Consider the following 144179-nt stretch of genomic DNA (forward strand, 5'->3'; position numbering starts at 1 on the left):
GGGAGAAAGACCTAGTGATCTGCTTCCAAAAAGACTGCATCTTAGGAAACACTATGGAGTAGTTCTCATCTGTCACATGGGGTCACTATGAGTTGAAAATCAACTCAAAGGCACCTAACAACAACAACATGGTAGTTCTATGCTTAATTTTTGGAGGAACTGCCAAACACAGTAGATTACTGTGTGTAAAATGTGAAAAAGGATGGAGAATCAGTTGCAATGAGTTCCAGGAGAAACACAAGGTAGCTAGGAGTGGCAAAAAGAGTTTTCAGTAATAGTGGGGAGCAGTAACAAACAGAAGATAGAAGTGGCTGGAATCAGGGGCAATTAGGGCCTTCTGGAGACACTGTTTCCAAAGGGACAAATGCCCTTACCAGGCTCCTCCAGGTATTGTAATAGAGGTATATTCCTCAGAATAATACATAAGATCTTTGATTATGTTTAATGCCTTCTATTTATTGGGACAGAAAGTATATAATGCATTTACAAAGATTTCTATCAGCAACAAATAAAATTTAAAAGTGTTAATAACTAGTTCCTGTTTTCTGGAAAAATACATCATATGGCAATTTTACCTGAGAACACTTTTTACTATTTTAAATTAATGAAATACTACCATTTAAAAAAAATAGAAATTGTTAAAGCCATAATAAATAAATAATTGTTAGTAATTGATGAGACTGTGTCTTACATACTTTGGACATATTGTCAGGAGGGATCAGTCCCTGGGGAAGGACATCATGTTTGGCAGAGTATAAGGTCAGTGGAAAAGAGGAAGACCCTCAATGAGGTGGATTGGCAGTGGCTACAATAATGAGCTCAAGCATAACAATTGTGGGGATGGCTCAGGACTGGGCAGTGTTTCGTTCTGTTGTGCATAGGGTAGCTATGAGTCGGAACCGACTCAATGGCACCTAACAACAACAACAACAGTAATTGTCCATACAAAGATATAACAGGCTAATGGATATAAGGGCCTATAAGCTCTAGTCTAACTCTATGGGGCAGTTCTACTCTGTCCTGTAGGGTCACTATGAGTCAGAATCAACTCGACGGCACTGGGTTTGGGTTTTTGGTTTTAAGCTCTAGTCTACTTCTGTCATTTTTATTTTAATTTTAATTAATAGACATTTTTACAAGAGGAGTTTTAGTTTTATAGAAATTTGAGCAGAAAGCCCATTGAGCACCCATCTCCCTCTCCTTTCCCTCCACTGTTTCTCCTATTACTAACATCTTGCCTTAGCATATTTCTTATAATTGGTGAATGAATATTGATACATTTTCATTAACTAAAGCCCATAGTTTATATTAGATTTCGGTCTTTGTGTTGTATGGAGTGCTAGTGGCACAGTGGTTAAGAGCTATGGCTACTAACCAAAAGGTTGGCAGTTTGAATGTACCAGCTGCTCCTTGGAAACCCTATGGGGCAGTTCTCCGTCCACTGCCATTGAGTCAATGTCCATTGTCCATGGACCCTATAGGGTCACTATGAGTTGGAATTGACTCAATAGGAATGTTTTGTTTTTTTTTTTTCTTTCGTGTTGTACAATTCTATGAGTTTTGACAAATGTATAATCTTGTACCCACCACTGCAGTGTCATGCAGAATACTTTCACTGCCCTAAAAATTCCCTGTGCTCCACTTATTCATCCCTCCCTCTTCCCCACCCCAAGCCCCTGACAACCACTTGTCTTTTTACTGTCTCTGTAGTTTTGCCTTTTCCAGAATGTCATGTATACAGTATGTTGCCTTTTCAGACAGCATTCTTTTACTCGGCAATATACACTTAAGGCTCCTCCATGTCTTTTCACGGCTTGTTAGTTCATCTCTTTTTATCATTGAACAACATTCCATATCTCTGTCATTTTTGCCAGTTTCTGAGAAGATGCCCTGAATACAACCTCAAAAGACAAAGAGCTTCCATGGACAGGCATGCTGGACCAGCCTACCTGAGGAATTGTGTGTCTTCTCTACAATGACTTCCATCCATCTAGCTAAGCCCCAAGGAGGTGCAAAGGAATGTGAAATGGATGTACTCTTGAGTCAGTTCAGGGAATGCGTGGCCTTTACCCTCTGAGTGCCAACCTGTTAGACCTACTCCAGGGGGCCAGAAGCGTAACAGTGCTGCCTCTAGAGAACTCATAATACTCTCTACATTAGGGGAAATAAACAGGGCAGGTCTGTCCTAATTTTCCAAATGTTTTGAATACACAGTATGTTTCAATGTTTCAGACTTATATGACTTACATATTCCCAATGCTCCCAGGCCACTATTAGGTTCCTAGATGGCAAAAGATTTGAATTTAATAGTGAGAAAAATTCAGACATAGAAAGGAAATATTTAGTGATATTTTATAAAAACAAACAAAAAATTACCATATTTAATATTATTAGAGAAAAATATTTTAATATCTGGACCAGTTATAACACTTACTCCATAAATGAAACCATACCACTTTTGTGGTTATAGCAGTGCAGTTCAACTTTTTGATGTGTTTGTTTCATCAGTTAGGGTTTTGCCTCCTATATCCTATACCAGAATTCTACCGTAATTTGACTGAATTTAAAAGGGGAAGAAGTGGGATTTCCGACAATTACACCTTTTCTATAAATTAATTGGAAATTTAGTTAGAAGACATTCCTCTCTACATCATTCCTGTGGTGTCACAGAAGCACCCAGAAGCTCTGTCCTTTTTCAGGTTCTGCCAGTTACTGATTATGTAACCAAGGGTAAATCAATTAATCTCTCTGAGTATCAATTTCCTCTTCTACAACATGAGACATAAATCCTATGTTGCCTACTTCACACAGTTGTCGTGAGAATCAAATTAAGTGAAACACATAAATACATTTTGAAAAAATACGAGCTATCATTCTTTGATGCTTTAACAATTTTAATAGTCATAACAAGTCCTTGTTTTATTAATATATTTCATATCAGAAATTTTTTTGGTTGCTAGCAATAGAAATGAACTCAAACTAGTTGTGGGGAAAAAGAAGTACAGAGAGAATCATATTATAAGATTATGAAACCATCTTCTGATATCTGAAACCCGGAGCACATCAAAAGGTGGATTTTTTTCTGTTTCTCCTTGAATGAAAATGTGGCTGCCTACAGATTCAGAGAGCACATTTTACAGATCCAGTCACCTAAAGAGCCTATCAACTCTTTCATTTACAACTAAAAATTCCCAGGGAATCTGCTTCTATTTGGGTTAGGTGCCCACTCATCGTTCTATAAATTGGATTTTGCTCCTAAGAAGAGTGGAGTGAAAAAGATAGGAGAGAACAGTCTGGGAGACAAACAGCCCAAGAAATGTTGTGTGTCAAAGATGAATGGACTAAAAGAATTTGTAAAAATCTCCCTGGTGGTAGAGTAGCCCCTCCAAAAAAAAACTTCTTAAAAGAAAAATAATCAATATATGATTTTTAGTTGTTTCTGTGTAGTGTAGGTTATGTGTTCTCTCTTTGGACATTGTGTTAATGAAGCAAGAGTGTGTGTGTGTGTGTGTGGGTGCATTAAGTAAGTACATCTAGACGAATCAGCGTGGAACAGAAGGAATGTGTGTAAAAGCAGAAGAAGCCAGAGGCAGCACTTACAATACCCAGGGTCTCAAGGAGAGGGAGGTAGCAGCTGACTCTGGGTTATAAATGTATTATTTCCTATGATCCACCCAGCAACTTGTCAAGTAATTAAAGCAGGTATCATTACAGTTCGACAGATGAGGAAACTGAAGATAAAGTAGTTAAATCATTTACCAAATGCTTTACAGTAAATTAGTTTCAGAGCAGATCTAAAGTCTATATTAATCTCCTAATTCAGGGGCTCATGTTCGTGAATTCAATTTCCTTTAAATGTTACAACAGCTACAGAACAGTGATAACATACTTTAGTGTCAAGAATCAAGAAGACATTCCTCAAATCTAGGCAGTTAATGAAATTCCTTAGTGATGACCTTTCATTTATTCATTCATTTACTATGTATCCGATAAATTCCTACTATGTGATAAAGCGCATAGTAGATAAGTGATAGTCCTTTACTAATGAGTAAAAACAATTTAAACAAAAATCTCTTAAAATTCTAGAAGAAAAGACTAAACAGCAGTGGAGGACCTTTCAATTCACAGTGTTGATTTTTTGTACTCTTTGAAATTGAGGTAAGAAAGTCTGATCTGGTTTCAGCAGCAGAACTTAATAGTTAGAAATTCAAAACCAGCCACATCAACCCTCATACATTAGTGGGGATGTAAGGATGCAGCAGCTTTGGAAACATCTCTTCAAAAAGTTAAATAAAGAATAACCACGTGACCCAGCAATTCCACTCCTTTGTGTATGCTCAAGAGAAATGAAGATTTATGTTCACACAAAAACCTGTTCATGAATGCTAATAGTAGTATTATTTGTAATGGCCAAAAAGTGAAAACAACCCAGATGCCCACCAGCTGATACATGGATAAACAAAATATTCATACAGTGAAATATTTTTCAGCCATAAAAAGAAATGAAATATACGCTACAACAGAGATGAACCTTAAAACACACTAAGAAAGAAGCCAGACACAAAAGGCCACATATTATATGATTCCATTTATAAGAAATGTCCAGAATAGTCAAATCCATAAAGACAAAAAGTAGATTAGTTGTTGCCAGGGGCTAGGGAGAGGGAAGAATTGGGAATGGTGGCTATGGGTACAGGGTTTTTTGGGGGGGTAATAGAGAATGTTCTGGAATTAGTGGTGATAGTTGCACAACCTTGTGATATACTAAACCACTGAATTGTATGCTTTAAAATGGGAATTTTATTGTTGGTGATTATATCCCAATTAAAAACAAGAACAACTAATCACATTACATTTCTACTTGTATACAATTAAAATTAGAGGACAATAAAACCAGTATCAAAACTCATACAAACCACACTGCAATCCCAGTAGTTCCATTGCTACATTTTCTTTTTCAGTGCTTTCCTGTGGTATCTGAAATTTCTTTCAGTCAGCAACCTCATGTCAGAAAGCAATTTCAATAGTCTTGTGGAAGCTGGGTTTCTAAAACGCAGCTGATGGCCTGGTTTACTTCGCCTTACCCAATCTTCTGGCTCTATTTTATGATTCTCAACTACTATTCTCAGAATAACTTTTTTGTTGAAAGGCAATTCTCAGCATCTCAATTTTTCATCTCCACTTTAAGAGTTGTTGGAGGTTAAGGTAGGGCTTTGATAATATGCTGAGTTTTACTCTCTAGGATCAAGAAATGTTTGCTTGGAAAGTGCCTTGCCAGTCTAAACACATTCTCTCATCCTGGAGTTCTGAGGAGGGTTCAGAAAGGGGACAATGGCACTTTGTGAAGCAAAACAACATTCTGTGAATAGATGCGTAGCCCCAGCTACCAAAGCTGAGCCTGGGTAGAAGAATGAGGTTGAACTTCTGGTTAAAGCTTTAGAGTTGAGCAGTGGTTCCCAGTCAACAAAACATAAAACTGTGTGGGCCAAGGCACTCCAGCTTGCTTGTGAAAGAGGGTGTATGCCAAAGACCCCTGAGCCCATTTACCCCTGAGAAGCATCTGCTCCTGCAGAGTCCCTGACTGAGTCTGCCCACTCATGGAGATGAGAAGAATGACTGCAAGAAGGGCAGAGACTCGGAGTGTCTGCCTTTTAGAAGACAATGCAATGGGACCCATTTGAGGTCTGCGCCACTGGCCGACATAATTATTTATCTTCTTGAGTATTGGGAGTAGGGTAAAGGTGAGCTAGGAACAAAGCGGGCATGGTAGGCCAGGCACAGGGAGGAGCTACTGAAGATTCTCTTCACATACAGTTATATTTTGCCCCAGTCACTTTTCCCATAGGAGTTTCACAATATGATCTTCAGCATTTGGTCAACTGACGCCCTTTTTTGTATCCCGCTGTGGTTGGGTATATGGAAAAGTTGGGTCATTTCATGTCTTAAAGCCTCTTATATGTGATTTTTTTCCCCATTCAGTGACCCAGAACTCTTAAAATGAGCTCATTTCTTAATAACTTACTATAAAATATATTTTCTCCTTTTGCCCCTAATCCATAATAGCCTAAAGAATTGTTGATATTCAACAAATGCTTGTTAAATTGATTAATATCATTACTAAGGATAATATTGCCAATAACTATTAGAACAAAAATGCTCTCAGAGCCTCCCTGAATGCCTTTGGTCTGGCTCCTACTCCCAGTCCTCTAGCAATCCTTCTGTTATAGTTCCTGCTGAGCTGAACAAGGGACACACATGTCAGTTTTACAGCTTAAACAGAGAGCTACGGTGAAAGAAAACAGCTGAGCCAGCAGGGAGCATAAAAAGAGGCGGAAGCATCAATATAGCTATTTTTTAGTCCAATGTAGTAAATAAACACATAGATTTTAATAAAGGCAGGTAGCTCCTTCCTTGAGCAGCCTCTCAAGGCTTCAAAAGGTTAGCACAAAGCTTGCTTGATCTTTTACTATAACAACATTTTTGAAATTTTGATAACATCAAACAAACATGAAAAAAAAAATAGGAAATGTCATAATTCTCAGACTCATCCTCAAAAAGAAAAGTAGAAAGTTTGAGAGGCATGAAAAGACAAGGCAGATAGAAATCACAAAAATACACACCAAATGTTTTTGCTGCCCAAATGGTTAGTGTATCACGAATTTGGCTGTAAGATAATTTTTGCCCTCTTTGGATCCTGTCCAAACTCCTCACCTTGGCCCTTCAAATCTTCAGTTGTCCTGTGCCCCTTAGCCTCTCTTCTCTTCTGTATTGCTCTTACTCTTGGAGCTGACAAAGCAGAAAGAACTATAATTATGAGCACATGATGTGCCTGGAACTGTGTAGTATGTAATCATAACAACTCTACTGATATCTTCAGTTTTCAGGAAGAAATTGAGGCCTAGCAATTACTACTTAGAATGTATCTAAGTTGCCTCTTTTGTCTCTTACTTCTCTCCTCTTCAGCCATTATGCGTCAGCCAGCCTGACCTTTGAGTTTCTTGATCAGGCATTAGTTCCATCCTAGGGGCATGCACTTGCTATTCTCTCTCATTGGAGTCCTCTTTCCCCAAATCTGGCTCCTTTTCATTCAGTTCTCAGATCAAATGGCCACCTCCCCTGGGTGATCGCTCCTGAAAACTCAGTTGGGAAGTATCTGATTATCTCCTCAGAGTAACTCTCTGTGGTGTCTACAAAGGACTATTGGTCCTTTGTAAGGAGTGTGGTTGGCTGATAGCTCCCAGCTGACCCTAATTCAGATATCCCATAGCGTTCGCCCTCAGGCCTGAGGTCTTGCTGTTCAGGCCTACCCCCAGCCCGTGAATGGAGCTAGGCTATTTCTGCACAATGAACAATATGCTCTAAAGAGCAAAATTTATTGGAGGTATGCAGAAAGGGTTCACCGTAGGCCTGACCAGGACTTTATCTGCACCATCATCAGAGGCTTTTCTTCCCTAGTCTTCCCTCCTTCCTTCTCCCCTTCCCTAGTGCCAGGCCTGCATCCTGTTCTGAGAACTCTCCCCACTTGCACCTGCTCCCTCTCTCCTCTACCCTTCACAGGCACTTTTCCCAGTAAATCTCTTGCATGTCTAATTCTGTCTTGGCACCTGCTTCTCAGAAGACCTGAACTGATGCACCCTCTTGTAAACCACTCCATCTTATTACCTTTATAGCACATACAACTATTTTTAATTTATCCTATATAATTGATCCACTTACGTATTTATTTAATGTCTTTCCCCTACCACTGCTCCCCATCTGCAACCTAGTGTAATCTGTTTTATCCACTACTTCATTCCTAGAACTAAGAACAGTGCCTGGCTCAAGACAGGTCCTCAATTAATACTGTTGACTGAAAATTAATATTGTTGACTGAATAAATTAATGGGTTTAGAGATTAGATTTATTCTCTAAATCCAGTTCCTCCTCTTTACTCATTTACTATAATATTTACTGTTCTAGGTGTCGGAGCTAAAACAGCAGCCAAAATAAGAGAGAGAGAGAGAGACAAAGTCTCTGTTCTTTTGAATTTATATTCAAGTGAGGGAAGACAGGTAATAATAATCATAAAAATATATGTTATGAGTTATAAATGAATTGTAGTACATAATAAGGGAACAAAGAGTAGGTGTTTAGGGAATATCTCTCCAACAAGTCAGCATTTGAACAGAGATTTTGATTAATGAGGGCATAGGTAGATATTCAGGGGAAGAGTGTTCCAGGAAGAAGGAACGGTACACTCAAAGGCCTGGTGGAGGAGTGTGTTTGGCAAATTCAAGGAATAGTCTGGAGGTGAGTGAGGCTGCACCATAGAGAGCAAGAGGGAGAGCGGTAGGAAATAATACTGGGGGTAGAGGGGGTGGATATGGTAAATCAGAGAGGTCCTTGTAGGTCATCATAATAACTTGGTATGGGATTTTTCTCAAAATGAAAAGTGAATAGCTAGTTTTGAGTAGAAGAGTGATAATAATCTAATTTACATTCCAAAAGGATGACTCTGGCTCCTATATGAAAAATAGACAGTATAGAACATGAGTGGAAGCAGAGGGACCAGATAGCAGGCTATTATAATATTCCATAGATACCACAAATGAGAGTATATCAGTGGAGATGGTGATATTTGGCCAAATGCTAGATATAACTGAAGGCAGAGTTAACAGGATTTCCTGTGGGATTAGATACATAAGGCCTGAGGGAAAGAAAGGAATTAAGGATGACTCTAAGATTTTGGTCTGAACAAATGGAAGGAAGAAGTTGCCAATTACTGTATTTTTCTTCCAATGGTACAGGTGCAAGCACAGATAGGCAAAGAGCTAGATTTAATGAGATTTGAAGTTTTTCCTGGTGAATACAATGGTGGGGGTGTTTTGAAGAGAAGATTATCTTGATTGAAGGTGGTAACTAAGTTGGGATAGGAGAGAAATTAGCACATGACATCTGTTGAGGGACAGAGAAAAATGTACAGTTTGTGGATGGAAGGTCTCTGCAGTCTTGAAGAATTGATGGTGATAAGAGAGGGGGCTGGAAAGATTAGAATGGAGGTCAGAGTACGGGGTAGTCATGTTCTTTCCATTGTTCCATAACAATCTCCTTTTCTCCACCTGCATAATACTTGAGAAGAGTCATGGCTAAAATGCAACTATGGCAAATTCCCCCCAAAAATCCTGCTCTCCGTCTACTATCCCGTGTATCTCTCACTCTCCGCAATTAAAACTACTGAGTCTCTTCATTCAGCTTCTGCATTCTCAGTGTTTACACACTCCTTCATTCTACATGGTAAAGCTTCTGTTCACAACAATAGATCAAAGTGCTTTGGTGCATTTGCCAACAATCTCTTCCTGTTGAAATTAAAGACTCACAGGAACTTAGAATTGTTGGGATCGTGCAGATGATCTAATTCAATGCCTACATTTTTCTAGATAGGGATAGTGTAATTAAGGGACATTTAAAGACATGTAATAGACACAGTTTAGAATTGCTCTAAATTCTCCAGTTTACCTACTTACAGCTTCTTTCACCATACCACTATTGCCAATGTTCTTTTTCTTCATACTTGTCCCTGTTGATCTTTTTCTAATGCATTTGAAATCATAAATAGCCATTTTTTTCTTAAACTTCTCCCTCCTTCACTTACGTGCTTATAATTCTTAGTGTCTCCTAGCTTCATCGACATATAAATTAGGCTCACATTTCTATTCATCTCCGATGATTTTAAGATGTATCTGCTTCAGTAGGAAATTAAGCCTTCTAGAAGTATTTTCCAGGTATTTCTACTAGTCCACCAAGGTGGCTTCATATTCACACGAGCACAAACAAGTCTGTTGTCTAAAGTCACTGCCTAATGTCCTTCTGTTTTCCTCTTTTCCAGTGTTCCCTTTTGTCATTGCCACTGGCAATGAAGTTACTTGAGGGAGACTGAGCACTGCCCATAGTGCAGTGCCCATCAGGAGGATGTGACTATCCATGCCCAAAGTACTGTCTTTAGATGGCTTTTAGTGCCTCGGTGCTCAGGTGCCTGAGTCGTGGTACGCTCCACGTAGAGACGATGACCTCCATATCATCTCTGAGCCAGATGTTGCACCCTGTGTATCTGAAGAGCCCTTCTTGTCTCACGAAGTATCTTAGTAGTAATTCTATGAGCTTTTGTTTTTTGACCTTTGCCCAGAATCTCACAGCATGGCTAATGCAAATAGTTTGGGTTTGGTATCTTTATATCTCTAACAGTGTAACAGCACAGATGCCCCTCTATCCTTCCAATTATCCCTAATCTTTCCCCAATCCAAACTCTTCCCTTCTCATTTAGAAAGCAAAAAACTCAAAGCAAACAATAGAGAAGTGTACACATAGCACAACTGCTCCTAATTTAACCAGCCAAAGATGTACTATACACTGCTCTTTTGATCGATGTATGTTTATAGGTCCAGATATAGATATCTATGTCAAAGTCCTAACTCTCTTATATGGTTCCAGTTTATCCCCACACTAATCCACTGACACACCAAGTCAGCATATCTCAAATCCACTCTTCTTACGTTCTTTGGCTTCATTTTGTCAGATGCTAGGACATGCAAGGAAAAGGTTGGAGGCTAGAAGGAGTTTCTGAGTTCTAATCTCAGTTGACACTAATCCCATTTGTCTTCTGAATAACATAGAATCTCAAGGTTGGAAGGGATCTTAAAAGTTATCTCATCTAGCTTTAGACTGTGCCCGGTAAGATATCATACAACCTAAATTTGTACATACTAGTCAAGGATGTTACAAATGTCTCCTTTCAGATGAATTGTACACTGTTCTTCCTTACATCAAGGTAAAATTTGTTTGCTGTAGCTTCTTTCTACTACTTCTAAATCTACCACTTTGGAGACAGAAAGAAAATGTTTATTCCCTCTGATTCATGACATCCCATCAGTTACTTGAAAACAGCTATCATGTCACTTTGTAGCTTCTCTTTCCTACATTACATATTTTCAACTTCTTCAATTATTCCTTATGACAGAGTTCAGAGTTACTTTAAAACCTAGATGTTCTCTGCTGAATGTGTTCCAGTTAGTCTCTTGGCATATGTCTCTGACTCTCTTAATATATGATGCTCAGTATTATTCAGTAATGAAAAGAAATATTGATATATGCTACAACATAGATAAATCCTGAAAACATCATAAGTAAAAGAAGCCAGTCACAAGTGATTACATATTGCATTATTCCATTTCTATGAAATTCCAGAATAGGCAAATCTAGAGACAGAAAGCATAATGGTGTTTGCCTAGGACTGGGGGAGAGGGGTGTAAAATGGGGGCCTGGGGAGTGACAACTAAGGAATGCAGCATTTCTTTTTGGGGTGACAAAGATGTTCTGACATTGATTGTGGCGATGCTTCAACAATTCTGTGAATATACTAAAAGTCACTGAATTGCGTACTTTAAGAGTAAATTATATGGTATGTGAATTATATCTCAATAAAGCTATTTAAAAAAGAAACGTGATGCTTAGAAAGGAAATCAGTACTCTGAAACAAAGTGTTTTCACCTCTAAATCTCAGCTTCACTCTCTCTAAAATGGATGAGTTAATAAACTCTTTACCTTGTTGATAAAGTTGTTGAATCATATTTTGCTACCTCATAATTATGTAAGTTATTAATTAGTTTGAGTGACTTTCATCACCTCATATCTGGATTACTAACACAGTCCACTTGTTGGTAACCCATTTTTTTACACATAGTGGCAAGAGTTTTTTTGAAGCACCTATTCCCCAACTCACTAAGAAGAATATAAGGAACACTTAGTACCCATTGTATCAAGTCCAATTCTTCACCTTTGTATTTAAAGCTCTTTTCCAACTTTGTTCTATACTTCCTACCATTCTTCACAGCCCAGCTAAATTTTAGTTATAAAACACTTGTTCTCTCCTATAGACACTTTGCATATTAACCCTTTTAGCTGGTTATTACTCTCAAACAAAATATACCCCTTGAAACTCCCCACCAATCCCAGTCATCATATCCTTCAAAAGTTCTTTCAAAACTTTCTTCTCTTGGAATTTGCCCTCAGACTGATCACTCTATTACCTGTATCCTCTCAGAAGTTTATATACAGCTAATTTGAAGTTCTTATTCTTTCATTATTATCCTTTAACTCCTAAACTACTTGACAAGATTATCAAATGAGAGAGGTAATGTTTATGATTCTGTTATACCTTCTTTTCTCCAAAACACTTTCTGTAGTCATTTCCACCAGTACTCCGCCATGATTGCTTCATCTTTTGCTGCAACTTTTTGTTAGTCATATGCTCTATCTGGTCCGAAGCTTGCAGGAAAAAAGAATCACAGTAACAGATAATCCAAAATGACTAATACACAAACACTATATCGAAAGTTAACTTCCTTAAGCTTAATTTCAGAGTTACTCATGAACATCAACATTTAGAGTGCCAAGAAATACAAAAAGGTAACTCAAGGCTAATTTTTACAGATGAATTTCAGAAAATAAGACTTCCAGATAGATATCAATTTCTAAGTTTTAGTACATCAATGAAGAAATTTGACTACCAGCCCCATCTTCTAATCAGTCAGCCTTTCCTGTGGTGTGTGTAAGACAAAGATGGAGTGCAACAATGGCAGTTGGGATCACCAGCCTGACAGGGAGAGATCAGGCAGTGAACTTAAGCAATTATATTAGGCACTAGATACTGGGTGAAATGTCTGTCCAGCCCCAAGAGCTCATCTTGCCCAAACCAGTTAGAGCTGGAAGAATGGGGCCATCAAGTACATCAACCCTTCACCATTTTATGAGTGAGGAAGCTAAGGTCTGTTAACAGGAGTGCCATGCCCAATGGCACAGGAGTTATTAACAGGGTCATAAATACTGGTTCAAAATTTGACAAGGAAGTTCACAAGCTGCTCCAGAGGAGGTCTGTTACGGTGTGGAGCAGATTTGTTTGTGTGGGTGTGTTTTATTGCTCTGGTCATTTTTTATACATGCTTTGATTCTTTGTCTCTCATCTTCTCAGATTATGAGGAAATCCTTCAAAATGTTGTTTGTGAAAAAGAAAAGTGATAATGGGTGGAAGAAAAAAGGACATTACAAAGGACGGGAAACTGAAGAAAAGGAGAAAGTTACTGACCCGTTTTCTCCCCGACTTTTCCTGCTCCCCACTGTCCCCATCTCTGGTTCCACCGCGGCTCCGTTCCCTTCCCAGCTGCCTGTTTCCCACGGCCCAGAACGCCACCCGACAGGGGTTCTACATTTTGAAAACCCTTGCGTGGGTGCGGAGCTGGGCATGCTCAAAAGCTCAGGACTGGCTTTGCTCGGCTCTCAACTTTGGCAGCTCTCCCACCGCCACACCGAAAGCGGCAGGTCCGCACAGATCCCTCGGTGTGAGTAAACGGGAAGAAATTATCGCACTCCCTCGGAGGGAGGCGGGTGGCAGAACGCGAGGACCCAGCCTCACCGGGCAGTTCCGCGCTCCTGTGGGCGCTTCCAGGGCGCGGGCTCGGGGGGTGGGGGGTGCCCGGATCTCGGGGACTGCTCGGCGCCGGGGAGCGGCCGGGCACGTCGGGAACGCGGGGGCGCGCCCCTCCGAGGGAGCTCTGTCCGAGGCAGGTGCGCGGGAGCGCGCTCTGGGAGTGGTCCCAGGCTGGCGGGAGGGGCGGGCAGGGGCGGGGCCGCGGCGGCGCGCGGACGCCGAGCTCCGCGGGGCTTGGAGAGGCTGCGGCGCGGCCAGCGGCGGGAGGGTGGCAGCTGCTGCATCTGGAGGCTCCAGATCCCGGGCTTCTGGGCGCTGAGGGGCGCCAGGAGCGGAGCCTGGCCTTGAGGAAAGGCTTTGAAGAGGCCGCCTGCTTCCTTGCAGACACCTTTTTCCTAGATTCCGTTGACGAAGTGGGTGGGGGTGGTGTGGCCCACGTCGGGAGGTATTTGAACTGCCGCATCCAGAAAGAAAGAATTTCCCCGTGTTTGGAGACAGCACATCGGACGTGGAGGGAGCGGCGGTAACCTCTCGCTCTTGGCACAATGGGCTGTACGCTGAGCGCCGAGGACAAGGCGGCGGTGGAGAGGAGTAAGATGATCGACCGGAACCTCCGCGAGGATGGCGAGAAGGCGGCGCGCGAGGTCAAGCTGCTGCTGCTCGGTAAGGGCGGCCAGGCCGGACGCCGGGGTGGGGAGGACGGCCTGGGGGTCCCAGGGGCCGAGGGGGAGCAGGCCGGTGGGCTGGGCGCGGCGCGCCGGGCTGGCTGCTGCCGGGGCTCGGCGTCTTCGAACCCGAAGGGAATGTGTCGAAGCGGCCGATGGCGCGTCTTGTAGCGCCCGAGGGTGGTTTCGGAGAGGGAGGCTGTCCAGGGCGGTGCAGCGCCCAGGGGTGCCCTCCTGTCCCCCGGTCGTCTGCCTCCCATCGCCGTGGAGGGCGAGAACTCGGCCGCGGTGGGGCAGGAGCCTCACTTCATCCGAAGCTTTCGTGTGGCCCCTGCAGGTAGCCAGGGAGCGATTTTAAAGCGGCAGATGGCGCGGAAACCCTTTTCTTTGAAGTTAGCTCAGCCTTGTAAAGATGAGCATTCATGGCAAGAAAATAAGAGTCTCCCTCCCCCGGAGACCTTTCATACCCGGTGTTGTGTCGCGGTTGTGGTTTCACTAGTCCAGAGTGGCACTTTGCGTGAAATCAGTGAACCTTTTGTGGGGCCTTTGGGGTTGAAATGTGTCTTTCCTGTCAACTTCCGATGGCGATTCAGTAAGTGTTACAGGAACACTGATTGTATTTACCTTGCGGAAGGAAATAGGCTGCTCTACGTGCTTTATTTTTCCTACTCCGGGGGCATGGAAACCACCAAAGTTGGGTTACGTTCGCTCCAGTCGTGGATCAGACGGATAAATGAGTGAGGAAAACTGATGTGAAAGGTGCGAAAGGGTCACGCCGACAACAGGATTCTCTCTCCGGCCGCCACGGTTTCTGATAAATGAGGTTTGCCAGGTACAAGCCAGGATTTTGTTTAGTCTTAGTCCTCATAATGAAACGTTACGTGGAGGACTTTTTCCATTGCTAATGGGGGAGAAAATAAAAAAAGAGTAAACCAGGGTTTTGACTCAGGGATATGTTAGGAAGATATTCACAGTTTAAGATGTTTAGTTTTATGAGTTAGGGTTTTCTTTTGTTTCCTTGACTCCCTTGCCCCCACCCCCACCCCACTCTAAGTAGAGACAGGTTTCTCAGAATCTTCATTTGCACTTCCAGCGATTGCTTATATATATATAGACATACATACAGTTATAATAAAAGAGAAATATTGCAGAAACCTGTTTTCAGCAAGCGTCTGTGTCACTGGTTTAATGACTGCAGAAAAAAATGGTGGGTTTTTTTCCCCCATCACTAGCAAGCTTAGAAGCAGCGAACCTGGCATGACTAAAAGTAACTATGATCTGAGTCATTCTGAAAGTAAACTGAAATAACTTTGCATTTCAAAGACCTGAATGTCTTTACCTCCTCCCCACAACATAAACCTTCCTCAATTTATACTGTTTACCTGAGGTTTTGCATTAATACCAAAAAACCAAACCCCGTGCCGTCGAGTCGATTCTGACTCATAGCGACTCTATAGGACAGGGTGGAACTGCACCATAGTTTCCAAGCAGCATCTGGCAGATTCGAACTGCCGACCCTTTGGTTAGCAGCCGTACCACTTAACCACTACGCCACCAGGGTTTCCTTACATTGATAAGAAATACTATATTTTTGACCAGGTCAGTATATTTGCAGTGTACTGAGCACAGAAGAGACACAATTTGCTAAAGAAACACTTCGACTTTTGTGAATTGCATGAGCTTGAGAGTAAAAATAAGACAGGATTAAAAAGTTCCTTTGTTTAGTTTTTGCCCTCCTGCTCTGGTATTATTTTTGTATATTTCATCGTATCTTAGCTTGAGCCAGCCATCCACCATGTTTAAGACAATTGCAAAATGATTCCTCTGGTGGTGGTGGTTTATGCTTTAATGAGATGTCTGTTAGAAAGGGATAGAGTTTATTTTTACTTATATTCAGAATAGACTAGTGTTTCTCAACCTTAGCACTATTGATACTTTGGGCCAGATAATTCTGTGTTGTGAGGGCTCTTCTTACATCATGCAATATTTAGCAGCATCTTTGGCCTCTTATGATTTGGATGCCAGAAGTCTCCCCCTCAGGTTGTGACAACCAAAACTATATCCAGACATTGCCAAACGTTTCCTGGAGGCAAAATCAACCCTGGTTGAGAACATCTGGTCTGCATTAACAAATATAGTTGAGTGTGTGATGTAGAACCAAAAGTTTCATCTCTGCAGCATTCTATAGTTAGAGTCATGGGGAATATGTAGCAAAGTCATGATTTTCAGGGGAAATTATAAAATTCTAATTTCTTTACACAAAAAACATTAAGAAAGATTTCAGAATGAAAAATATTTTAAGTAACTAAATTCCTTCAGCTGTCTTTTCTAGCTTTGGTCTTTTTCTTTCTCATCTAGCTCTGCAGGAATCCTGTTACATCTCTCTCTTGTAAGGCCCAACCCTCCTCTGTCTTCTCTCTCTCACCCCCAATCTGTTCTACCCTTTTGCCCAGAGTTCCCACACAACAGAATGCTGGTTTACTTATTTCAGAAATCTTAATTCTTGGAATGTTTGGAATTTTCTCTTTTTTTCCCTGATTTGATTTTTAGCAGTGAAGTGTAACCTTTGCCTCTTTTTTGGATGTTTAAAGCCGTATATGTAAGTGGCTCAGTGAAATCATCCCATATGAAACATGGCAACTGAATCAACTAAAAGTGTAAAATGGCTTCTAGGTGACCTGTATAACCAATATCACTTCCATTTACATCGAGGCTTCTTCCTCTTCAATTATTTTGTTTTCCATTGAATTATATATGTGTGTGTGTATGTATATGTTTATCTAACAGCATATTAAATAGATAATTATATTGTATTTTTTCTCTTAGGGGAGGTGTGGTCATTTTAGTCATCTGGGCTGAGAAATTCAAGAATGAGACTTACATATTACTAGTAAAATGGTAAAAATAGGTGTCTGTAATTTTTTTTTTTTTTTGCCAGTAGATTTTACTCTCCTTATTAGGAGCAGTGAATTAGGCCTCATAGAAGAGAGGACATGGTCTAATCCTTGACCTAAAGGAAAGTAGGTCAGGTTTTGAGTGGCTTAAATCTTTTAGGTTTAGTTTCCAGGCTTTACTATTACAATAACAATCCTAAATGGAGAAATTTATTTTAATAATGAAATCTTTTTTTTCCCCCATTACATATGACTAACTGTCTCAGGGAAAAACATCTTTTAGTGCTATATCCTTGGGGTGCATTATCTGTCATCTTTTTAAAGTTGGCATTAGGCCTGTACTGTTTTTCAGTACCCATAGTGTACATGTGGCCCCTAATTAAATACTTTATTGTAATTTTCTAAGATGTGAGGGGTTAGATCATAAAAAGTGAAATTTCCACATTAATTGTTCATAAATTCTTTCATTCCAAGGTTCTGAGCTTTATTCTCCATCATTCCACCTCATTATCCTCACCCCCAACCCACCCACCCCCACAAACAAATGCCCATACGGGTTAGGTGAAAATGAAGTCAGGGGATTGAATCTCTTCTGCTTGGTGGTAATTTTTCCATTGCTACCATCACACACAGCTATTTTGGCTGCTACATCATCATTCTTTGTTGCTCCCTTTGAACTTGCCCTATGACTTGCCTAGTTGAGAAATTTTGGCATTGCAGGACTTTGTATTTGTATTGCTTTAGCTATTTTCCTAGAATTGGCCCACGATCTTAGATGTCAGAAATTCCATTTCCTTGAATAAATGGACCTAGAATTTCAACATGGGTTGTGCGCTTCTCTCTCATTGGCCTACCTTGTATTAACAATTACCTTAATAGAAGCCACAGGTGATATAAAAGTATGTTTTGAAAGTGATTTTTCTCTATCTTCCATTTTTCTTTCTCACTTTCATAGTTCAGGTCCTTCTCTGTCTTTGGCAGCTAATTCCAGGAGGCTTTACACTTCTGATTTTTCCTCTCTAACCTGTTCTTTCTACCATAGGTGTCTTTTCAAAACAAGCTAGTTCCTTGCTTAGAAACCTTTGTTGACTTCTCTGTGGCCTGCAGAATAAAAGCTAACTTCCTTTCCCCAGAGCACCCCCATCCTGCATGTGTTAAAGCATGTTTGCATTCTCGGTTGTTGTGTCCTTTAGCCACCCTGGGTGCAGCCTTGCTGACTGTGAGCATTTTGGGGCAGAATCCTTGTAAGTCCTGCTTGTATCCCTGACAACCCTTCTGTTTTTTCATGTACATAATGAGTTCTTAATTATGCTAAATTAATGTCTTGTATAGGATCATGATTTACGTGGAATATGAACCTTACATTTTACCATTTTCAGTATCAGTAGGTATAAATACCTACTCAGACAAACGATGTAAATAAAAAAGAACAGTAAAAGTATGTGATGACTAAAATAAACGTATCTAAAATCAGCTTGTTTGGGTTAAGATTTTTTTCATATTTATAATAACTTTTTACAGTCATTATATTTATTTAGTGAGAGAGAAGTAAGTTAGATAAATTTAAGGAAATAACAATGGGCATTTGTTGAAGGAAGGCTTGCTATGTTATAGTTATTAAATGATTTTTTTTTTTTGGTAAAGGTAAATCTCACATTCTGATCTTTAATTTTGACCTCTTTTAACGTAAATAAAGAGGGTGAGTCCTGTTAAATTTATTAACGATAGGAAATCCCTCTTAATGGAATTTAGTGGAAGATAATATTTAAACCTGGAAAAGGTTGCTTTAGTTTTTTGAAACAAAAATTGATTGTCCAACTTTAATTTTTATTTTGTTATGCATTTCGCACTGCCTTGGAAAATTCAAGGTAGAATAAATCCACTGGGGGCACCTAAAAGTATTGGTCACTTTTACAAATGAGGGCCTGTTCTGGGACACAGTTACATAGCTGAAATTCATATCCAAGATGGCATTTGAGCCTTACGAACTATGGTCAGCCTAGGTGTGTAAAATTTAGGTAGCTTTCTGTTGTAACTTGATAAATTAAAAACATTGACAGAAATAGGACAAAAATAATTTTTACATGATTACCACAAACTTAGTGACTTACAACAACACAAATTTATTACTTTTCATTTATAAAGATTGGAAGTACAAATTGGATTTCACTGGGCTAAAATAAAGGTGTTGGCAGGGCACCTTTCCTTCTTGAGGTTCTAAGGGAGGATATATTCCCTTGCCTTTTCCAGCATCTGTCTTATGGCTGCCTGCATTCATTGGCTTGTGGTACCTGTCTCCATCTTCAAAGCCAGCAATGACTGGTACAGCCTTTCTCCCATAGCATCACTTTCCTGCCTTCCTCTCTCGATTATAAAAACTCTTGTGATTACTTTGGGTCCAACCAGGTAATCCAGAATAATATCCCCATCTCAAGATCCTAAATTTAATCACATTTGCAAAGTCCCTTTTGCCGTTCAAGGTAACATTTTCACAGTTTCTGGGGATTGAGACTTGAGTATCTTTGGGGGAGTTAATATTCTGCCTATCGCAGCCTACTCTCTGGTCTCTCTACAAATTCACATAAGTCTCTCATGCAAAATAAATTCAACCTCACCCAGCATCTCTAAAAATTCTCAACCCATTAGAGCTTCAACTCAAAATCCAAAATGCATTCGAGTCTCATCAGTTCAGATGTCTCATATCTCATCTAAGTAACCTAAATCAGGTATGGGAATAACTGATACTGGGAAAAATCCCTCTCTATCTGTGTGAAATCAGAAAACCATCTGTTCCCAGTATATAATGGTAGGAGAGGCATAAAATACCAGTTATATATGTTCAAGAAGTGAGAAAACAGACGAAAAAAAGGCATCACCAGTACCAAGCAATTTTGAAACCCAGCAGGTCAAGCTTTATTAGGTTTCAAGGCCTGGGAATTAGCCAGTGTGGCTCTCTGCTCTACCCACGGGACATGGGCTCCGTCTTTGGAGTCATCCTTCTTTTTTAGTGAGAGATAGCATAAATTTAAAGATGACTAGTTTTATCAGCCTGTTTCTTACCTGTAGAACTGTGGGAGTCCAACAGCATTCTTTCATGTCGTCTTCTCTCAACTTATGTCTTTCCTCTCCCATTTCATAAGCAATAAGAAGCCAGGCTGCACCACTTTCTTTGCTTAGAAACCTCCTCAGCTGTATATCAAAGTTCATTGCTTATAAATTGGCTTAACACATAATTGAAGGACACAGTTCAACTAAGCTTTTTATCAATTTATAACAAGGATCACCTTTCTTCCAGTTTTAATACATGTTCCTTACTCTCATCTGATTCCTGACAGACAGCACCTTTAAAGTCTGCATTTCTACCAACAGTCTGTTTATGACAATTTAGGTATTTTAAGATGATATATGTTTTCTTGTTCATGGTCCTCAGTCTTTCTGAGCCCTCACTGTTAGAGACGTTAACATCCATACTTCTACAAACAGTCTCTCAAGGCATTCTCAGCTTTTCTGTCATGCTCGTCAAAATTCTTTCAGCCTCTGTCCATGGCCAGTTCAAAAGCCATTTCTGCATTTTTAGGTATTTATTACAGCAGCATCCCACTTCCAGGCTTCTGAGATATTTCAGTAATATACTCATATCTTTTAGTAACTTTAGGGAATGCATAATGACTGTAATTTTATGTTCTTTAATACCTCACAGTTTATGTAATTAGCATGGTAACAGTAATAATCACCAATTTCTGGCACTTCATAATGAACCCATGATATTTCATTTAAGTCATAATATGAAACACTTTCCTTCTTTGACTCCTTTTTATTGTTGTTAGGTGCCATTGAGTCAATTCTGACTCATAGCAACCCTGTGTACAACAGAGTGAAACACTGCCTGGTCCCACGCCACCCTCATAACCATTGCTGTTTTAGCCAATTGTTTGTTGCAGGCACTGTGTCAGCCCTCTTTAGTGAAGTTTTTCCCGACCATCCAGTCTAAATAGTGTTCCTTCATCTTCCTTCCTAATACACCATGCTGAAATCATCGTGTGCATTTACTTTTTTACTCTCTGCTGCCTCTGTGGGTTCAGCTCCATCAGGGAAGGAATCCTGTCTGACTTATGACCTGATGGGTGGCACATAGTATTTCTTCATAAATATTGGTTGAATGAATGAATGGATAAATTATTGAACATTAATTTTGGGCATACCATTTATTGACTAATAGTTCTTTAAAAGAAAAAAGTTGATACATTTTCTTTGTTCCTTGTGCAATTTTAGCAAATTTTGACACATCATATCTTCATTTACGCATTATCTACATCTTGTAGGTTAGAGTAACAAAAACTTGCTAAATTATTCCTAACACAGGTCTAAAAAGTAGAATTAATTTGGGGGACCAAATTCTTGTTTCATGGTCAGAAAAATATTGTGACTCTTGGTAAATTGATGGTACAATGTGGGCCGTGCTGGCTTTCAGGACCCATCAGGTTATACAGAAGCTCACCACCAGTCTGTTCTTTAGGTCTTGCCTGTCTTTTATGGTAAGAATTATCACTGATGGTATTTGTAAAGTATGTTCTGTGTTTTTGGCATCAAGTTATGCCTCACACAAAATTCTTAAGAGGCTTAATAATCTATTCAGGGAAAATATATAGATGACATAATGACAGGGAAGAAACAATAAATGCTAGGAGAGGTGAGCTGTAATATTGGGGACTTCAGTGTTTCTCTTGTGGGGTGAGGGCATGGCATGTCTCTAGAAATTACTGTGATTATAAATTGATCAACCTCCTTGATGTATTTCTAAGCTTACTATTTGATCCTGATTAGCTAGCTGTAAACTGTACTGTATAAAAACAGACAGACAAACCCATTGCCAGTTACAACTCATAGCAACCCCATAGCACAGAGTAGAACTGCTGTGGAGGGCTTCCAGAGGGTTTCCAAAGCTATAAATCTTTACAGAAGCAGACTGCCACATCTTTCTTCCACAGAATGACTGGTGGATTCAGACTATCAACCTTTTGGTTAGCAGATAGGTGCTTAACCACTGCACAGGAGCGCTCCTTCTGTGCTGTAAAACCAAACTGCTTGCCGTAAAGTCAATTTCTACTCATACTGACCCCAAAGGACAGAACAGAACTCTGCCCTGTAGGGCTTCCAAGGAGCGGCCAGTAGTTTCAAACTGCTGACCTTTTGGTTAGCAGCCAAACATTTAACCACGTGCAACCAGGGCTCTTAAAACCAAAACCTACTGCCATCGAGTCGATTCTGACTCATAGCAACCCTATAGGATAGAGTAGAACTGCCCCATAGTTTCCAAGGTGCGCCTGATAGATTCGAATTGCCGACCTTTTTGGTTATCAGCCGTGGTACTCAACCACTACGCCACCAGGGTTTTCCACCAGGGCTCTTAGACTTATAATTTAAAAGACACTTTGCTATCTGTGAATTTCATTTTCTCACATTCTCTTGGAGAATGCCTCCAAGGCTTATTTTAGCTCTGTAGGGAGAACCTCCAGATAAGGAAAGATAGTTGACCTAGAACTCTGGTGGTAAAATGTTTCCCTGGAGACTTTGTTCAAGTTACCCCAAATTTTTTAAGCTTCAGTATTCTTTTCTATAAATGCAGGATAATAAAAGACTCTACTGCATAGGACTGTTGGGGACAAAGTAAGCTAATGCATCTAAAGCGCTTAGGACAGTGCATGGTGCCTATGTTCTTAATAAAATATAAGCTGTTATAAATGCCTTAGAGTCTCTCAGGGGGCAGCTGCCCTGCAGTTTGATCCATTTATGGTCATAGACATTAAATCCCTTCACTGGCTCTTAGCAAAGGGTGTGTATCTAGCAAAGACTAAGACGTATAAATCAGTCTTGGTTACTGGTTTCTGATCCCACTACAGCTTTCTTGTGGGACATGAATTTCTGTTAACAGTCTCCGTGCTGGGACTAGAGCAGGTAAATACCTGTGCTATGTTAAGAATAATACACAGAGTAAATTCTAAGTAATTGGAAAACTTTGCAAATGATTTAAACATAATTTCCTTTCCATTTTATTGCCTATTTTCAAAATAAACACAATAGTCTTGCAAACTTTCCTTTTATCTTTCTTGAAAATAAAACAAAGCAATTAGTGTAAATTATGAAACATTATTTGAGTTGATTCAAATGAATGTGCCATTTCTCGGAGGAGTGTATGATTACTTCCCACAAATTTTTAAACCTTTCTGAAACTCCCTTGTACTGATGACTCAAAAGAGAGTCTTAATAAAACTCTAGAATTACCATGAATTTACTTGTAAGGGAGGAGAAGCATCTCTTGAAAAGTGGTAGTAACCTTGATATAGAAATAATGAAATGCTGAATCTGTTACAGTATTTCTGCCTTTTAATAATGTTTTAAAAGAATCCCTTTAGATTTAGCATTCGTTTGCCTAGAACTCATGTTTACCTTGCCTTTTAGGGTACTGTCCATGATTTTTCCCCAGTAGTGTACTGATCTATATTGCCCTTTTTTTTTTTTTTTTTTTGAGCACCAAACATTCAGCTGGAAGCCTTTTCTTCAGGCATACTGTTTGTTCTTGTTTTTCAAGAGGCATGGAATCCGCAGGTACACCTAACATTAATATCAATACGCTATAGTAGGAGTGATGAAAATTGCCTTCTTACTTTATGTGAGTTGATGGTAGTTCTGAAGTTAATGTAATTTCAGGAAGAACATTTATTTCTATAAAATTTAAAATTGGTCCCCGTATGGTGCTCACTGACTTCACAAATTGAGCACATCAGTGCACATCAAGAAACATATGCATGGACTGTGGCGTGACTGTAAAAAGTCATTCTGCTGATCAGTAAAGATGCTGGAACTGGTGACATGAGGCTCCTCTGATTCAAGGCCAGCACCCTGCCCTCACTCCCACTCACTTCTCTCTTGCCACTTGAACCTTTCTCCACTCACCCTGGTTCTCTGTAGCATCTTCACAGTTCTTTAAATGACTCCTGTGTCCTGGTCCATAAACATGCTGTTGTCATGTTCACGACTAAACTAATGAAATCCAAACAAAGCTCTTAAATAATATTTAATCTTTCATTGTTTTCGCATCTAAACTTTTCAGATTATTAGACTTCATTTTCCCACTTTCCATCCACTCTTTAACTTTTATTTTAAAACTGTGGACTATTTTATTGATACAGAAGTATTGAGTAACATACCACTTACATAACCCACACCTATGTATTTTTTAAAAGATGTATATTATGCCTTTTCTGTCTCCTTCTTTGCTTCTGGAGTTCCTTTTATGTATTCAAACTTCTGTATCTTTTAGTCTTTCTCCTTTTTTCCCTTTGTTTTTAATCTCTTTATTTTTATTGTATTTTGTTTATTTTTTTTGTGCTTCTGGCGATCTGCTCCTGTAAATATTACAACCTAGAAAATCCTGTTAAGCAGTTCTACTCTGTCACCTGGGGCCTCTGTGAGTCGAAAATCGACTCAGCAGCACATAACAGCAATAGCATATATATTCTAGTTCACTGTTGTCTTTTCAGCATTGACCTAATGTGCCTTTTAATGTATTGCATCTTTAATTTTAATGGTGACGTTTCCATTTCTAGAAACTATTTCTATTAATCTTCCTTTGAAAAATTAATTATTATTTTATTCTTATATTTTTTCTTCTAGGTTGTTTTTTAAAAATATTTTAAATTATGTCTATCTTATAGTCTCAGAAAAATTTATTTAAAGTCCTTAGGGTCAGCTACGTGTGGTATCTTGGCTGTCTCTCATGGTATATTGCTTCCTTTTGTGATTTTATTTTATTTTACCGTGAGCGTGTATTATCCAGCACATTGTCTCTGTGAATCCTATGTACTCTGGTTTGGCTGCAGTTTTCCTGTCAGTTCTTGGGTGGGTGGTGAGGAGGTGGGAAGAGGCAGGTTTATTTCTAGTTTAGTTAACATAGTGTATCCAAAACTGAAGGCATTGCCTCTCACCCCCTTTCTCAACTACTTCCTCCTCCCACCTGGTTTCTCTTAGTTGGTGGCACTACTGGCCCTTCACTTCTGATTTGCTTTCAAACTCACTAAGTCAACAGCCCGTAGAGTTTATTTTCTAAGCATTTTACTTATTTTCCTGCCTCACACTTTCTGTTCCAGTAATATGGAATTTATGGTTTCCTTCATTCCTGTGTTATTTTTTACCTATCTCTACTCTTTGCTCTTGTGGTCTCTGCTTAGGATGAGAGGTGAGTGTGAGGTGTGTGTGTGTATTTGTGTGTGTGTTGGGGGGTGGTTTTCTAGTACTGTTCTGGGGATCTTCACTGAATTCCATCATGCCATTGTCCCTGGCATCCAGCCTCTTGTCAGCTGACATCTACGGCTGAAGTGGAAATAGACTTGTTGATCCGTTATGTCATCTTGGTCACAGCCAGGACCATCTTTCCTGCTGTCTTGGCCCTACTTTATCTTTGGGGATGCTGTAAACCTCCAGATCTCTTGTTTTTTGTTTTTTCCCCCAGGCAGCCCCTGCCGTGAAGCCACCACATGGTAACCAGGCTTTTAGCTCTTCAGTGCCCAACCTCCTCCTATCTTCTCAAGAATGTGGGAAATTACATGTTGCATCCATTCCACAGAGGTCTGGGGTGCAGGGGAGAGGTGAGCTCAGGCTTTCCCTCTGCTTAACCACACTGCTTGACCACACTTCTTCACCAGGCTGTTTGGATGTGGCTGCTGCTGTGTTGCTGCCTAGGCTGCCTGGAACACTTTCTTCTCTCAGGACCCCAAACAGCAAGTTTGGGAGGCAGCTGTGCCTTTAGCAAGCTCTTCATTTTCTTTGACATACCAGCCATCTCTGAAACTTTGGCCCATTGTGGAAATCAAGATAGAGATCTGACCCCCAGCCTCCCTTCTCCCCAGCTGCCTTTTGTGGTTGCTACTCTGTCCTATAGGGTCGCTATGAGTCGGAATCGACTTGACAGCACTGGGTGGGTGGGTTACTTAAGCCATTGAGTGCCCTGTGCTCTGTCACAAGTGGCTCCCAGGCTTGCAGCCTCTGCCGTGCAATGCCTAGAATGTAAGCCTCTTGTGTTCTTCCATTTCTATCTGGGTAGCTCTAATGTACCCTGTCTGCTTCTTCTCCTGTTAGGCATGTAAATTAGAAGAGAGAAGAAACGCACTAGTGATTTTCAAAAGATTGCTTGTGTTGTATTCCCTGTTGCCGTTTATACTTCTGCTTTTTCCTTAAGAAAGCTGGGTTCTTTTATAATTGTCCTCACTATATGTCCTTGCTCGCATCTCTTGTGCTCCCTTGCCTTGTTTTCCTAGAGCAGCTCTTCTCAGACTTTAATGTGCATGCAAATCATTTGGGAATCTTTTAAAATGCAAATTATCATTCAGTAGGTTTGGGGTGGGGCCTGAGTCTGTATTTCTCATAAGCTCCCAGGGGATGCCCGTACTGTTTATCCACTTTTTTAGTTTTTTAGTCTCATAATTTAAGAAGCAAAGTCCTAGGTCAGCAGATCCTCCTGATTTTTTTTTTTTTTTAATTTATCCAGTTCATAATCATTTTCCAAGACTAAGCCTGCCTTTGCTGCATTAATGAAGTCTCCCATAACCTTCCCAGTCCTAGTGCCGTCGAGTCGATTCCGACTCATAGCGACCCTATAGGACAGAGTAGAACTGCCTCATAGGGTTTCCAAGGAGCACCTGGCAGATTTGAACTGCTGACCCTTTGGTTAGCAGCCATAGCACTTAACCACTATGCCACCAGGCTTTCCCCCCATAACCTTATCAGTGTTTAAATACAGTTAAAAATCTTTAGATGTGTTTATACAGTGCCTTGTATAAAGGTAGCACTTCCTGTGTCTTATATATTCACATGTATGTGTACACATTATATATAGTGCCTGTCATTAATTATTATTGTTATTATATGGTTAAATTTCTTCTAGTCTTAATATGGAGACTCGTTTCAATTGTGTGTTATGAAAAAAACTATTTGATACTATCTTTCATGCAAACATGCATACTGCTTTCTGGAGTGAGATCAAAAGATGTAATTAGTGATAATGAATCTTCTGTGTGTTTTGTAAGAATTTTCAAAATAGATTTCTTTTGATGATAAGATTATCCAGATCAGGTTGAAAGTGCCCCCATACTAATCTTTTTATGACCATTTTCATCTGGTAATGTTCATGATGAGATTCATTTTTCAGAAGTACATAAAAGATGATTGTAAACTCTAAGAAAGTTTATACTCACTGGACTAAAAGTAATTGGCTCTGCTATTTTTATGTAACCTCAGCTCTCCTAATCTATAGACAAGTACAACAGAATTTCCATTGCCTTTAAAAGTGAATTTCTGATCTTAGAAAACTACTCTTTACATTAATATTTAGTGACAGGTAGCTGTAAAATATGAAATATTCTGTGATTAAATATAGCAGAAGTGTTCTATAGCTTCTAATTTCATCATGTTGCTGTTGTGTACCGTCCAGTCCCTGGTAGTGCAATGGTTTAGAGCTTGGCTCTGGTTTGATCCCAGCCAGTGGCTCTGCAGGAGAAAGACCTGGAGATCGGCTTCCGTAAAGGTTACAGCCAAGAAAACCCCAGGGAGCAGTTATACTCTGTCAGATGGGGTCTTTGTGAGGTTTCATCATAGACGGTATCATTTGCTGGTTGGGCTCACGTTCAGTTAGTTTTGACATCTGGTTCTTATGAAACATATGTAAATTCACTCAACAAATACTTGTATAGAATTCCAATTCTGTGCCTGCATTTTTTGGATATCTGAGAATGGAACAATCTTTGGGAAGCTGATACTAATTAAAATGGAAAAAACTGTCCTTAAGCAATTTACCATTATTATTTTGACTTGTTTTAAGTTTCAGTATAAAAAAATGAGTTCTCAGTTTTTCCCTTTCTCTTTGTGTCTTAGTATTCCTTTGTGGTAGATCATCTTAACTTTATTTTGGATGACTGCCTTTTATAGGTCAAGTTGAATTTTACTGCTTTTTGCCAAAAGCGGTTTTAAAACTTTCAGAGCAAAGAATAAATAATGAGGTCCAAAGTAATTTATAGCATGCACATGGTGGTGCTTAGAATTTCAGAGCTCATTTCCTGAAAGTTACCAACAGGCAAATGTAGCCCATTGTATAGGCCTAACTGTAACATCTGAAATAACTTAAAGCTCTAATCTAAAAAGTAGCTAAAGTAGAAAGTGTTATTGAAAAAATGTAAAACTTTTAAGAAACTCCTAGTAGTGGCCACCTTTGGAGAAACACTCAGCAGGATTTACGCTTTATAAGTCTACACTTCTCTAAACTTTGGAATTGTATTTGGGTACATATAGATGTTTTTGTCCCTCAGTGAACAAATGTTTTTCTAAAATTAAAAACAAACACTTTTAGAAAATTCAAGTGTCTGAACACATCTGTCAGATAAATAACATATTTTTTTCTGAATGTAAGCAAAAAGGCCTTGAGGAATTTCTAGAATGAGACCAGATACATGAGGGGTGGGGGGGTGTTTGTTGAGAGCTAAACTTTAATATTTTAGAAATGATTAGTAGCATTCTAGAAATGGTTTGGCATAAAGATGACTTGTTTGTATTTTTGAAAGTAAAGGCTAAGTACTTAAGTTTATGGTAGTTTCAATTATTAAGTATTACATGGATAAGTTTGCAACCAGTATGGTCACCTTGGAATACCTGGGTGGCACAAATGGCTAAGCAGGTGGCTACTAACCAAAAGTTTGGTGGTTCGAACTCTACCCAGAGGTGCTTAGGAGGAAGGGCCTGACAATCTGTTTCCAAAAGGTTACAGCCATGAAAATCCTATGGAATGCAGTTCTGCTCTGGAAAACATGGGGTCACCATGAGCTGGAATCAACTCAACAGAAACTGGTTTTATAGCCAACTTACTTGACAAACCATTTGAGTAAAAATATAAGTGTCACTTGTTATATATCTCTCGTATACATAGTTTGAGGACAGGTTGGTTTTAAATAATGTAGATATCATTTACATTTGCCACATTTTCAAGGTTTGATTTACTATAGTTAAGTTTCTAAAGCTTGATATGTGAATACCTTAAATCGAGACATTCAACCAAAGCATTTCTGGTGTTATAGTAACTCTGAGTACATTGGAGTCTCTGCACAGTGCAAATGTTTAATGCGCTTAGCTGCTAAATAGAAAGTTGGAGGATCCAGTCCATCCAGTGACACCTAGAAAGAAAGGCCTTGAGATCTGTTTAAAAAAAAATTTAGCCTTTGAAAACCCTGTGGAACACAGTTCTACTCTGACACACATGGAGTCCCCATGAGTCATAATCAACTTGAAGGCAACCGATTTTTTTTCTAAGTACATTTCTTCTATTAATAATTAATTACATGTCATAGATCCAAGATTGTTTTATGCTTTAATGCAATTTACTGTCATAACTTCAGTTTAAAGACTTTAAGAAAGGCATAGTCTGCAACTTTCTTAGGTACAAAATATTTACAAAATAATTTTCTTCTTCCTTTCCCAGCTACCTCTGTTTCTTTAATTTCTTTATCATTCTTTAACATTCTCTTATAAAAATAAATTGGCATCTGTGCTGGTAGATACAGCAAATATTTGGCATGACATGCAATGAGTACTTCTGTTTGTAGGTGCGGCTCTTTATGTGCTAGGAAGACAGACTACTCAAGCTATCTCTGGCAAAAGGGGCATTACTATACAGAAGACTTGCAGGAGACCCAAGGCTGAGACTCTTTAAAACTGGTGGATCAGGCACCAAAATCTTTGCCTTTGGTTCACTAGCAGCATGGCATTCCCACAGTGATTTCCATCCATCCTTCTGGCTTCCTCACTTCATGAGCTTTCAGTTCAGTTCACATCACTGACTCAAACGATTAATTCATTTAAAAAAACAGACAAATCTGATCAGCTTGTTGCAGCTTTTACACCAGGCTACATAGTCCAAGGTCTTTGGTAGGTTATAATGGCAGCTGTGGTGGGGAGTGAGGCAGGGTCACTATCTTCACTCAAAAAAGGTAAGGAAAGGGCTGTTAAATGCTGTTTTTTTTTTTTTTTAAACTTATATATTGCTTCTAAATCATCTAGAAATGGAGTATCAGGAAGTAATTTATCACCTTTTGAACAACAACAAAAAATAGGTTTTTATTAAGATATTTTATATGTGATGACAGATGTGTTGTCTCATGTTTTGGTGTGTTCACTCTCAAGACTATAGTAAGTAATAGCATGATGCAATTTGAATATCCTTAGTTATATGCAACAGTATTATTTTATTATGTTGTTATTAGATGCTGTTGTGTCAGTTCCTACACAGAGACCCCGTGTATAACACAATGGAACACTGCCCAGTCTTGTGGCATCCTCACAGTTGTTGCTGTGTTTGAGCCCATTACTTCAGCCATTGTGTCAATCCATCTCATTGAGGGTCTTCCTCTTTTTCACTGACAGTCTGCTTTACCAAGCATGATGTTCTTCTCCAAGGACTCGTTCCTCCTGATAATATGTCCAAAGTACATGAGATGAAGTCTCTCCATCCTTGCTTCTAAGAAGCATTCTGGCTGTACCAAAACAGATTTGTTCATTCTTCTGGACTGTTGTTGTTGCTAGGTGCCTTCGAGTTGGTTTTGACTCATAACAGCCCTGTGCACAACAGAATGAAACGCTACCTGGTCCTGGGCCATCCTCACAATTGTTGCTATGCTTGAGCCCATTGTTGCAGCCACTGAGTCAGTCAATCTCATTGAGGGTCTTCCTCTTTTTTGCAGACCCTTTACTTTGCCAGGAAACCCTGGTGGCATGGTGGTTAAGAGCTACGACTGCTAACCAAAAAGGTCAGCAGTTCGAATCCCCCAGGTGCTGTTTGGAAACCCTGTAGGGCACTTCTACTCCGTCCTGTAGGGTCGCTATGAGTCAGAATCGACTTGACAACCGTGGGTTTGGTTTTTGGTTACTTTACCAAGCATGATGTCCTTCTCCAGGGACTGATCCCTACTGATAACATGTCCAAAGTATATGAGATGTAGTCTTGCCATCCTTGCTTCTGTGGAACATTCTGGTTGTACTTCTTCCAAGACAGATTTGTTCCCTTTTTTAGCGGTCCATGGTATATTCAGGATGCTTTGCCAACACCACAGTTCAAAGGCATCAGTTCTTCTTTGGTCTTCCTTATTCATTGTCTGACTTTCTCATGCATATAATGGGATTGAAAACACCATGGCTTGGGTCAGGTGCACCTTAGTCCTCAAAGTGATATCTTTGCTTTTCGACACTTTGAAGAGAGAGGTCTTTTGCAGCAGATTTGCCCGATGCAGTCCATCTTTTGATTTCTTAACTGCTGCTTCCGTGAGTGTTGATTGCAGATCCAAGTAAAATGAAATCTTTGACAACCTCAGTCTTTTCTCTGTTTATCATGATGTTGCTTATTGGTCCAGTTGTGAGGATTTTTGTTTCTTAATGTTGAAGTGTAGTCCATACTGAATGCTGTGTATTTCATCTTGTGAGGTCCATGTGTGTAGTCACCATTTATGGTGGGGAAAAAAGATATTTGCAATGAAGAAGTCCTTGGTCTTGCAAAATTCGATCATGTGATTTCCAGCTTTCTCATTCCAATCACCAGTAATTATCAGTGTATCCTGATTGGCTGTTCAATCAATTTCAGATTGCAGAACTTGGTAAAAGTCTTCAATTTCTTCGTCTTTGGCCTTAGTGGTTGGAGCGTAAATTTGAATAATAGTCGTGTTAACTGGTCTTCCGTGTAGGTGTATGAATATTATTGACAGCGTTGTACTTCAGGATAAATCTTGAAATGTTCTTTTTGATGATGAATGCAATGCCATTCCTCTTCAACTTACCATTCCCGGCATAGTAGACCATGTGATTGACCGATTCAAAATGACCAATACAGCCCATTTCAGCTCACAAATGCCTAGGATATCAATCTTCATGTGTTCCATTTCATTTTTGATGATTTTCAATTTTCCTAGATTCATACTTCATACTTTCCACATTCCAATTATTAATGGATATTTGCAGCTGTTTCTTCTCATTTTGAGTTGTACCACATCAGCAAATGAAGGTCCAGAAAGCTTGACTCCATTCATGTCATTAAGGTTGACTCTACTTTGAGGAGGCAGCTCTTCCCCAGTCGTATTTTGAGTGCCTTCCAACCTGAAGGGCTCATCTTCCGGCACTATATCAAACAGTGTTCTGCTGCTATTGATAAGGTTTTCACTGCCTAATTCTTTTGAAAAGTAGACCACTGGGTCCTTCTTTCTAGTCTGTCTTAGTCTTGAAGCTCAGTTGAAACCTGTCCATCATGGGTGACCCTGCTGGTATTTGAATACCAGTGGCATAGTGTCCAGCATCACAGCAATATGCAACACCCACAGTACGACAAACTGACAGACACGTGGGAGTTCTTCTGGACTAGTATATTCGATATTCTTTGCCAACAGCATAATTCAAATGCATCAGTTCTTTTTTTGGTCTTCCGTATTCATTGTCCAGCTTTCCCAGGCATATGTGTATGGGGCAATTGAAAATACCATGGCTTGGGTCAAGCACACCTTAGTCCTCAAGGTGATATATCTTTGTTCTAAAATTCTTTAAAGAGATCTTTTGCAGCAGATTTGCCCAGTGCAATACATTGTTTGATTTTATGACTGCTTTGTCCATAGGTGTTATTTGTGGATCCGAGTAAAATGAAGTCCTTGATAATTTCAGTATTTTCTCTGTTTATCATGATGTTGCTTATTGGTCCAGTTGTGAGGATTTTTGTTTTCTTTGTTAAGGCTTAATCCATAGTAAAGGCTGTAGTCTTTGATCTTCATCAGTAATTGCTTCAAGTCTTCTTCACTTTCAGCAAACAAAGTTGTATCATCTGCATATCTCAGATTGTTAATGTGTCTTCCTCCAATCCTAATGCCCCATACTTTGTCATATAGCCCACCTTCTCAGTTTATTTGCCTAGCATACAGATTGAGTAAATATGGTGAAAGAATACAACCCTGATATCACCTTTCCTGACTTTAAACCATTCAGTATCCCCTTGTTTTGTTTGAACAACTGCCTCTTGGTCTATATACAGGTTCTGCATGAGCACAATTAAGTGTTCTGGAATTCCCGTTCTTCACAATGTTATCCATAATTTGTTATGATCCACGCAGTTGAATGCCTTTGTGTAGTCAGTAAAACACAGATAAACATTATTTCTATTATTCTCTGCTCTCACCCAAGATCTATCTGACATCAGTAATAATATTCCTAGTTCCATGTCCTCTTCTGAATTTGGCTTGAATTTCTGGCTGTTCCCTGTGGATGTATTGCTGAAATCGTTTTCAAATTAACTTTAGACAAATTTTACTTATGTGTAATATTAATGATATTGTTCGATAATTTCTGCATTCTGTTGAATCACTTTGCTTTGGAATGGGCACATAGATGGATATCTTCCAGTTAGTTGGCCAGGTAACTGAAACATCTCAACTAGTATTGTATCAATTCTCGGAGCCTTGTTTTTCGGCAATGCCTTCAGTGCAGCTTGCCTTCATTTTCAGTACTTTCGGTTCTTGATTACATGCTGCCTTCTGAAATGGTTGAATGTCGAACAGTTCTTTTTGGTACAGTTATTTTGTGTATTCCTTCCATCTTCTTTTGATGCTTTCTGCATTGTTGAACATTTTCCCCATAGAATCTTTCAGTATCGCAATTCGAGGCTTGAATTTTTTCTTCAGTTCTTCAGCTTGAGAAATGCTGAGCGTGTTCTTTCCTTTTGGCTTTCTAACTCCGAGTCTTTGCAGATTTCTCTGTAATACTTTACTTTTTCTTCTTGAGCTGCCCTTTGAAATCTTCCATTCAGCTCTTTTACTTTACCACTCCTTCCTTTTGCTTTAGCTACTCTGTGTTAAAGAGCAAGTTTCAGAGTCTCTTCTGATATCCATTTTGGTCTTTTGTTTCTTTCCTGTCTTTTTAATGTCCTTTTGCTTTTGGCATGTATGATGTCCTTGATGTCATCCCACAACTCATCTGGCCTTTGGTCATTAGTGTTCAGTTCATCAAATCTCTTCTTGAGATGGTCTCTAAATTCAGATGGGATATCCTAAACGTTGTACTTTGGCTTTTGTGGACTTATTTTAATTTTTGTCAGCTTCATCTTGAACGTGCACATGAGTAGTTGATGGTCTGTCCTGCAGTTGGCCCCTGGCCTTGTTCTGGCAGATGACATTGAGTGTCTCCATCCTTCTTTCCACAAATGTAGTTGATTTGATTCTTCTGTATGCTATCTGATGAGATCCACTGTGTATAGTCACCATTTATGTTGTTGAAAAAAGGTATTTGCAATGACTAAGTTGATGATCTTACAAAATTCTCTCATGCGACCCCCCCATGTTGTTTCTATGAACAAGACCATATTTTTATTATAGGAATTATTATAGTAAATTTTATTGTAGGAATACAATATTGCCTTTGCTCTTTTTTGTTCTAGCATTTAATTATTTTTAAATATTTTTCTCTAGTTATAAATATGTGTGTATTTTGAACATTTGGAAAAACAAATATTTGACTGAATTTTTCTGTGCTTTTTGAATAGTTGACATGATACTGCTAATATAACTATATTTTCCCTTAAATGATTCCCTATCATTAAACATTTTATGTAAACCCCAAGTTTTGTGACTACCTAAATAATTCATTTAATAGACCTATTTAATTTATTTAATCAGAACACTAGCATTGAAAATTGAATTCTTCTAGTTTTATAATCGTAAACTGTGCTATGATGATCCTAGTTTGCAGTTACAGCATTACTTGCATTTCTGATTATTTTCTTAAGTTATTTGGTTAAGAAGTTTGAGCAGTTTTAAGGTTATGATGTGTGTAGGTAAATTACTTTCCCCGAATGTTCCAGGTTTCACCCCGTAGGTGGCTTGTGAGACTGCTGTTTCACCTGCCCCTCATCAGCATTAAGTGCTCTTGTAATTATCCGTGCTAAATTGATGGATAAAAATGGCATCGCAGTTTTGCTTTCATCTGTAGTCTTGGATTTGCTAGGAGATGTTAGAAGGACTTTCTATAGAAACTAATCTTTTGAGATTCATCAGAACCTGTTCTGTAATGCTTTGCGTATTTGTTATATGTGTTTCCCCCACTTGTGTGCTTTTTGATTTTGTTACTTCTTGAGTTAGATAGCTTATTTTAAGTTAAATAAAAAGGCATAGAATTGTTAAAATTGTTTTTGGTCCATATAACTATGTTGTGAGTGGTTTTTACAAATGATATTTTTATATCCTATTAATCACATAGAACTCTGGAACACATGACCTAAGAACTTTTTCATTAGGCATAGGGAAAAATTTCTTAAGCAAGAAGAAAAATTTGCTAACCACAATAGACCAGATTGATTAATGCAGTCTCATTAACATTGAAGACTTCAGTAGGATAAACCAAGTGAGGCCAAAAGCATACTACTTTCTACCTGTTATTTTTGGAATACAAGTAAAAATGAGATAACCATTTCACACCCATGAGAATCTGATAATGCCAGATGTTGATTTGGATAACTCTAATACACTGCTGCTGGGAGCCATTTTGGGGAAAGGTAGAACCATTTTTCGGAATTTTTGTCATTACCTAGTAAAGATGCACATACCCTTGGACCCAGCATCTCCACTCCTGGGTACAGATATCAGAGGAAGTGTTGTACATGCACTAAGAAGAATGTTCACTGCAGTATTAATAGTGATAGCAAAATTTGGAAACACCAAAAATACCCATCACCAGGATTAAATAAATAGAATCTGTATTAAAAATGAAATACTCTACAACTGTACATTGAAATACTGTACAGAGGAAGTGAACTATCTGTGGATAAATACTTATGACAATGTTAGGTTAAATATGCAGTTTGCAAAATGGCATGGTCTATGATACATTCATATCTATTTTGAAAGTATTCAAATGTATACCGTATGCTTATAGGTGTAAACATATGTAATAAAATTAAAAAGTAATACATGAAAGGATAGACATAAATTCAGGCGCTGAAGAGGTAGAGATGAAAGTAGATCAGAGTGAGATATCGAGGGAGCTTTAATGTTTCAATTCTTAAAGCATGGTGCTGGATGCACAGACATTTATTTTCTAGATATTTTTGTATGAATGAAATCCCTCATAAGTAAACAGGAATTTTGTAATCGTAGTCTAATGCGTGTCATCTCTGGTGTATTCTTTTATTATGCTTTCATATCTGGTTACTTCCAAAGCCTTGTTTACTCCTCCTTTGCATTGTCTAGTCCATTCTCAGATTTCCACTTTCATATAATCTGTGGTAATATCCTCTACCTGGCCTTCCCACCTACCAGTGCACACTTTCTGCCCTTGAATCTATATTAATCTTTCTGAATGACAGCTTTGATCCTATCAGTAACTACTTAAAAAAATAAAATAATTTTTTTTTTTACAGTAATTCCTGTTATTTACATGTTATTGTTAGCATGATATACAAGAACCTCTGTGATTTGGCCCCCGACCCTGCCCTTTCACATTTCCTATGACTATCCCTTGCCAGTCTGTGAGCACTTCTTATGCTTTCACATATTGGTACAGTTGCTCAAGCTGTCTGTCTCCAGAAATGCCCTTCCACTCTTTATCTATTTCCGTTCCTGCCCACGTATTTCGTGAGCAGAGTTTGGGACAGTTCTTCACAAAATTGAGTATCCGGATCCTTAATTCTTAGGATTCCTAATATTGATTTAAATGTATTACAATATCACATAAAAACCAAAGCAGACCCACTGCCATTGAGTCGATTCCGACTCATGGGGACCCTATAAAAAAAAATTATGAAAACATATTCTTAAGTATAAAAATCATACATTTCTCACTCCTAAGCAACCCCAATACCAGAAAAAAAAATCATGAACGGAAGTACAAACTAATGCAATTGTAATTAACATTAGTTATGTGCTGGTTGCGATGTGAATCAGGTATAGGCTGTTTTGTATTTGGCATGGCTGTCCTACCAAATGCCGTAAGATGTCGTAATACTCCCCTCCTCTTTTTCTAATTGAGCTGTTGCAAAACTCTCATTCCAGCTGTGCTCCACCTTTGCTGGAATAAATGCCTCATTGAGGCATCATCTGCGTATTCGACTTCCTTTCCCTTTCCTTTAAAAAAAAAATTCCACAATTATAAAAGTGATAGCACTGCTACCAATGTTATCCTAAACACAAATGCAGTTATGAGCACTGAGATTGTGTCATGTTTGCTTTATTACATCTGATCATTCATATGACCAGAATGCTTTTTATATTGATTATTATTTTTTTAAATGACCATAAAAAGCGCTTGCTGTCGAATCGACTCCAACTCATGGTGACCCCATATGTGTCAGAGTAGACCTGTGTTTCGTAGGGTTTTCAGTGGGTGATTTTTTGGAAGTAGGTTGCCAGGACTTTCTTCCCAGTGGCTCTGGGTGAACTCAAACCTCTGACCTTCCTGTTAGCAACTGAGCACATTAACTTTTTGCCCTACCCGGGGGCTCCTAAGTGTTCATAGAAAGCTCAAAATTAATATGGGTCTAGATATCTAAACTGAAGACCTCAGGTTGTAAATCATTGATTTACAAGTATGTACTAAAAAAAAAAAATAGGTGTTGTAGACTGAACCCGTGCCTTAGGAAACAACAACAACAAAAAGACAAGAGACTTGGCTGAATAGCCTTCTTCTTACCTTGAAACTTTTCAGTCATAGTGCTGGAAAAGTGGGCAGGACTAGAGATTATGAAGTCTCACATTCTCATTTTACTGATAATGTAAGTATGAGGTTTCCCCAAACTTCCTTGAGTACTGGTCATTTCAATATAATGAAACTTCGATATTTAAAAAAAAAAAAAAAAAAACTCAAGGAGATTTTTAAGTGTGAATACTATGGTTACTATAGATATTGGATATAACGTCATGTTTCTAACTAATATCTCTTTTTGGAGGCATTGATTGTTAGTTTTCAAAGTCTCTAAGTGGGTTTATATCAATTATAAAATCCCCCAAGAATAAAAATACTTACTATAAAGTTGTGGTTGTTTTAAGCTCTTGTCAACTTGGCCCACAACTCATGGCAACCCCATGCATAACTGAACAAAATGCTGCCCACTGCTACTACACCACCCCCATGATGGGTTGTGGATCGAGCTCTTGTGGTTCATAGTATTTTAATTGGTAGACTTTCAGAAGGAGATCACCAGGCCTTTATTCCTACTGTCTTTTAGTTTGGAAACTTCACTGAACCCTGTTCAGCATTATAGCAACATGCAAGCCTCCACTGACAGATGGGTGGTGGCTGCGCATGAAGTGCACCGCCCAGGGGTCAAAGTGGATCTCCTGCGTGGAAGGTGAGGATTTTACCATTGAAACGCCAGTGCCTCAGTATTATAAGGTACATGATGAAGATTTTTTTTTAGTTATTTAAAACAGTGGTTTAATGAATCCTAAGTCTCATTAGTGTTCCCACTAAGTTGTTGGTTGCCAGTGAGTTGATTCTGACTCACAGCAGCCCCTTGTGTGCAGAGTGGAACTGTTGCATAGGGTTTTCACAGCTGTGACCTTTTGAAAACATATTGTCAGGCCTGTCTTTCAAGGCTCCTCTGGGTAGGTATGAACCTTGAACCTTTCAGCTAGTAGTCAAGTGCTTAACCGTTTGCACCACCCAGGTATCATTCCCACGAAGTAGCCTGCTTTTATACGTGAAAAATATATGTCTGAACCCAGCTTCATATTGCCTAAATGCAGATAATCATTCCGTAAATAGTGAATTAGCTACTATTTGCTATGGGCTATGTCAACCATCAATTAATTGCTCATATGGAAGTTCAAGTTAAAACTGAAGAAAATTAGGATAAGTCCACAAGAGCCAAAGTACAATGTTGGGTATATCCCACCTGAATTTAGAGACCATCTCAAGAATAGATTTGATGCTTTGAAAACTAATGATCGAAGATCAGACGAGTTGTGGAATGACATTGTATGCGAAGAAAGCAAGAAGTCATTTAAAAGACAGGAAAGAAAGAAAAGACCAATATGGATGTCAGAAGAGACTCTGAGACTTTCTCTTGAACGTCGAGTAGCTAAAACAAAAGGAATAAATGATGAAGTAAAAGAACTGAACAGAAGATTTCGAAGGGTGGCTTGAGAAGACAAAGTGTTATGTGCAAAGAGCTAGAGATAGAAAACCAAAAGGGGAGAAAATGCTCAGCATTTCTCAAGCTGAAAGAACTGAAGAAAAAATTCAAGCCTCCAGTTGTAATATTGAAGGATTCTACGGTGAAAATATTAGACGACGCAAGAAGCATCAAAAGAAGATGGAAGGGATACAGAATCACTATACCAAAAAGAATGGTTGACGTTCAGACATTTCAGAAGGTAGCATATGATCAGGAGCTGATGGTATTGAATGAAGAAGATCAAGCTGCTCTGAAGGCGTTGGTGAAAAACAAGGCTCCAGGAATTGATGGAATACCAACTGAGATGTTTCAACAAATGAATGCAGTACTGGAAGTGCTCACTCACCTATGCCAACAAATATGGAAGACATCTACTTGGCCAACCGACTGGAAGAGATCTGTATTTATGCCTATTCCCAAGAAAAGTGATCCAACAGAATGTGGAAATCACTGAACAATATCATTAATATCATACACAAGTAAGATTTTAATGAAGATCATTCAAAAGCGGGTGCAGCATTATATCAACAGGGAACTGCCAGAAATTCAAGCTGGATTCATAAGAGGAGGTGGAACCAGGGGTATCATTGCTGATGTCAGATGGATCCAGGCTGAAAGCAGAGAATACCAGAAAGATGTTTACCAGTGTTTTATTGTCTATGCAAAGGCATTTGACTCTGTGGATTATAACAAATTATGGATAACATTTTGAAGAATGGAAATTCCAGAACACTTAATTGTGCTCATGAGGAACCTGTACGTAGATCAGGAGGCAGTGGTTCAAACAAAACAAGGGGATACTGAGTGGTTTAAAGTCAGGAAAGATGTGTTCGTCAGGATTGTATTCTTTCACCATATTTACTCAATCTGTACTCTAGGCAAATAATCCAGAAGCTGGACTATATAAAGAAGAACGGGGCATCAGGATTGGAGGAAGACTCACTAACACCCTGCGTTATACAGATGATACAACCTTGCTTGCTGAAAGTGAAGAGGACTTGAAGCACTTACTGATGAAGATCAAGGTCTACAGCCTTCAGTGTGGGTTTCACCTCAACATAAAGAAAACAAAAATTCTCACAATTGGACCAATAAGCAATACCATGATAAGTGGAGAAAAGATTGAAGTTATCAAGGATTCCATTTTACTTGAGTCCAGAATCAACACTCATGGAAGCAGCAGTCAGGAAATCAAAAGATGCGTTAAATTGGGTAAATTTGCTTCAGAAGACCTCTTTAAAAGTGTTGAGAAGCAAAACCTTGAAGACTTAGGCACGCCTGACCCAAGCCATGGTGTTTTCAGTTACCTCATATGCATGTGAAAGCTGGACGATGAATAAGGAAGACCGAAGAAGAATTGATGCCTTTGAATTGTGGTGTGGAAGAAGAATATTGAATATATCACAGACTGCTAAAAGAACAAACACATCTGTTTTGGAAGAAGTGCAACCAGAATGATCCTTGGAAGCAAGGATGGGAAGACTACATTTCACATACTATGGACGTGTTGTCGGGAGGAATCAGTCCCTGGAGAAGGCCATCATGCTTGGTAAAGTTGAGGGTCAGCAAAAAAGAGGAAGACCCTCAATGGAATGTATTGACCCAGTGGCTACAGCAATGGGCTTAAGCATAACAATGATTTTGAGGATGGCTCAGGACCAGGCAGTGTTTCTGTTTGTTGTACATAGGGTTGCTGTGAGTCAGAATCGACTCCACAGCACCTGACAATAACATGTCAGTTGTTTGGATCCAAACATACATCAAACGTGGATGCTCCCCTCAAGGAGGTCAGTGATAAAACCAAGCAAAATGAAACATTTATGGGTGGGATAAATGCTGGTGATGGGATTTGAACTCACATATTGAGGCACCTAAGTTTAGGTGCCTAAACTACTCAGCCCTCAGCCATTAAAGAATATGAGGTCAACATGTTTATTTTGAGTTGATTTCTTTACGTTTATATTTATGTTCTTTATTCTCCTTTCATTGTCTCTCATTTCTTTTTCATGGACGCCTATTCCTTCTTGAAGTTAAACAGACAAACAAACCCTACTGCCATGGAGTCGATTCAAACTCATAATGATCGTATTAAAAAAAAACCTACATTAGTATTTCATGTTACAAAGCAGGAAATTGAGTTACAGACAGGTAGGTAGTTTGTCCAAGGACATAGACTTTATAATAAGTGGCAAGCCTGGGTCTTGAAACACCTCCTTGTCTGATTCCAGGTTCTTAACGTTCTTGGTGAGCCCTGTGGTGCAGTGGTTACACTTTCAGCTGCTAACCGAAAGGCCAGCAGATAGAAACCACCCGCTGAAGCAGATGTGGCAGTTTGCTTCCATAAATATTACCAAACTTGTTGCCGTTGAGTCGATGCGACTCAAAACAACCCTGTAGGACAGAGTAGAACTCCCCCTAGGGTTTCCAAGGAGCAGGTGGTAGATTCGAACTGCTATCCTTTTGGTTAGTAGCCAAACTCTAAACCACTGTGCCACCGGGGCTCCTTCCGTAAAGATCACACCCTTGGGAACCCTGTGGGGCAGTTCTACCCTGTTCCATAGGGTTGCTATGAGTAGAAACTGACTTGACAGCAATGGGTTTAGTTTGGGTTTAACCTTCTTGGTACACTGCTTCTCAGAACTTTCTTATGCTTGAATGTAAACTTCTATCCTTGTATTATTTTATGCAGGTGTTTGTAATTGTGAAATTAAAGGGTTTTTTCCCCATTAGGGTGACCAGACCTGGTAAAGAGTAAGCACTTAATAAATATTGGTTGAATAAATCAGTTAGCAAGTGTGTCTTATGTTGAAATAATAATTACAACCCAAAACACCAACTTTAATTAATAGCTTATCAGTCATTTTAACCAGAAATTTTAAAGAGATGTGTGTATACACATGCATAGGTTAAAATAGTGTCAGTGATTTGTTTTTTAAAAAGAGAAACTAACCTCAGGATATAATTGGAGACTAGTATAAATTCAGCCCAATCTCTTAGATCTTCTATATCTAGGGCTGAAGTATATCAAATGAAAAGTGAAATTTATTTAAAAAAGAAAAGCCCTTGGGCAATCAATTAAATATCCTGAATCTTTGAGAAGTTAATTATATTTGATACACTGTATTTACCAAGGAAAGAATGTGGACTTGAGAGTTAATTATGTTTAATGCACTGTGTTTACCAAGAACAGAATGTGGACTGTTAAATTTTAGAAAGTTTTTTTTTTTTTTTTAATATCAGTGGCCTTCACATTAAACAAGGTAACCAAAATATTAAATTTGTAAGAATACCCCACAATGTAAAAATGTCTCTATCATTGATTGTCCACAGGGACAGCTTCTGAACAAAAGACTAGCCTCTGGGTTAAATTAATCAAACTTATAACTAATGTACTCTTCAAGAAGAATCAAAGTATTCATTTTAACTTTGCATTTTTTTTCTTCAATATAGCCATAGTTTTACATCCCTGGTTATTTAAGGTTTCAGTTAAAAGATATGTATCTCAAAATTGGTAAACTATAGTTAATGCTTGTATTTTTCTAAAAAGTTTGTAAGTATGTTTAAGCAGTAATTTGTCTAATTATCAAAACTATTTGCAATTACATCGTTTCCAGTTCTATGAAGGAATACCTTGGAATATTTTTACTGTGACATGGTAGGAGAAAAACAGGGAGGTAGTTAATAAACAACAAGTCAAAGGTGGGGTGCTTGTTCTACCCAAAATTACTTATAAATGCGATCTACAAAGGAATGCTTCTGGTTAGCTTGTTTTGAAGGGTTATATAATTTGACGAATTTAAGTCCCCATGAGTTGGAGTCAGCTCGAGGGCAGCGAACACAACACAACATTCTGAAACATGGATACTTTTCTCCAGAAGCCAACAAAGGGAGATGCATCCTTTGCATCATGGTCAAGAATGAGGAGAAAACAAATGTTGGTGAATAGGAAGGGCACCATAATCTTTTTTTCTTGCACTTAGAAAATTGCCTTGTTTCCTAATCAGGGCATTTTATCCTCTGTGACTTTTATTTGTTTCCTTTAGTACAATTCTGAGAAATAATTTGGGCAGCCAATTTACATAAGTCTATGAAACTCTTTTTTTTTATGAAACTCTAGTTTATGTTGTCACTGAACTGATTTTTGGTGGGGGCGGGGAATAATAGAATAACAATTGTTATTTTTACGGTTATAATGTCTTGTGTTTCAGTTCTAGATGTAAATATTTTCTAAGGGTGTATTATTGAAGCCTATGCAAGTTTGGTGAATTTTGGACTTGATGATACCATGGAAAACTAGGATTGAACTCATTGCACCATAACTTTTGAAGTAAAGCCCTAATGTTCCCCAGGTTCTTGGGAGTTTGCTGTAGAAAGAGCTGCAGGCAGGTGGTGACAGGACATGATCTGTGAACTCTGAGTATATGTGCAGTTCCAGACTGATGTGTTCTGGGGCTTCTGGTTTTTATACTGGGGTCACTGTGAGTTGGAATTGACTCAACAACAGTGGGTTTGGTTTTGATTTAGGTAAACAAGCCTGTACCATAATTTATATTCTTCACTAGAGTAACTTCATTTGGTTTCATGGTTGATAGATAACACAGTTCAATTATTACATCATTTTTTAGGGTTAGTTTTTTTTAGTCTGTATTAAATCAAATAATGTATTTTTAGTTATTTTAAGAGAAAACTCTATCTCTTGAAAATAGTATTTTCCCCAAATTTTAAGAATTTAAGAAAGTTTTGATTATTGTAACTAAAGCTTTTGGCCCAGTAATAGCTTTCTGGGCCAAGCTCCAGAACAATAAATAAGTATATTGTGAAAGACTTAGACTTACAATTTATTTTTTAAAAGTAGGTTGTTTTTGCTATAGTTTTACCTTTAATGAGATATATTACTGCAGCAAAGATACCTATTATATATATACGTTTAGTCATTTTTTATTCCATTTTAGCCTAATTTTGTATTTATTTTTAAATGGATTGTTTATAAATTTTGCATTTCTAACTGAAGTGCGGAGATTTTTAAAAAAATATTGACTCAGTAAGTGGGATTATGCAACTTTTGAATTATTGAGCTTTTCCTGGTAAAAGGAAAGAGTTTAGTGTTTTTTAGTAATTTGTATTTATAATCTCAGTATATAAGACAAAACATTCTAAGTTGATATTAATCAAATGAGTTATTTTGTTTTCTGGACCTTTTAGTCATAATTGAATTATTTTTTCTCATATAAAGAAAAGTAAACAGATTTTTTTCATTGATAGTAGTATCAATTTCAAATCCTGTATTTCTGTCAGGCAATACATGTATAATGCATAAAATTTTATTTTTTTCAGTGTGTGTGTGCAAGGTCTATAGTTAAAGGTTTTAGTGATTTCAAAATTTGGTTTTTAAAGATTTTATTTTTATTATCTAAAATAAAATGACTTATCAAGGTTAAACAAAAACTATGTGCTTAGCTTCTCAAAATATATTTTATGTAGTCTCGTTTTCAAGACTTTGTACTCTTAGTCATCAAGGTGTCAAAGTCAGTGAGTAGGCTGGTGTCTTTATTATTAAAGATCAGTGATTATAATTGAGGTTTTGAAATTTTAAGGAGCAAATGGCATTCTAAGAGGAATGATAGCAGAGCTATGCAGTTAGATGTTTAAGGGAAAAAAAAAAGTCATTGTGTGACTGAGCAGACTATTAGAAAACTAATGTACACATCAGCAGGCAAGTTCTGCCTCTCTTCCCTATGACATTAAAAACAAAGAGCTGTTGGAACAGTCTTTAGTTGTCTGCTGATGCCATAATTCATTTCCAAATACTTTGCCCCTTATTTTAAGTGAATATTTGTATCTAATTCGCATTTATTGTGTGCTTATCATGTGCCATACATCCTGTTAGAAGAAATGAAACAATAAATGTAGAATGTTCTTGTACTCTAGACAGTGGTAGGTGAGAGGTTTAAGAGATCCTTCTGTGAGGTGAAACAGCTCACTCCCTCCCCCAGTATATTTTATAAGTATACTTATTTTAAAGAGGGGCATTGAGTACTAAAATGAAAACATGATTTGCTTAAGGAACTCCATAACCCTTATTACTATGGTGTCTGTATATATATTATCAGTATGCTTGCTAATATTTAACAATTATTCTAGGTATTTAATTAAATGTTTCTTTTCCATCGTTTCTGTTGTCGTTAGTTGCCAGGACTCCATCTCATGGCAACCTTATATATCAAGTGACCTTAAGATAAAAAGTCACAATGCAAATGACAAAACGCAATTTTCTTAATTTGTACCAAGCTTTTTTTTTTTTTTTTTTTACTCTTGCCAGTGTCAGGAAATCTGGCCCCTTCAAATTCCTCCCAGTTCATCCCGGGATTTGTCAGGGAGGATCTCTCAGCTGTTGGCTTTGAACAAGAGCTCTTGGCTTCCACTTGGAATCCATCATTTTTCTCCTCTCTTGCTGTGGCTTGCAGTTGTGATGTCTTCTAAAGCTGTTGAGGTTAGAGGTGGCATAGCTTCTGCTGATGCCCACCACAGACTTGCTGAGATGTTGCTGCCTAGGCTTGAGCTTGCCTGGCCGGCCTAGAGGCCTCACCAGGTTCTTTGCGAGGCTCCGCATGTTTTGCTGAAGAGTACTGTTCCGGGCCAGAGCTGCTGGTGCAGGTTCTGGTGCCTTGTGTTCTCTCAGTCCCACAGAGACTTTTGTGAAACAGTTCTTTTTTAGGTTTTACTTGCTGCCTATTGCAGTGTCCGTGTGCACTGTTCCAGTCCAAGTCGTCTAGAAAAGCGTAATCCCAGGTGAGCACAGCTCAAGTTCAAGCCATACACATGGTGCTTCATAGCAGACACTTTAGACAAGTCTGTGGAATATCTTCTTTTTCAGCAAAATGTTAACATTTTGAAATATACTTTGTATCCCATTTGGGTGGCTGAGAATCTTTACTTGTGGTTTTCTCCAGGTAGATTTTCTTTATTCCTGTTTTCTGTGCTAAAAGAACCTAGTCTTCAAGCAGGCAGAACTGAGTTTGAATCTCAACTTCATCATCACTTTAACTAATGGGATGGCCATGCCACATTTCTAAATTCCTGGAAACTCAAAATTCTTAGGAAATTGACAGAAAATACCAGTCTCAAAGGGATTGTTGTGAAGATTAGACATGTGTGCTAAGTGCAGGCCCATGCTAGGCGCCCATTACACAGTGTTGACCTCGCCAAGTTGGTTGGATCAATCATTAACCAACAGTAAATAAAGGAATCTGTCCTGTTACAGGCAGGCAGTCCCTTATGTACAACCCATGGTTCTGAACCAACCCCCCTAAAGCCTATTATCCTAAAAATTTGAGGTGCATACAATGGTTTGTAATAACAACCAGCTGTACTTTGTGACTGGCATTAAAACATTATTACTGTTATTATTGTATTATTATGTTAAAGATGTTTTAGTGTATCTGAAAGTGTTAGATGTTTTTCATGCATAGAAGGGTACTCTGTATTCTATAGACTAAGGCAAACATTGATTGCATTAGATATGAACCATACTTAACTGTTCCAACTGTTCTAACTTACGTACAAATTTGACTAAAGGAAATATTTAGGAATGGAACTTGTTTGTAATCTGGGGACCACCTGTACTTTGCTTAATAGATCTTTGCTGGGAGGTAGCTGTATTGCCAGTCAGTTTCCTGAAGCTTCTCTGGAAGATGACCACCTCTCTTTTAAATGATGACAGCAACACATATTCCAGGTGGCCTCTCTTAAAAATTTGTTCATTGTAGACTATTTCCCTGTAAAATGTGATTGTGTTTGGGAAAGGCAGTAGAACTGTTTACACATGATGAGGACATGTGACAGTCAGCAGAGTGTAGAGTGGAAAACAACAGTGCAGGAGCTCAGCTTCTCTGCACATTCTCTGGAGCTAAGATTGGTTATTAGAAAAATGAGAAATGATTTCTTAAGAATTTTTCCGTGTTTTTTTAAAAAAAACTATTAGTCTATAAGACAGGATCTATACTGTGCTCAACTTTGTATTTTTGACAAGTGGTTTGCAAATAACTAAGAAAAACCAAACCCAGTGCCATCTAGTTGATTCTGACTCACAGAGACCCTATATAATAATAACTTAGAATATATAAAATAATAACTAAGAATATGTAAAAATAAATAAGAAGTATCCTGGTATTCCTGTCATGGAATATAAGTGTCTGTCAAGAAGGAACTCAGCAGAAGTAAGGGTTTAAATTGACCAGACAGCTTCCAGCCCATATTGGTTGTGGTATTCAAAGATTATTTTCATTACATTTTAAAAATGAATGTCCATGATATTCATTTGCAAATTAGAGACTTTATTTTAAGGTATTTGCCACGGTATTATCTGTAGTGATTTTACCAATTTTTAAGAAGAATAATGTTACCTTTGATTTTTATAGCACGTTGTATTCTTCACAGCAGTATGAAAACCTGTCTTATTAAGGATATTGTGGTAAAACAATTGAATATTTCCTAAGAAGGCAGGAAGTTTATCTTTTCATACTCAATTCAATTTAGTAATACGGTAAAACCAGCAGAAGCTGGAATCTGTGTAAGCGAAGCTGTCAGAGAATGGAAACTAAAATATATACCACTAAAACGAGTGATAGAAAGGTGGTAAGACTGCACCCTCTCAAAGGCAGAAAATTTGCGAGACCCAGAAAAATAAGGCAGGCCCATTGAGTTCTGCTCTCACAGTTTTCACCATACTTCTTATTTTAGAAGAAAAAAAAAAAATTGTGATAACATAATACTTGATATCTGTGTAGTATGATATCTTCCAAGTAGTTTTCTCCAAAACAAAATTTCCACAAATCAAATAAAAAGGGTTTCCCAGTTAATTGCGTCTGAGAAATGCGCTAAGGAAAGTTAACAAACTTTTAAAAAAGTTGGATGCTTTTGAATCTTTAGTAAGATAATGTGCATCGTGAATTCTCAAAAAGAAAGTGATGCACACCTTATCAGACTAAGTATCCGGGTATACACAGCACACCTTCTGACCTTCTTCTTATTAATGTTCCAAGGATACAGTTTGAGGAAAACTCATTCATGTAGTATTTTGCAGTTTATAAAGCACTGTTACACTATTACCTCATTTTAGTCTCAGAGCCCTGTGTGGTGTTTCACTGGTTAGGTACGTAAGTATGAGAGAACTTATGGCTACATTACGCAGGCAGATACTTACAGAGTTGGAGATCAGTTTGTGTTGGGAAAGAAATTAGATCTTAAATCTGCAGCAGCATGTTGTTTTGAGAAGTATTTGAGAAGTTAATTGAATACAACTTTGGTGATTAAAGAGAAATCTGTTAGAAGACATTGATTTAGAGAATGAGAGTTTAAGAATGTCAACTATTTACCACAGGGCATGCTAGTGAAATTTTCCACTCCTTAATTATTTTTGTATCAGTAAGAACGAATTTCCTTAAATGTCATATTTTTATAGAAGTGCATTATGGCTCTGCAATATAAGCTCTCTAGGTTCTTTTAAAATTAAATTTAAATATACAAATTAATTTATAATGTTATTGTTTGTTAAAGCAGGTTGTGTTTGTTTCTAACATGGGAGTTCCATAATCCAAAACGCTCTGAATCATAGACTGATATCCCTTTAGAGGATGAATTATTTTTTGTTTTGAAATTTTCTGGTGGTGCCATGTTTTTTTCACTAATGGAATAGATACTGAAGCATTGTTTGTTGGTAGTTTTTTCATTCTCATTTGATTCCGTGAATTTCTTTATCCCGTCCTTAATTTCTTCTATAACCCAGTGGTCTTTGAACAAGCTGTTGTTCAGTTTCCATGTGTTTGATTTTTTTCTTTTTTTTCCTTTTTCTGTTATTGATTTCTACTTTTATGGCTGTACTGTCAGAAAAGATGCTTGGTAATATTTTGATGCTTTGGACTCTGTTAAGGCTTGCTTTATGGCCTGATATATGGTCTATTCTGGAGAACGTTCCATGTGCGTTGGAAAAGAAAGTATACTTGGCTGCTGTTGGGTGGAGTGTTCTGTATATGTCTATGAGGTCAGGCTGGTTAATTGTGGCATTTGAATCTTCCGTATCTTTATTGAGCTTCTTTCTGGATGTTCTGTCCTTCACCGAAAGTGGTGTGTTGAAGTCTCCTGCTATTATTGTGGAGCTGTCTATCTCTCTTTTCAATGCTGTGTAGAGTTCGTTTTATGTATTTTAGAGTTCTGTCATTGGGTGTGTAAATATTTATTATGGTTATGTCCTCCTAGTGTATTGACCCTTTAATCATGATGTAGTGTCCTTCTTTATCCTTTGTGGTGGATTTTGGTAGTTTTTTATTATTTGAAAAAATGGGGTGTCAATTGCAAGTGGGCCATATCAGTATATCACAAACACAGTACATATTGGTCCCATGGCCCAGGAAGTGCATCACAAAATGTTTGTAGGGAGGTGAGTACTTTATAAAAGATGTCATCAGGGAGGTGACTAATGCACGCAGGCTGTTTTAGTCCCATGTTCCATGAAGCACATCGCACATGATACATATTGGTCCCATGGCCTAGGAAGTGCATCACAAACTGTTTTTGCCCCCAAAATAACTCATTTACTTGAATATTTCCAAATGCCAGTAACTGTACCTTCCCAGTAACACAAAGGAAATAGTAAACATGCTTTCAGGCCTTATTTCACTTTACAGAAGACAAAAGACACAAGTTTCACACAGTCATTGTCCGGGAAGCATCCCCTCATAAGAATGGCTTTCAAGACTCATATGTGGCACAAACTAACGTCCTTGTTTTTTTAGACAGTTGCACCAGTATCCACCATGATGCGAGAAAGTGGCTTGAATGCCTGCCAGTAAACCTCCAGGGGTGAAAAATGTAGTAGGAGCATATATGTGCCAACACCCTTGAGAGAAAGTGTTGAGTACAAAGAGATTGTTCCCTTCCCTTTGTCCATCCTCTTATTCAACAAGCTGAAATTATCCCTGAAGCATCCCTATGGGGTGATGGAATTGTATAGCATGATTGAAGGTCCCTGGAAAGGGCTCAATTGTTTTCTTTATTAATGTGTCTATACAGTGTTTACTATTTTCCAGGCAGTGTCCTAAGGGATTTATAAACATCAGCTTATTTAATTTATAATTATTGAGTGCCTGCTAATGTGCCAGGTGATTTGCCTGGTTCTTTAAGGTGTTTTATTAAATCCTCTATTAGTTCAACTACAGAGTTTGTATTATTATATTCGTTTTATAGATGGGGAAACTGACACTTATCTAATCCCATACTTCTCAAACTGAGGGTACACAGCTGTATGCTGTGGTTAATACAAGCGGTAGGAAGAGAACGATCCTACATCTTTAGCGGTTGGCTTTATTGATGCACAAGCAAAATCAGCTAAATGCTCTTTCCAGTTTCATGTTTTGAAAGAGGATTTGCTATTGGGACTAGCACTCAAATAGCAGTGGAAAATTCCTCCACCTAGAAAGAGACCCTTTTTGGGTTAAATGAATACTTTGAACAGTTCCTTGAGGTTGGGGGAAAGATATTTAAGACGTTTACCTGAGAAGAAATAATAATATATTCAGCCAAATACTAGGATTTAGTGTAGCTAAGAATGATGGGTGGTTTTTGAGACACAGTGTTGGAAGAGGTTGACCAGAGCCACTTGAGGGAGACGGACACATCTAGTTTGCATTTTTCTCTCTGGGCCACTTGTTTATTTCCGTTGGTAGTATAGGTATCAGTTTTCCTTTATATAGCATCTGAAAGATTTCTAGATGTTTGAAATATGAATGGTCCCTACCCTCGAGCTCTCAGTCTTTTATATATGCTAAATAATTCTACCACCACCTGTCTGTCAGTTTTGCATTGCTGTGATACTAGAAGCAATGCCACCAGTATTTTAAATACCAGCCAGGTCCCATGGTGGACAGGTTTCAGTGGCGTTTCCAGACTAAGACTAGGAAGAAAAGCTTGACAATCTCCTTCCAAAAATTAGTCAGTGAAACCCTGTGATCACAACAGAATATTGTCCAACATACTGCTTGGAAGTGAGGCCTCTAGGTTGGAAGGCACAAAATACACAGTGGCTGGCAATAGTGGACTTAAGTATACCAACAATCTTGAAGATTGCACAGGACCATGGGCAATGTTTTGTTCTGTTGTATGTGAATTTGCCATGATTCTAGCTGACTCGCTGTCAATGAACAGCAAATAACTCTAGATCTATAATCATCCTTGTCCCATTAACCCTAGATACCTCAGCATCCTGGTAGCCTTTCTGTGGGCCCCTACCTATTTGCAAAATCTAGATATATGTTGAATAATAGCAAGTACTTATATCCTTCTTGATCTCTATATGTCCCCCTATAATATGGTCTAAACTTATAGTAAATTTTCCACCTACCTTTCTCTATCATTGTTTTGTGTTTAATAAACTCTTCATTGTTTGCACATTACTTCTATTCAACTGAAATTCACTTATGTAGCTACTTAGCTCCAACCGATAAGGTATATTTGAGAAATTGGATGTTTTGAGTATAAGTTCTCTATTTTACGTTAATTTTAACATATGAGAATATATAGTTTGTTCCAGCCTATTATTACTAAATTTTAAGATATTTTTTCTGTCCCTTTTTTTTGCCCACCTCAACTTCAGTCATACATCTTCTTATTTCTATACAAATTTCTGATAAAATATTGACAGGATTACAGTCAAAGTATGAATTCTGTAGCATATTATCCACATGTTGATAACCAGAAAAAACAAACCCATTGCCATCAAGTTAATTCCGACTCATAGCAACCCTACAGGACAGAGTAGAACTGCCCCATAGAGTTTCCAAGGAGCAGCTGGTGAATTCAAACTGCTGACCTTTTGGTTAGCAGCTGAGCTCTTAACCATTTTAATAAACATTCCCTAAATAGACTTGTCCTATCAGATACAAACCCACCTAAATGAACTAGAGTCTACCGTTGCGTTCTTATATTGAACGAAAAAATAGCATGGGGGCAAATCATTAAAGCTTTGCTGAAATTGAGCTACTCTAGGTCTCAGGTGTAGTCTTACCTTTTTCTCTAATATTTTTATCAAAACAGGACTGACCTTATATAATAAACATATGCTTCTTTCTAAAAATAAGCCATTGAAAATCCTGTGGGGCACTGGTCTGCTTGGACACACATGGTATCACCATAGGTGAGAACTGACTTGAAGGCAACTGGTTTATGCTCCTTTCTCATACTTTGTCATGCTTTCTTTTCTGAGTGCTTACAGTTTACCCTTTAATGAGCTGCCTTCAAATTTGTGAGAATTGACTCTAGGCTTAACTTTATTCTCCCATTCCTCCTTTTAGTTTGGGGGTGTGTATCCATCTCTACTCTTCTCTAACATTCTCCGTGATTTCTCGGATTCCACTGATGATTTTGCAGAGACACCAGTAATTGGGGAAACAAGAACGATCACTTAATAATAGCTGGATGGCATTTCAGAGCATCAGAGTACCGCCTAACTTCATTCAGCCTTTTAAGAGTAATGGAGAGGCATCAGAGAAAAGAATTTATGAAAGATTAGAAAGTAAAACTTAATAGCTACAAGCTAGAGATGGCGTATTTGTCCCCAAAAAAGAGAAAGCTGAAGGTTGACTTTCTGTGTGAAGAGTGTTATGATGGCCTGCTGTTTTCATATATTCCAAAAAGCCAAACAAAAGTAATGTATTTAAACTGTACAATTTAAGGATTTATATTGAGTATAAATTAGGATTTTTTTTTTTTTTCTAAATATTGTTGAAGGCTGGAGTGACTCTTTGAAGGAAGTTGTGATTTTCTCCCCTCTAAAAATCTCTAAAACTAAAGATTTTTGTCACTCACTAATGGTGCAGTCTTAAGTGTTCTCAAAAGCTAACGGAGAGACTGGGTGACCATTACCAGCCCTTTCTTGTTCAGTATTTCTCTCTTTTTCCAAACCTCAACCTCCTTCTAAGGATCTGTTGCTTTAGACTCATTCTTCTTTCTCTTTCTGTCATTTAAAGTGTTGTTAACATTCCGTATGAATCCCCTAATGGAAAAGTGATCATGCAGCGTTAGCGTGCTATTCTCAGCATAAGAAAGAAAACTCTTAATTCATGTGTTTATATAAACACTTCATGCAACATTTCAATAATTTAAATAACAGAGTGTTTGATAACTTATTTTTAATAATAGTGTATTTCCAGTTTACTTTCAGAGTTTTGGCAGAGCAGTTTTTCTGTCTGTTGTGAAATTGAACATCTCGTGTATTTATTTTTATGTTTTCCTTCAAACTTTTCATTACTATAGTTCTTTTAGCTAAATTATTCTATAACTGGAGGTGTTCCTTATTTTTCACTATACTACTTTTTACCTTTTTTTTTTTTTTAAATACTAGATTACTATTCTGTCCTAAAAGAACAAATGCTATTTAGGAATATTATCCCTGGAATTTTCTGATTTGCCAATAAAGTAAATCATAGATATAACCAAAATATAAAATCCAATATATATTTCCATAACAGTTACTGCACTATTTGGGCAGCATCATATCCTTTGACTTTCATTACTTTGTACTTCATTAAGAATTAAAGACAGAGAAGAGAAGGTAAATTATTATAAAAACCTTTGACTGGTGGAACTTTTCTTACAAATGGTGTGCCCTTGAACACTTTCTATAATCATCGTTAGCCTCAATGTTACAATTTGTAATTTAGCATGGTAATGCCACAATATTTATTAACATTGATGAAAAAAATAAATCTAAAATGCTTACCATGTTGTTGTTAGACACTGTTAAGTCAGTTCCCACTCATAGTGACCCTAGGTATAGCAGAGCAAAACACTGCCCGGTCCTGCATCATTCTCAGATCATTGCTGTATTTGAGCCCATTGTTGCAGCCACTGTGCCAGTCCATCTCATTGAAGGTCTTCCTCTTTTTTGCTGACCCTCTACCAAGCATGATGTCCTTCTTCAGGGACTGGTCCTCTTGATAAAATGTCCAAAGTACATAAGATGAAATCTCACCGTCCTCCCTTCTAAGGAACATTCTGGCTCTACTTCCTCTAAGACAGATTGGTTCATTCTTCTGGCAGTCCATTGTATAGTCAGTATTCTTTACTAATACCATAATTCAACTGAATCAACTCTTCTTCGGTCTTCTTTATTCAGTGTCCAGCTTTCACCCTAGGAGGTTATTGAAAATACCATGGTGTCACGGACTGAATTGTGCCCACCAAAAATGTCTGCCAACTTGGCTAGGTCTTGATTCCCTTGTATGATTCTCTAGTATTTTATCATCTGACGTGATTTCTGTATGTGTTGTAAATCCTATCACTATGATGTAATAAGATGGATTAGTGGCAGTTATATTGATGAGATCTACAAGATTAGGTTAGTGTCTTAAGCCAGTCCTTTTGAGATATAAAAGAGAGAAGTGAGCAGAGAGACATGGGGACCTCATACCACCGAGAAAGCAGCGCCAGGAGCATGTCCTTTGAGCCTGCGGTTCCTGCGCTGAAACGCTCCCACTCCAAGGGAAGGTTGATGACAAGGACCTTCCTCTGGAGCTGACAGAGAGAAAGCCTTTCTTTCCCTGGAGCTGATGCCCTGAATTTGGACTTGTAGCCTACTAGACACTGAGAGAATAAATTTCTCTTTGTTAAAGCCATCCATTCGTGGTATTTCTATTACAGGAGTGCTAGAGGACTAAGACACATAGGTTGGGTCAGGCACACCTTAGTCCTCAAGGTGACATCTTTGCTTTTTAGCACTTTAAAGAGGTCTTTTGCAGCATAGGTACCCAATGCAATACATTCTTTGATTTCTCGATTGCTGCTTTCATGGACATTGATTGTGAATCCAAGTAAAATGAAATGCTTGACAACTTCAATTTTTCCTCTCTTTATCATGATGTTGCTTACTGGTCCAGTCGTAAGGATTTTTGTTTTCTTTCTGTTGACTCGTAATCTGTACTTAAGGCTGTAGACTTTTTCAGCAAGCAAAGTTGTATCACCTGTGTATCGTGGGTGTTTAATGAGTCTTCTTCCAAACCTGATGCTGCATTCTTCTTCATATAGTCTAGCTTCTTGGATTATTTACTCAGCATACAGACTGAATAAGTATGGTGAGAGGATACAACCCTGATGCACACCTTTCCTGATTTTAAACCATACAGTATCCCCTTGTTCTGTTCGAGTGCCTCTTGGTCTGTGCACAGGTTCCTCATGAGCACAATTAAGTGTTCTGGAATTCCCATTCTTTGCAGTATTACTTATAATTTGTTATTATCCACACTGTTGAATGCCTTTGCATAGATAATAAAATATAAGTAAACATCTGAGTAGGTCATTGGTCTTGCAAAATTCTATCATTGCTATACCCGGCATCATTTCTCTCACCAAGGCCATGTTTTCCAACTACTGATCCTTCTTCTTTGCTTCCAACTTCTATATTCCAATCACCAGTAATTATTAGTGCATCTTGATTTCACGTTTGATCAATTTCAAACTGCAAAATTTGGTAAAAGTCTTCAGTTTCTTCATCTTTTGCATTAGTGGTTTGTGTGTTAATTTGAAAAATGGTCATATAACGGTCACTTGTCAGTTTATTGTACTGCGGTGGCTGCATGTTGCTGTAATGTTGGAAGCTATGCTGCTGGTATTTCAAATACCAGTAGAGTCATCCCTGGTTGATAGGTTTCAGCGGAGTTTGCAGACTAAGACAGACTAGGAAGAGGGACCTGGCAATCTACTTCTAAAAAAACTGGCCAGTGAAAACCTTATGAATAGCTGCAGAACTTTGCCTGATACAGTGCCGGAAGATGAGCCCCTAGGATTGGAAGGCACTCAGAATACTTCTGGTAAAGTGCTGTCTCCTCAAAGTAGAGTCAGTCTTAATGACATGGGTGAAGTCAAGCTTTCAGGACCTTCACTTGCTGACGTGGCATGACTCAAAATGAGAAGACGCAGCTACAAAAATCCAGTAGTGATCAGATTGTAGAATTATGAAATATGAATCTAGGAAAATTGGAAGTTGTCAGAAATGAAACGGAACACTTGAAGATCATTATCCTAGGCACTAAAAAAAAATTTTTTTTTTTTTTTTTCGTGAGCTAAAATGGACTGGTATTGGACATTTTGAGTCAGATAATCATATGGCCTACTAAGCCAGGAATGACAAATTTAAGAGGAATGGGCATTGCATTCATTGTCTAAAAGAGCATTTCAAGATCTGTCCTGAAGTACAATGCTGTCAAGGATAGAATAATATCCATAGGCCTACAAGGAAGACCTGTTATTCAAATTTAGGCCCCCACCAGTTATCACTAACCCTCTCCCCCAAGAAAAAAAACCTGTTACCTTTGAGTCTATCCTGATAGCGACACTATAGAACAGAGTAGAACTGCCCCATAGGGCTTCCAAGGAACAGCTGGTGGATTCAAACTTTTCGATTAGCAGCCAAGCTCTTAACTACTGCACCACCAGGGCCCCACTTATCACATAGTAAGAGTTTAAAAGGTAGCTATTTTAATGGATTAACAAAACCACAGTTTGCTCCGCCTTAGGCTAGGCACTAAGCACGTAAGAGAGAATATTCAGTTTTTGCTCTGGGAAATCTTTTATCCCGACTTAGGTAACTTATAAAGAGAAACAAGTAATTTGGGTGCAAGAGTAGTCATAGACATGCAGTCTTTCAGAAAGTGGGGTTGGATAATATATAATCACAATTATTGGGGAAAACAGAACTTACAAATTGTTAAAAAGGTTACTAGTTTTTCAGATTGTTTTTCCTTTGTGCAAAATAAATTTTTTACCAACAGGGATGTCTAGAGAGTCATTAGGTCATTAAAAAAAAATCATATAGGACACAGGACAATGCTTCGCTTATAGTGTTGTTTTATATATTCCCATGTGCTGCTCCATGATGCTGCCAACCACTCTGGCAGCCAAAAATGCTTTCACAAATTTCCATTATGCTGCCAATGGGGTAGCACCTCCTCTTGAGAATTACTTCCCTGTGCTGAGCCTAGTAGAACTTTATTGGCAATTTGAAGCCCTGGGAGCCCCTCAGCTCAGAGTGGTATAAAGGGTTAAGCACCTGGCTATTAAGTGAAAAGTTGGCAATTCGAATCTACCCCGGGGTGACTCGAAGAAAGTCCTGCTGATGTATTTCTGAAAGGTTACTGCCCCTGGAAGCGATGTGGAGTGCAGTTCTACCCTGGTACGTGTGGGGCTGCCATGAGTTGGAACTGACTCACTGGGAACCGGTTTAGTTTGGTTTTGGTGCACGTGAGATGTGCTCTAGAAATCTCCAGTATGTATTTTACCCCCATTTTCTCAACTCCACAGCAGTGGGCTTGGCTTTGGTTTTTGGTTCTCTAACTTTCTGGCTTTTTAACTTTTCATTTTCAGAATTATGTTTTATAAAAGTCTCTGCTGTCTTAACCATTTTATTGTCCTACTCCTCTTGTCACATCTCTACTTTTTCTACTTCAATTGTTTGTTATTTTATAGTTGGCATTGTGCATTCATGTTTTTACTCATATATGCATATTTTATTCTCTTGAATTTTTTTCAATTTCTTTCAGCTTTGTCATTTTTTAAATTTTTTACTTCAACCATATGTTTTACCCCTTTAAATTTTTTCAGTTGCCAAGTAGATATTGTGTTATTTTGTTTGAATCCTACTTTTGTATTGTAAAATTATTATTTTACTGTAAAGTGATTATATATTTTATTCATACACTTTCATAGTCTGTACTTTTCATATAATGTTTCCTGGATATATTTCTATGCTAAATCATGGAACCATCATATTTTTGATGCTAATATAATAAAACATTGTATATAGATGTGTCATAAGTTCTTCAGTGAGTCCCCTATTCCTGGACATTTAGGTTGATTATACTTTTTTTTGTATTGTTAAAATACATAAATATGTTTATGAAAACTCCCCCCCAAATGATCATATTGTTTGGATGTAAGATAGTTTTTAAAGCTCTTGAAGTACATTGTCAGTTGCCCTCTGAAAGGCTGTAACAGCTCTCTCATTAAAAGTATCTGAGGGAAGTTATTCACACTCCCACATCACTTACTGTACTGGTTTGACTAAAAATATGTGATTACAATTTTGATTTTTTTTGGATGATTAGTGAGATTGACTTTTTTTTTCAATGTTTATAGAACCTGCATATTTCCTCTGTTGCCAGTTCTTGTTCTTTATTTTTTATTTCTTTATTGTTGCTTATTTTGTCTTCGTTCTTTGTCTTTTTAAGGAGCCCTTGTGGTCCAGTGGTTAAGTGCTTGGCTAGTAACTGAAAGGTCAGCAGTGCAAACCCACCAGCCACTCTGTAGAAGGCTGATGTTGCAGTCTGCTTCGGTAAAGATTACAAACTTGGAAACCCTGTGGGGCAGTTCTACTCTGTCCTGTAGTAGGGTAGCTATGAGTCAGAATCGACTTAGTGGAAATGGGTTTGGGTTTGGATTCTTTGTGTTTTTGTTGGTTTCATCTTACCTATTTTAAATGTTTTAAATAATTATTTCATCATTACCCTCTTTCTATACTTCTTTCCCTAATTCTTTTGGTTTCATTTTGACCATTTTACTGTCAGAATTAAAAAATATTAATGATTTTCCCTTTTAATATGTTCTTAGATTAAAAATACAGAGCAAGAGTGATGACTTGAGAGATGACAGTTGTAGGGAGATTCCACATCCTACATAATGTGCTTGGGGTGATTTTTTTTCCATCCCCTTGCCCCTGCAGTAGCCTTCCTGGCTCTCCTTAATAAAGCTTCATCATGGCCGTATTGAATGGTTGGAAAACTTTTAAGTTTAGCAAGTCTGAAGACCTGCAGGCTAAAATTTCCTCCCAAGAGAATGTTTTATTAATACTTGAATCATACTGTTGTTGTTGCTGCTATGTCATCTAGTTGATTCCAATTCATAGTGACCCCATGTGACAGAGTAGAACTGCCACATGGGGTTTTCTAGGCTGTAATTGTTACAGAAGCAGGTGGCCAGATCTTCTCCTGCAGAGCCACTGGGTGGGCTCCAACCACCACCCTTTCGCTTAGCAGCTGAGCACTTAACCATTGCATCACCAAGGCTCCTTAGAGTCATACTAGAGTAGTAGAAATAGCATCATTCCCTCATATCAAACTCCACATATCTCTTTCTGTGATCCATAGAACTCAGCTATGTATAAAATCTTTGGATTTGTGCTTTGTATTCAGTCACTGGAAACCCTGGTGGCGTAGCGGTTAAGTGCTACAGCTGCTAACCCAAGGGTCGGCAGTTCAGATCCACCAAGCGCTCCTTGGAAACTCTACGGGGCAGTTCTACTCTCTCCTATAGGGTCACTATGAGTCAGAATTGACTCGACGGCACTGGGTTTATATAGTCACTAGTCTTTCAGCAAGCTGTAGAGTCAGAAATGCTACACAATAGAAGGGGAGGTAGAATGAAGGTCACTTATGACAGGTTTGGTCTTGTCTGAGCAAGGAATCTTAGTTAAGATTAACCTTAGTTAAGGCTTTAGGATGACCTCATAGAAAGGAAGGCACTGAAATGCCTGTAATCAGGTTTTTAACTATTACTGTTAAATTATCTTGTTAATTATTGATTATAAAATTTGTATTAATTCTTAATATATAATTATAGCTAATCCCTAATGGAAGCCCTAACCTAGCGTTTACATCCATTAATTAGGATAGACAGAGAACATATTTCTTCAATTGTAAGTTATTTTTTCACATTTAATATCACTGAACTCAGCACACCTTAAGTAAATGTAATATGGCTTTAGTAAAGAGTGTTTGAAAAAGAGAAAATCTAGTTGACAGTTAAGAGGATTTATTGCCTCTGGCTTTGTAGACCTAGAGCAACTGGTTCAGCTAGAAACTAGAATGTTCTCATATTCCAAAACCCTTGCCGCCGAGTGGATTCCGACTCACAGCGACCCTGTAGGACAGGGTAGAACTGCCTCATAGGGTTTCCAAGAAGTGGTTGGTGGATTTGAACTACTGACCTTTGGTTGGCAGTGAAGCTCTTAATCACTATACCACCAGGGCTCTATTATCAGTAAGACTAAATAATTCCTTCTCTTGCAGTTTCTCATTAAAATTTTAAAAATTTTGCCCACATAAATTTTTCTGCATAGAGTGCCAGTACAATCATGTGCTACGTAACATCCATTAGGGCAATGTCTAACTGCTTGTATGTCCATGGTCCCATAAAGTTATAATTAAATTTAGAAATCCTGATCGGAGTAATAATAATGTTTTGATGCACATTACAGAGTAGCGACTGTTATTATGAACCATTGCACATACGTTGAATTTTTAATATGGTAGGCTTTATGGGGGTTGGTTCTTAACTACTGGTTATGCATAAGTTGGACTTTCGTAATCAGGGACTGCCTGTATATACAAGCAGTCCTCAGCTTATGAGTAAGATCTGTTCCTGAATGTGCCTTTAAGTAGAGTTTGTAGTTAAGTCAGAACAGGTGCATATGGTTCTTATTTAGCCTTTAATGCTGGAAAAGGCTCAAAGCCTTTCAGTGATTTAAAAGCTGCACGCGCAGCAAGTGAAGGTGATTGTGATGAAGCATTTGTTGTAGGTAGGGTTTAGTGGTTGCTTCAGCCATTTCAAAGTGAGGGCAAATTTACCCAACATTAAAGGGCAAGGTGAAATCGTCTGTAAATCAGACGTTCGTAACCCGGGGAATTACTGTGATCCGGTTTTCGCACAGCGTCCAAATCACATAACATCCTGTCTCACAGAATGTGTCGTGGATGTTAAGCGGTGCATGACTGTACTTGCCAACCTGTTTTATCATGTCCTAGTCAATCATGAGGGATTTTGTGCATTATCTGTACTCATTTTTTGAAAACAATAATTCGCTTTTTCTGGTAACAAAAAGGAACTTATTAATTTACTAGATAGGCAGCCAAGAACTTTTACCTGTTCTTTATAAACTTTAGATTTCTGATTGTCAATGTGCATGAAGAAATTCAGGGATTTAGGTAAAGCTTCTCCATCATTTGTCATTGTTAAACTCACTCTTGTGTGGAGAGGACAGCTGATGAGAATAAGCAGTGAAGGCTTGCCGTTTATTGCTGTCCATGAACTTTGATCCTTTCAGAAATTGGTTGCAGCTAGAATGTATGAACTCGACATACTCTACTATGGACGTTTATATGATATATACATTTTAATACAACTGCATGAATCAAGACAGTACAAATAATTTTGATGATTTCTAGCAGTGTAATCAAGGGCTCTGTTTTGCCCCCATTTCTTTTTTTTTCTTTTTAATAAGTATAATGATATTAGAAAATAAACATGGGAGTATCTCAGCTTTACACTGCATGAATAGATCACTAGCTTACTCTTTATTTTACCCTATTTCTTTTTTACTTAATGATGTAAAATGGCATCTAGATAAATATACAGAAATATACACACCTCCTATAGTAGAGAACTGGGGAGAATAACAGTCCTTCTGTTGACAGATAATGTAGTTTTATAGATTCTGGCATCAGATTATTAATAGATTATTCCTTTTACTGAGCCAAATTTGCTTCTGTACAACTTCCGTTGTTGATTTGAATTCTACCCTCTTGAGTATCACACTATGTAACATCTCTTTCCATGTGAGGGCTCTTTATTAGACATCCTATCTTCTAGTCTGTTTCTTCCCTAAATATTCCCCCTCCTTTCCTCTTTCTTCAAAAGATATATTTTATAGTCTTCTATATCATCTCTCTGGTTAAAATCACATTTATTACTGTCCTTCCTAGAAGAATGGTTAAAAAAAGAATACTTCAGATGTTAGTGAACCAATGAAAAGTATAATAGGGCTCTAGTGCTTGTGATTTGGGATTATATGTATTTGAGCACATTTTATTTGAATTAATGTTTCTATAACCTTTTACTGTCTTTTTTATCTTAATTTAGTTCTTACAGTGAGTTACTAGATACATTAACTTGTTGTTAAGATAGATTAATAGCAGGTGTTGATATTTTAAGTAAACTGTCTACATGTATTATTCGCTTCCTCTAAGTGGCCTTTCCTGACCACGCGATCTGAAAAGTTTCCAACCACCTGTTCCCCCTCCTCCGGAGAGCAGTGACCACAACTGTTACTCCCGCTCACACTGTCTATAGTGTCTAGCACTGTGCCTGGCCTGTAGTGGATATTCAGTATATATTATTCAAACAATAGATATTATAATTGTTCATTTCCATGGCTGTCTCTGCATAGTCTGGAGTCAGCCTTCTAGAATTCAGGACCTCATCTTACTCAACTTGGACTTGATTGCTTAATATAGTCCTTGACACAAAGTAGTCAAATTCTGGCTGTGTGGACTAGGTAGATTTTTTTAGCTGGAGAATGGTTGGAGGTGTGTAATAAGAGGTGAAACTGAAAGGCATTTGGGTCCAAATCCTAGAAAGCTTGGAATGCTTTGCTAAGAAATTTGCATTAAAGAGTTGATACAGATTTAAACATTTTAGAAAAATAGTTCTGAGAGGAGTGTGTAGAAATTGGTGTGTGCCATTGAGTTGATTCCAACTCATAGCGACCTTATATGACTTAGCTGAACTGTCACAGAGGGTTTCCTAGGCTGTAAATCTTTATGGAAGCAGATCGGCAGATCTTTTCTCCCATGGAGTGGCTGGTGGGTTCCAACTGCCAACCTTTCTGTTAGCAGCTGACCACTTAATTAAATCTTGAATATGTTGATATTCGAGGGAAAATACCCTCTGTTAAGTCCTGTGCTGCTGACAGTCACAGTTGAAGTATCTGGTGCTATAACACAGAGCCTGCCCACTTGTGCGTTCTGTGAGTGCAGGCCTTGAAATCTCTTGCCTCGTTCTCTGCGGGTCAACATTGTTTGTGGTCACCCTTTTCACTGCCACATTGGACCATGTAGTAGGCCCACTGTCAACTCAGTTTCCACGCTCCTTGAAACCTGGGGGTGCCTTGGTTGGGAAAGCTCGACCCCAATTGCTTCTCTGCAAAAACATGATGTGGCCCTTTTTAGTGCCCCATGTGGATATGGGAGCCCTGGTGGCATGGTGGCCAAGGGTTTGGCTGCTAACCAAAAGGCCGGCAGTTCGAAACCACCAGCCACTCCTTGGAAACCATGTGGGGGCAGTTCTGCTCTGTCCTGTAGAGTCCTTATGAGTTGGAATCTACTCAGTGGCAACGGGTTTGGGGTTTTTTGTTTTTGTTTTTTTGGTGTTTATAAAGTCCCCATGGGAGAGAAAGAGGAGAGGATTGGAGGCATAATGGTCATGGTACTTTAAGGAGTAAAAGTAATGTGCTGTGATTAGAATGTGATATTTATCTGCATGAGTGATGAGACGAGAAAGTGGGTAAAAGAAGCAAATGAGATTGAAGAAGATGATTTTATTTAGCTTGAATCATGGGAGAGTTATGAGCACATTTTTCTAAATAAATTGCATATTTTTGATTCAGTCTTATGTTTTACAGATGTGTTTGAGGAATAAGACCATGTCACTCAGATTGAAATGCTTAATTTTTCAGTATATTCCCATTTACCTTTTTTTGCATGAATATATATTTTATTTATATATAGTATAAAAATACTATATGTGCTTGCTTGTGTGTTTTTCTTCCTATGACTTATGTTTGTGCCTTTTGCTGTTTTCTGAAAAACTGGCATTTTTCTTGTCAATTAATTTTAGTTCAGTATGCATTAGGATATCTATGCTTTGATAAATTATTGTTAGTAGTTTCTCCTCATTCTGTATTTTGCCTTTTCATTTAGTTTATGATAATTTTTTTTGGAAATATATAGGTTTTGGGTTTTTTTAGCTTGTTTATTTTGCTATATATATTTCAATCTAACCAACTTTTTAAAGATTAGTATGGAAGCCAAGCTCTGTCAGTGGCCTAAAGAAGATACAAAGACTTTTATTTCTCCCCTATAACAGTCCTAAGAATAAACAGCCCTGGGATGGTCTGCTGCACGTGGTCATTCAACAATCAAGTAGCTGCCTTCCCATTGCTCCACCATCCCCTTACCCAGACCCAGTGACCATCCCCTTGACATTGCCTTTATCCACAAGGCCCCACCCCAGGAAACTCCCTTTACCTTGAATCAGGGAGGTGACCTGAGTAAGGGTGGTGTTACAATCCCACCCTAATCCTCTTTAGCATAAAGTTACAATCATAAAATGGAGGGCAACCACACAATACTGGGAATCATGGCCTAACCAATTTGACACATTTTTTTTGGGTGGGGGGGCACAGTTCAATCCATGACACCTCATTTTTGCTGACCCTTGTTCACCAACCATGCTGTACTTTTCTAGTAATGGGTCTTTCCTGATGGCATGTCCAAAGTCACGCTAGTGCCATTTTTTTATTCATTCTTCCTTTTCATACTAGTTTGTGTTGTCAGTCATATGTCAGATTTATCTAAAAGTTGTTTCATGGTTCATATCTGACTATTTTTATTTTGCGAGTGCTGTCGTTTTAAAAGAAAATAGCTTTTTATTATTGGAGGAGAGAGGATATTTCTTTATCGTTACTGTTCCTTAACATTGTTTTCTTACTATTTCTCATCAGCTTATCCTACTGATTGTTTTAGAGTTGTTGAATTGAGTTGCAGAAGATAATTTTGTGTGGTTGACTGGTCATGTGTCAAACTCTTGCATTGGCTTGGAGATAATTGGTTTACATTTAGCTCTCCCACCCTCTGAGAAATATGATTTTCTTTAGTGAAACAAGTCTTCTTTTACATTTCTCTCAATTGTTGCCACTTTCTTCATATAGGTTTCATGCAATTCATGGTAAGTTTTTATTACTAGTTTTTGCTGATATTTGAGAGTGCTTTTTATTTTTTTTATAGCTGGCTAACGCTACTGCACATGACTGCATTACATGTGGCCACTTTACTGAACTCTCTAATTAATCCTTAATATTTTTGTGTTCTTATGGATCTTGTAACATATATTTTTCTTAAAGCAAAACAAATAGATTGAGAATTCTTTTTTATGACTCCTGAATTTATGGACTTTTAAAATCTTTCATTGTTCAAAGTCTTTTAGTTGCACATTCTTTATAGTTGTGCCTGTTGTCATTAAGTAAGACGTTTTAGGTGCTGTATATTGTTGTTTGTTTTGTATATTGGACAGTAAGGTCATAAAAATTAAGTTAACTTGGCACTGAAAATTATTCTCCTAAAAAATGCTTTAAAGTCTTAAAAAGTTATTGTGATATAGAATTATGTTTAAATTTATTGTGATATAGAATTATGTTTAATCTAGCTTTGTAGCATGTATCATTCAAAGCCCAATTTATCATAAGGACCTACGCTTTTCTTCAGCATTTGGAATACAGACATCTGAGAGCTAATGCAATCATGCCATTCTTTAAAAGCTTTTTTTTTTTTTTTATGAATGTGGAAAAAAATAGATAATTCTTTATACTAACTCCTCATATTATTTTGAAAAACTCAGTGATGTGTTTGTTTTTAATAGCTAGTCAGTAACTTAATTACCAATTATTCTGGTCACTAATTTAAAAAAAAAATGGAGATGATCTTTCTTCTACATCAGTGGTTCTCAGACTTAATATGCGTCAGAATCACGTGGAGGGATTGTTAAAACACAGATTTGCTAGACTTCGCTACCAGATTTTCTGAATCAATACATTCTGAATGGGCCAAAGAAATGTGCATTTTTCACAAATGCCAAGGCAATGCAATGTTGGTGGTCTGTAGATCATACTTAGAGAACACTGTTCTGCCTCTTTCTTCAGATTTAACAGGGAGGCGTGTTTTAGCTGCCATTTTTCGGTCGGAAAATAAGAGATTAGGATTTTGAAAATAGAGGCACAACAGGTATCCAAAAAAAAGAAAGAAAGAAAAAGGAGTGCTCCAAATAGTTGTGCTAAAATAAGGTTGAGATAAAAGAATAAGAGTAAGAATGATATTAAAGAATTTCTTGAGTGAAGATGACGGCTAGAAGTGTCCATAGCTGCCTGAAATTTGGGGATTACTGAAAAATTAAGCAAAATCATTTTTCAAGAACTATTCAGGGTCTAAGATGTCACCTTGTTTGCAAGCTACCAAGTTAGCTTGCCACAGTTTCGTGGATGCTGACAGAGACATGAGATTTTTGGTTCAGAGACAAAAAAGGACTTTATCACTCAAAGTAGTTGCAGTTGCCAAAGAATCAGCAATTTTGCCAGAGAATCAGCAACTTTGCCCCAGTATTCTCAGGGCAACAGGAAGAGAGCCACATGATGCCTCTACTGTATTATAGTAGAGAAACCCACAACTTGAGGAAGCCACGTTTTTATAATGAGCAATAAGCCTACTTGATCTTCACCCCAGAAGGCACGTTATTATATTGGACAGTAAATAAACCTACCCTCTACTTTTTTTTTTCTACTCCAAAGGGAGACATTATTTCTGTCTTCCAAAGCTGTTCTTTATGCAAATATCCTTGAAAAAATAATTCACAATTAAAGGCAGCCAGTGGCTGTGCTCACAATGTTCAGAAATGCAAGAGAATCATGGAGAATTACTTCCCAATATAGAAAAAAATTGAAAAAGTTTGTATACGTTATTTACCACTCATTGAAAGTAAGAGTATCAGTCAGAATTGACTGGATAGCAGTAGGTTTTGGTTTTGAAAGTAAATAGCTTAGCAAAAGCATGAGAGCAATTAGACTTGAACTTTAGACTGATGTATGGTTCCATGATAAAGGAAAACATTCTCATCCGTGTGGTTCTAAATTATAAATTTGTGTAACTATCATTGGTCTATAAAATCTCTTATGCTTATAGATCTGTTATATTAAATTCTACATGAAGGTACAAGCCATTAAAAACAATTTTACATGAAAATTTAAGAAGTAAAATGAACATTAATTTAATATGACAGATAATACATTAGCTATAATAAGTTACAATATGATCCTTTTAAATTTAGCATACTTCTACAATCAGCTATATAATGACTAATTATCCTTTTTCTATCTAAATCTTTTTTCTATCCAAACTTTTGTAACTTTCTTTTGTAAACCATGCAGTGATTATCATTTGACCTTCATTTGATATAAATGCATCATTAACCTCCTTTTTTTCCCCATCATTAACTCAAGATAATTAATGTAATACTCCTTGGCTCATGGGTAGTCCAAACATTTTAAGTCCATGTGGTGGAAAACAAACTCATAACAGGCTCTCATGGCTTGGAAATGAAGATAGAATAGTCTTCACTTATGACTGTGGTGATACAGTACCTGTTTTGCCCAAGTCATTTCTGGTTCATGCTGTGCCACTTCTTATTCTCAAAAGTGTCACCATTTAGATGATAAATTATATGTGCTTCCCAACTACGACTTCATTCATCTAAAGGTTCAAGCAATACATCCGGACTTCGGTTAGCCTAGCTTTCTTTAAGTCTCTCCGTTCTGCTTTCCTCTATTTTGACTGCATCCGTTAATAGTGTCTTCCATGATGTGATCATGAAGATGGTTTCTGTAGGCCAAATTTCACATCCTTTCAGTGATTTGACCTTCCTTGCTAGTTTTCATATAGAAGTCCAGGGAAAGAACCTGATTGGTTTAGTCTAGATCTGTCTTTCTTGGGAAAAAAATCACTTATGTCCAAAGCGATGGATTACTCCAATTAGCCAGCTGGAAGCAGATGACTGTTCCTTTGGTGGTAAATGCTGGGGTGATGGACAGTCAAACCAGAGTAGTGGATGGATGGGTCCCCAAGACAGGTAATATTGGTACTTGCTTAAGTATCTTACCAAAAAAACCCAAACCTGTTGCTGTTGAATCGATTGACTCATAGTGACCTGGGAGGACAGAGTAGAACTGCCCCATAGAGTTTCCAAGGTTGTAATCTTTACAGAAGCAGACTTCCACATCTTTCTCCTATGGAGTGGTTAAGGCAGCCAAGTGCTTTAACCACTGCACCACCAGGGCTCCTCCTTAAGTGTCTTCCAAAAACCGAAAAGCAAACCCATTGCCAATGAGTTGATTCCAACTCATAGTGATACTAATGAAGTAACCACTTACAAAATTAAACCCGTTGCTGATTCCAACTCATAGTGACCCTATAGGGCTGAGTATAACTGCCCCATAGGGCTTCCAAAAAGTGGTTCGTAGATTTGAACTGCTGACCTTGTGGTTATCGGTTGAGCTCTTAACCACTGTGCCACCTACAAACAGAAACTGAAATATAGACCCTAACATCACATGGCCCCGTTCAGTCATATGGAGTCATTCAGTTGACACAGAATTTCCTAAATTACTTCTTAATCATTATAGAAGTTTAAGGAGCCCTGGTGGTGCAGTGGTTAAGAACTTGGCTGCTAACCAAAAGGTCAGCAGTCCAAATCCACCAGCCGCCCTCTGAAAACCCTATGGGACAGTTCTACTCTGTTCTGCAGTGCGGCTATGAGTCAACATCGACTAACGGCAATGAGTTTGGTTTTGGTTTTTTTTATAGAAGTTTAAAATTCTTACAGAAGCTTGTGGACCCCCAAGAGCTTGTGTGACCCCAAAGAGTATGCTGGTAGCCTCCTGCCCTCCGGTCTTGCAGGTCTGTAGACTCGAATTGTAGAAACAATGATCTCTCAGTTCAGTTAACTACATCATGTCATCTTTTTGACTGGGCTGCCAGGAAAGAGCTTTCAAGTACTACCTGTGACTCTCCTTTCCTTTGTCCTACTTTTCTTGGTAGGCTGTATATGCATTCATTCTTGCTTAATGTAAAAGTGTGATACGTATCTTAGGTATGAATGGTTGAGAGTAATTTTATAGGGTCTTCAGATTGGGGAAAGTGGGTAGTTTTAGATATCTAGATTCTGGTGTTCTTAGTCATTGTTGAATTATTTTTACGTTCCAGAAAGTCAGCTATATCCCATATGTATGTATTTATTTAAATATAAGTTTAGTGCTTCTTGTAGCTGAATATATATTACATTCTTACCCCCTTATTTGCTTCTATCTTAAATATAAGGCACTTCATAATTTTAACCTTATATATAATGATAAACAGCAGGACTTTAAATGTACTTGTAATTTTATTGAATTTTGTGCTGGTAAATTCTATATTAAGATTAGGATTTCTTAAAAGGAGAGTAGTGGTATCAGGAATTCAGCATAAGATAACTAAATCACCTTTTTAATATCTGTATAGCCTGTGATGTCAGGTAACTACAACCTGGAACCAGGAAATAAATGATATGAATGTGTCTATAAGCAGATAATTAGACAAAAGATCCCCTCAAAATTAAAAAAAAAAAAATTGTATTTGTTTTCTGAGGTCAGAGCTGGTGATAAATATATATGTATTTTAACATTGCCAGCAATTTAAAAATTTCTATACTGCTCTTTAACAAAAGCAGAGGCAGATACTGTTTGTGATTATATCCTCCCCTTTCCTTTCCCTAACTTGTTTATGTGTTTCCCTTTCATGGATTCCGTTAGTAGAGTGCTGTTGTACAGGCTGTGGCTCCAAACTGCAGATGAGTTCCCTGTCAGTGTTACTGTGGTGTGGTGCTCTTTTGCCCTTCTAGTGTCTATAGGCTGCATTGCCATCAGATGCTGAGCTGCGCTCACACACCTGCTGTGCTCTGTACTTGCTCTCAGAGAAACAGTTTTCCATTGGCTGCTTCATGCTTAAGGAGAGGCCTGAAGACCCTCCCTCGGTGGTCTCACTTTTAGCTTTATAGCTACAGATCTACATATCACATATGCTCGAGGCCCTTTAGGAGTCATATTCTGCTTTCCCACTATTCTAAAGTCTCAGTTTGTTCCCAGTGGCCAGCTTGTTGACAGTTACTTGACAGGCCACTTAGTCACTCTGACCAGCCTGACCTTATAACCAGAAGTGGTCACATGCTTTGATCTTTTCTGCTTGATACATGTTGTATATTCCTTATTTCCTGTTGAAGTTGATGTTGGTAGGGCAGGAGCACTTGTTATCACACCTTCCTCTTGATTTAAATGAAAAGCAACTGCTGCCTAGCTGAGTTACTCCATTTCCAGTGCCATCCAGTCAGTTCAGACTCATAGCAACCCTATCAGACAGAGTAGAATTGCTCCATAGCATTTCCAATGCTGTAAATCCTTATGGAAGCAGACTGCCACATCTTTCTCCTGCAGAGCAGCAGATGGCTTCAAACCACCAGTTGTTCAGTTAGCAGTCAAGCAGTTAACCACAGCCCCACCAAGGGTTCTTTTACCTAGTTGAGCACTACTGGGAAAATGTACTCTTCTTACTTCCCCACCTCCTCTGCTACCCCTGTGTTTTCTCACATTTCTTCTGCTTGCCTCACAACTGTAACTTCGCTGACTGATTTGTAGAGAAAACTTTTAACTCCTTAAAACCAGTATTTAGAACACCAATATTAAAAATGTTGAAACCTTAGTTATGTGGCATTTGTGATTTTGGTATTAGGAGTCTCTCTGCATAAAAAAAGAATTGAAAACTACATAAAATATTGAGCTTTGAAAGCTTTTTTTTTTTTAGCCATTCTGCCCCTAGATATTTGTTACACAAAGAGTAAATTACCACTAGTAAAGAAATTAGGTAGAAGTCCAATTAATAAGATTGCTGCCCTCACTCTAAAATGTTAAACAGATTTCAGGATTTTTTTGAACCACAAGTCATCAACTAGATTCTCATTGCAAAGTTAACTAAGTGTTCCATGTCACCAGTTAAATTAAGGGATAGAAAGTGAATTAGAATTTAAAGGTAATGCCCAACATCAAGAGAATTTGAGTCTTCTTTTTTTTTTTTATTAAGGTTTGGCAGCAACGGGCTATTAAGGTTTTTAAAATTCCTCATCTGTGTACACATGGTTCAATTGATCATGATCTTAATCTTTTCTATTTCTGATTTTTCCCCTTGCATGACTCTCAAGCCTCGCCTGCTTATGTCACGTAAGCCCTTCCTTGGACCTTGCAGTTGTTTCACTAACAGAAGGGACCATAGGCTGCTGTTCACCGAAACTCACTATGTGGATTCTCCACCCTTGTATATGGACACTAGGATCTAGAATGTCCCATTATCACAGTATGGCAGCTGCTAAGTCAACTTTCAGTACCGTAGAAACCCAGAGGGGACCTTTAAAAGACAGCCCTGCTTGAAACTACCTAGGGTGTGTTACGTGGGTTGACTGCTCCTGAATTAGACAAATGTGTAAGCCATAATGCCTGCAATTGTGCTTTTCACAGAGCCAAGTACACTGTTGTTGATTAATAAATAATGCGGTGCTTATCTTGAAATTGTTTATATTGGCAGATGCCCTGAAAGATTCAAAGGCTATCTGTAAGTGAAGAATGCCCTCATTGTTTATTCAGTTCCTGCTTTTCTTCTTAATATGATGGTGTCTTAGAAAAATTTCATGAATATTAAATCACAAAATTTAGGAAGTTTCCCCCCACCCGATTTCAATAGGTCATTTACCCATTGACCTGTTCTCAGATACCTCTCCTGATGTGTGTGCATGTGTGCGTGTGTGTAGGCAGATAGAGGAGAATGGAGAGATAAGGCCCAGAAGTTTACTACCTAATTGTGTCAGTCACAGATAGTATGAATAAATTCAAATAACATTTCTGGATGATTGACTGTGTATCTAGCACAAGCTAGCTGCTGAGGGTTCAAATAGAAATATGTCGCAAGGCAGAGGCTGCAGGGATCGCATCTGGAGTGGGTCAGGGAAGGTGGATGAAGGAAATAAGTTTTGATGGTTGGTAGACGATCACCAGGCTGGTAAGAGGAAGAAAAACAAATAGCATTTTGGCAGTAGAATAGTGTGTTTGGCAAGGGAAATGGTATGTTTGAGGGCTGGTGGTGTGATCAGCAGTAGGTGTTCTTGGAACTGCAAATTGTTAAGTAATGTTGGAGCATAAATCACAACTGAATGGCCATAGGGAAATAGGAATATGGGGGCTGCGTAATTGGAACCCTGGACCCTGATTCTCAAACAGGAATAAATTCTTCCAGGATATGTAGCCTTCTGTTTCACAAAATCCAAAGGGAGCTGAAGCCAGTGATAGACTTGTCATAGCTTTGTTGTTTTGTGCTCTACTCTCAGCTGTTCACAATATCCAGCAATCAGGGGTACCCTGAAAGATAGAAGCTACTCTGAAGTGGGGAGGATATTTAAGAGGGGCCTAATTTTATAAGGGAGCCCTGGTGACACAGTGGTTAAGAGCTTGGCTGCTAACCAAAAGCTTGGCAGTTCAAATCCACCAGCTGCTCCTTGAAAACTCTATGGGACAGTTATTCTCTGTCCCATAGGGTCACTATGAGTCGAAATCGGCAGCGGGCTTAAATTTATAAGTGGTTATTTCATTAGTAATATTTTCCTGTCGTTGGGTGCTGTCGAGCTGATTTTGACTCATAGAGATCCCATGTGACAGAGTAGAATTACCCCATAGGGTTTTCTTGGCTGTAATCTTCACAGAAGTAGACTGCCAGGCCTTTCTCCTACAGGGCTGCTGGGCGGGTGTAAACCACTAACCTTTCTATCAGCAGCCAAGTGCTTAAAGAATGTGCCACCAGAGCTCCTTATTTTCATGTTGTAACTCATGGGGACTCAGATCACAAAGGGTCCGTGCATATGTGGAAAATGAAGAAGGAATTTTGAGAACGGCTCCTAGGTTTATGACTTGAGTGACAGTAAAGATGAAAAAACTCAGGAAGAGACATTTCTGTCCAGCACGCCATTATATGTCCAGTGCTAACAAATAAAAAAATAGTGTTGATTATATATTTAGGTGCTAAATAAGTGGTTGTTGAATGAATATTGCATGAGCTACAGTTATTTTAATATATAATATTTTAAAATTACTTGGCATCACTGTCTTCTACTTCACAAAATCCAAAGATTAAAATTATAATAATTGGCAGAGCAGTTAAAACTTCTTCCAGTAGGGAATAAAAGCTTAAATAAAATTAATTTATAATTGTTCATTTTAAGTTATGAAGACTGAAGTTTTGTAATGCTTTAGGGAATGCACATAAACAACAATGAAAGCATTTGCTTTCAATTGAGCTTACTGACTATATATTATGAAGTAGTTTTTAATAGACAGATGAAACTAGTTTTTTGAGAATTTTCTATGTGTTTGAAACAAGTAAAGTTCATTTTTATATAAAACAAAATTCAACTATGAGAGAGAGAGAGAGTGAGTGTATGTGTGTTGGAAGGGAAGTAGGATATACCTAAGTGATATTATTAAAAATCCCTTATTTTATTTTTTAGGTGCTGGTGAATCTGGGAAAAGTACAATTGTCAAGCAAATGAAGTAGGTAAACATTAAAACATTAAATTTGTTTTTTATATTGAAATGTACCCCTCCATCGAAGGAAGGACATGTTATTTTTTTCCTTTTCTGTCATTAGAATCATCCACGAAGCTGGCTATTCAGAAGAGGAATGCAAACAATACAAAGCAGTGGTCTACAGTAACACCATCCAGTCAATTATCGCTATCATTAGGGCCATGGGGAGGTTGAAGATAGACTTCGGTGACTCGGCTCGGGCGGTAAGTTATTAAATTCGTTGGAGCAGACTTGATGAGTGGAGGTGGAGGGGGGGAGACTTGCATGATAATTCCATACCACATAACGTAGATTCATCATCTCAAACCCATTTATAGAAGGAGTCAAAAAAAAAAAAAAAAATGGTGGAGTGAGTCAGAAGCTTTAGAAGAGAAATAAGAATATACAGGATTGTGTAATTTTTCCTTTATACCTATACTTACTTTCCTTATTCATAGATGATTTGCACAACTCAATAATTACTGCAATATTTTCTATGTAACATATTGGGTACCCCTGTATCACCATAGCAACTTATAATAGTAAGTACTGAGTTTGGTAAACTGCCTACACTGGCACGCCTCGAAATCTGTTTTTATAATTTCAAATGCTGAAATGATCTAATTATTTGTATTCTTGCCCAGATTAAAAAGTAATCTAATTTTATAGAATGAAAAAAAGTATAAAAGTTTGCTTTGATTGGAATAGGAAACTATGGACTTGTAGAAATATATTGGGATTGTAGAGCTAAAGGAAACTTTGGGGAAAAAAAATGTAGTCCCACTCTTTTATTTTACCAGTAAGGAAAATGGGTCCTAGGAGATTACCAGGATATAAAGATTGCCATAAAGTCAGTGGAAACCCAGGTACTATACTTGTGTTTCCTTACTTGGCCCCGTCACTTGTTTTCCATTTGGCTAGAACCAGCCCTCCCTGCTCCAGTCCTTACTACACTTTCTTTGTTCCCTACCCTCCCTACACCTTTTAATCTTTTTATTTCAGATGTGATTATTTGTATATGGTCTGTAATTTCATTGTAACCATTTTTTAATAACAGAATCCCTAGCTTAATTTTTAATGTATTTTTGGTACAAAGTGAATACATTACTACTCCTACCAGTATACCTCTTCTTCCTCCCTTTTACAGTTTTTTCTGTTATATTTTTATATAGTGAGTATATATATTAATAACATATATTAATACATATATTGAATGTTTACTAATAGTGCTGAGAAGATTTTGTGAGTAGAGATTATAGCTTTTTCTTTGTGTCTTCTTAGTGTCATACACACACACACTGACACACACACACATATGTATAGTTTTTTAAAAAAACGTAGAGGCTCAATTAATGGTTATTAGGGAAAAAAAAGAATGAAAGTAGCAAAAGGCAAACCCGTAAAATAAACTTGGCGTATTTTTAAAATTTCTTGATAAGTTACTGGGATGCATTAATGTTTTATAAGCCTTTTCACTTTAAACAAAGATTCAAATTAGATGTCGAGATTATTTTTCCTAATAATTGACAATTGTCCTCTAAATTTTCTTTTCTGAAACAAGATTTCATCATATCCAGAATATTTTCTGCCTTATCTACTATCCATTTGATCTTTAATTTATTGATTTATCATTTATTCATTCAACAAACTGTGTTTGAGCTCTTAACCTTACACATAAGGGAACTACGCTTAGATTAAGGAAAAGGAATTGCTATAAATTATACTGTACATCATAGAGTTTTCTAGGTTGTAATCTACTCAGCCGTATGTGGTCACTGTGAGTAGGAACAGACTTCACGGTACCCAGCAACCACCCCTGGCTGGTTGGTACTCTTTTATGCATACTTTAAGGTCTCTAGAAAATCCCTGACTATTCTGTGACACTATTCTTCCTTACTCCTCATTGATTTTTTTCTTTCTCTGAACTTAAATTTAACATTTCTAAAATGTATCTAATTAGGTTATATTTTAAAATAAGCTTTTTTGTGGGGAGGAGTAAGACATAGGCTCTTCTTTTGTTTTCTCAAAAATGATCATTTCTAGTGCACAACACGCTACTGGCAGAGAGTTGGTTAATAGATCCCCTTTATGAGCTGGAAGGGTAATCACGCCTCCACAGCTTCCTAGTATCTTGCTAAATATTACTACTACCATAAAACATAGACTTATGACTTAGAATTATGCTGTTTTGGTTAAACTAGTTTTTAAAGTGGTGCTTTACGGAAAGAAAAGTTTATGACACTTCAATTAAAAGAAAAAAAAACACTTTTTTTCTCGTATTTGATTTTTTATCTATAATGTTCCCTTTTGTATTTTGTTTTCATGGTCTTTTTTCAGGACGACGCCCGCCAACTCTTTGTGCTTGCTGGTGCTGCTGAAGAGGGTTTTATGACTGCAGAACTTGCTGGAGTTATAAAGAGATTGTGGAAAGATAGTGGGGTACAAGCCTGTTTCAACAGATCCCGAGAGTACCAGCTTAATGATTCTGCAGCGTAGTAAGTAATCATAACTTCAGAACTAAACTATCATGAATAATTACTTGCAAGTCAAATATACCTCCAAGTCAATTTTGTTGCAGACTTGGCTGACACATTCTTGTACAACTCAGGATATTCAGGATGACAGTGTTTAAAAACCTCTGTCTTTGTGCGTGTGTGTTTGTAGATAGCAATGCTTTATTTTCTTTGTGTTCAGAAGTGTCTCAGGGGACTTGGGGTTATGTAATTGTAATTGAAACATGCAGAATGGGACTCTTTCCAATGTATTCCCAAGAAGAAATTGGAGCTCCGTAAAGTTCACTCTGAATTTGAGTGTATAGGTATTTTGTCTGGGGACAGACAGATGGGGTGGAAATGACTTGAGGATCATTTTACTCTGCTAATAATGATGCCTGAGGTAAGTTAGTAGCTCTTTGACAGGCACCTTAGAGAGTTTTTTTGAAGGGATGCATGGTGGTCCCAAGATTTTTTGTTCACTGAGGGAAATAGTGTACACCTGCAAAGTGTCTGTTTCAGTTTCCCCGTTACATCAGATGCTGTATAAAGATACCTCAGCACTTTTTGGAAGAAAATTCTACCTTGGTTTTCTAGGTGGTAGCCCCAGAAAATTTGTAAAGCAAGTGGTGATAAAACCTTTTCTGTTTGGTGATTTACATAGAATTTTAAAACTCAAGTATTTGTGACCGTAATTTAGCACACATACCCCAAGTCAAATATGACTTGTGCAGCATTCATTGGTCTTTTCAAACACGCACTATGCACTTGTTTTACTATCCCAGATAATTCCTTTTTCTTGACAGCTATTGCCTCTTAGGGACCCACATGAACGTTAGGTAGAAGATGACAGATATTGGAAAGTCTAGATAAATGCACACACTGTGCCATATGCAAAAGTAAACAAATGGCTCCTGAGGATCTGATTGTCTCGTAGCGCCTCATTTGTTTGCACATCCAAGTACCCACTAGGTTATGTCTCATGTAAATAATTGACCACAGTGAATCATACGCCTCATTATAGGAGCCACAGCAGTCTTTATAATACTCAAGTTCTTAATCTGTATTTTAACATTTTGTAAGTATATAAACCATATGAATTATTGTATACATAGCTGTATATGTAACTTATACATAATATTGAATATGTGGCCTATCTCTCCAACTGGTGTTGTCACTTCTACAAGGAAATAGCCCTTGACCCTCTGAGTTGGTTCCTGTTTCCCTGTTTTGTGTATTCATAGCATAGTGTAATTTTTCTTTATAACAGTCACGGATTTACATTTATTTTGATGTTGTTTTGTTTCTATTTATTTTGAGATTACTTGATTCTTTTCTGACTCTGCCACTACATTGTAAATTCATTAAGGTCTGTTTTTTCCTTAACGTTGTAACCGCAGTGCTCGACACATAGTAGTCATGCAATATGTATTTCTTTAATAAATGAATTGATAACGCAAACTTCACAGAGACTAGAGCATAAATTAGAAAACTTATTTACAGCAAGAACAAAACTCTCACACCAAAATATTTGCTTAGGTACGACTAGTACCTGCTGAAAAATCTAATTGGGAATCTTTGTCATAGTGAGATTGCTCTGTGCAGAACCCAGCAAAGGAAGTTATTTCAATAATTAAGTGGTGTTAGTGCTCTTCTAAGGAGCCCAGATGGGGCAATGGTTAAACGCCTGGCTGCTCACCGAAAGGTTGGCGGTTTGAACATACCCAGTGGCTCTGTGGGAGAAAGACTGGGCTATCTGCTTCTGTAAAGTTTACAGCCAAGAAAACCCTATGGAGAAGTTCTCCTCTGTCACATGGGGTCACTATGAGTTGGAGTTGACTTGCTGACACCCAGCAACAGTCCTCTTCTTTTTACAGGGGGACTTCGCAGACCCCTTCACTCTATTGGTCATGACCTTCTCTTTCTCTCTGCATAGTGCGTGGATATCTATTGAGAAAAAAGTGTCACCTTGACTCCCCATTACTTTGTTGCTAGTTGTTGTAACCAACCATTTTTTTCAAGAAAGAAGAAAGTAATAGAATTTTTTTTCTCTGTACTGGTTAGAGGGTATCTTGATTTTTGAGTTCTTGACCAGGTGTGGGGAGGATGCTGACAAGTTGCCCTCTAGAACTATCTCATCACCAATTTACACTTTAAATTTTTGGTCATTTAAAGCAATTGGAATTAAAAATGCCCGTTTTTGTTTTTTGTTCTTTTGAAATATAAACATGCATTGTTCTTAAGAGACTATTAGAACTATAAGGAACCCTGGTGGCCCAGTAGTTAAGCACTCAGCTGCTAACCGAGTGGTTGGAGGTTCAAACTCACCATCGGCTCCATGAGAGAAAAGACCTGGTGATCTGATCTTATAAAGATAACACCTTAGGAAGCCCTATGGGGCAGTTCTACTGTGTCATACTAGATTGGTATGAGTTGGAATTGACTCCATGGCACCCAACAACAATTAGAATTATAAGAATTTTAAGCAAAAAATGTATCTATGAGTAATCAACACATTTTAAACAAGAGTAGCACACTATTTTAAAGAGACAATTAGTAAAATCCTGCTGTGTCCTCCTTTTTGTTTATTAAGTTAGATTTCCTTACAGTGAAGTCTAAAGTTTAATCTGGGGGATTAAAAGCAGATAAAGTACTGGTCTGTTATCGCCAGTGCAACAAGTTCAAAAACAGTAAATACAATAAAAAGTAGCACAAGCTGTCATCTATATGTTCCTTTTTTGAGACCACATAACTGTTAAAAATGTTCCTTGTTGCTGATTCACTGTGTACAATTTTTTTATTATTATTTTTTTTAATTAATTTTTATTAAGCTTATAATTTTTCTTGTTAAGTAATTCAATGTTTGGATGGTTTTCCAACTCCAATTCCCAACAAATAAAATATTTATTAAGCTCCTTCTGTTTACAAGACTGTTCTAAGTGCTGATATGGCTAAGACAGAGTTTCAGAGGATAATACTAAAGTTGGAATACTTTCTGCCTCTCTGTACCTAGATTTATTTCCTAAATTATCTTTCACCATGCTACTCTTGTATTACAAAATATTGCAGTGATGCTTCTCATATCCCACTGACCTTAGGGTTAAGTCCAGACTTCTCAATTAAGGTTGTACATAGCCAGTTCATACCTTATTCTCCGAGAAACAAGACTTGACTCTTCCTCCCTCCATAGTGTTTTACTGCTTCTCTTGATTGGAATGATAGACCCTTTTCTGTCTTTATCCCATACTTCAGGTTGTTATTTACATCCCTGACTGTGTACACATCCTTCTTTAACTACTCAGACCCATACTAATTTCTCCATACTTGAACTTTCTCTGACACTATTTACTCTACCCTATATTTTGACACAAAATAATTTACTCTCTAATATTGCATGGTATGATACCACCATATTTTTTATATTACAGAATATTTGGCATTATTGGCAGAGAGTGTTGAATAAATGACTGAATCCAGTGGGAAGTAAAATGCAGAGTAACTGAGCATGTGTAGTGTTTTCCTGTATTTAACATAGGGCTGGTTGAAAAGGAACACCGTCTAATTCAGCCTTTGGCCAGAGGTTCCCTCATTACATGGTCAAAAATTGAAAGTCTTTTTAATCCTCAATCAAAAGAAGAATTTTTGGAGCATACACATGGAGCTACATAAAATGAGTGTAGTATAATAAAGAATTTTAAGAACCAAACTCTTGAAGACACTTTTAAATACAGAAAATGGTGTGCAATTAGTTTGGGTATTTTTTTTTAATTGTTATTATTATAAAAGGAAAATTACTCTTCATTATCTCTAAGAAAGCAGACAACATAAAAAATACTAATAGAGTTTTATGCCTAGGAGTATTGTAAGATATAAGATTAAACCGGTTGTATTGCATCATTATACAGAAATTTTAAAACTTCAGTAATTCAGAATATTGCAAGTATCAGAGTGTGCCTTAATTTTGGTTTTAGATGATCTTTATTGGCCATTTTAACTATTAGCATGCTTTTGTTGTTTTTTATTTTTACAGCTATTTGAATGACTTGGACAGAATAGCACAACCAAATTATATCCCAACTCAGCAAGATGTTCTCCGAACTAGAGTGAAAACAACAGGGATTGTTGAAACCCATTTTACTTTCAAGGATCTTCATTTTAAGTGAGTACCTTCAAAATATATGACTTATAAATTTCGGTATAAAGCACATTGCTTTAGAAACAGGTGTAATAATGAAAGTTTAAAATTTTTTTAGAAGGCAGAGAGAAGCATTCTTAAGTAGAATACTTAGATTTTTATTTAAGAAAAAGTAGCCAGGCAAGTTCCTTTTGCCATATTTTTCATGTTGATTTAATGAAAAAAAGTTTTCGGTTTTTGTTTCTAAACAGAAAATACTGTTCTAATGTATTTTGGGAAAATGTCATTCGTTTTTATATGAAAAGAGGTAAAGTTTTACTGATAAAATATATACTTATTCCTGGATATATTAAAAAGAGAGGTGCTTTTAATATCTATCAAAATGTTTATTCATAGTAAACTGAGGTTTGCACTATTTCATGATGAAAAATGTTTAATGTAAAGTTATGGAATATTGGCCTACTGGAGTCTGAGCAAAAATAATGAATCATATCCTTTGGAAATGGGAGGTACCTTAGAGTTCATTTTATTGAGAACCGTCGTTTTATAATGCACCAGGCTCAGGGAAACTCAGTTAAATACACTCAGAACTGCTTTTCTCTTTTTCAAGAATTAAAAATTTTCAAGATATGAGAAAAATTGCTAGGCTTAAATACAAAATGTATTTATCTATATAGCCCACCTATAGTCAGCTACTTTATTTAATCTGCCTTCTCCTAGCAGGTTTTCTGCTACCTGGTTTCAGACATCATGACATTCTTCTACAAAAAGCTCCATTTACTAATTCCACTAAGCATACATTGTCCTTCATATCTCTCTCCCCTTTGCTCTGGTTAAATTAATATAGATGAAATCATGGGAAAAGTGTATATTTCCCATGTAAGGATATATACACATGAGTAAGGTGATTTAACATCATGAGGTATTCTACTGAAACAAAACTTCTTTGTTTTCATAGAAATCCCAGGCCACTATAGTGTCACTTGATCTTAAAAAATACTGATTAAAAAAAAAAAAAAAATTACAGCTATTTCCCTTTTTTTCTTCAATGCTATTGCTTGTTTAAGAATACTGAAGCTACATAAAAGGGCTGGCAGAAGTTGCTTTTTAAAAACTGCTAGCTTCCCTTAATTCAAATTCACTTGAAATGTAGCATTTCCGAGGTGCCAGTTGTCTTTTCAGCAGAAGGGACACAAAACAAGTCCACTGAGAGGCAGTGCCTAATTTATATAACTGCGGTAGGGTCGCATCATTCAGATTGTATTAAAACTCAGATATTACCTATACCAAATACGTATTTACTAATATCCTTGGAGATATTTTTTTTTTCAATCCAACAATGTTGAGATTCACTTTTAGAAAGGTTACTTTTATAAGCTTATGAGTCAATCAGATACCATCTTGCACTTGCAGAGCTTTATAATGTTGACTCAAATTGAGAAAACTCCAGTTGTCACTGCAGAAAATTGAATTAGAAAAGACATTTATGATGCTTTGTATTTTGTAAAAACTTTCATAATTTTTATACTCCATGTTTAATTGTAATTTTTTAATACGGTGAGGAATTAGAGAAGTCATTTCTTTCTGTATTTTTTCAGATTATATCTAGTTGAAGTTTCTGGTTTCTTTATAGAATTTCAAATTTCACAAGACTGTTAAAAGACCTTGAGCTTTTAACCTATAACTCCATCCCCACAACACCACAAAGCTAGAATAAAATAAAATGATAAAGTACGTGTGTGTATGTATGTGTGAAAATAGTCAAACAACAGCAAACTGTTAATCCATTCTAAGTTTATCAAAATTTTATCTGCATTTGGTCTGCAAGTGGAGTATTCCATGTTGCTATTGGAATTACTTTACCTTTCCTCTGTTACTTTGAATAAAACTTTTCTGATGCAATCACTTTACATGAGGCATTAATTTGCACTATGGCTTAGACACTTCCTCACTGAACACGAATCTTTCAAACTGTAATGATAAACAATTTCTGGCAGCCTCTTTAAAAAAAGGTTCCTAGTTGAACATAGAAAACAAATAATCATGAAGCCACCTCATAAAGAAACTTCCTCTTGCAAGTTGTGAGAAGCATAGTTAAATACATGCAACTATACCTCTGATAAGAATGATCAGTAGTTGGAAAATAAGGCCTTGGTGATAAAAACGACATGGGGGATCACATGATAGAATTTTGCAAGACCAATGATTTGTTCATTGACAAAACCTTTCTTAATCAACATAAATGGCTACTATACATGTGGACCGCACAGATGGAATACACAGAAATCAGATTGACTGCATCTGTGGAAAGAGACCATGGAGAAGCTCAATATCATCAGTTAGAACAAGGCCAGGGGCTAACTATGGAACAGACCATCAGTTTCTCCCATGCAAGTTCAAGTTATAGCTGAAGAAAATTAGAACAAATCCACAAGAGCCAAACTACGACCTTGAGTATGCCCCACCTGAATTTAGAGAGCAGCTCAAAAATAGATTTGATGCATTGAACACTAATGACCAAAGACCAGACAAGTTGTGGGATAACATCAAGTACATCAAATGTGAAGAAGGCAAAAGGTCATTAAAAGGACAGGAAAGAGAAAAGACCGAAACGGATGTCAGAAGAGACTCTAACATAGAGGTAGGATTTGTAACACATAGGATAATCACATCAGATGACAAAATGGTGGACAATCACACAATACTGGGAATCATGGCCTAGCCAAGGTGACGCGTTGTGGGGGGGGGGACACAATCCAATTCATGACAAACACGCTTAGATTTCTCAGGCTGAAAGAACTGAAGAAAAAAATGTGGGAAGCATCAAGGGAAGATGGAAGGAATACACAGTCACTGTACCAAAAAGTATTGGTCGACATTCAACTGTTTCAGGAAATAGCAAATGATCAAGAACCAGTGGTGCTGAAGGAAGAAGTCCAAGCTGCACTGAAGGCACTGATGAAAAACAAGGCTCCAGGAATTGATGGGATACCATTTGAGATGTTTCAGCAAACAGATGAAACACTGGAAGCACTCACTCGTCTATGCCAAGAAATTTGGAAGACAGCTACCTGGCCGACCGACTAGAAGAGATCTGTATTCGTGCCCATTCCAAAGAAAGGTGATCTAGTGGAATGCAGAAATTATCTAAGAGTATCATTAATATCACACACAAGTAAAGTTTTGCTGAAGATAATTCAAAAACAGGTATAGCCGTACATCATCAGGGAACTGCCAGAAATTCAAGCTGGATTCAGAAGAGGACATGGAACAAGGGATATCATTGCTGATGTCAGGTAGATCCTGGCTGATAGTAGAGAATACCAGAAAGATATTTACCTGTGTTTTATTGCCTATGCAAAGGCATTCGACTGTGTGGATCTTAACAAATTATGGATAACACTACAAAGAGTGGGAATTCAAGAACACGTAATTGTGCTCATATGGAACCTGTACATAGACCAGAAGGCCGTCGTTTGAACAGAACAAGGGGATACTGAATGGTTTAAAGTCAGGAAAGGTGTGCAGCAGCGTTGTGTCCTTTCCCCATTCTTATCCAATCTGTATGCTGAGCAAACAGTCTGAGAGACTAGACTATATGACGAAAAAACTCAGCATTAGGGTGGGAGGAAGACTCATTAACAACCTGCGATACTCAGATGACACAACCTTGCTTGCTGAAAGTGAAGAGGATTTGAAGCACTTACTGATGAAGATCAAAGACTACAGCCTTCAGTATAGATTATACCTCAACATGAAACAAAAATCCTTGCAACTGGAACAATAAGCAACATCATGATAAATGGAGAAAATATTGAAGTTGTCAAGTATTTCATTTTACTTGGATCCACAATCAGTGCCCGTGGAAGCAGCAGTCAAGAAAACATACAATGAATCATATTGGGCAGATCTGCTGCAAAAGACCTTTTTAAACAGTTAAAATGCAAAGATGTCACTTTGAGGACTGTGGTGCACCTTACCCAAGCCACGGTGTTTTTCGTCACTACATACGTTTGTGAAAGCCAGACAGTGAATAAGAAAGGCTAAAGAAAAATTGATGCCCTTGAATTATGGTGTTGGTGAAGAGTATTGAATGTACCATGAACGGCCAAGAGAACGAACAAATCTAACTTGGGAGAAGTATAGCCCGAATGCTCCTTAGAAACAAGGATGGCGAGACTTCATCTCCCTTATTTTGGACGTGTTATCAGGAGGGATCAGTCCCTAGAGAAGGACATTGTCTTAGCCATCTAGTGCTGCCATAACAAAAATACCACAAGTGGATGGTTTTAACAAAGAGAAATTGATTCTCTCATAGTCTAGCGGGTTACAAGTGCAAATTCAAGGTGTCAGCTCCAGGGGACAGCTTTCTCTCTCTGTCGGCCCTGGAAGAAGATTCCTTGTCATCAGTCTTCCTCTGGTCTAGGAGCTTCTCAGGCATGGGGACCCCAGGTCCAAAGGACATGCTTTGCTCCTGGTGCTGCTTTCTTGGTGGTTTGAGGTCCCCAGCTCTCTGCTTGCTTCCATTTCCTTTTTATCTCTTGAGAGAGAAAAGGTGGTACAGGCCATACCCCAGGGAAACTCCCTTTATATTGGATCAGGAATGTGACCTGGCGAAGGGTGTTACAATCCCACCCTAATCCTCTTTAACATAAAATTACAACCACAAAATGGGGGCAACCACAGAATACTGGGGATCATGGCCTAACCAAGTTGATATACACATTTTTTGGGGAAAATAATTCAATCTATGACAGACAGCAGGCTTGGTAAGGTAGAGAGTCAGTGAAAAAGAAGAAGAACCCCAACAAGACGGATTGACACAGTGGCTTCAACAGTGGGCTCAAACATAGCAATGATAGGATGGCACAGGACCAGGCAGTGTTTCGTTCTGTTGTACACAGGGTCGCTATGAGTTGGAACCCACTCATAGCACGTAACAAAAACAACATACCTCTGATTCCTTCCTTAAGTATTTTAAGTATTTATTTTAAGTATTGTTTAAGTATTTGTTATGCTCATTTGTCACTAATTTTTAACACATTTAGTGATTCATGCAATTAAGTTTTCCAGAGAGCTAAAATTTAGTTTCAGATATTTTCATGGCAGCTTCTCCCTCCCAAACCCCTGCAAATAAATAAGAACATTGTACTGCTTTCTTAAATGGAGATATAGATCACAATTAGTTTATTTGACCATGTAACTTTGTGCTTTAATACATGGTACAACTTTGCATCTGCTTTAAGTTTTTTTTCAATGTTCATTCTTTCTCAAGCAATTATTTTTTACTATTATGATTATCTCTTATTAAAATCATTCAGCTTCTTTTAGTCTGCGTTCTGTCTCTAAAATACCAAATGACCAAACCCAGGACTGATTTTAAGTAATGGGAGATCCCTGATCTGGGGATTATTGTCATATTTATCATAAAACTATGAAGTGATTATAATTATTAAAAAGTTCAGTGTTAGAGTCAAGCCATTTTTTTGTTTTGTTTTGTGTTTTTACAGTGCACCTTAGATACTGATTTTTTGCTTGGTTGTTTGTTTGCCTTTATTAAAGACCATGTCCTAAAGCAAACTGAAATTATTGTTCTGTTCAAATAATGTCTTATTTTAACCAGTGTATTCTGAGGAGAAAGGCATGGAGTTGGGGTTAGGAGGTAGGGATTCGAGACACAGATTCCACTGTTGATTAAGTCGGCAAAGCTGGTTAAGATTCTTAACACAATGAGCATTAGTCTTTCCCTTTGCCAGAGTTTTCAAGCTGTAGTGTGATACTGACTATAAATGAAACTTCATAAAGATGAGAGCTCTATAAATGGTGGGAAATGGCAATGGTAAATGTTAAGTCAATCATGTGATACTTAAGGCAATCTAACTATGTAAAGTTCACTTTTAACCTTAGCTAGATTCACTCGTAAACATTTTCTTTCAGTCCATACTTTTTACTTCCAGCCTAGATTTCTTGAAGTTACCATTTCAGCATCAAGCAAGTACTACAGTACTTCAGTAAAATTGTCTCTCACCATAATCCTTCCAGGAAGTCCATTTATATTGTTCTTTTTGGTCTCCTTGAGTGAGGTAGAATTTCATGTGATGAATTTAGTTACTGCTTTCTCTTGCTGACTTGAAGATAAACATAGGTTTGTCAGGAACTTCACATAAACTTTGTCTCATTTGGGATTTGAATTCTGTTAAATTACTATCATTTTAATTTATGGTTTCAGCTTTGTTCTTTTTATATATTAAATGAGCCTCAGATGAATGATGGCAGAAATATACTTAGAATAATTCCATTGGGAAGCCAGGTGTGTTCAGTATTTTGCAGTTCTGTATGTTTCATGTGTTAATTCTTTGTGTGATTTTTAACTGCTGACATAAAAATACCAGTTTCATTTACTTTTTTGTATGATTGGTAGTAACAAATTCAAACTGAGGCAATAGGGCAGTTATAATTTAAGAATGGATATTGTCACCTCTGTGACTGGGCACTTATAGACAGTATCTATCTAGATTATTTTGCTTTAATGTAAGAACCAGCAGTTTTCTTTTACTGTTGGTGAAATTTTGCTAAATATAGAATTAATGCCATTCCAATTTCTGGGTATAATTAAAAATTCATCATTATAATAGGAGAGATTTCTGTTTTCCCTAGGAGTATACATGTATAATAGGTTGGGGTACAATGCCAATTTTATGGTTTTTGATACCTGTATATAGCCAATTAGCTTTGTACCCATCAATCTTGGGCACAAATGATATTAGATGACAGTCTAAGGATGAATTGGTGCATCGTAGGATCTCTAATATCTTCCTTCCCACACCAAAATAATCCTAAAGAAATTTAAGTGCACTCCCTATTTGCTGCTAGCCAAGAGTGCCATTTTTTCATATGAGGGAGAGCATGCTGTATTTTTTCCTGTTGTGATTACTCTTTCTTATTTTTATTATTATGGGTTCGGAAATTAAAAGCATATATAAAATAATTAAGATATTTCTAGTGTATGAAACAATGACTAACGCTCTGTTCTTTTTTAACCTAGCTTTTCAGGGAAGATAAGAGCAATAGTAATATCAGTGTTCTAGTTATTTTCTTCATCTAGCTCTCTCTAAATTCTAATAAACTGTTAAGCACAGTGTAATCATTTATAAGACCCATTCTCAGTCATTTTTGCCCCTTAGCTTATGGATTAGACCAGTCGCACCAGCATCACCCACCTGATGAATTCTGACGCACACTAAAGTTTGAGAACCACTAGATTAGACGAGAGGTTCTTTGTTTATGACCAGTATGTGAATGACCTTCCTTCATTTTAGTTCATAAATTTAAGACATTTCCTCCATTTTTTTTTTAGTTGAATTATTTATCAAGCTGAAGTTCTCTTAAATTTAACAGTATAACTGGTAGATCTTGATTTTCAGCATAGCAAAGGTAACCTATTTTGCTTGCTTGAAAGTTCATTAAAATATCCTGTAGGCATATTTCACTCTTTCAGTCAATAAATATTTATGAAGTACTTACTGTGTGTCTACTGTTGGGAATATAAAGTGAACAAAAACAGAAGTCGTTGCCATTGAGTCAGTTTCTACTCACGGTGATCCCGTGTCTAGAGAGCATAACTGCGCTTCATAGGGTTTTCAAGGCTGTGACCTTTTGCAAGCAGCTCACCAGATTTTTCTTCTGAGGCACGTTGGGATAGGTTCAGTTAGTAGTCAATCACTGAACCATTTGCCCTACCCAAGGACTCACCATTTGCCCTACCCAGGGACTCAAAAAGTGAACAAAAGAGATGAAGTCCTTGTTTTACATTTCTTGGGATGGGAGAAAGGAGATGAGATAAACAAATATTTAATATATCAGTTGATGATAAGTGCTATGGAGAAAAACTAAAACAGGATAGGAGAGGAAATGGGGGATGGCTTATATTAAGTAGTCTGGGTAATGTGTGACATTTGAGCAGAGAAGTTATCTAATATGTTATCTTTTAGTTAAATTTATTTTCAAGTGGTGGTCATAAACTATGGAACAAATGAATAATCATTTTAATTTACTTTTTTTTCTCGTGTCCTTGTTTGATCTTTATTTTACCAGCTGTCCTTTTTGTATCTTATCCATTTTGATTTATTATGTGGTAGAATCATTTTGTTATATAGCATACTTAAAACTTAACGAACAATTTACTAGCTAAGCCAATTAAATGAAGGCCGCTTAAATGATGATAAAAGTAACAATACTAGTTGTTGTACTCAGATTTGGTTTATAGGCCAGTACTGCTCTTTAGGGAAAATTCTTTTTGCCTGAGAATTAAATAGGGACTGTTGTAATTAGTGCACTGTCTAGATAAATGGAGCCTTTAAAAATGTACCAGCTTGCATAGTGTTTCGGTTATATAACTCGTTATTTTCTAGGTTACGTAATGTAATCTATGCAAATTTCAACTTTTGCTTAACTTTATAAGCTGTTCTAAGAAAAAAGAGGGACAGTCTTTATAGGGTCTTGATTGTGTTACTACCCTGGTCGTTAACCTACAATGGTCCCATGTCATAACTTGTCTGAAAATAGGGTTTTTCACTCTAAATTTCAGGGCTTTTTGATAGTCACCCATTTCACATTTCAACTCTCATTTTCTCTATACCATAGCTTTACTTTTTAATTTAGGCAAACCTTTTTGGCCTCTGTCTGTATTTGCCTTGCTTGCCTTGCGTTTTCTTACCTGAAGTGCCTTCTCCTTTATGTCAAAATCCTGTTCATTGCCTCTGAGACAAAATAACATTTTGTAATGGGAAGAGGGGACCGTGTCCTCTGCCACTAATGTTCCATGACTTTAGCAAATTGAATGTATTATCTCTGCATTCCCTAGTTGCTTCATGTGACTTCTCAGTGTTCACACATAGTTTGCAGTCCATTCATTTGTGCTTGTTTTTATGTCCTATTTCCTCCAGTTAAAAAAAAAAAAAAAAAAGGCCAAGCTTTTTTTTTTTTCCCCTCGTCGTGAAACCAGTTTGTGGCATTTTTTTTTCTCCCTCTTCTCCTTTCTCCCCAGCTCTTTGGGGCTATTTTGTTGACGTTACAAAACTCCTCAGAGCTTTTGAACACATTTAATGTGATGTCAACTGATTATTTTTCCTCTTACAGAATGTTTGATGTGGGAGGACAGAGATCTGAGCGGAAGAAGTGGATTCATTGCTTTGAAGGAGTGACTGCGATTATCTTCTGTGTAGCACTTAGTGACTATGACCTGGTTCTAGCTGAAGATGAAGAAATGGCAAGTAGAACCACTTTTAAGGATTGAGCAGGAAATATAAAGGAATAGAGACACTGCTTTTTTGAGAACAAATTTTCTGAGAGAAATTCTTGTTAATGTGTGAATTGAAAGTTCAGGCTCTTATCTCTGACTTTTCAGTTTGCATACTAGAAGGGAAATAAACTAAAGCAGCACAGACAGATCCTGAGAAAAAGGAAAAGACTGATACCTTTCCTATATCTAAATGCAGTGCTATTGACTACATATTGAATGAAAAGAAAGCTCCGTAGTTGTCCAAGGCTCACTCTTCTTATTTCTGTAAATTCAGTCATCTCTGATATATGTCATGCTTTGCTACTGCCATGTCATTTTCAAATATGTTTAAATGTACCACAGATCAGAAGGAAATGTTTTGAAATAGTAATTTAAAACTTTGTCATTTTAAACTAATTGTGGTAAAACCCAAAAAACAAAAAAACCCAGTGCCGTCGAATTGTGGTACAAATTGGAAAAAAAGGAGGAAGATATGTCAGTTTAGTATTTTTTAAATCAGTAATTTGCAGCTCTACTGCAGTAGGTTCAGGTCAACGGCATCATTCATTTCCCTTATTTTGGCACTGTAAAATATAGCAGTGCCCTTTCAGAAACCACAGCTACTTGAAGGGCAGGAAACAGGAATTGGAAATCTCCTCTCTTTAATATGCCATTATGTTGAGGGTGTTGGGGCTAATTGAATTCTAGCTTGTTCTATTAATCTTTAATATCCTCTACTTATCTTTTAATCAAAACTTAAACTCCATAACAATCATATATCTTATCAGATGTTCACACTAGGCATCCCCAGATTGGAAGTCCCTGAAGCGGGATGTCCCAGGCACTGCACACGACACATAGTAGGCACCCAGCAAGAACTGGTTAAGTGCAAAAAGGGATGAATGATGATTAGACACTCGCTTCCCCTAAAAGCAAAATATGCTTAGTTTGAAATGGCAGAAATTTATTTTTGTGGCATGTTGTTTATTTTTCAACTCCATTTCATTAGGACACTTGTTACTTTTTGAACGTAATATTTAATTCTTGTTATTAATGCCAAACTGGTTGTATTCTTTCCTGTTACAGAATCGAATGCATGAAAGCATGAAGTTGTTTGACAGCATATGTAACAACAAATGGTTTACAGATACATCTATCATACTTTTTCTAAACAAGAAGGATCTCTTCGAAGAAAAAATCAAAAAGAGCCCTCTTACTATATGCTATCCAGAGTATGCAGGTATTTTACATCCTGTAGAAAATTTGTAAAATCATACATTTCTAAGTGAAATTTCCCTTAATTCAAGATTTTATTCTTTGATTTCAATTTCTTCGCTTGGTAATTCTTAGCTTTAAAAGAAATTATCAAACTGCATTCGAGCACATTATAAAAGGTTTTTACAGATAGTTCTAGAGTTGTAAATGAAATTGCTGAAAAAACATGCTCATGTTTTGAAAAAGGTGTTAGATAATTTTCAATGCTGACTCCAAGCCTTTGTATATTTAAAATATTAGTTTGTTCATTCAGTTAACATATGCCATGTCAGGAATCATATAATGCAAAGTAAATGAGACATGGCCTCTACCCACTGTCTAATCTAAGAGACAGACTTACTAAAAAACAAACAAACAAGTAAGCAATAGCAATGCAACATGGTCCTTGAAAGGAGCATGAACACTACTGTAAGGGACAAAAATGAAGAAGGAAGTAGTGAAGCAGCTAACCCCTCAGGAGAGTCAGGGAAGGTTTCACAAGAAATTCATAGGTTGGTAAGGAGACTGCTAGTGATACTGTAATTTGACTCCCGTGGAAAAGGAGACCTGAGGTACAATCTTGGCTCTTCCGTAATTGGCTCTTTGATCTTGATCAAGGCAGTTAATTTACCTAGGTCTCAGTACGCCATCTGTAAAACATTGGTTTAGTTCAGTTCCTTGGAGTACCTCCTGGGCTGCTATAGAAGGTGGGTATGGAAACAGACGACTTCTGTTTCAGACCCTTCCCCCTTCACAGTTTGTTCTCTCATTAAAGCAGAGTAACTCAGCTTTCATCTGTTTTACATATTGGCTCTGAATATGATTATATTTTAACAAAGAGAACTCTGTGCCTAAAAAAAAAGTTTGACTGCCACTGGTTTGTATGATCTCTAAATCTAAATATTATAAAGGGTTTTTGGGTTTTTTATTTAGCTAATGGATGGATGGGGTATAAGTTGCTTTTTCTTACTCCATCTTCCTATTTAAAAAAGTCTCAAGATTTTGTTTAATTTTAAACTAAATTTTAGTCAGTTCCTTTACTGAGTAAATTATACAACAACCCTCTGATGTCAGTGCTGTTATATCTCTACTCTTACAGACGAGAACCTTGAGGCCTGCTGGAGTGACAGAGCCTAAATCTAGACCAGGCCTTTTGGACTCTGATGCTCAGGGCATTAACAACTAGGCTGCCTTTAATTAATTCTTATTTGAACCAAAGAGGGGAAGCTTTCTATGATAAATATAATCATAGCACTTATTATTATAGCACTTTTTATATATTACAAAGTTATACTTCAAAATGATTTCATACAGTTGCTTATTTTAAAATTTTTGTTCTTTTTGAAAGTCATAATATCTTGTCACCTTATTCAGAAACATTTTCAATGCTTATTAGGAATAAAATTCCTAATTTATTTATAGTTCTATTGTAACTGTAGTTCTCATTCCAAGATTGAAGTTATCCAAAGACAAAGTGGCTCAGTTTTGTCCTTATTTGAGGCTGTCATTCAGTTTATTTTTATCCTTTTCTATTATGAAGTAGCTAGCCATTTTGTAGTAATTAACATCACCAGAGTCCCCAAATGAATTGATAAATACTATACACCCACGGGGATTTCCGAGTTAACTGAGAATATACTTGTTAGTTCTTTTCCTGCTATGTATACAATATGATCAAGAATTTTTACTTATGTTGTCAGAATCCTTGATCTCAGAATCTTTGCACATGTAGGAGAGTACATAAGTCTTCGCATCTCCACTGTCAAGATTATAGTTTAAAATTTCCGTTGTATGCCCTAAGCACTGGTCAGTTGCCTCGTTTCAACCTCGATTTTCATTTCTGATGGTTGTTTACTGTAGAAGATCACTATGTAGCCTCCAGACTACTCACTTGGTTTATCTCCTTCCTTTCTGTCTGTTCCTGTTTCCTCCTTCTCTTCTTTTAATCTGTGTGTTGGCATTTCACCAGGTTCTACCTTTAGTCCTGTAATCTTTTAGCCCTGGATCCTTTCATAATCCTAGATGCTCACTATGTTTAAATTCTTTTCTCAACTTTGATTTCTCTACAGCTTCAGGCTTGCATTTCCAACTGCTTGTTGGACATGGGCATGTTTTTCTAACACCTGAAACTCAAACTGAACTCAGGTTAATTTTTTTCCTCAAATAGTATCTGTCTACCTTTTAATTATATCACCAACGTTCTTGAGACCTGTCATCACCTATATTTACCATTATTCATGACAATTCCATCACATGTTTAGAGAATAATCACATTTTCTTCTTCCTCTTACCTGTTATTCTTTTCTTAGGACTTAAAATCAGGTTAACGAATCTGTTCATTAGTTCATTCGTGGATTTCCTAGCTCTTAGGATACAGTAATCTAGAGAGCTACCCAGAATATACAGAGAATTGAGTTTTATGCACTCACTATCAGTTATTTCCCCAGACGCATGTTTAATTTATAGGTTACATTAACTTCTGCAGGCCAAAAAGACACTTTATTGCTTTTGAATTTCAGAGCACTAGCCTTATTATGATTTAATAAAAGAAAATTTGATTTATAAAGGTGTATGATTGTCTCTAGCAACTTGAAAGTGTTAATTGTTTGAAGACCATAGTTTTGTTTGCTTTTTATGTCTTAATATAATGAGTTCCATAATTTATGCTGTCATAGCAGTTTAAAGAAAACATTCCTATGAGTGTTTGTCACATTGCATTGTACGGGGCATTATATAAGATATAAAAAGGGGTTAGGGGGCTGTAGGATATGATGTTTATTCTTTAAAACTCATGTTCTAGTTTAGAAGACTTAACACTAAAAAGCATTTGAGATTCTATAAAGCTATATAACAAAAACTGAAATAGAGCATTTTTTTTTGTTTTATAGTATATAGGTGGAAGAAAACATTTTTAAGAGATAGAGAGCCCATCTGGATTTGGAAAATTAGGAAAACTTTTATATAGTGCAGTTTTGAACAAATGTGAAGGCAGTAGGATATGTCAGCCAGTTAAGTACAGTGGGGAGGAAGTACTCCAGCAACATAGGTGGCAGTTTATATATTGGTCCTTACACATAAAGCAAGCCTCACATGTGCAGTAGAGGACTTAAGAACAGCATTATAAGAATAACCAGTTTAACCAGTTGCAGTGGAGTTTATTCTGACTCATAGTGACCCCATGTGTGTCAGACTAGAACAGTGCTTCATAAGATTTTCAATGACTGATTTTTTGGAATCAGGTTGCCAGGCCTTTTTTCCGAGGTGCTTCTGAGTGGACTAACACCACCAACCTTTCAGTTCACAGCTGAGTGCATTAATCATTTGTACCACCCAGGGACTCCATTATAAGTGTGCCACTGCCCACTGCCGTCAAGTCAATTTCGACTCATAGCGACCCTAGAGGACAGAGTAGAACTGGCCCATAGAGTTTCCAGGGAGCGCCTGGTGGATTTGAACTGCCGACCTTTTGGTTAGCAGCCATAGCACTTAACCACTATGCCATTATAAGAGTAGGGGACTTTAAAAGGGGGGCAAATAATTTTGGATTATTACTGCTAAATATCTTTTTCAAATGAACATTTTATTTAAGTATATAACATATACATAGAAAAGTATTCAGCATAAGTGTGAAGTTCAGTTCATTTTTTAAAAGTGAACAGTATGTCCAGTATCTCCACCACAGAGGTCAAGAAATAGAACATTTCATTTGAACAGTGTAACCAGTGTCATTGATTTAAACGTGTAGAAATTGTTAAGTTGGTGTATGTTTTGTTGTGTATATTTTTACACACACATACAAAGCATAATGCAGAAAAAAATAAGAAGGAAATAGAAGATTTCCAGGACTTCCTAAGTCCTATCATTCCCCCTCCCAGTCAGCTGATCAGACCCCCCACACACAAGGGTAAACATTATCTTGACCTTTCCTTGTCAGTTAATTTTGGGTATTTTTAAACTTTATAGAAATTTAATCATACATGTATGTACTTTTTCGTTTCCAGCATCTTTTGTGCAGTAATGTGTGTATGAGATTCATTCATGTCATTGTGTGTCGCAGTCATATTTGCATTATTTCTCATTACTGCAGTTTATTGGCCAGTCTACAATCAATGAGCGTTTAGGTCGTTTCCTAAAGTGGAAGCAGTGTGGCTCTTAGCATTCTTGTTTATGTCTCCTGGTGAACATATGTGCACAGTTGTTTCAGGTGTACACCTAGAAATTGAATTGGTCGATCACAGAGTATGTATGTGATGAGCTTTGGATACTACCAAAGCATTTCTAGAGTGTTTGTACTCAGAGAAAGTCTTTAATGAGTAACCTGATGGCCAGGAGTGTGTCATTCACTTATTTAACCTTGCAGTACTAACCCGCATATTGGACCCATGTATAATTTTTGAATAAAGAAAAATCAATATGAAATGCTAATGTGTTTATAGGAAAGAGAATAAAAAATACTGGTTAGGTTTCAGCCAGTATTTATTGAAGGGGTACTGGGCCAGAACTGAAATAGCATGCCAGTGCAGGAACTATAGGTAGTTCAGTGTTGGAATGTGGAGGATGGGGGATCAGGGGAAACACAAGGGACCTGACATAAGGAGATTTAGGTAGGAACAAAAATTATGGAGAATGTTGAATGCTGTAAAAGATTCTTTTATATTTTAGAGTAACTTACAGTCATGAAAAGGTAATTAACCTTTGGTGTTTTTCATCAAGAAAAAACAATTTCTGTATTTCCAGAAGGGAAAATGCAAATACAGAGTCCACACGTTTTACATATATGAAACTCACTTCAATATTTTAAGTTCTGTATTTGCTTAGCAGTATACTCATTTGAACTTCACATTATGTTTCTTTTCCTTTTCCCATCTCAGGATCAAACACATATGAAGAGGCAGCTGCATATATTCAATGTCAGTTTGAAGACCTCAATAAAAGAAAGGACACAAAGGAAATATACACCCACTTCACATGTGCCACAGATACTAAGAATGTGCAGTTTGTTTTCGATGCCGTAACAGATGTTATCATAAAAAATAACCTAAAAGATTGTGGCCTCTTCTAGGGTTTGCAGTCAACGGTAAAATGCATTTTTCAAACCAAACGAGTACTTATATGTGGATCTCTCTAGACTAGAGTCTTGCAGCAACACAGAATGTAGTATACAGCAGATGCCTCTGGGACCTGACCAAAGTTGTTCCATTTTTTTTTAACCGAAACTAACAGAAGGACCTTTCTTAAATGTGAAAGAAGGTCCTGCAGCGTGAAACTGAAGGGCAGTGTTAAAGCTGGACTCTAGGTTAGTGATGATTTCTCCATAAGTGTAAATATGCAAATGTATGTATACCTGTATTTATAAGTTTAGTTTTTCACATTACTTTTAGGTTTTAATAATGGCAACTTAAGATTCTAGTGTGAATGGCTTTGGAAATAACAGAAACACAGAGTACCTTGTACTGAATGACAGACCATTTCCATATGTGCCAGTTTTAAGCAGCTTTATTTATGTTCAGGTCCTGTAAATGTTTAAGTACAATAATTAATATTAGGAAACATTGCAGACCTTATCTGCATATAATCATATATGTATACTTGTAGTCATAAAAATGTTATTTGTACAAACATTGCACAGAGTATTTTAATAACATGATTTGTTCTTTACATTTAATATGTTTTATGAGATGTTCCTAAGAGGATGGCTATACCTGCCTTTGGATCAATTATTTAAACACCATATACATTTTAATTTTCCTTTTATTTTAGGAGTGCATGCTGCTTTAATCTACATTGGATTTGGTTTGAAAAACTAAAAGTTCAGATTTTTGAGGATACACTATGTTAAACTTATTATATATTCTTAATTTTTACTCAGTTGGTTAGTTTTCACTTTGAATTTTAATATTTGGATGATATCCATGCATTGCCTTAAAGGCGATGCCTAGATTAATTTTTATACTCTTTCAGTAACTACATTTTTATTTAAAACTAAGTTTAGGTGGCTGTTGAGAGTTTTTTGTGGGCAAAAAAAAAAAATGTCAGCATAACGCATTTTGAGACATTCATTTGTGTATTTCCTCTGGGAAATTCCTCGTACCTAGCATACGTAACAGTTTCTTGTTTGAAAGATAGTAAGAAAGATCTTGGAATAACCTACTGCTGATACAATGCAAGCTTTAAATTCACGTATGTAACTAGTTTCAAATTTGATTATCACACTATGCTAAAATTACTTTTTTCCCTTACATAGATATTCAGATTTCCTTCACATGCTCGGGTCTATATTATTTCTTTGGAAAATGTGCTATTATTTCTGAGGAATGAAATGGGCAGTTACACTTAGAAAATGAGTAATAGTATTTAATAAAGTCAGTGATTGTATGTATGGTGAAATAAGTGTTACACATTAGCTAGATACTGAACTTTGATAGAATCATTTTTCTTTGATTATTCATGATGTCTCTGTGACCTTGTTTTGGCAAAAATAGCAGCATTTCCTACCCCACCTCACCCTTTTTTTTTTTTCTGATTTTGAAAAAGTTCATCTTTTAGTAAGCTTTGCTAGTAAGTAGTTTATAGGTTCAATTATGTGCTGTCACCTTGTATTTGTTGAAGTATGTATATATTTGTGGAGGGGTAACCATAAACTACGTTTGTATCTCTTTCATTTGGGGCATTGGTTTTTTTCTTTTCTGTAATGTAAAGAAATTCGAAGTTGTCAAAATTCCTTAAATGTGTTTAAATTATGTGCCTTTCATGAACGATATGTTTTTCATTAATTTTACTGATGGAAGACCTGTAATATCTACATTGTGAAACTATGTATGAAATTCAACTACATTATGAATAAATTTGAATCATAAGAAATATAACAGTTTTAAAAGCCATGAGGAAGCACATATTGGTGATCATCATTGATAAATTCCTGAACTTTATTCTGTGTAATTGTGTTACTAATAAATCCTAATAAATTTAAATTTTTAAAATTTTACAAACCTGTGGGCTAAACACATGCGTTGCATTAGTTGAGTCTCAGTCTATCACATATTAATTTTCCTCTTTCTCTATGCTCTTTTTATAGTTTCATCTACTCTAGAAGCGTGAGTTTTCCCAACCCCAAGTTATGTTGAGATATGGTGTCATATTTGGAATTGCCTGTTTGACATTCTTTTCTGAGAATTTATTGCCCCCCCCCCTTTTTTTTTTCAACTTAGTATGGCCAAAGCCAAATTTGTCATCATTCTCCCTTTAAGCCAGTTCTCACCCCAGACTTTGCCATTTTAGCTATTATCTTAAAATCCCTAGGTGGTGCAGATTGTTTGTGCTCACTGCTAACCACGGAAGAAAAGGCCTAGCAGTCTGCTTCCATTAAGGTTCCCATTGCCATCAAATTGATTCCGACTCATAGTGACTCTATTGGATAAAATAGATCTGCCCCACAGGGTCTCTACTTCTTTATAGTAGTAGACTGCCACATCTTTCTTCTGCTGATAGGCTGATATGTTCGAATTGCTGATCTTTCTGTTAGCAGCTGAGTACTTTAACCCCTGTGCCACCAGGGCGCCCCCTCCATTAAGATTATATCCAAGAAAACGCTGTGAAGCAGTTTTACTCTGTAACACACAATGTCACCATGAGCCGGAACCCAGTCCATGGCAACTGTTTCATTTAATCCGTATAGTAAAGAACAAGAACCCTGGTGGCATATTGTTTAAAGAGCTCAGCTGCTAACCAAAAGTTCAGGAGTTCAAATCCACCACTCACTTCTTGGAAACCCTTTGAGGCAGTTCTGCTCTGTCCTGTGGGGTCACTATGAGTTGGAATTAACTCAAGGGCAACGCGTTTAGTAAGGAACTTCTTAACCGTTTTCAACTCTTTATCTCATCTCCATCTCTACTAAACCATTTGCTAACAATTCTACTTTCCAGTCCACACATGTTTTTTCTTTTCCTTTCCATTCCCACTACCACCTCCCGAACTTCAATGTTTGCTTAACTTACAGTTGAAATAGTTATTAAATCCCCCAACTCTCATTTTTTCCTCCCTTCATCCGGTTAATTAATATAGAACTTCAGGTGTGTTTGTTGCCTTTTACATTAACTTTCATTGACACTGATTTGAATTAAGTATAACTTAGCCTCACATTCAAGTCTGTTCACCATCTGACCCCACCCCTATTACCCCCCACTACTGCCGTACACTACATCCAAATAGTGCCCTGTGCATAGCCTGGGCTTTCCTCTAAACATTATGCTACATGTTATATGAGATGTATTTGGACTAGTGCCTAAAACATGGGAAGTGCTAATTTGTGCTGGTGAATTTTATTGTTTGTTAATTAGCACTTTTGCTCATGATACCTTCCTTAGATTCAACTAATTCTTTAGTCTGCCCTTTTGGGAACTGCGTGATCTGGTAGAGCTGCCAATCACATTCTTCACCTCCTTGGGCATAGACTCAGGCCTAACCAGTTATAGTCCATGGTCATTGGGCAGGTGGCCCAGATAAGCCAATCATAGTCCCAGTTCCCATTCCTAAAGTCCCTAAAGTTCTTGTAGTTTCTGAAGTTTATTTACCCCAGAACCAAAAAACCAAGCTCGATTCCAACTCATAGTGACCCCATAGGACAGAGTAGAACTCCCCCATAAGGTTTACAAGGAGCAGCTGGTAGATTCAAACTTTTGGTTTGCAGCCGAACTCTTAACCACTGTGCCACCAGGACTCCTAAAAAGCTTTTTTAATGCTTGATCTAATTTAATCAAGTTCAGTCCCTAAATGAAAAAAGTACTAACTAAAATGTCTTGTTACCGAATAACCACAATAACTGAGATAGATCAGAAAAAGGCTCAAATTAACTTGAGGAAGATCAGAACAAGATTTTAAACTATGACTTCCAACTCCATGCCTATTGTTCATTCCAAAGAATGCTAGCTTGTTTCCAGAAAACAATCCCTTTCAGTAAAATTTCTGCCTGGTTTTTAAGGTCCTGTTGGAATGTATAGGAGCCCTGGTGGCAGTGGCTAAGAGCTACAGTTGCTAACCAAAATATTGGCAGTTTGAATCCATCAACCACTCCTTGGAAGCCCTTTGAGGTGGTTCTGCTCTGTCTGCTAGGGTCGCTGTGAGTAGGAATGGACTCAATGGCAACAGGTTTGGTTTTATTTTATTTTTTTGGAATGTGTAAGAAGTCTGCCTGTCCCTACTGTGCGTTCCAAGTTTCTCTGAACCATAATACTTTGTTAGAGTAAAACAACATAAGACCTATTAAGTTTTGTATCAAAACTATGTTATCTTAACACCCATTAGATTAGAAGCTACTTAAGCGAACCAACGGTTTTGTACATTTTTACATCTTTTATTGTATGCAGATCCATTTACAGGGCATTTTGTAAATGAATTTAATTAATAATGTAATCAACCTTGCAGATGTTAGCACTGTTGTTATTTTTAGAGAGGCAGAAGAAAGTGTTGCTGAGCAGCTAGCCCAGTCTGGATTCAAATCTCTTATTAACTGGGTAACCTGGGGCAAGTTACTTCATCTTTCTCTGCCTCCATTTTATCATATGAAAAGTGGGGATTAAATAATCAGACCGTTAATCTTAATGGTCATCAGTATGAAATAAGTTCACAATACAACTAAGCGCTTAGGAGTGAGTCTGACATGTGCTAAGCCCCCAGTAAGTGTCGTCATTATTTGGTTATAAAGAACATTTAATTTTAAGGTGTCTTTACGATCAGTCATTTCTTAAATAGTTGTCGACAGGAGTTTTGAAATGCCTCAAGAACAATAATCATAATTTATCTTATAGTTAGGACTTTATTTCACTTTGGTATTGATTTTAGAAAAATGCGAATGAGGCTGCGTCTTTGTAACTTCAGGACACATTTGTGTTATGTTAATGTTATAAAGAACCTGGAGATTTATGTTATTTTCAAGTTAGTTTGGAAATTTTTCTCTTGTAGTTGCATTTCAGTACCCTATCTTAACAGCTAAAATACATTTATGTCAAGTTTTATATTTCACAACTCCACTGGCCTGTTTCCCGGGCATTTCCCCTTAACCTATTATAACTGCTTGCTATGGTGCCTGTTGTGATTTGTTATTTACTTGGATTTTTGAGTTACTTTAAAAGTTATGAAACACGTTTTATCAAGTCAGTAACACACCCAAATATGCACAGACAGAAATCTGTTGAAATTGTCCAGGCCAGCGCTGAGGAAACCTGACTGGGACAGCCCCGCCATGTCGTAAATCTTGAGCACCATGTATAAGGTCTAATATTTCCAGCTTCTTTGATTTAGTGCTCATCTTCCTGGTTCTTCATACCAAGAAAATGGATGGAACACTTATGCAAAGAGACAGTTCCTTAAATTAAGAATGTATTGTAATCAATTGAAATCAAGACAGTAGGTGTTGAGAAAAGCACGTGTAGAACAACAATCAAGGTAGGGATTTTGTCTTCTATTTCATTAGGTGATAGAGTGCCATTTTTAATAAATGAAGGTGATGTTTCTTTCTGAGTGCCACAGAAAGTATGTGGAATAGGACTCTTGATAGCCTAAGACTCAAGGCCTGTATGTGTTTAACCCAATGTTTTCCAAACAGTAGTTACGCTAACACAGCAACCACTGGTCACATGTGGCTACAGAGCACTTGAAATGAAGCTAGTTAATTGAAATGTACTGTTAAGTGTAAAATGCTCATGGGAATTCAAAATCACGAAAAAAGGAATGTACCTGTTAGAACTGATAGAATTTTGGATGTATTGGGTTAAATGAAACAATTATCTAAAATGCCACCTGTTTTTGTTTTGTTTTGTTTTTACATTGTTAATGCAGCAACTACAAAAGTTAAAATTACATGGCTTGTAATGTATTGCAATTTGGGCAGCATTGTAATTCAGAATCGACTTGATGGCAGTGAATACTACAGTGTGGAACACTTTTCCTTTCAAAGCAGCTCTATTTACATTCTATGGACACATGTTCTCAAGTTTTAGAAAAGTAGAAATAGTGGACAAAAGCTAAGTCTTGGTTAATTGGATAAGTCACTACCTTGGTGTCTTTCTTGGGCCTCCCTAAAGGGTTGGACTATTCCAGTGGTTTGGTTGAATAATATGGCCTGTTCTGAGGGGGTGAAGGGGAACCTATTTCATTTTCACTTCAAATATGTCAGCTGTAATAGAAGAGAACAATCCACATTTTGAAAGCTATACTCTAAAACTGGATTTTGAAATTAGTAGTATTTTTATTTTTAGTTCAAATACGTGGAGTAGGAGTTGACCTATCAGAATACCAGAAAATTACTAAGCCCTCGTTTACAAACCCACTTTTTCAGCCTTTTTTAGCCAAATCACAATATTTGTGTTTTTTTTACGTTGCTGTTATGTTGTGTTTTTTAATATGTTAATTCTACCAGACAAATTCCTTTCTCCCTCCATACCTCCCACAGGACTGGGCTGAGCACAGTCAGGCATTAAAAAAGCTTCCTAGTTTAGAGTAGCTCCCTGGAGCTGTGAAGGAGGACAAGAATTTGATATTCAGCAGTACTTAAAAAAAAAAAAAAAGTACTTAAGTGAGGATAAAAACCGGGTCACATATTCGAAGTCCTTGGATGCTTATTCTGTTTTTTGTTAAAGACAGAACACCACAAATGGGTTTACTCTGTAAGGTTCAATAAAATCACATTATGCTTGGTAAAGGAGACAGTGAAAAAGAGGAAGACCCTCACTGAGACGGATTGACAACAGTGGCTGCGACAGTGGACTCTAACATAGCAACGATTGTGAGGGTGGCGCAGGACTGGGCAGTGTTTCGTTCTGTTGTACATAGGGTCACTATGACTTGGAACCGACTTTGACAGCACCTAAGAACCACACAATCTGTATAATTGAAGCTTATTAGATTCTCAAACATCCCTCAGAATTTCAGTTCATTAGCTTAATGAGATCAATCTGAGAATTTGAGTTCATTAGCTTAATAGGATCAATCTGCATATACCTATACATATTTATTATGTGTGTGTATGCACATTATAGCTACACTCCTTAGAGTGTACATACAGAGATCACCCCATGATCTCTATGGCAACTTTCTACTTGGCACCGTGTGCATCAAATAAAATTTATCTACATTGCTCTAACATATGAAGAAAGAAAAATGGTAGATTTTATATCAATTTATCATTTAATTAAATGCTACTGTATTCCCTTCCAAAATACCACAAATTGGGTGGTTTATAAGAACGGAAATGTATTGTCTCGCAGTTTTGAAGGCTAGGATTCCAAAGTCAAGGTGTTGGCAGAGCCATGCTCTCTGTCTGCTCTAGGAGGAGATCCTACCTTGTCTCTTCCAGCTTCTGGTAGCCTTATGCAACCCTTGGTGTCCCTTGATTTATAGATGCCTCGTCCCTCTATGTGTCTCTTCTCTTTTATAAGGGCGTCATTCACATTAGATAAGGACTACTTTACTGCTTCAATATGACTTCTTGTTAACTGATAATATCTTCAAAGACCCTATTTCCAGATAAGATCACATTCACAGGTATAGGCATTAGGCCTTCAGCACATCTTTTTCGGGACACAATTCAATCCATAACAATTATGTATCCAAAAGAGGTGTTAAGATTCAGTTAAATTTGTATTTATATTATTTTATATTAAAAAATCTAATGTTTAAAAAAAATTTTATCAGTCATGCCCATACTTATCCAAGTCCTGTCTCCATTCAGGAAATTCTACCTATTTCTTCCTATCACTAAATTAGTGGGATATATTCACCTTTACTTAAATATATCATGGTCCACTTAGAAGCAAAGATTTACATGGGAAAAAAAAGCAGCGTCAACCCTGCTACCTAATTTCTTAGAGCTCATCTTTACCTTTCAGGAGTGTGGTTTTTCTTGGCCTAAGTGTGTGGATAATAAAATAATGGTTATGCTGTTTACTAAGTAGCAGAAGACTTCACCAGACTGACAGTTCCAGTCCAGAGCTGTTTCTCAACATGACTTATTTAAAATTTGGCTAAATAGTTTATCTAAGAAGCCATATAAATACTCCCATCTTTTCTAATTAAATGTTATCCCTCTTTCCATGAACCATGTTGAACCTTTTCACAAAAATGCCCTTTCTGTTCAGTTATTGACAAACAGTTGGGAAGCATTTGACCTATTAAGAAAAATACAGCTGCCAGCTCCACTTACTACTGTGGTTAAGCATTAATCAAAAAACAGCTTAAAAATGCATGTTTTTTTAATAACTTATTTCTCCATGTCAATTCTAATAACTTTAATTTAGATCTCCAAGGACCAGGAACATTTTGTGTGGATTACTTTTTTTTTTTTTTAATTTGCCACATAGTTTTGGATAGAACATAAATTATTATATTGACCTTATTGCATATGTGTCCTTTTTCCATTAATAGAATATTTAGATTTAGGGGTTTAAGCTACTTAGCACCTTCTCTGTGAAAAGTCCTATTTGAGGAGGCAAAACGGGACAGAGATGAAGAAGCCAGATAGTTTGAAACTGAATCCCAGCCCTGCCACTTCCCATTGTGTGACCTTGAGCAGAGGACTTAACCTTTCCATGTCTCAATAATTTCTCTGTTTAATGAGGGTAATATTAGTGCCTTGAAAAGACTAAATGAGTTATTACATGGAGAGTGCTTAAAACCATATGCCCAGCACATAGCATGATAGACATTTTAGCCACTATAATGGTCACGATGGTAGTGGTGGTGATTAGGAAGATGGATATATTATGGAGAATAGAGATAAAAACTTCTTTGCCTTCAGGAAAAGGGAGGAAGAAGATGGAGGAGACCAGCATGTAAGCAATTAATTGTAATTCAAGGTAAAATGAAATGAGCACTGTAATGGAGATATAAGCAGCGTTACCATCTGTCCCATCACAATCCTGGTTTATTCCAGGGACATCAGCATAATTATAATTTCATCTCCTTTCACTCTTAGAATTAACCTGTGGTCACTGTAAATAAAAGCAACCTCATATGAGAAGCCAGAGGATGGACTTAAGGCCTCACAAAGGAAAAGATTTTACTGACCCATGAAAGAAACAGGGATAGGAGGGAAAGCCATTTCTCTGTCCCTCACCAAGCTTTTCCTGAAAGGGCACTGTAAGGGTGAAGGCTGGGTTTCCCTTGAATTTTCAGTAGAGCAGAAAAGAGAAAAATTCCTCAGGAGACTGCATTCTTTTGCTATTGCTCCTGTACCAAATTATCATGAACTTAGTGGCTTAAAGCAACACACATTTAAAGTCTTACAATTCTGGAGGTCATGAGTCCAGAACGGTCTGGAGGGCTATTACATCTGGAGGCTTTAGGAGAGAATCTGTTTCCTTGCTCCTTCTAGCCTCTAAGGCCGCCTGCAATCCTTGGCTCATAGGCCCTTCCTCTCTCTTCAAAGCCAGCAGAATAACATTTCCTCTGTGTTCTAACCTCTACTTCTGTCTTTACTTCTGTATATACCCTGATCCTCCTGCCTCCCTCTTGTAAGGAGCCTTATGATTACATTGGGCCTACCTGGATAATCCAAGGTAATCACTTCAAGATCCTTAATTTAATCACAGTTTAAATCCGCCAGGCGCTCATTGGAAACTCTGGGGCAGTTCTACTCTGTCTTATAGGGTCGCTATGAGTCAGAATCGACTCAACGGCACTGGGGTACTGGGTAATTTAATCACATCTGCAAAGTGTCTTAATTTAATCACATCTGCAAAGTGTCTTAATTTAATCACATCTGCAAAGTGTCTTAATTTAATCACATCTGCAAAGTGTCATAGGGTCGCTGTGAGTTGGAATCGACTCCACGGCAGCAGGTTTTGTTTTTTTTTTTTTTTGGCAAAGTGTCTTTGACCATGTGAAGTTACAGGTTCACAGGTTCTGGGGATTAGTATGTGGACATCTTTGGGGGACCATTATTCAGCCTACCACAGTGACTTACTGCTTTCATTGGTCTGGTACCAAGAGCACTCACTGAAACCTGTGAGAGCTAGAACTTGTTTTTCCAGGTCTCACAAGTTTTCCTCCTTTTCAGGGTGCAGTCACCACTTTTCTATTGCCCTCTATTTAGTGGAAAATATTTGAGTTTTTCTTCTCTGACAGGTTTCAGCCTTACACGAGTTCTGGCTTTCACAGGTTTTACTGCAGTATTTACAGCCAAATACCATCCTATTAAAGATGAAATGTTCAAAATCTTAACTATCTCGAGCACACAGCTAAATTAGCTAACTGCATTTCCAAAAGCAGAATCAGGAATTCACTTAACTGAGAAAATAATACTCCAAACTTCAAAGTGACCTTTTAGTTAGATGTTTCAACTAGAAGAATACCAGTGAAGGAAATCCTCAGTATCTGAGACTAAATGGTACTGGAAAGAGGCTCTAAAAGCAAATCCTCTTAAAATAAGGGAAAGAAATCCATATAGTAAGTGATGATAAAGAAGGCTGACTGGGTGTTTTCTCAACAAAAAAAAAACTTAGAATTCTAAAAATGAGTATGCTATGTTTAACAAAATTTGGGGTTAATTTCAACTGTGTGGTAATTTGTTGAAAAAAGAGTAAAACAAGTTGAGCCTTTTGGGGTAATATTTGTTAAAATATGTGATAGAATATGACTGCCTTCCTATATGTCTTTCATGGCATGATCATAAAAAGTTATTTCTGAAAATATATTGGAGGGCTTACCAATTTTCTCAAGCACCTCTGTTATTTATGCACCTCAGAAGACTCTATTTTGTCATCATTCTTATATGTATTTGTCTTTATTTGTTAACAATTTTAATTTTGCTAGTTCCTCATTTCTTAGTTTTATGGAATTTGATTACAGTATTTCTCCAACATTATTTCCATCAATTACATTAAATCTTATATTCTCAATAATATTTGTATTTTTACTTCATAGTTGATTTAAGTCACATTTGCATAGAACATTAGATCATACAACACAAATTCAATAATTAAAAGACTGGATATGCTAAGATGTTGCTGTCATGGTGGAGCTATGTGCTCCTATTAACAGGAGATGGATGTTTGAGCAGGGACGAACAAAATCAAAAGTTCTAAATGAACCCCTGAAACCATTACCCTGAGATAACCTTTAAATCGTAACCCTTATACCAAAAATATCCCCTAAAGTCTTTGTAAAACCAAATAATAGTTTAGCTTAACTAGTAAAGAATGTCTGCCTTCAGCATTGTACTCTTTTAAGATCTATCTATATGGGATTAAATTGACAAGAGCAACTTGAAAGATTAGATGGGAAACTCAGGGGACAGTTACATATTCATGGGAGAGAAACAACTCAGAAAAGGAGGGTGAGAATGGTCACACAATCTGGAAAATGTAATCAGTGTCACTGAAGTGTACATGTAGAAATTGTTGAATTGGTGTATGTTCTGCTTTGTATATTCTCAATCACAACCGAAATAAAATAAATTATAAAAAAAGTTCTAAATGAATTTTTCATCATATGGTGACTTTTTATTCCCTATGCAAACTTTTATTTTACTATGGGAAACTAAAATAATGAATGCCTGAGGAATCAGTTCCACCTTTTAGGTAAATAGAGATGTAATAGCTTGGGGAAAAAATTGGGGGATACTAAAAATCACATTAAATTTGCCTTAAAGTTTTACTATTTATTTTCCTACTAAGTACAATTAAGATTGTTGTTAGTTGTTGTCAGTTAATTCCAACTCATGGCAACCCTGTGTGTGCAGAGCAGAGCTGCCTCATAGGGTTTTTCAGGATCTGACCTTTCAGAAGGAGATAGCCAGGCCTGCCTTCCAAGGTTCCTTGGGTGTGTTTGAACTGCCAAACTTTAGGCTAGTAGTTGAGCACTTAGCCGCTTACACCACCCAGGAGCTCTCTAGGATATTTAACTGAGGAGTGATTTTTTTTTTCTTTTTTTACTTATAAGCTTCACGTTGTTAGGAACTATATCTATATTATTCACTGTCACGTCCTTAGCGTTATGATAGTATCGGATATAGAACAGGCACTCATTCAATTTTGAGAGAGAAACAAATATGTAAAATTTTTAAGTATGTTATTATGCTGAGAAAGCATTCACTAAAATGCAATATTTACCATAGGTAATTTGTTATATCCAAATGAACAAATAATTCATTGTAGAAAGTGAGTGAATTCAATAAAAGCATTTTGTTACCAATATTTAATGTAGAAAAAAAAAGTATATATGAATAACCCCTTCTCCTTATACCATGAGAACATTCTTGGTGGTAATCCTAACTCAAAATTTTCCACATTTTTTCCACTGAACAGAGTATTGTCCAAGATAGGTATTTGGAAAACAGGGAATTTTTTTTTTTTTGCAAACAAATTTGGAAATAAACAGCATATTACGTCCCGCTTTTGGAGATTTAAAGTCTCTAATACATCCTGTTGCCAAAAAAAATTTTTTTTACAACACTTCCTATACTTATTTGATAATGAAGCTTCCACCCTACTCAAATACCTACAGAAACGCAATGAGTATACATAGAACGGTTTTTTTTTTAAGTACCTTTTTTTGTTGTTGTTTTTTCCCTTCTTCCCACCCCATCTCTGTTCTATTAATTTGAGCTTTAAGAACTTGGCAAGCAGAGAATGAAGAAAAAAAGGGGTGGGGGAATAGGTGAAGGAAGGCAAAGAGGAGGAGAAAAAATGTTGAAGGGCAGAAATGTTCAATAAATGTTGAACAGATGGGTAAACAAGAAGCCACACACTGAGCCATGGTCACCTGGAGACAAAAGGCTTAGAGGTAAACTTCTGAAGAAGACGTGAGTGGTCACCGCCCACAGAAAGATTTAAGAGGAAGTTGTCTCAGTGTTTAATGATATGGTCACAAATGTCTGTGGGGTGGTTTGCAGAGGACAGCTAGGGAGAGGTTGCTATTTTGGTCGTTTCTCTCCCAAAAAAAGAGCCCTGGTGATGCAGTGGTTAAAGCGCTTGGCTGCTAACCAAAAAGTCAGTTCAGTTCAACCCACCAGCTGCTCTGTGGGAGAAAGATGTGGCAGTATGTTTCCGTAAAGGTTTATTTTACAGCCTTGGATACCCTATGGAGCAGTTCTACTCCATCCTGTAGGGTTGCTACAAGTGGGAATCGACTTGACTGATAGTGGGGTTGGATTTTTCCCCCAAAATGCCTGGGATTCTTATGCAAAGGGGCCTTCCTTCTCTAGACTTTTGTAAGCCAAAGGGTCAAGGAAGAGCCATGATTACCAATTGATTTACTGACTGGCCTTATACTTATATAACTAAACGGCCCACTTAAGTGATTCTTTCTAAAATTATAAAATTATATATGTGTTTGTATGTGAATAGGCATGTGGTGTAAAGAATAAAACAAACACTTGATACACCCATACCCATTGCTGTTGAGTTGATTCCAACTCATAGCGGTCTTATACATAAGGTTGCAGTATCTTTGGAAGCCCCTTTTGTGCTGATCACAGCTCTCTCTGAAGTTTGTGTTTTCCATTCCATGTTTTTGTTTTGTTTCACTTTAATTACCACGTATTTACATATCTCTTAACTATATATTGTTTAGTTTTTCATACTTTTGAACTTTGGGTATCTGACCTCAAACTGCATGTGTTGCTCAATGGCTTGTGTTTTGTTGTTGTTCGGTATTGTTTATGAAATTTGTTTATGAAATTTACCCATGTTGACATGTGTAGCTATGTAGTTCATTTATTTTTACTGCTGAATTTACATCCATTGTATGTCCATATCCTAATTTATTCACTCGTTCTCCATTGCTGGACATTCCGGTTGTTTCCATTTCATTTTGCCAATACTGCCTTGAGCTTGCTTATCTTGGCATGTATTCAATGAGTGGAATTAGTGGGTTCAAGTGTATTCACATCTTTTTAATTTCCTAGATGTGAAATTGTGTTCCAAGGTGTATGTAGCAATTTGTACTCTTATCAGCCTTTATAAAACTTACACAATTTATCCACGTCACCAACTCACTTGGTATTATTAAACTTGTAGCTAATTTGCAGCAGGCCAGCTAAGCTTGCTCCGTGATCAGCTGGTAGGAGACAGAGCTTGTAGAATTTTGAGTAACCCGCTAAAAACATACCTGTGTTCCTGCTTCCTTGTGAGTCAGCCTAAATTCAGACTAAGCCACTTTAGTGTGGTGTCCTGTTTTAGGAACTAGTGTTTTAGAATATAAGTATTTAACTAAGATCTATATTCTTGAAGTTCAAGGATGGTGTCCAGTTCATCCTTTGCATGGAACTAGACCAGCAAGTCCATCTCTGCAGGAGGGGAAATCTCCACCTGACTTTGTGAGATGTACTCTCCACAGAGGCACAGTTGATTGGTGGCCAAATCAACAGTGGACAAGGACTAATCTGACTTCACGTTTCTCTCTCCTGTCTGGGGTTTGGAAGCAGAGCTAATCCATTTGTATTAAGTTATTGTTTGAGTTTTAGACAATTTAGTGTGGGATTGGGGTAGGTGGGTGGGAGAAGATCCTAAAAAGGGTGATAGAGGACCTCATTCTTCATAAGGACACTCGGAAGTGCAAACAATTAACTGGAAATATAAGAAATGTGACTGTATTCATAAAAAAAAAAAATACTGGGAGCTAATTAAGCTAGTTATGCCAGCTCCATATCATTTAAGGACATAAAAACTTTCCTTTTGCCTCTTATTTCGTGCTAAATCCAATTTAAACTTCTTGCACAAGATTTATCCTACACTGGCCCTAGGTAGCCCTATTATAACTAGTCATTGGTATTTCTCACAACCCACTCCAAAATTTCAGCTTGGCTTATCAGCCTGGTCTTATCAGAGCCTTGTGTATATGCCTAGATTTTATTGCTTATAGGGATTCCAGTATTTTTAAGGGATTCTGTTTTTCAGAAATTCCAACATTTACTATTCGTAAATTATGAAGTATTTTTTCATTAGTCTTGCCCTTCATGACTACAAGGGGATAAGACCTCAAAATAAGTTCCGAGAGTTCAAACTCCCTTTCCAAATCTCTTTCATTTCCAGACCCTCAACCATGGTCCATGTGCCATTGCCAGCAATTAATTATAATTAATTCAGTCTCCCAGTGGTGAGACTGAACATTGCTAAAATGTTACTGCTATCTTTGCTGGAAGCCCTAGCAATTCTGCAAGTCTCTGACTCATCTCAACACCAATTACCTCTTCCTGACTTCCTAGTGTCACTGTTGGACCACATGCTACCCAAGAGTCTGATAAAAAAAACTTCTGCCAATGGCCCCGTCTGTTTCTTGGCTCCTTATTGTGAGGAAAAGTATGCTGTATCCATCAGTCTGAATTGTCTTTGTAAATGAAATCAAATGTAAACACAAATTTGCCTAAATAAGCAGATAAATAAAGTATTGACACACATACCTGGGAATCTAAGCAAAGGGTAAACTTTGAGCACATTCGGATCCATGGACTCACTTTCTGTCTCTGGGCCCTGCTTTCCTCTGTGTGTTGGCTTCATTCTTATGTAACCTCTTCCACATGGTAGGAAGGACAGCTGTTGGCAGCCTCAGGTTAATAACTCCATAGTATATGAACCAAAAGAAAAAGAGCCTCTCCATTTCCCATTATCCCTATATCTAATCTCATGAAGGACTCAGACAAGTCCTGTTTGGGTCACATCTCCACTTCATGGACTATCATGCTGATTAAAACCAAACCAAACCAGTTGCTATCAAGTTGATTCCAGCTCGTAGTGACCATATAGGTCACACTCATAGCGACCCTAAAGGACAGGTTCATAGTGATCCTATAGGACAGGCTCATAGCAACCCTATTGACTGCCCCATAGGGTTTCCAAGGAGCTGCTGGTGGATTTGACCTTCTGATCTTCTGGTTAGCAGCCCAGCACTTAACCACTGCACTGCTAGGGCCCCTCATGCTGATTAGGGTGATAGATTATCACAATAAGCTAGGCCAGGTCTGGGCCCAGCACTTTGGCCAGAAGACGGGTGGAGTAGTGTGTGATTGGAAGATTTACTTAGAACCGAATGGGATGGAAGAGGGGCATTTCCCCAATGGAAACAGCCCAGTGAGTTGTATGTTCAACAAGAAAATGTATTATATATAAATTGGTCATCATTTTTGTGTATAGATTTTCTTTTCTATAAGCCCATAAAGTTCACATACTTCGGGAAATAATTCTAACTAATCGGTTTACTGAGAGATGAAGGAAATCTCTCTACAACACCCACTTCCTTTTTTTTGAAGTGGATAATTTAATGACGCATTCAAGCTAGTGTTTTTCAAACTGTTTCAGACAGTTCTGCAAGATGTCTCTCAAAAATATTCCAAAGAAATGATTACTATTTCTTCCTCGTAGAAATTCACAAGTACATTATCATAATAAAGATTCTGAATATTTCTGCATTAAAGAAAGTGGCTTAATTTAATGTAACCCAGTACTTCCCAAACTTATTTGACTAGAGAACTTTTTATGTGAAACATCTATTAGCAAATTGCGGAATAGGTAATTGAGGAACACAGTATGGGAAATGCTGACAAATAAAAAGGTGTGGACTTCCTTTTGATAAGACACTGACATCTCTGAAATATTTTGCAGAAGATAGTGACCTCATGCAAGATGGAAGGAAAAAGATTAAAAAGTCAGGGTGATACAACCTATGACACATTGTTATAGCTTGCTTAGTTGTCTGGAATTTCCAGTGGACTAGAAATTTCCAGTGGCAGTTAAACCTTGAACCTTAGTGAAGGCATTGTTCATACAGCTTTGTTCATATCCAAAATCAAACCCGTTGCCGTTGAGTGGATTCCGACTCATAGCGACCCTATAGGACAGAATAGAACTGCCCTGTAGGATTTCCAGGGAGTGGCTGGTGAATTCAAACTGCAGATCTTTTGGTTAGCAGCCAAACTCTTAACCACTTCGCCACCAGGGCCTCTTGTTCATATACTATAGTGTACTCTTCATATATTTTTTTGTTTTTTACTCTTCATATTTGCACAAATAGGTATTGTGCATGTGTTTAATGTACAACTTTAACTCTTTTAACTCTATATTACTTTAAGTGTTACGGCTGCTAACCAAAGGGTCGGCAGTTCAAATCCGCCAGGCGCTCCTTGGAAACTCTATGGTGCAGTTCTACCCTGTCCTATAGGGTTGCTATGAGTCGGAATCAACTCGACAGCACTGGGTGGTGGGTTTGGGGTTCATTTCTAGCTTACTTTTAATTCACATTATTTGTTTGTATTATCTGTCTTTATGTTGTTTTAGAGGAGCCCTGGTAGCTGCAATGGTTTAAGTGCTCAGCTGCTGACCAAAAAGTCAGCAGTTTGAATTCACTCATGGCTCTGCACAAGAAAAGACCTGGCAATCTGCTCATGCAAAGATTACAGCCTAGGAAACCCTATGGGGCAGTTCTATTCTGTATATATGGTTGCAGTGAATTAGAATTGATTCACTGGAACACAATAACAGTTTAACTCATCCTTTTGTTCATTCAATAAATGTTTATTAAAAATATATGTGTAGGCTCTGTGCTAGTTACCAAAAAAACTAACACGTTGCCATCAAGTCAATTCCAACTCATAATGACCCTACAAGACAGAGTAGAACTCCATAAGGTTGCCAAGGAGCCGCTGGTGAATTCAAACTGCAAACCTTTTGGTTAGCAGCTGAGCTCTTAACAACTGCGCCACCAGGGTTCAAGTGCTAGGTACAGGAATGAAAAGTTTACAAAAGGTATATGAACAATACCTTCGCTAAAGTGCAAGGTTTAATGGCCATTAGAAATTTCAAGTCCACTGGAAATTTCAGACAACTAAGCAAGCTATAACGGTGTGTCATAAGGAGATTCTAGGTACCTCAGAAAGGGTTATTCCAGCTTGAGTGATCAGATAAGTTTTCTTGGAAGAAATAATGTCAAAGGTAAGACATAAAGGTGAAGTGACCATGGGGGAGCTTTACTCTAAGTGAAGAGAACATCGTGTGTTCTACTGATGGGAGGGGATAGAAAGCATGCTAGGTTCAAGAAACTAAACTTTAATATGGCTACATCATAGAAGTAGTTTGGGGAGGGAAATAGTGAATAGAATAAGCTGTGCAAGCCATTTTTAAGTTTGGACTTGATTGATTTGCATTTTAGAAAGCTAACACAGACTATAATGCAGAAAATTGGATGAAAAGAAAGAAGACTAAAAGTAATATCAACAGTGGGGATCCATTTAAGAATTCAAGGGAGAGTGGGCTTATTTTTTAAACTGAATATAAAACTCTCCGCAGATGGGAGGAACTTACATGAAATTTAGTCTGGCAGTTGACTGGTGCTCTTTCTGGCTCTCTGAAGCTTTAACTAATGGGGTGATGAGAAACAGCAGGGAAGCAGGGGCAGCAGAAAGTGACAACAGGAATGACACACATTAGTAGATGCTTAAAACTCAGCAAGCAGTGGACGTATAAGTATAAAATAAGTACGTAAGCTTAGCTCCTGACAGTGTCTTTTTATCCTGTCTGCTCAACAGAACCACCAGAGAGCTTTCAAAAACGCTGAGGGTGAAGAACAGATTTTCATTCAATTGGTCTGGGATGGGGCCTTGAAAATATTTCCAAGTGGGAACAGAATGCAAGACTGAGATCCAATGAGAACCAATGAGTCTACCTAGGAATTTAGACCTTCCATTTTAGCTTTGCTAATTCATGTTCCCTGGTCTAAGGCAGTGATTCTTAAACTTTAGTAGGCATCAGAAGTACACGGAGGACTTGTCGAAACATAGATTTCTGACTTAGTAAGTCTGGATGGGGCCTGATAATTTGCATTTATAAACAAGTATCCAGATGCTGCTGCTGCTGATTCAGAGACCAGACTTTGAGAACAATTAATCTAAGGCAATCATTTAGGAAATGATAATTTAAAAAAAAAGATTTGTTTTGTTGCTGGAGAGACTGAACTGTTCATATTTTCTCCCTTTATTAATTTAGATATACAGAGTATTTTTATTTTCACACCTGTACACTGCAAAAAATTCAAAAAGGAAACAAAGATTTAAAAACTGTGACACACTTTTATTTTATTACAGAAGTGAGAAATAAATACAGGGATTTGAAATGTCCCTCAAAATAATTTTTATACTGTTTCTCCTTTTAAAAAGAATTCTGATTTAAATAAGGGGAAAACTTCTTTTCTTTTTTTTAGAATAAGGCATATACAATGAAGAGCATATAAAACAATCTGATGGTTCAGTGCTATTTGTGATTTAAAAGAAGCTCACCCAGCATTATCATTAGAGTGGTCTGTCTGACCTATGTTTCTGTCTACAATGAGGTTGCAGCATATGACAAAATCCAGTACCTGGGGCTGCCTCTCCTCTCATAACTCAGAGTCAGAATCAAGTTCATTTTAGTCTGAACATGCTGGTACACTATTCTTTATGTGGCATTACTCTTCTTCCAATTCTCTAGGAACATTAGTTAGTTCATACAAGATACTTTTTCTTCTAGCAAAATATTACCAAGGAAAATTTAACCACTGTGGATTTTATAGTCAAGCCTGACGTGTTTTGCAAATACTCATAAAACATTTCAAGGTTCTTGTTAAAAATAAAATCTTTTTTTTTTTTTAATTGTGTGTGCTTTAATCACATTAAATATAATCTAGGGTCAATAATTTAATTTTTTTCATAAAATAAAAGAGTCCCACAATATCAAAGGTCTCTTCTATACTTTATGCTTAGCATATTAACATTTCTTATGCCTGGGGAATGAAGTCTTGTGGGTAGCAAGTCATTTTCATACTGAATATATATTTTTTAAAAAACCAAGGAGCGGCTGGTGGATTTGAACTGCCAACATTTTGGTTAGCAGCCAAACTCTTAACCACTGCACCAACAGGGCTCAGCTAATAATCTGAGAAGGCGGACTCTATGAAGAACGGGGCAGATTGGAAGAAGACTCATTAACAAACTGCATTTTGCAAATGACACAACCTTGCTTGCTGAAAGTGAAGAGGACTTGAAGCACTTACTAATGAAGATCAAAGACCACAGCCTTGAGTATGGATTGTACACCTCAACATAAAGAAAAAAAAAAATCCTTACAGCTGGACCAACAAGCAACATCATGATAAATGGAGAAAAGATTGAGGTTGTCAAGGATTTCATTTTACTTGGATCCACAATCAACAGCCGTGGAAGCAGCAGTCAAGAAATCAAAAGATGCATTGCCTTGGGTAAATCTGCTGCCAAAAGGAAGAAAAAATCTGTCTCCGAAGAATCATAACCGGGATGCTTCTCCCAAACAGGGATGGCGAGACTACGTCTTACAGACTTTGGACATGTTATCAGGAGCGATTGGTTCCTGGAGAGGGATATCATGCTTGGTACAGTAGAGGTCAACAAAAAAGAGGGAGAGCTTCAACAAGATGGATTGACACGGTGGCTGCAACAACGGACTCAAGCCTAGCAACAATTGTGAGGATGGTGCAGGACCAGGCAGTGTTTCATGTTGTACATAGAGTGGCTGTGAGTCGAAGGTGACTCAATGGCCCCTAACAACAAGAACATATATTTTTTAAATACGTGTTCTAAGCTTGACATGTTTTGCACAAATCACACATATCCTTGTACCAGTATTATTTTCAGCAATAATAAAGTGAAATCTATTCAAAGGCCAAAAAGCATAATAATTACTGTAAACTTTTATTTCTGAAAACGTACCAATATCAAACATCACAGGAACTATGAATATAAAAGCTAGACCGTCAAAATAAAATTAACTGGTGCAATCTTGAAATTAAGGAACAAACTGATTTCTCCTCAGTTAGAAAAAAGTCTGGCTAAACAGATGGATCCTGCACTGAGCCCTGAAGGCCAACAGACTCAGCTTTGTTGGACCATGACCACTAGCTATGGCTTTGCCCTTTCCTTGTCATTAATTCATAACACTTTCCCAGGTTGGAAGATTCCAGAAATAAGATGACTACAAAATTAACTTTTGGATGCATCTTAACAACTGACAGGAAAAGCCAACAAACCAACACTTTTCACTTACTTGCCATTCCAGATTAAGTCACCAAAAAGCAGGAGAACTTCTCATCAGTTTTGGGTGATTGCTGGATTTCACCTTTATGCAGATTTTTCATGATATTTTCTTCAATGAAAAGATCCCTGCACCCACCAAAATTCATTTATGAGAGAAATAATGTCGTTTCCGCCATTTCATAATTGTCATTTCCATGCCCTAAGAATTCTTAATTTACTTGGAACAATTTCAGCATTACAGGGTAATGAGAAATTATTTTAAGATACTTTATAATCCTGTGAAGGTTTGCACAGAACTGAAGCTTCTGTTATGAGACCCTAGTAAGAAAAAAAAAAAAAGTAAGATTTACTGTTAATAATTCAAATCACGGAAAAGGCACTTAATTACCATTCAGGAAATATTTATTAAGTACCAGTGCAAGATAATATGCAAGATGCTTTTCAACATAGGTTCATTTTCACTTTAGGAGTATATATTATTTACCATTACGAATTCATAGGCTAAGGAGACACATTTTAACTCATAATAAAACAATAATAGAATGTCTAAATGGTTAAACATTTAGTTAATTTAGCCATTAAGAGAGTATAAGAAATGAATATGGTATGTTTTTACAATAAAGAATAATGTTTGTGAGTAAAATTGGACATTGAGATAAAATGAGATGTTATTGAGTATTATGGATTTTTTTGAAATTTTCTTTTTTAAGCATTTGGTATTTTCATTTGAAAATGAAATCTAATTCTGTCATTCTGTAAGATTGCAAGAATATTTTCATCATTTTGAATATTTTGAGTAGAGACAAGTAATAAATTCGTCAGAAGTGGAGCAAAGCATGAGCAAAGTATTTAAAGCCTTCCTTTCCATCTCTTTTCCCCCTTTGTTCTGTGCCAACAAGGATGATAACCTTGAAATACTTGCCTCTTGCCAATGCAGTAAACGGATTCTCAATGAAAGCAATGTTAACATTATTTATGGCTCTTGGAAGTGAATATGTGTATAGGTTGATAAATAAACAATTTGATCACAGCACTTTAAACAGGAAGAGAAATTAGAGATAATTTATTCCCATTTCTTCATTTTACTCAGAGCTAATGTTTTAAAGCAGCACCATTTGTAGGATTCCCTTCATCACATTTGCTCTCGTAGTATAGATAGCACATCGGATGACACATTCTAGTATGGCATAGTATAAACCAGGAAAAAATTGGTTGATGGCTGATGACTGCCCTGACAGGGAACAAAACAGAGAATCCCTGACGGAGCAGGAGAGCAATGGGATGCAGTCTTCAATTCTTATAAAAAGATCAGACTTAATGGTCTGACTGAGACTAGAGGGATCCCAGAGGTCATGGTCACCAGACCTTCTGTAGGCCCAAGACTGGAACCATTCCCAAAACCAACTCTTCAGACAGGGATTGGACTGGACTATGGGATAGAAAATGATACTGGTGAGGAGCAAGCTTCTTGGCTCAAGTAGACACATGAGACTATGTGGGCAGCTCCTGTCTGGAGGGGAGATGAAAAGGCAGAGGGGCACAGAACCTGGCTCAATGGATAAGGGAAAACAAGGTAGAGAGGAGGAGTGTGCTGTCTTACTAGGAGGAGAGCAACTAGGAGAACATAGGAAGGTGTATACAAATTTTTGTATGAGATGTATGAGAGACTGACTTGATTTGTAAACTTTCACTTAAAGCACAATAAAAAAAAAAAAATGGTCGATGGCTCTTAAGCTTTTGTGTGTTGTTGTGTTCGTTAAACATGGCCCGTCCCCAGAGAAACAATTCCATAGCAGGTCCTTTGTTAATTCTGAGAAATGCAAAGCTACACAATGTAAAAAATTTTAAAAAGGACTTCCTTTTTTTTTTTTTTGAATCAGTGAGAACTATAAACAAGACATTAAAATGTAATTGTTTTGTCCCTTCCTCTAGGGAAAAAATATAAGGAAAAGGGACTGTTACTTAAACAAGAAAATGGGAAGACCACAAAGCAGTCCTTGACTAACTTCCTACACTTAGCTAACAATCAGAATCGCCTGGGGATATTTGTAAAAATACAGGATCGTAGGCCCTTTTCCTGGAAACTCATGTTTATGGGGAGGTATGAGCTTGGACCCAAGAATCCATAGATTTCAGGATTATTCCAGGTAATTCTGATAATCAGCCCAATTTGAAAACTTGGCCGGTAGAAAAGGCTCCAGTGGTTCCCAGTGTTGTCAGACAGAACCAAATAGAAGGCTTGGTGAAACACAGAAAAGTTGGGCTCCATCTCCAGAGCTTCTGCATGTGTCTCTTTTTCCTTTGTTTTTTGCTAGTTGGGGTGTGAGAGGAACTCCTGGTGGTCTAGTGGTTAAGTGCTAGGCCTGCTAACCAAGAGGTCAGCAGTTGGAACCTGCCAGGCGCTCCTTGGAAATTCTATGGTGCAGTTCTACTCTGTCCTATAGGGTCGCTAGGAGTCAGAATCGACTCCACGGCAGTGGGTTTGGTTTCTTCGGGGGTGTGAGATTTTGCATTTCTAGCAAATTTTCATACAATGCTGATGATGGTGTTCCAAGTTGGACACTTTGATAACCACTGTGTTACATTATACTGTGCTAACAGTTCCCCAAAACAAAATGGCTAAAATAAAATAAAATAAATGTGTATTTCTCAGTTTTGCTTCATGATCTTGGCTGAGGAGATTCCGTTCCTCAGCATTGTCGTTCAGAGACCCTCGGTTTGACCGTTACCACAGAGTGCGGATTTATTTAGCCGTTGGCCCGCCAGGATTCCTTTCTTTCTTTTTTTTTTTTTCCTTTGAGTTTACAAGTAGTTGCGTCTTTCAGGTCTACAAGTCCCAGGATTTAGGGACTCTTTCATTTCACTCCTGTTTGCAAACTGGCCAGTTACTTTCTGATCTCATCTTAAAAAACTTTGCCAAATACAGACAACAAAAACAATGCCCACATCGTGTTTGCTGACTTCGTCTGAAACTGCAAGTTTTGTGCAAAAAGCCTCTAGAAAAGCAATGGTTTTACCAAATGTTTTGCCTCTGCCTAGCGTAGATCTACAGTTCTGTCTGATAACAATTTTCTTACTACCCACACTCTCACTTCTACATCATGCCACATATTTGATATTTTTTGTAGCATTACCCCATTAAAATACATTTGATATTTTTTGTAGCAGTTTCAATTTCTGGATCAAGCAAGATAGAAAAAAAATAATTTGTTGTTAGGAACACCCAAAACTTTAGAGGACGATAAAATTTTATTTCTCATTAACCCTACATTTTGAATGCAATTCACTAGTATTTCACAGGACGAAGGAACATGGCAAATAGCACATCACCTGAATATGCTTTCATTCACATTTCATTGATCAAAACAAGTCACATGACTGCATAACCTCAGAGGGGTAGAAAAGTGCACTCTTAGTGGGTACCCAGAAAGAGGAGAGCTGGAAACATATTGTAAACAGCCATACCCACCCAGTGCCGTCAAGTCCATTCCAACTCACAGCGATCCTACAGGACAGAGTAGAACTGCCCCATAGAGTTTCCAAGGAGCGCCTGGCGTTAGCAGCCGTAGCACTTAACTACTACCACCAGGGTTTCCGTAAACAGCCATAGCAACTACTAAAGCAAAGAAAGAAAAAAAAAAAAAAAGTGGTTACTAAATACTGGCTTTTAGTTTGTGCGGGCTCTATTGAAATAATTTAGAGAATTTTTCAAATGTACAATCCTGGGCTTCCAACCTTAAAAATTCTAATTTATTTTGTATGTGAAAAGTCCAGGTGTCTGTAATTTTTAAAAACTCCCTCAGGATTTTGATACTGTGTCAATCAATAAAGCAGGAAACAACCTAGTTATTTCTAGCAGAAAAAGATTTAACACTGAGAATTAGGTACTTACCATTGGAAGAGAGTCAAGAAAAGTCACTGCTAGATCTCGAGGTTGTCCCTAGTTTTCAGGGGTTCAGTAAGTGATAAGAACTGCAGGAAGCCAATAGCACTAACCACAGTTACCTAAAGCATAAGACAAGTAATTCACAAGAAAATGCTAGGAGGATGTGGCAGTATCTCTGCTAAAATTCACATGCGGCTGCCCACTGTTGCTGTAAGAACAATAATATGACTTCTACTTGTCATCTTTCTTCCAAATCTTAAGTAAGTGCTTCCAATTGGTAGAACCTAAACTGGAAAGTCCAGGTAGAAATTCTGGCAAGTGTAATTCTCAGGCTCTTAGCCATTGCAATGGGTGGCTGGGTGGGTGGGAGACCAGGAGAGAGGAAATGGTGCTCAGTTGCCAACACATGACCTAGCACAGATGGGCAAGTAGGTTTTGTAGTACTTTGTGCCTAATTGCAAGCCCTGGTGGCCTAGTGGTTAAGTGCTACAACTGCTAACAAAAAGGTTGGCAGTTCGAAACCACCAGGTGCTCCTTGGAAATTCTATGGGGGCAGTTCTACTCTGTCCTATAGGGTCACTATAAGTTGGAACCAACTCAACGGCAATGGGTTTTTTTTTTTTTTTTTTGTCCCTAACTATGAAGACCAGTTAATTCCCTGACCAAATACCAAACATGAAAGGGGTAGTAGGATCTGAGGGTCTGGGAAGAAGGAGAAGAATAAAAGACAGGAAGAAAAAAAAAAAACCTGAAGTTTGAAGTGATCAGGTTGAGAGCAGACTGCTCAATGTAGCTAGTAATATAGATGCAATCAAGATGTTTAGTAAGGCCAAAAAGAAATGTAATCAATGAGGGAAGTCATTGCTCTTTTGGCAATATACCCAGACAAAGAATCCCACAAAAGATGTTAACTTTGAAAACTGTCCTTTTATGTGTAGGTGATTTATAGAGTAGGCTTTGGATACAAAAGGAAAGAGATCACAAGAGGGACCATAAATCTATGTTGGAAAAATACAGGTCCACACAAAATAAGGCAAATATTTAGAGAGAGAGAAATAAATGAGTGTTAAAGGATAACCACGGGGGAAAGCAGCAGCTAAGGCAAGAAGCATAGCATGCTAAAAATTAGAGGTCAACGAATGGAAAGAACAAGTTATTAAGATTCTAATTAGCTTGACTGTCTCTGCCAGGTTTCTATCTGTACAGTTACCATTTCTACAATCAGGCTTTGGAACAAAGAATATTGCTGGTCTAAAATATGTAGTTTTGCAAACTGACACTGCACAGGGACACTGAAGTTGTCGTTGATTTGGCTAGTTCAAGGTAACCAGATAATTACATTAGCACAGAACCAGACTTTCACACACTAGGTTCTTTTCAGTCTTCTCTTAAATTCTTATTTTAAAAAAGTTATATTTTGGAGAGGTGAAAAGCAACATTCTTTTCTCTCAGTAAATTAAATAAATACCTTGCATTGGTGTAATATCTAAATACATTTTAGACTTCATTCAAAACATTTAAAAATGCTTAAACAGAAGAAATCCCAAAGATAATAAACATAGATTTGACCACAGACCATATTAAAGCTAAAAATTACTTTGTGGCAAAAAACAAACAAAAAACAGAAATGTGTTTTGGAAGGGAAGAGTGCTTATGATAGATTATTGAGTGAACAATCTGTAGCATAATATGTATACTATAATCACATATTATAAAATTAAAACTTGTATATGAAGAGGTATACAGTAAACTGAAGGAGCCCTGATGGAGCAATGGTTAAAACACTCTGCTATCTGAAAGGTCAGAGATTTGAGCCCACCAGCCTTTTGCAGGAGAAAAGACCTGGTCATCTGCTCCTGTAAAGGTTACAGTCTAAGAAACCCCGTGGGGCAGTTCTGCCCTGTCCTATAGGGTCACTATAAGATCACTATGAGTTAGATGGATTTGACATCACACAACAACACACTAAACTAGTAAAGTGGGTAAGAGGCAGAAAAGGGAAAGGAGGAGCTATACTTTTTACTTTACACATTTCAATTCTACTCAAAATTTTATAATGAGCCCCTTGTTTTATAAATAAAAAAGATGTTACTAAAATATTTGACTTAAGAAAGTTAATTATCTGCACATTTTTATGACTCCCTTGGCCTTAGATTTCTTTTCAGCAGTATTTTATACCATAAGTCTAAGGAGTGATATTTGCTGAGTTGTGAGGAAAAATTTGTATCACAAAAGTATCATATTAATTAAAGTTGAGGCATCAGGAAGATATTCTCCAATAAATAAGCAAGTACGTAAGAAATACATTATGCGTGGGTAGATAAACAAATAAGTAAATTATTCATTCATAAGAAATCATTGTGTAAAAGACTAGTTGTGAATATGTGAACCATTTAAACAGGTAATTAATTCTAAAATAATACGGAATATGATTACAGAATAGAACTTAAAGTTGTGATTCTTGAAATAAAAAGAATAATAAAAATAATTTTTCAAAAGCACACAAAAAAATTCCATTATCTCATCAAAATGGGGAACCAGAGATGGAGGAAGCATAATTGCAAAATTTTTCTCATCTTTCATATAAGAGGTGTAGTGAATGCTGTGATATGCTAACAAATCCTCCTTCAGGAGTGGAACACTTATTTCCTTGGAAACGCTTATTTCCTTAGCTGCCTGGAAGACTGCAGGGGGTGCTGTCTAGGTCAACAGCCCTCAGCAATCAGATTTCTTTAGGAATTGCCTCATTTGAAGTGAATCACCTGGGCCAAGGTCAAACCTCCTTCAAGGACAGCCTACATACAATGACTGGTTACCTAGAGTTCCCTCCCCAAACTCCGAAAGACGGTCTCTGCCTCAGAGTTCCATGTGGGTTGCTAAGGATTTTATTGAGAATATATAACAACCCAGCTTCTCTCTCTGCTCAAACCTGATCTCTTCTCCCCTCACAGGTATTGATTCCCCAAGAGCACTTTCAAAATATCTTCCTGCACTCAAACTTCCATCTCAGAGACTTCTCAAGAATGAAACCTTTGGTGAATAGTCAAAGGGTAATGTGATATTTTAATCTATGCATTAGAACAATCTATGCATAACATTATTTAAGGTCAAAAGTCACCTCTATTTGATCCACAAATGTTTTATCTTACCATGCCCCCCTCAAAAAAAAAAGAAGAAAAAGGAAATACTGAAAAAGTATTTGATAAAAATCACTCTCCATTTTTAATTAAAACAAAGTATGGAGAAAATAAAATTCTTTACACTGTTAAAGAACATCTACCAAACTCTTCAACAAACACACTCAATAGTGAAAAAAATAAAACATTTTTAATAAAACAAGGTAAAGTCACCTGCTATCATCTCAAGGACTCACTAATGTATAATAGGTTCTAGCTAATAATGTTGACAATAAATAATGGTACAAATTATTGAAAAGAGAGAAATTGTTATCTGAAAATAAACCCAAAGAAAGTAAATAAATGTAAAAACATAAGAATTATACAAGGGTGATCAATAAAATATCAAAACCAAAAAAACCAAATCCACTGCCATTGAGTTGATTCTGACTCATAGTGACCCTATAGGACAGGGTGGAAATGCCCCACAGAGTTTCCAAGGAGTGCCTGGTGGATTCAAACTGCCGACCTTTTGGTTGGCAGCCATAGCACTTAACCACTGTGTCACGAGGGTTTCCAAATAAAATATAAATATACTAAAATCTGTAGCTGCCCAGTATTGACGATTTAAAAATACAATGGAAAAAGTTCTGAATAGCAACCAAACAGTGTAATACCCAAGCAGTAAACCTAAAAAGAAGAGTGATCTATATTGAATAAATTAAAAAAAAAAAAAAGAGGGCAATGAGGAGGAAGGTCTTGCTCTACTAGTTATCAAAATGCTATATAAGACTATAGTAATTGTATCAATTTAATATTGGATGAAGAATAGGTTAAAAGGTTATGAAATAGAAGATGTCAAAAGCAAGTTCACATATATATGAGAATTTAGTTGATAAAAATAGCAATTTATAAAAGTAGGGAAGAATGAACTAGTCAATAATAGTGTTGACTTGAGTGACTAATCATTTGGAAAAACATTAAGTCAGATTTAGAAATCATACTTTACACTAAATTCTAAAATAAGGTTAAGGCTTCAATTTCCACTTGAGTGCTAAATTCCAGCCCTTCCCGTCATCCCTGTAACCTCATGCCACTGATTTTCCTCACTTTTCTGTATATGTCCTACCTCTCTGTTCCATCAATATTTAAGAATGCTTAAGTCCTTCCTATCTTAAGTAACCAATCAACAACGACAACTCTCCCAACCCTCGCAGTTCTTAGCTACCACCATGTTTCTTCCATTCTCTTAATTAATTTAAAGATATGCTACTTTTACTGTCTCCATCTCTTTCCCACCAATTACTCTTCTACTTATAGTAGTCTGCCTTCTGCCCCCATGTCTTACATTAAGCCCCTGGAAACAAATTCTAAGACACAGAATTGTGTGCCAGAAGGTTTTTGGGGGTGTGCTTTCAAGGAGATACACTTGAAAGTAAGTGAGGATGACTGCCTACCATGCAGTTCCTACTGAGGCCTCAGTTGATCTTACAGGGGGGCTATGGAATTCTTCCAATTAAGACAAGACCCTGGCCTTGTATCTTTACATCAGAGAGTTATTGGCTCTGGCCGTTTCGCGTAAGGAAGTTCCCTGCAACCAAGGATAGCTGCCTAAAACTGATGGCAATTCCCTATGTCTGATGGCAATTATCAGCTGAGGAGCAGTTAACTGACCCTACAAAAGAGTTCTGGGTAGGGCACCAAAGTATCCACTCTATGCTCTCTTTGAAAAGTCCACAACCACTCGCTTCCTAAGTAATCTCTCTCCACCTGGAAGAAGTTTTTCAGGATTTAAGTTGGTCTTGTTCCCTGGGGAAATTAGGAAAAAAGAATTAGTGGGGGGAACTACAGCTCCTGCTGCTGCAGATTATCTCAAAACTATAATCGACACTCATCATCTCTGTCCTCTAGCACCCATTCTAGATTCCTCTCTCCCTCAGTTAATATCTCTGCTTGTCTAGGCAGCTTGCCTGGTTGGGTGACCCATACCCTCATTCCTGAGAGATCTGAGCCTCTAGTTACCATGCCATTCCCAGGGTGCAGATTGCATGTGTTTACCAATTTCACTTGTCATTTTGCTCATCCCATTAGATTGGAATAATGTGTTTGTGAAATGTTCAGATAGTCCAGGTTCCTTCCAACTACGTTATGTTAGATAGCAGGAGAGTTAACGTTGCCCTGGGACAAGATCATAAGTGTTTAAGATTGTCCATTCACACAGGAATGTGAACTGCTTCTGATCCTGCTTTCTCATATGGGTCAAAAAGAACACATTTGCCAGATGAACGTCTGCTGGCCATGTGACAGGGGCTGTGATAATCTGCCCAGCAAAGACAATTTATCAGGCACAGTAGCTATAATTGAGAGTACTATTTGATTAAGTTTGCGGTAGACCACCATGATCCAACTATTTTTGGCAAATTAAATGGGGTATGATGGGGACACCACCACTGCCTTCTTTACCATTTTGAATATTTCTCCTGACACTAGTCCTACTTCCCCCACATGACCTTCCTACACGAAATCAAAGCCCAGAGGTTTTCGTTTCAGTGCCTGGCATCTCTTGCTTGTAGACCCTCATGTAGCTGCCCACCTCCCTTCACCTCCTGTTCTGATACCCTTTGGGACTGGCCGGTTGAGTCTCATGATCTTGAGAACAGATTCTCTGTGCTTCTGCAAGTGTAAATATATAAAGCATGTAAAGCAATCACTCTAGCTGGGCTTTCAGTAAGAGGGAAGTAGCAGGAATCTCTTTTCTCTCCATTCTGGACATCTTACACTCATCCATACAACTTGAGAGATTCCCCCCATGGGACTAGAGTATTCTTGGAACTCATATCCTTTTTCTAATTTTAAGCCTTTTTCTAATGTTAAGAAGCCAACAAAGCTAAGTAATCAAATTTTATACTCTTGACTTTTTTTTTTTCTTAAACCTTTGCTAAGGGTATGCCATAATCTAGTGAAGTAGAGTCAATGATATCTAATTTGACATGAAATTATTGGTGCTGAATTTCATGGTTAATATTAATCAGTAATTCACAGTGATAAACAATGAACATAATGGCTTCCACATCTTTAACCAGAAAAATTTTGGTAAAAACTGATATAACATAGAAGTGACACTAATGGTAAGAAGTTTAGATTAGGTGTAGGTACTAGTTTTTTTTTTTATAGGGTATTAGGTACAGGGGCTGTAGTTATATGGTAAAGCAGTTGGAAGGGAGGGCACACACTGTTGAGACTCATAAATCACAAACTTACGTAGTCACTGACTTTAAATCTAGGCTGACTCTGGCTGTAATACTAATTTATGCTCCTGTTTTCCAGACAATTAAAATTCCAGCAATTGCATGGCATGCCAGTTGGCTATTTTTGCTATCTGCGCAAAGGCAGGAAATTATCTTAGCGTCATGCGCTATGGAAAAGAAGTGAGAATAGTGCAAACTCCTCTCAGTTACAAAAAAAAAAAAAGCATGCTTTTTTTGAGCTTCATAAAGAAAACATTTTGTATTCATTTTATAGTATTATCAAGATGCCAGAGTGAATTTCAAAAGATTTATGGATAGTGATACGTTCATCAAAAAAAATTTTTTTTTTGTTTCTTTCTTGTTGCCTTTATGCAAAATAATTGAAAGTCTGTGGGATCTTTAACAGGTTACTTTACTTCTCTGTGTCTCAGCTTTCTCATCTAAATAATGGAATTTCGTAGTGTTTATGATTATTAAATGAGTCTCTCTCTCTACATAAATACACATACATTGCTTAGAATAGAGCCAAACATGTAATAACTATGTAAGCTATTCTTATTATTCCCTAAAACTGTTTAAATTGAATGACATGTTCTTACTTGGACAATATTTAAATAGTATCTACAAATATTTTCTGTTTGTAGGGTGTTCTTATAGCTTACGAGGCTTAACCTGTCATATAGTCAGGCCAGGTAGAATTAAAGCTATCTATTTTTTTATAATTGAGACCTTAAGTTCTAAGGTAAAAGAAAAAGTTAATGACTGGTAGGCTTGGTGTTACAACTTGTATTTTCAACTTCCAACAGGGATTATTTTCATTATGTAACTAACATGAAAACTATAGAATCTTGGTAAAAATGTTTTGACTTTTATGTCTTTTGGCACAGAATTCTATTCAAAATAACACAAGTAAATTATTTTCAAAAGAGAGAATTTTTTATTTCCTTTCAATTTGTTTTGAAAATATTTCATTCTCAGAAGTCAATATTGTTGATAGAGTAAAAGGGAAAAACATATTACATATTCTCTGAGTTCCTGAAGCTATAAACATTTATTTTTCAGCTTTAACAAGACTCCTTGGCAAGTGGTTGCTAATGACAAATGTTTACCATTCCCCAAGTTTAGAAGAAGGATTTCTTTGAGGGACAGAATTTAACTAATTTCAGTAGAGCAGTGAGTAGACTGACATTTGAAAAATGCTCAAAAATTGATTTAAGAAGCTAGACACTCCAACGAAATAAATAAGCTCTAAATGGCTACAAGAAATGAACTAAGCACAGACAAATCAGAGCAAAATATACATTGAAGGCCAAAACCATCACATGTGGCTCAGGAAATCAGTGAGGAAAATATGAATGAAATATAAAGCAGATGATGGGAGAGAGAACCATCCAAATGTTGGTTGTCAGATCTTTTCCTTCAATGCTAAGTGGAAATGATCTTCAATTTTTTTCTACAGATATGTTGACCATAGAACTATAGTTGCTTGATTCCGTTTAGCAGGAGGTACCTGCTAAAAATGCAAATATCTGGACTTAGCCCAGGGTTTACTTAAAGCCTCTAAGACCACACTTTTAGTTTACACCGTATCAGTGGCCTCCCATTTTACTTTACATAAAATCCAAATCCCATGCCATGGCCTACCAGATCCTGCAGGACTGGTCCCCTGCCTTCTCTCCTACCTCATCCTGCACTATTTTCTCTCTTCTTTGTACTTCAGCCACACAGGACCTTTTCTTATTACCCAGATGCACCAATATCTTTTCAACTTCAGGGTTTTTGTTCCTGTTGTTCTCATTATCTGAAATACTCTTTCCCAAGCTATTGAAATGCTGGCTATCTTTATCAGGCCTTATCTCACATTGCACAACTTCAGAAAACCTGCCCACTTGTCTCCTTTATCAGATTTACCCCTCTGCTGTATCATCTTGTTTATTTGATAGCACTTATTCTGAAATTACTGTGATTATGTATGTATTTTCCTATGAATTCTCTGTGTCTCTTCACTAAAATGTAAGCCCGAAAAGGGCCAAGATAGTGACTGTCTTTGTCATCACCATATCCCCAGTGCAAGGAAGAATACTTGACATAAACGAACTATCTATGGATAAATTTTCTATTGCTAACTCCAATTGTCATAGACTAAGTATTACAAAGGCAATTACAAACAATGAGAATGAGAAATGAGGCAATGGAGAAAAAAATTCTTTTAAATCTTATGTACCTTACATGAGTGCATTTGAGCTGCAGTTAGGTCATTGCATTTATTGTTCCTTTGAGGGTGGCAGACATCACGAGATCAATTAAATTATTGAAGTTCTGGAAGCCAAACCCGACTCTGTCTTCTCTTTATTTATCCTATGGTTTGCAACCACTAAGAAGGGAGATTTCTTATAATGGTAACAAAGGTGAGTTGTGGGAGGGAAGAAAACATCCTGAGGAAAGAAACCAGCATTAGCCTTAGCCTATAGACGTGAATAGAACAGGGACAAATAGAACAAGGGACAAAACTGAGACTTTCTGATTGAAGCACATATTGTTTAGGGAAACTGTAAGGATTAAAATTCGTTAGATTATGTTTAAGGTATGCGTAAAGAGTGTATCATAAATCCAGGAACAAGAGTATGGGTTTAATTCTGGAAATACTTGGGGAAAAACTAAGCCCTTGAGCAGAGAAGTGGCCCAATGATACCAGTATTTATGAAGAGTAACCTGTCAGTCATATGTTGGATGAATTCCACGTGAGAGGAAAGGGAGGTAAAAATAACATTTAAGGTGCACAATTAAACAAAAAGACTAAAACGATAAACATCATGGAAGAAAAAATAGGGACAACCTTAGGAGCCCTAATACAAGCCATAAGCAGAAGACAAAACATTACCAAAAATGATTAAGAGAAACCAGATAACTGGGAGCTCCTAAAAATCAAACACCTATGCTCATCTAAAGACTTCACCAAAAGAGTAAAAAGACCACCTACAGACTGGGAAAGAATTTTCAGCTATGACATCTCTGGCCAGCGCCTGATCTCTAAAATCTGTATGATTCTGTCAAAACTCAACCACAAAAAGACAAACAACCCAATCAAGAAGTGGGCAAAGGATATGAACACACACTTCACTAAAGAAGATATTCAGGCAGCTAACAGATACATGAGAAAATGCTCTCGATCATTAGCCATCAGAGAAATGCAAATTAAAACCACGATGAGATTCCATCTCACATCAACAAGGCTGGCATTAATCCAAAAACACAAAATAATAAATGTTGGAGAGGCTGCGGAGAGATTGGAACTCTTATACACTGCTGGTGGGAATGTAAAATGGTACAACCACTTTGGAAATCTATCTGGCGTTACCTTAAACAGTTAGAACTACCATACAACCCAGAAATCCCACTCCTCGGAATATACCCTAGAGAAACAAGAGCCTTCACACAAACAAATATATGCACACCCATGTTTATTGCAGCTCTGTTTACAATAGCAAAAAGCTGGAAGCAACCAAGGTGTCCATCAACGGACGAACGGGTAAATAAATTGTGGTATATTCACACAATGGAATACTACGCATCGATAAAGAACAGTGACGAATCTCTGAAACATTTCATAACATGGAGGAACCTGGAAGGCATTATGCTGAGCGAAATTAGTCAGAGGCAAAAGGACAAATATTGTATAAGACCACTATTATAAGATCTTGAGAAATAGTATAAACTGAGAAGAACACACACTTTTGTGGTTATGAGGGGGGGAGGGAGGGAGGGAGGGAGAGAGAGGGTTTTTTTACTGATGAATTAGTAGATAAGAACTGCTTTAGGTGAAGGGAAGGACAACACTCAATACATGGAAGGTCAGTTCAATTGGACTGGACCAAAAGCAAAGAAGTTTCCGGGATAAAATGAAGGCTTCAAAGGTCAGCGGAGCAAGGGCGGGGGTTTGGGGACCATGGTTTAAGGAGACTTCTAAGTCTATTGGCAAAATAATTCTATTATGAAAACATTCTGCATCCCACTTTGAAATGTGGCGTCTGGGATCTTAAATGCTAACAAGCGGCTATCTAAGATGCATCAATTGGTCTCAACCCACCTGGAGCAAAGGAGAATGAAGAACACCAAGGTCACACAACAACTAAGAACCCAAGAGACAGAAAGGGCCACATGAACCAGAGACCTACATCATCCTGAGACCAGAAGAACTAGTTGGTGCCCAGCCACAATCGATGACTGCCCTGACAGGGAGCACAACGGAGAACCCCTGAGGGAGCAGGAGATCAGTGGGATGCAGACCCCAAATTCTCATAAAAAGACCATACTTAATGGTCTGACTGAGACTAGAGGAATCCCGGTGGTTATGGTCCCCAAACCTTCTGTTGGCACAGGACAGGAACCATCCCCGAAGACAACTCATCAGACATGAAAGGGACTGGACAGTGGGTAGGAGAGAGATGCTGATGAAGAGTGAGCTAATTATATCAGGTGGACACTTGAGACTGTGTTTGCATCTCCTCTCTGGAGGGGGGATGGGAGGATAGAGAGAGTTGGAAGCTGGCAAAATTGTCATGAAAGGAGAGACTGGAAGGGCTGACTCATTAGGGGGAGAGCAAGTGGGAGTACGGAGTAAGATGTATATAAACTTATATGTGACAGTCTGACTTGATTTGTAAACGTTCACTTGAAGCTCAATAAAAGTTAACATAAAAAAAAAAAGATGCACAATTAATGTTTCCGTACTTGCCAAGAAGCTAATTGCCTTTGCTTTGATAAGTATAAATTTTATATATTTATTTGAGCTCCTTTGTCAGAAGAACATAAATTTTCTGTTTACTACATAAATTATTGAGACTTCATTCTTTAGGGGAAAAAAAATATTCAGTCTTCATAACTGTGTAGAGAATAGAATAGCTGGTGGGTTGGCTTCTTTATTTTTTCTTCTTTCCTTCTTCCTCTTCAGACATTCTCTCTTCCATCTTGTTGTATCTTTTTTTTTAATACAAAATTATTTTACATAGTTTTTAGTATGACCCCAACAAGATGATTGATAACGTGGGAGATACAGGAGAAGAAAAAAATCTAGAATAGATTCAGAAATTTGGAAGAGGGAGTCATGAATGACGGCAGAAGATGTCAGAGAAGGATCGTGTGACTGATTACAGGTCTGCTTTGACTTACAGGTGCCTTTCACATCGGTTAGCGGGGGAATTTCTTTCCATCTCTTTCAACTCTGAATTTACAACCCCCAAGTCAGCAATTTCTAGGCTGCAGATAAGAGAGAAACTCATGAAGTCACTTAAGCTCTTGTCTCTCCTCCCTTAAATCTTTTTTCCACATACAGCCAGAGATGTCTTTTTGTTTTCCAGACAAATTTTAATTTGCAATTACATTATATAGTCCATAATACACGAGTTCATTATTTAAAAATAAATTGAACGTTACAGATAAAGCTAAAGTCCCATTCTTTATACCATTTTGTGTTCAATATGTCTTCAGACACTTTGATAAACATTTTATATATATCTGGTTATAGAAACCCTGGTGGTGTAGTGGTTGAGTTTGCTACCCAAAAGGTCGGCAGTTTGAACTCACCAGGTGCTCTTTGGAAACCCTATGGGGCAGTTCTGTTCTGTCCTATAGGGTTTCTATGAGTTGGAATTGACTTGAGGCAATGGTTTTGGGTTTGTTTGTTTTTTTGTTTGGTTTATGTATATATTCTCACCCATAAAACATTTATCGTATTGTTTTGTCTAGTATGTATGGTTTTTACATAAACTGCATCTGACAGTACACATTATTTTGCAATTTGCTTTTTTTTTTCACTCAAGTAGTTTGCTCTTGAGATCTCCCCATGTTGAGGTATGTAAATATGGTTCATTCATTTAAACTGCTTTATGATATTGTTTCATGAATATGCCACATTTAACTATCCATTCCATTCACGGATATTAATTGCTTACAAATTTTGGTATTATGAAGGAGGTTTTGGTAAGCATTTATCCATTCAAAAAGTATTTACTTCATACTCTTGAGGTGTTAGGCTCTATTCTTGAATAAAACAGAAAAAAATCCCTATCTTAAAGTAGGGTACATTATAACTGGGTACCCACCAAAACCCAGAGACAGTAAATAAATTAAAAAAAAAAAAAAGCCAAATCCGTTGCCTTCCAGTCAATTCTGACTCACAGCGACCCTATAAGACAGTGTAGGATTGTCCCATGAAGTTTCCAAGGAGAGTCTGGTGGATTTGAACTGCCAGCCTTTTGGTTAGCAGCCATAGCGCTTAACCGCTAGGCCACCAGGGTTTCCGTAACAACAGAAAAAGTAGAAAAGAGTGAGAACTAGGAAACAAAGACAAAGCAAGACAAGCAGGGCAGAAGCCTAGGCATAAGGTGAAAGGTCAGATTTTACATAAAGGGATTAGCAGAGGACTCATTAGGAAACCCTGGTGGCACAGTGGTTAAGAGCTCGGCTGCTAACTGAGCTGGGGTCAGCAGATCGAGTCTACCAGCAGCTCCTTGGAAACTCCGTAGGGCATCTCTACTCTGTCCCATTGGGTCACTATGAGTTGGAATTGACTCAATGGCAACCAGTTTATAGGACTTATTGAGAACGTGAGCTTTAAACAAAATTTTTATGAGCAGTAAGGGGGTTAGCTAAGAAGCTATTTTGGAGTAGAGGTTTCCAGGCAGAGAAAACATCAAATTAAAGGCCCAAACACAGTAGAATGCTCTGCAAGTTCCCAGACGGCAAGAAGCCCAAGGTGGTTGGGATGTAGCAATAGAGAGAGTGAGTAGGTGGGGAGAAATTTGGGAACACAGAGGTGTGGGTGTGTGTGTGTGTGAACACATAGGCCATAGTCAGGATTTTGATATTTACTCCAAATGAAATAGGGAAACATTGTAGAATTTTGAGTGAGTGGTATATACTTAAATAAGAGTATTATTTTAGCTTTTTTTTTTTTTTATTTGGTGAGTAGATTGCAGGATGGCAAATGTAGGAGAAGTGAGACCTATTAGGAGTGTATTAAAGTAATCCAGGCTATAGGTAATGGTGGCTTGGGCCAACATAGTAGCAGTAGAGATGGGAAGTAGTATGGGATTGTGGATGTATTTTTAAAATAGAACCAAAAGGATTTGCTGAATGATTCGATGTAGTAGTAAGGAAAGTATCCTTGAAGACAAGTAAACAAACTATCTTAAGAAGAGCAATCTATCACTCTTTCATTTGACATGCATGAGTGTATCTCTAAAGGAGGTACCCAGCAACAGAAAAGCACCATTCATGTTTTAATAAAACCAAACCCACTGCGGTCAAGTTGGTTCTGACTCATAGGACCCTTATAGGACAGAGTAGAGCTGCCCCACAGTTTCCAGGAAGCACCTGGCAGGTTTGAACTGCCAATGTCTTGGTTAGCAGCCATAGCACTTAACCACTATGCCACCAGGGTTTCCCATGTTTTAATAAAAAAAAAAAAAAAAAAAATTTTTTTTTTTAATAGACACTCTTAAATTGCCCTGAAAGCTAGTTGTTTCAATTTAAACCTCATCAGCACTGTATGAGAGTTTATGTTTCTCAAAACATAACCAACATTTAAATCAATTTTAGTTCCCTAATTTGAAGTATGAAAAATGATGTCTTACTGGTCTTTTAAAATGAATTTTCTTAATTATTAGTGAGGGTGCATAGTTTTTTGGTACATTTAAAAACCAATTGTTTTCATTTTTCGAGGAATTGTCTATTTCTTTTTCCAGTTTTCTATTTAGTTGTCTGCACTTTTCTTATGTTTTAATGCTACAAACTAGTCCTTCATTTTTATATATTTTTTGTATATATTACTTTTGAGGTAGTTGCATTTTGTTTTACCAATTTTGCTTTTTAAAATTTCTTTATTAAAATGCTTCTCTAATATTATAGAAAGTTTTTTTTGTTGTTAAATTATAAGTTCACATTTCTGTGTTTATGTTTTTTCTTCATCTGGTAGTATGCTTATGTTTTAGGTACAGAACAGAAATACTGTACATAAACATAAATATTTGTGTGTATGTGTGTGTGTGTGTGTGTATCCATGTGGAGAGCCAGAAGCAATGTTGGTTGGGCATTCACATCATTAATTCGTCAAAAACCTCTAAAATACTGACTCCCATGTATGCATGGTATCTTTGAGAATTTCCCATCCTGCTTGTCTTCATTGCCTTGTAACCCTCTGATATCTTCTGTACTGGGGCTCCTCAAGAGCACTCTGAGGTTTGACGATTCAATAGAAAGACAGAACTCAGAAAAGCTGTTATACTCACAGTTACAGTTTATTATAGAGAAAGATTACACGTTAAAATCAGCAAAGGTAAAAGGCAAATAAGGTGGAGTGTAAGAGAGAACAATTAAAAGCTACCGGTTGTCTTCTTGCAGTGAAATTGTATGGGCAGCGCTGAATTCTCTCAGCAACAATATGTGTCAACAAATACAAAGTATTGCCAACCAGGGAAGCTTAACTAAACCTTGGTATTCAGGACTTTTCTTGGAGGTCAGTCATGTAGACAGGAATACCTGAGTGACTAACCAGTATTACTAGTCTTTAGCCTCCCCTCCCCCCTTTTCTTTTCCCCCTTAGAGGTAAAACTGATACAGTGTGGCCCAAGGCTCACACCATAAATCACATTGTCAGCATAGAACATCCGTGTGACCCAAGGCCCCATGTATACAGTGACATGGGCTTTACTCTCAAGAGCTTATCTCCCAGGAGCTGAACAATGGTCAGTCCTTTCTTTGGAGTGTGCAAGGACTGAACAGTACTAGTGGTCTGAGTTAACTCTTTACTGCACACTTCAGTTTTTTGTTTTTTTTTTTTACATTTTTTATTTTGTCGAGTGAGTTGAAGCACTTACTGATGATGATCAAAGACCACAGCCTTCAGAATGGATCACACCTCAACACAAAGGAAACAAAAATCCTCACAACAGGACCAATAAGCAACATCATGATGAACAGAGAAAAGATTGAAGTTGTCAAGGATTTCATTTTCCTTGGATCCACAATTAACACCCATGGACGCAGAAGTCAAGAAATCAAAGACACATTGCACTGGGCAAACGGGCTGCAAAAGACCTCTATAAAGTGTTAAAAAATCAAAGATGTCACTTTAAGGACTAAGGTGTGCCTGTCCTAAGCCATGGTGCTTTCAGTCATTTCATACGCATGAGAGAGCTAAACAATGAATAAGAAGACTGAAGAAGAATTGAAGCCTTCGAATTGTGGTGTTGGCTGAGAATATTGAATACACCATGAACTGCCAAAAGGACGAACAAATCTATCTTGGAAGACGTACAATCAGAATGCTCCTTAGAAGCAGGGATTGGGAAACTACATCTCATATACTTTGGAGATGTTATCAGGAGGGACGAGTCCCTGGAGAAGGACATCATGCTTGGTAAAGTAGAAGGTCAGCAAAAAGAGGAAGACCCTCGATCAGATGGATTGACACGGTGGGTGCAGCAATAGGCCCAAGCATAACAACGATTGTGAGGATGGAGCAGGACTGAGCAGTGTTTTGCAGGGTCGCTATGGGTTGGAACCGACTCGACAGCACCTAACAACAACAACAACATATTTTATAGTTTTCCTTAGTGAAAATGTTGGCCATACAGTTGCAAACGCAGAACTCCTCCTCAGAATTTTGAAAGCATTACTCTATTGATGTATCTAAAGAAACATAAAATAGCTGATGAAAACTGATTTTTATACTTTTTTTGTGTTCTCTGATGACTTTAGAAATTTCTCCTTGTCCTTAGTGTGTCCAGTGATGGGACTTTATTTGTTGCTTGCTTGTTTATTTGTTATGAATTTGGTTGTCATTTAGTGGTCTTTCACTATGTGTAGAATTATGTATTTTTACAGTTTGGAGGACTCGCTTTCAATTATTTCTTCAAATATTAGCTTTGCTTCATTTTCTCTATTTTTTTCATTCTGGAATCCCATTTGAACAAAAATTTGAACTTCTGGATTTATCCTCAATGTTCTTAATATCTCTTTGATACTTTCTACTTTTGCCGCAGTCTTCTAGTTCATTGCTTTGTTTTCACCTATGTTCAATTTGCTGTTTAACTTAGCTATGATTTTCTGTAATTCAAAACAAATTGGTATTTCTATGATCTCTGAACTCTTTTTCCATAACTGTCATTTTTTTATTTGTTTCTGTGGAGTGAAGAATTACTTTAATTAAAGAATTTGGTCTTTGTCCTTGGTTCCTGAGAAATAACTACCAAATCCTTGGAATTTCTCAAGCAACAAAAATGTCTTTGAAATTCACTGAAGACTCCAGACCACACCTAATAGTTTATGTTGACAAGGTGATTCAGGGTGTGGGGCTTAGAAGACTCACCAGATATCAGCTCAACAACTGTGGAAAAGAGAGGGGTTGGAGACTGAGTTCAGTGTTGTGAGTAATGAGTCAATGAATCATGCCTACATAATGAAACCTCAGTTAAAAATGTGGACACTGAAACTTGGGTGAGCTTCCAAGTTAGTGATAGTCATCAATGCACCCACCAGGAGGGTAATGCATCTTTGCGGGTACAGAAGCTCTACACAGGGGTTCTTCCCAGACTTTGCCCAGTCTCCTATTTATGTTGGTTCTGACTTCTATTCTTTATAATAAAATTCTAATTAGAAATATATCACTTCCCTGAGTTTTTCCAGAGAATTATTGAATGTAAGAGAGTAGTGAGAATCTTAACACTTGTAGCCAGTTAATCAGAAGTGTGGGTGTCCTGGGGACTCCAAAGTTTAAAGCTGATGTCCTTAGAGGGTAGTAAAAAAAACAAACCAAACCCAGTGCTATTCAACTCATAGCAACCCTATAGGACAGGGTAGAGCTGCCCCCAAACTTGTAGCCATCAGTTCTGATGTAGGCATCCTGGGGACCCTCAAACTTGCAGCTGGTATCTGAAGTCTTGGGCGGATGTGGAGGTTTAAAGGACTGTGTCCTTAAACCTATGAATTCATGCTGGTTAGGATCAAAAGAGGAACTACATTTGTAGTTGATGTCAGAAAAGACATTGAGAGTTGATTTAAAAATAATCAAGGTGCTACGTATGAATACAAAGCTATCATTTGTGTGTAGGAGAATATACATATGTGTTTGAAAATGCATAGATAATCTCCAAATATCGTAACTGTACTTCCCCCAACTCCTTTTTATATTTGTGTGTTATCTGTACGTTACTGGTTGTAAATTCTTCGATTTACAAGGTTGTTGGCTCCCTTCCTAGCCTTTCTCAGTTGATTGATGATTCTTCATCAAGCATTCATCCTGAGCCCACCATTATTACTACCTCCTGAAACCATGGTCTTTCAGTACAGTCACCTTCTGGGTGATGCCATTTGTTTAGATCAACAATAGTAACAGTTTTATTTACTGCTTTCCTGTCCTTTACTGGTATACTGATCTTTTACCCCATTTTTTCCTCAACATAGCTATGTATTAATTAATATTTATTTTATAAAATTCCTACAATACTAATTTTAAACTGACAAACTACAATGGCAGATTTGAATAAAAAAAGATTTGAATAGGAGCAGAAAATTGTGATGTGTCTATTCAGTCTACCATCTAGATGTCCTACAGTGTTGTCACAACCTGGTAAGAGAGGTACTTGAGAAGAAAATTCTCTGATGCAAGTTAGACCACTTAAAAAAAAAAAAAAGTGCAGCCATAACCAAAGAGTATCCTAGAATGGAGGGGACTGGGGGAATAAATGCTCTGAACTCTACTACTTCCTTCTTCTCATCTCTTGTCAGTGCCTCCTTTTTTTACCAGACCTAATTTTTTTTTTTTAATCATACGCTAGAGAGCAGGGGGTGCCAGGAGATACATTCCACTGAGATTTTTAGAGCAGAGCTTAGAAGTGGAGAAAAGCAAGCACATCAAACTACTTTTAAGGACTAGTTTGCCAACTTCCTGCCTTCATGTATACAATGCAGTGTTTAATTGGTTAACCCAGTGCCGTTATGAATATATAATTGAGGACTGACTTTTTATGCTAGCCAAAATGGATATGACTGTTAATAAACTCTATACCCTCAATTATGTTTCTTTTCTCAGTTAAAAAAAAATCACTCATATATAATCAATATCTAACATCCAGAGTATGTATTTACATATAAAGATATAAATTACACACTTAAATACATATTTATGTTAATAAACACATTTTATTAAATTATATGCATATACAGACAACTATTTTACCTGTCTCTTAGTCTCTTAACTAGGAAGTTTTATATATATTGAAGTGCACCAGTGAGCAGAAAATCAAGAGATTGGGGCTGGAGTTGCTCTGGCTTTGAACAGAATAATTTCTCTTCATCTTAGGCCTTCTTTGTACATTGTTTCTTTTATTTATTTATTTTTAACAGTAAGGAGCAAAGGAGTGAAAGCATTCATTTGCCATGCTCAATAAACAATGTTCTGATGTGCTAATTGATTCTAATCAGGACAGCCAATGTCAGCTAAGTTAATACACCATTAGGCAGAAAATAGAAGTATCGTCAGGAATACAATCTACTAATTTGCTGATCTTGGTTGAACACGAGCCATTAAGAGCGACTAATGGTATCAGAAACAGAATTGACTGAACTATATTTAGTAGATGCTGTGCAATTCTTTTCATTTCAACTCTATACTCGGTGATAATATATCATCTTTGGGTATTTTTGTAATTACTAAATTTATCACAAATAATATTATAATAAGATTTACATAAAAACACACATTTATCTATCTAACCCCCATTAAATTTGCTTTCCAAGATTTTTAGATTTTGTAAATAAGCAATGCAAAAGTTAATTTCCTGAAATTAACTTTAAGTAATTCCAATTTAATGAACATTAATAGACACACTTATCACATGCCAGGCCCTGGGGTAGGGACTGTGGCTATGATGATGAAAAATAATTAGGGTCACTGAACTTAGAGTCATCATATGACAGAGGAAAAAGCCATGTAGAAAAATTAGTTGCATGCAGGACAATAAGTCTGCAGATGAACCAATGACACAGAAATAAGTCAGAGGCAATGTGATTAGCCGTGTCTGAGAGGTTTATAGGTGTCTTAGAGGAGTTGCAATCCGAACTGTCTTTTGAAGGAGGCTCAAAAGCCTCCTTTAAGATCTGTATTTACACGAGTTGATGGCGGGTTGGGAAGTACACGGACAAGAGGAAAATAGTATTTGGGTTGTTGTTGTTAGGTGCCGTCGAGTCGGTTCTGACTCAGAGAGACCCTGTGCACAACAGAAAGAAACACTGCCCGGTCCTGCGCCACCCTTACAATTGTTGTTATGCTTGACCTCATTGTTGCAACCACTGTGTCAATCCATCTCATTGAGGGTCTTTCTCTTTTCCGCTGACCCTGTACTTTGCCAAGCATGACGTCCTTCTCCAGAGACTAATCCATCCTGACAACATATCCAAAGTACGTAAGACGCAGTCTCGCCATCCTTACTTCTAAGGAGCATTCAGTTTGTACTTCTTCTAAGACAGATTTATTCGTTCTTCTGGCAGTCCATGGTATATTCAATATTCTTTGCCAACACCACAATTCAAAGGCATCAATTCCTCTTCGGTCTTCCTTATTCACTGTCCAGCTTTCACATGCATATGATGTGATTGAAAATACCATGGCTTGAGTCAGGCACACCTTAGTCTTCAAGGTGACATCTTTGTTCTTCAACACTTTAAGGAGGTCCTTTGCAGCAGATTTGCCCAATACAATGCGTCTTTTGATTTCTTGACTGCTGCTGCCATGGCTATTGATTGCAGATCCAAGTAAAATGAAATCCTTGACAATTTCAATCTTTTCTCCATTTATCAAGATGTTGCTCATTGGTCCAGTTGTGAAGATTATTGTTTTCTTTATGTTGAGGTGCAATCCGTACTGAAGGCTGTGGTCTTTGCTCTTCATGAGTAAGTGCTTCAAGTCCTCTTCACTTTCAGCAAGCAAGGTTGTGTCATCTGCATAACTAATGCAGGTTCTTAATGAGTCTTCCTCCAATCCTGATGCCGCATTCTTCTTCATATAGTCCAGCTTCTTGGGTTGTTTGCTCAGCATACAGATTGAATACGTATGGTGAAAGAATACAACCCTGACGCACACCTTTCCTGACTTTAAACCAATCAGTATCCGCGTGTTCTGTCGGAACAACTGCCTCTTGATCTATGCAAAGGTTCCTCATGAGCACAATTAAGTGTTCTGGAATTCCCATGAGTATTTCTTTCAATATATATGCAGCATATATATGTTATGGACTATCAATTACACTCTGATCTCTTGATTTTTAAATTGTAGAACATGTTGAAACTTTAAATCCAAATATTATAATCGATCATGTAACAGCATTTATTGCCCTAATAACATTATTAAGGATCTTCTACTTGCAAGGTACCAGCTATATGTGGAGGTGGAAGATACAGTGATGAACAGTGAATCCTCCTTTAAAGCCCTGATAATCTAATAAGAAGGTAATATGTAACTAGACAGGATGTACACAAAATGAGAACTAATGAAACAGTGACACTAATACAACAATACAACAAAGGAAAAGTAAATACAATAAAATATTACTGTACTATAAGAATGGTATTATTTATATTTTTGTAGTGTTCAGTCACTTATATGTTCCCTGACATTAATTTCATTTCATCTTCATAAATATTCTCTGAGGTTGATATTAAGGAGCCCTGGTGGCACTGTGGTTAAAGTGCTTGGCTGCTAACTGAAAGGTCTGTAGTTGGAACTCACTAGCTGCTCCATGGGAGACAAATGTGACAGTCTGCTTTGGTAAAGATTTACAGCCTTGGAAACCCTATGGGACAGTTCTACCCTGTCCTATAGAGTTGCTATGAGCTGGAATCAACTCCAGTGGGTTTGGTTTGGGAAGTTAATATTAGCGTTCCTATTTTACACATGAAATAAAATAGGCACAGAAAGGTAGTAAAAACATAGCAAGCAAATGAAAGGAAAAAATCACTCTGGGCCAGGGCAGCTAGAAAAAAAAGGAAAGAAAAGAAACTGTAAATGATGGATTGGCTGGGAAAGGAATGTCAAACCAAAACCAAATCTATGCCGTCAATTCTGACTCATGGTGACCCCGTGTGTTACAGAGTAGAACTGCTCCACAGGGTTTTCTTGACTGTAATTTTTACTGAAGAAGATTGCCAGGTCTTTCTTCTTTTTTTTTCTTCTATGGTGCCGCTGGGTGGGTTCCAACTGTCAACCTTTAGGTTAACAGTTGGGTGCAAAATGTTTGCACCACACAGGGACCTCCGAAAGCATGTCATAGGGAGTTAAAAGAAAGGAAAACTTTGGAGAAAGTACATCAGTGAGCAGGCCAGCTTGGCAAGAGAAATAGGGAAGAAATATATAAGCATGAGAAACCTCTATTAGCAAATATTATAAACAATCCATACTCATCAATAGAGAAAATGATTACAGTAATGTGTATATATATGATTAAATACTAACACATATTTAAAATGCATGATTTAAATTAATATCTAAAGTCATAATATGATGAAGAGAGAATGATAAATTGCATATTTTTCTTGATTTCATTTTCAAAATGCATGGTAGGAAAAATATAACTACAGAAACCATTTAAGTAAATTTGATTAAACATGTAAATGTCACATAATCCCAGCCTTGAGGCAGCATTGCTTCTTTGACTTACTATAATTCTGTACATTTCCAACTTTTTATCTTATGCAAGGTATATTATAAGGACATTAAGTGTTTGCAATACAAATGACTTACTAGTCATGTGCAGATTATTTCCAAAGCCATGAGATATTTTGTCTTTCAAATTCCAGTAGTGGGAAGAATGGCAAAGCATCCTAGTGATTGACTTCTTGCCAGAAAACCTCCAATTGACTCATCCTTCTTAATTGCCTAATCTAAACTATTTCACCACAGTAGTTTCATAAATACCATGACGAGTCCTTTTTACAGGATGAAAACAGATTTTAATGACTTATTCTAGTTTCACAAGTTGGGATAAAGGGAATGTAAGTTGCATTTTGCAATAATAATAATGTGATTATTTACTTTAAAATAAGCATTTCAACAGGGTGAAATCTCCTCCAAGGGGGTAAAAATGGGTTCTTGGGAGAGGAAAAAAAATCTTACTCTTTTTATGTGTATAAAACACAAATATACTTACAGTGCATAAACAGATAAGCAATACATCTGTGGCATTAAGATTTCATCGGAAGTTATTAGGAATAAAAATGTCTAAGAAGGTAATAATGAAAAAAAAGTTGAAATACATTGCTTTAAAACGTACCTCCTATATCTTGGCCAAGGAGCCCAATGGTGGCACAATGGTTAAGCATTCGGCTGGAGTTCACTGGAGAAAAGATCTGACGATTTGCTCCCACAAAGATTAAAACCAAAGATTACAGCCTATGAAACATTATAGGGCAGTTCTACTGTGTCCTGTAAACCCATTGTTGTCAAGTTGATTCCGACCACTGTAAGTCAAGATTGTGGTTGTCCCACAATAACAACGACAATAATATATCTTGGCCACCAAGTTCCTCCCATATTAAGTACTGTCCCTAGGTGAAATAAATTCATACTGCTCTCCCTTCCTGATTGTAACCTCCCTGAATGCCAGTGATAAATGGCATCACCTCCATCTGCCTCTAGGGAGGCTCTAGACACAGAATTACTGGCAATCAGGACCCCAGCCAGTTTCCTTTTTCCCCTGTCCTGTGTGCTTTTTAGCTTGGTACATAGGTGGTTGTGTGTGTTATGTGACAAGACATGAATGCGTTTTGTGAAACAGAGGAAAACAATACAGGTAGATGCAGTGTGAGGCCCTCAATGCATTATCTCCCATTACTGATCTTTACCCTGGTCACATTATTTTCAAACACTAGCTGCTAACCAAAGGGTTGGCAGTTCAAATCCACCAGGCACTCCTTGGAAACTCTATGGGGCGGTTCTACTCTGTCCTATAGGGTCGCTTTGAGTCAGAATTGACTCGATGGCACTGGGCTTTTTTGGGTTTAATCAAATATAAGAGATTTAAAAGAGAAAGAGAGTGTCAGTTTTCTTCTTTGTGACACTTGACATTGTGTAAGGACTGCCCTGGACAGAAGTACTCAGAACTTTGGTTTTGGCTT

General features: G+C 37.5%; 1 protein-coding gene across 3 annotated transcripts; it reads left to right on the forward strand.

Moving 5' to 3' along the window:
• Window positions 1-13278: 13278 nt before the first annotated feature.
• GNAI1 (G protein subunit alpha i1) lies at window positions 13279-97713 on the forward strand. 3 transcript variants are annotated; one of them, XM_049893667.1, is made up of 9 exons: window positions 13279-13370; window positions 13958-14122; window positions 73519-73561; window positions 73659-73800; window positions 75914-76071; window positions 80099-80227; window positions 89342-89471; window positions 90570-90723; window positions 95609-97713. In XM_049893667.1, the coding sequence occupies exons 2-9, from the start codon at window positions 14005-14007 to the stop codon at window positions 95797-95799; spliced, it is 1065 nt and encodes a 354-aa protein (XP_049749624.1). In that variant the 5' UTR covers window positions 13279-13370; window positions 13958-14004; the 3' UTR covers window positions 95800-97713. The 3 variants fall into 3 exon arrangements, with proteins under 3 accessions (XP_049749624.1, XP_049749625.1, XP_049749623.1); XM_049893668.1 differs by lacking the exon at window positions 13279-13370 and adding an exon at window positions 13531-13596; XM_049893666.1 differs by lacking the exon at window positions 13279-13370 and having other exon boundaries at window positions 13688-14122; window positions 95609-97712.
• Window positions 97714-144179: the final 46466 nt, after the last annotated feature.

Source organism: Elephas maximus, chromosome 8 (genome assembly GCF_024166365.1).
Source record: "Elephas maximus indicus isolate mEleMax1 chromosome 8, mEleMax1 primary haplotype, whole genome shotgun sequence".
NCBI classification, from domain to species: domain Eukaryota; kingdom Metazoa; phylum Chordata; class Mammalia; order Proboscidea; family Elephantidae; genus Elephas; species Elephas maximus.

Coding starts and splice junctions, on each gene's coding strand:
- GNAI1 (XM_049893667.1), top strand. CDS start 14,005: ATGGGCTGTACGCTGAGCGCCGAGGACAAGGCGGCGGTGGAGAGGAGT. Junction 73,562..73,658: donor ACAATTGTCAAGCAAATGAA/GTAGGTAAACAT, acceptor TTCTGTCATTAG/AATCATCCACGAAGCTGGCT. Junction 80,228..89,341: donor TTCAAGGATCTTCATTTTAA/GTGAGTACCTTC, acceptor TTCCTCTTACAG/AATGTTTGATGTGGGAGGAC.